This window comes from Mustela erminea, chromosome 4 (assembly GCF_009829155.1).
Source record: "Mustela erminea isolate mMusErm1 chromosome 4, mMusErm1.Pri, whole genome shotgun sequence".
Classification (NCBI taxonomy): domain Eukaryota; kingdom Metazoa; phylum Chordata; class Mammalia; order Carnivora; family Mustelidae; genus Mustela; species Mustela erminea.
The window spans coordinates 36,494,239-36,638,417 of record NC_045617.1 but is presented as its reverse complement, the minus strand read 5'-3'; the positions used below and the strand labels follow the sequence as shown (position 1 = coordinate 36,638,417).

At 34.5% G+C, this 144,179-nt stretch overlaps 2 long non-coding RNA genes across 2 annotated transcripts; one reads left to right on the top strand and one right to left on the bottom strand.

The window, feature by feature from the left end:
* Nucleotides 1-35,267: 35,267 nt before the first annotated feature.
* On the bottom strand, nt 35,268-116,395 carry LOC116588218. The gene is made up of 3 exons (XR_004284849.1): nt 116,228-116,395; nt 107,707-107,790; nt 35,268-35,327 (listed from the first exon to the last, which is right to left on the bottom strand). It is a non-coding gene; the product is annotated as an uncharacterized LOC116588218 (long non-coding RNA).
* On the top strand, nt 116,100-140,845 carry LOC116588217. The gene is made up of 3 exons (XR_004284848.1): nt 116,100-117,150; nt 119,145-119,420; nt 140,772-140,845. It is a non-coding gene; the product is annotated as an uncharacterized LOC116588217 (long non-coding RNA).
* Nucleotides 140,846-144,179: the final 3,334 nt, after the last annotated feature.

Below are 144,179 nucleotides of genomic sequence, written 5' to 3'. Positions count from 1 at the left end.
GAGTATCTCATTCATCCATAGCTGTAGGTTCCCTACAGTCTCTTTCACGAGCATGATGAGCAAGAAAATAGAGCAGAAGCTCATGAGCAGAAAGAATAAGAAAACATATGTGTTTATTTTTAAAACAGTACAAAATCATCAAAGTAAAATAGTTCAATGACCTTGCCATATTTTGTGTTTCTATATGAAAATTCACATACTCTAATTAACTTCCTATTATTACATTTTTTATAAATTCCAGGCCAGAATATTTTACTAAACCAATTTTTTTTAAGATTTTATTTATTTATTTGAAAGCAAGTGAGAGTGAGAGAGAGAGAGAGATAAAGAGAAAGCATGAACAGAGGGGAAAGGCAGAGGGATAGGGAAGAAGAAAACTCGCCACTGAGCAAGGAGACCTATGTGGGACTCGATCCCAGGACCCAGGGATCATGGGCTGAGCCAAAGGCAGACGCTTAACTGACTGAGCCACCCAGGAGCCCTAAACCAATTCTTTATTAAGCAACTCATTATATGTATTTTGGCTCTCCTTTGTTCAGTTCTTAAATAATAAATCTTTTGATTTATTTACTTACCAAACTTATACTATTTTCTAAAAAGTGCTAAATGTTGTGCTATGAAATTAGAAAACAACAGTGAAAAAGATGAAAAATTTATATTCAGGAAAATTGTAATCGAAGGGAGAAGCTAAACATTTGAAGCCCATTAAAATATGAGGAGATAGCACAGAAGATACATTATTTGACCTTCACAATACTTCAGTAGAAAATTTTTACATCAGAAAAGTTGCCTCTGCCACCTTCTCCCCAAAATACTTTCATGTAAGCAGGATCTATTGGTCCCCTGTATGTAGAGAGAGAAGTACAAAAACCTGAAAGGTTTTAAAAAGCAGACCAACACATTTTCTGGAAGCCACAATCTTTTCTTGAAGTCTTCATTCTTTCCCAGAGCTTTCAGTGCATGCCTCCCTTGATTCTCCAGAATCCCCTAAGCCTTGGTGTTTTCTAAAATCTTAATTGAGTACTTTAAAAAAATAAAAGTGAAACTACATCTTTTTAAGACAAAAACATTTCCAACATTTTGTGATTAATACCAAGAAAACACATAAGATTTTCATAATAATCAACTAAACAATTGTTCTTTCATTGTCATTTCCAAGGAAATAAATGTCAAAGTATGATTTTATGGTGAAACACGGCAATAACCTATAAATTTCCCAGTGAAAGCAGCTCTATAAGGTAGATTCATGATGAGATGAAATGAAAGAAGCAGGATTAAGCAACAGTCAACTGATATTAAAATGTCAAACACAAGGTGAAAATAATCCTTTGATTGAAGATAGTACAGTTTGTGGAATTCACATGTTTTCAGAAGGAAGAACAACTATTTCAATAAAGATATTTTCTTTCATTTGTTTGACAAGATTCTGTACTGTTGAATAAATTGAGAAAAAAAGGAAAGGAATACCAATATTTGCTTCCTGTATAAGTCAAAATAGGTTAATTCATGCTCTGATAATAAACTAACTCCAAATTCTCAGCAGCTTAAAGCAACAAAAAGTTACTTCTTATTTTTGCTGCAGGTTCCATGCAGGGCAGTGGCAAAGTCTCTGTCCATTATAGCCACTGAGGTTGATGGAAGTTCAATTTTAACATGCTTCCACAATCACCAAGACACAGGGAGATGACACAGTAAATTGTGCATTGATTGTTAAAGCTTCTATCTGAAAGTGATATGCATATTTCCATTTCTCATTTCCTTGAGCAAAAAAAGTCACAAGGCAATTCCTTACTACAAGAGCAAGAATGTGAAGTCCTTCCCACTACCTAGAAGTATAACCAGAATATTTGTGAGCAGCCCTACCTACTATCTCTGTTCTTCAATCTATAATTTAATGACGTGAGACATCTCCTCCTATGTCATTATAAAAAGAGATATAAGAGCCAATGAGCATAATGATAAAAATACAAAAGTAATGACAACAAAAGTGTTAATAATGTCTAAGTTTTATCAATTTAGTATTTTGCCAGTCATCATTCTAAGTGTTCTGCAAGGTACTACTAATGCATTTAATTCTCAAAGCAACTTTCTGAGGTAGGTAGTATTGTTATCTTCTTTTACACATGAAATAACTGAAGAACAAAGAAGTTAAGTGACTTGCCCATTATCTATATCTATATCTATATATCTATATCTGTATCTGTATCTGTATCTGGTGAGTCAGGATTAGTACATGAAGAATCTGGTCTTCAGCTTGGCATTTACATACTATAGGACATAACAACCTGTTTGCCATAAAACTTTTTTTCCCACCTTTGCTTTTAATTTACAAGACATGTTTTCATCTAAAACCTTACTTAGAAAGTTGCTATAAACTAACCCAAGTGACACATCTTTAGTTAAAATGGCGAGGAAATGCTGGAGCTCATCCCACTTGGGACAGCATGTACTATTTTCCAGCTACAGATCTAGAAAGCTGGCATTAACATAAAAAATACTTGACACTTCTTTATTGCTAAAAATATGACTAATTAATATGACCCTTCACACCCTCATACCTTAGCTAAATTATCTATTTGTAAAAGGTGTTATTGTGACATTAAAAACACACACACACACACACAACAGAAAAAACAAGTGCCCTGAGACACAAAGTCAGGAGTCTTTTGTCAGGCTAAAATTGAATATACTAACTGTTTTTATTTCTAGAGTTCAATATTTCAGAAAACTTTTCTCAACTACATGTATGCAAACAAATCCAAGATTAAGAAAGCTGTAAAGGAAGGTATGGACAATCCTCCATAAAAAGGATGAAAAGCACTATCCTACCAGTTAATTATTAGCCAGCTGGGTAATCTTGTTTAATTCTATAAAGAGGCCAAAAAGCATAGCTATCTGGCAGCCACCAACAGAGGACAGTTTGAATACCCTCTATACTCCATGAAAATCCAGGCACTTGTCGGAAGTATTTGCTCTTCCGATCTTAAATGTGCTTCTCACTACTCTTTCTTCATTATCACTGAGATGAGACAAATACTAAATATATATTTTCCTAACTTCACCATTAATTGCTTTCTTTTATTGTCTGAATATAAGAAAGACATACAAAGCCAATGTTTATAGTATTTCTTCTGAGAGTACAGCATTTAACATTAGTAGTCATTACCACATATTGCCTTAAGGAAATAAATACTTAAAAACAAGTAATTTTAGTTTCCAGTCACCAATAATATATTTGGCATTTTTATTACCTTTAAAATAATTAGGAGGTTATGTGAAAAATGAGAAATAATTTAAAGAACTACAAAAATAACTAAGTAAATACCTATAATAAATATATAGATATTATACATACCCCTCTTTCCCACACACAAACACAGAGCTACACTCATTCAATGAATACTTCCATTTTCTATTGTTCTCCTTTAATTAGCCTCATGAATATATTAATGCATTTTAGCCATGCCACATAAAACTTTTTTCAACCTTCATAATTTTAACTGGATGTCAGTATGCTTTAAAAAAATGTTAAAATTTCAAATTTTAGAATATTTTGAACTCTACTATTATTAAGAATAATTGATAAATGTAAATTTGAAAAGACATTTTAGGTTCAGGCAGAAAAACTGATAATATTTCAGATGCAGTCATTCTACCTATAGAATTAAATTAGAGGGGGGCCTGGGCGGCTCAAGGGGGTTTAGTCTCTACCTTCTGCTCAGGTCATGATCTCAGGTCTTGGGATCTAGGCCCGCATCAGGCTCTCTGCTCAGCAGGGAGCCTGCTTTCCCCTCTCTTTCTGCCTGCTTCTCTGCCTACTTGTGATCTTTCTGTCAAATAAATAAATAAAATCTTTAAAAAAATAACTAAATTAGAAAATATGGTAATTTTACTGTTGAAACTAGTATAACAAAGTGTTTTCTTTAAAATATTTTTATATTTTTTAAAACCTTAAAATATATCTCTAGTATATCATCTATGTATCATCTTCATTCTCTGGGTCTTATGGTGCGTGTTATTGGATGCAAAATTCAAAGCCCCTTCTAATTTTCAAAGAAATAAGTGATTAAGATGACTTTACTAGAATTTTTTATGTCCTTGGAGAAGTCTGACATTAGACATACACCACAGAAAACAATCCTAAAGAAATGAAAACAAAAAACACATTCATTTATATGCTGGTTTTTCAAATCTTGTCTTGAAGTTTCCACCAATGGGACTTTTCTCTCTAGTTGTTTCCTATTAAATGACTGTCTCATTCTCCAAGACACTTAAAATTCCTCATCCCTCTTTTGTTTAGTAGTCTGTTCTTTCATAGATATCCTGGTACTGGATATTAATCTTATATAACATTTGTGTTGGACAATAAATTTCCTCAACAAAATAGTTACATTCCTTTAATCAGTTTACTTAACTCCCCAAAACACTGTCACTATTCTTGGTGCCATGGCTATAAAATTTGGTATTAGATTTATTTATTTATTTAATTCCACAGGCATCTTCCATATATTTGTTCACTATAATGGAACATCTATATAAAACACCATAGGCAATGATATTATCATCATATCCCAGAGAGCTATAAGGTTCTATAGCTGCCATTAAGGACACACCTGCCAAGTCAGAAATACTTCTGTTTTAACAAATGTCTTTCCTGCCACCCAAATGGTTACAGCTGCCACAGTAACAAATGCCATCCCTCCTCAGCATCTATTTCTCTAAATCTCTAAAGAGTAACATCTGAACAAAGAATCAAAGGGGTAAAATCACACAGAGCCTGATTATATTTTTGGAATGATTTCTATTAGTTGTAACTGAAGAGTTTAAGTGGAATGGAAAAAAAAATCAAAAATTTGTCCTTAAAAGAATTTTTTTCTCTGAGTATTATTGTGTTTAATTTTTGGAAGTTTCCTTCTCTGGGTTAGTAGGGCATTTTAAACCAAAATAATTTCATTTGGCTTTGAGAAATGCCCTATTTAGCAAACTAAAAGTTTAGCAAATTTTCTAACTCCTCTTTGATTTATTACGTAACCTTGAAGTTCTTTAATATTAATTTCTTTCTTTCTTTCTTTCTTTCTTTCTTTCTTTCTTTCTTTCTTTCTTTTTTTTTTTTTCGATCTGACCTCTCAGTTACATTGCCATACATGTTTCCTGCTCTCTCAAAGGGAGGTGCTCTAGATTAATGAGTTTGAACTCCACAGATTAATACTCTATAAGTAGAAATCATTTTTCAATTGGTATTATTTCACTATTTCAATTTCCTCAAATCACTCGGGATCCATACTAACCTAGAGGGATGACAAACAATAAGATTAAGCTAGAACAGCCATGATGTAAATTCTCACACAACCTTCAGAAAAATATGAGTTGTTGTTAGGATTAGACCAGGACAAGTTAACTGCTGCCAAAGCAGAGAGACAATTTGTTCTTTAAAGGATCTTACAAAGCTCTTTCCCTAAGGCTTGCCCTCTAACTAAAATCATGCCCAGGAGATAAATGGAAGCCAATAAGATATAGTGCACAGAAGCACAGAATGTTTACTGAAGTTTGATCAAAGAGAATCAGACTACCAGAGTACTAGGACAGCTTGCACTAGTGATGCAAATTAGTCTAGAAGGAGGGTGTTATGACTGTGACAGTCTTCCATAGAATCAGGATTTGTTAAAATTGAACATGTGGTCTAGAAATGTAGGCAGAATATTATTGGAAAAATTAATGAACAAATTCAACAGTTGGAATATTAATATTACAGATTATTGACCATATATTAAATGTTACTTGTAATAATACAATACATGTATTTTAGAAGAAAAAACTCAACACTGAAGTTTTCATCTCTCTTTAAAAATTTCAGATGCTGGGGCGCCTGGGTGGCTCAGTGGGTTAAAGCCTCTGCCTTCAGCTCGGGTCATAATCCCAGGGTCCTGGGATCGAGCTCCCTGCTCAGCAGAGACTCTGCTTCCCCCATCCCCTCTCTGCCTGCCTCTCTGCCTACTTGTGATCTTTGTCTGTCAAGTAAATTAATAAAATCTTAAAAAAAATTTTCAGATGCTATAATCCTGTTCTTTTAGGATAGTATTATGGAAATAGTAGGAGTAGTAGTAGTTGTAGAAGTAGTAACAGTAATCTGAAGTAACTGGTAACTCCCAATAATTGCAGTAATTTCTATAATAGCTTGTGAATGAGAAAAAGCATTCATCTTTAAAGATATGCCATTAATAATAAGTAATATATATGATATTGCTTACTACATTATAAGTACATACTAAGTTCTTTACATACAGTGCCTCTTTGAGTACAGAAAGATACATTTCTCAAAAGTGCATGATATTTACTGAAATCTGATCCAAGAGAAATCTGACTACTTTTTAAAAATCACAGAATTATACAATAAAATTATCTTCATTAGGAATACATATTAGAAAGGTTAAATTAACACAGTTAAGGGATAACAAGAATGAAACAAGAATGAAACAGGCAGAAATATGAATGGAGACCATATGACCATAGAGTTTAGCTCTTTATCATAAGATCATGTGAATATTCATTACAATAAAATTGAATAATTTTTTGACAGAATTTTCAAGATAGGAATAAAAGAAAGATGTTGCTAAAGGCTTTGAAAATACAGCTTCTGGGTCACAACTGACCATTTAGTGTGCTTCTGAGGTATAAATATCACTCAAATCAAATCATATAACATGTCTTTATAATATACTATATACCATAGGTTTCCAGGATCTACAACTGGGAGGAACAACAAAGTATATAAAAAGTAAAAAATAAAATAAGACAAACAAAGAAACCCAAAATATCCTCCTCCCAGGAAAAATTAATATTTAAGTAGTGATTAAATGGCAATAAAGACACTGTCAAGAGAAATTTTAGACTTAATTCCCCACTAATTGATAAACAAATTGAATATTATCCATAAGCTAAAGATGATCAGGTAAGTTTTTTCAGAAAAGAATTTATGTAAGAGATAGATGGGTGCCTGGGTGGGTCAGTTGGTTAAGTGACTGTCTTCAGTTCAGGTCATGATCCTGGAGTCCCATAACTAAGTCCCACATCTGGCTCCCTCCTCAGCAGGGAGTCTGCTTCTCCTTCTGACCCTCTCCCCTTAAAAAAAAAATTTATATTAAGGAATTGACCTAGAAGAATCCACTACATGTGAAAAGAGAAGGATATTATTAGTAATAAAAGAAGTTTCATTTGGCAATATTTAACCCACCAAAAAAAATGTAATAGGGCACCTTTATTTATATATGGTCGATGGGTGTTTTTTTGAACTGATGAAAAAAAAAAAAATGGATAATAAGGGGCACCTGGGTGGCTCAGTGGGTTAAGCCTCTGCCTTCGGCTCAGGTCATGGTCTCAGGGTCCTCGGATCGAGCCCCACATCGGGATCTCTGCTCATCAGGGATCCTGCTTCCCCACCTCTCTCTGCCTGCTTCTCTGCCTACTTATGATCTCTCTTAAAAAAAAAAAAAAAAAAAAAGGATAATAACTTCACAAAGGTACCTTTGCCTTGAAAAATGTATGTAGAAAAGTAAATGTTGGACAGTGTGTTGTAATCTTAGGTTTTACATAGACAACAGAGAGAAAGAAAAAAATGCAACGGACTTAATTCCCAGTTATCTCTTATAAAGATCTGATCTGTTAACATAAATTTACGAATGTGAATTTCTAGGCAAGCACAATAATCAACAATTCTGTTCAAAATCAACACATAAAAGACAAAATAAGTTTTGATGATTTCATGCAATTAACTATCAGATAATTAGAGGCATTTTCTAAACCACCCAAGGTAATAATGGAAGGATATCATCATGAAAGAAAGGGGTAAGAATTAAGTTTTAAAAGAATAGCATTATTTTGAGTAATGAATAATGTATTGGAAAATAAACTTTGAGAGTGTAGTGTAACCTGCTAAAGGTAGTAATATTAATAATACAGCTCATTAAGTAATGACTTACTGAATATCTTCTCTTGCACACAAAGAAGCGAGACCTCAAAAATATATGAATGAATTTGGAAAGATTGCCTTCCCTGAATTACTTTATAATTTAATGAAAGAAACAGACATACATCACAAAAAGTCAGATTTTGGGCGCCTGGGTGGCTCAGTGGGTTAAGCCGCTGCCTTCGGCTCAGGTCATGATCTCAGGGTCCTGGGATCGAGTCCCGCATCGGGCTCTCTGCTCAGCAGGGAGCCTGCTTCCTCCTCTCTCTCTCTGCCTCTCTGCCTACTTGTAATCTCTCTCTGTCAAATAAATAAATAAAATCTTTAAAAAAAAAAAAAAGTCAGATTTTCACACTGTTCAAATATTTCTAATAACAGATATTGATTGATTTGGAGATGTCTTTTGAACTTCATCTATAATTGATGTACAAGTTTAATGCAATTCCTAACAACATTCCAGAAACAGTTTGGTATATATAGACGATATTGTCTTAAAGTCTCTATGGAAAGATAAGGAATAAGAATAACTGAAGTACTTTTGAAAAAGAAAAATAAAGTAGGCGAAACCAGTCAACTTGATTTCAAACCAATATATAGCTACAGTAAAAATACTGGTGTTGGTCAACAGATGGAGACAGATGAGTGAAACAAAATAGAGAACTCAGAAATCAACTCACAAAAATGCATATAACTGATTTTTAAAAATTAAGACTATTTTTTGAGCAGTTTAAGGTTCAGTGAAAAGTTGAGAGGAAAGTAGATTCCCCAAATAACCCCTGCCTCCATACATGCATATCTACCTCATTGTCAACATCCTCAGCAGAATGGCACATTTGTTATAACTAATGTACCTATGTTAACATTATAATCATGAAGAATCCATAATTTATATTACTTTTTACTCTTGCCATCGGACATTTTATAAGTTTGGACAAATGCATAATGACATGTATCTGTCATTATAGTATCACACAGAGTATTTTCACTGTGCTAAAGTATCTCTGTTTTCTGCCTGTTCATCACTTCCCATTCCCAAAACCCAGGCTACTACTGACTTTTTTACTATCTCCATAGTTTTGCCTTTCCATCAGAGCATATAGCTGGAATTATACATTATGTAGACTTTTCAGATTGGCTTCTTTTAATTATTAATATTCTTTTAAGATTACCCCATGTCTATTCATGGCTTGATAGCTCATTTCTTTTTAACATCGAATACTTTCATTTTCTGAATGTTCCACCATTTATCTATCCATTCATCCACATGACACCTTGGCTCCTGTCAAGTTTTGGTAATACTAAATACAACTGCTATAAATATCATGTGCAGGTTTTTGTGTGAAGGTAAATTTTCAACTCCTTTGAGTAAATACCAAGAGACATGATTGCTGAATCATATGATAATAGTGGGGCACCTGTGTGGCTCAGTGGGTTAAGCCTCTGCCTTTGGCTCAGGTCATGATCTTGGGGTCCTCGGACCAAGCCCCGCATCAGGCTCTCTGCTCAGCCGGGAGCCTGTTTGCCTCTCTGCCTACTTGTGATCTCTGTCAAATAAATAAATAAAATCTTTTTAAAAAAAAAAGTGTTTAGTTTTGTAAGAAACTATAAAACTGTCTTCCAAAATGGCTATAACATTTCACATTCCCACCAGCAAAGAATGACAGTTTCTCTTGCTCTACAACTTCATGAGTATTGGTATTGTCAGTTTTCCAGATTTCAACCATTCTAAAAGGTGTATAGTACCATCTAATTAATTGATGGAACTTTCTGATGAGTTATCATGTGGAACATCTTTTCATCTGTTTATTTACCACAGGTATCTATCTTCTTTGTTGAGGTGTCTGTTCAAGTGTTTGGTTCATTTTAAAATCAGATTATTTTCTTGTTTTCAGAGTTCTTTGCAAAGCAGATTTTTATAGATGTGTGATTTTTTTTTTCTTTTTTTAAAGAGGGGAAGGTGGGGTAAGGCAGAGGGAGAGATCTTAAGCAGGCTCCATGCCCAGTGCAAAGCCTGAGGCACAGGGCTGGATCTCACAACCCTAAGACCATGACCTGAGCTGAAATCAAAAGTCAGACTTTCAACTGACTGAGCCATCTAGACACCCCCCTTGATGTGTCATTTTCAAGTATTTTTCTCCCAGTCTGATTTTCCTCTCATTCTTTTGTGACTTTAATGGAGCTGAAGTTTTAAGTTTTAATGATGTCCAACTCATCAATTATTTCTCACTTGGATCATGCCTTTGGTGCTGTATCTAAAAGTCATCACGCTTAAGGTCATCAAGGCTTTCTCCTTTGTTCTCATAGAGGAGTTTTATAGTTTAATGTTTTACATTAGGTCTGTGAGACATTTTCAGTTAGTTTTTGTGAAGAAAGCAAGGTCTGTATCTAGATTTTGTGTTTTGTTTTGTTTTGCATGTGAATATCCAATTGTTTCAACAACTGTTGAAAACATTATCTTTGTTTCATTGCATTCACTTTGCTCCTTTATCAAAGATCAGTTGATTATATTTATGGAGTTCTAATTCTGGGCTCTCTATTCTGTTCTATTGATCTGTTCCTCTTTTGCAAATACCACACTGGCTTAATTACTATAGCTTTATAGTTAGCTTTTAAGCCAGGTAGTGTCCTCCAACCTTGTTCTTCTTCTTCAATATTTTATTTATTATTCTGGATCTTATTCCTCTCCACATAAATTTTAGAATCAATTTGTCAATATCCACAAAACAACTTGGGTTTTAACCGGGATTGTATTGAATCTTAGATCAATTTGGAAAGAACTGATACCTTGACAATATTGAATCATCCTATCTATGAACATGGAATATCTCTCCATTTATTCAGTTCTTCTTTGAAATAAGAGTTCTGAGGTTATCCTTAGGTAGTTATTACACATATTTTGTTAGATTTATACCTATTTCACATTTTGGGGTTGCTATTTGATTATAAATGGCATTTTTAAAAGATTTTATTCATTTTTTTATTTGACAGGGAGAGAGAGCATATAAGCACAAGCAGGGAGAGCAGCAGAGGGAGAGGGAAGCAAGCTCCCCGCTGAACATGGAGCCCAATGCAGGGTTCGATCCCAGGACCCTTAGATCATGACCTGAGCTGAAGGGAGATGCTTAACCAACTGAACCACCCAAATGCCCTGGTATTGTGTTTTTAACTTCAAATTCCCCTTGTTTATTATGGGGAAATAAGAAAAATAATGACTTTTGTATATTAATCCTGTATCCATCAACATTGCTATAATCACTTAATTCTAGATGTTTAATTCTTTTGAATTTTCTGCATAGACAATAATGTTATTATTTCCTTTTCTCACCTTACTGTGTTAGCTAGAATTTCCAGTGCAATACTGAAAAGAAGTGGTGAGAGGAGACATATTTGCTTGTACTTGACCTTCTGATCTTAGTGGAAAATTTTTGAGGTTTTTTTACTATGAAGTACAATGTTAGCGATGTATTTTTTTCTTTTGAAGATATTTATCAAGTTGATAAAGTTTCCCCCTTTTACTAATTTACTGTGAGTTTTTATTGTAAATATTAGATTTTATCAATTCTTTTCTGCATCTATTAATATGACCATTTTTTAGCTATTGATGGGATGGATTATATTAGCTGATTTTCAAGTGTTTAACTTCGCAAACCCAGTATAAATCACAATTGATTATGGTATGTACTTTTATTGTTTTGCATTTTATTTGTTAATATTTTAATGAGAATTTTTGCATTTATGTTTGTGAGAGATACTGGTCTATAGTTTTCTCTTCTTGCAATGTCTTTGTCTGGTTTTGGTATTATTAGGGTATTTCTGGCTTCATAGAATGAGTTAGGAAGTAGTCCTCTCTCTTTTATCCTCTGAAACAAAGTAGAGAATTGCTATTTCTTTCTTAAATGTTTGGTAGAATTTACCACTGAACCCATCTAGCCATAGTGCTTTCTTTCTTGAACAGTTATTAATTATTGTCCCAATTTCTCTTATAGATCTAACTTTATTCAGATTGTCTGTTTCTTCTTTTGTGAGTTTTGACAAATTACATCTTTTAAGAAATTGGTTTTTTTAATCTAGGTTATCAATTTTGTAAGCACTGAATTTTCATAGCCCAACTAATTTTGAAAAAAGTGCAAAAGCAAATTGATGAAAAGAGAGCCTCTTCAAAAAATCATGCTGGAACAATTTAATATCAATAGGCAAAATAATAATCTTTACCAAGTCTCACACCTTATACACAAATTAAGTAAAAAAAAAAAAAAAGGATCATGAACACAAATATAAAGTGTAAAAATTTTACAAAACCACATAGGAAAAAGTTTTCAAGATCTAGGCCTAGATCTTGAAAATTATCATACTTGACATACAAAGCATGATCTACAAAAAAAGAAAATGCGTAAGTTTGATTTCATTAACATTAAAAATATGTATTCTATTAGAGTTTTTGTCAAGAGAATAAAGAGGCAAGTAAAAGACTGGGAGAAAATATTTTCAAATTATATATCCAAAATACTATTATCAAAAATATATCACAAACTCTCAAAACTCAACTGGAGAAAAAAGCAAATGACCCAATTAAAACACGGGCAAAAGACATGAAGAGACATTTCACTGAATAAGATAAACAACTGGAAATTCTTTTAAAAATTTAAATAATTAATTAAGAAATAACATGAAAGACGTTAACTATCATTAGTCCTTATGTAAACACAAATTAAAACCTCAAGAGTTACTGCCAAACATCACTTAGAATAGGGAAAAAAAAATGACCACCCAAATGCTAGCAAGTATGTGAAAATACTGGATCATTCATATATTGCAGTTGGGAATCTAAAATGACACAGACACTATAGAAAACTGGCAGTTTAACATGCAACTGGCAAGTGACTCAGCAACTGCACTCCTGAGAATCTATCCAAAGAAAGGAAGACTTATGTTCATCCAAAAACCTATACACCAATGTTTCTATATTAGTTTTATTCCTAAAAGCCTCACACTGGAAATAACCCAGATGTCCCTCAAAATGAATGGCTAAACAAAACAGGAAGTACTACTTGGCAATAAAAACAAATGCATTGTTGATCTGGCTAAATCCCCAGAGAATTAGACTGTGTGAAAAAGCCCACCCTTAAAGGTTACTTACTGTTTGATTTGACTTGTTTAACATTCTTGAAACGACAAAATTATCAAATAGAGAACAGACTAGTGATAGCCAGGAATTAAGGAGGGATAGGGGCAGGGAGGAAGCAAGTCAACCCAAAGGATCCTTCATTGATGAGAATATTCTGTATACTGACTATATCAACGCTATATCTGAGTTATGATATGTACTATAATTTTGCATGTTACCAGTGGGGGAAAGTAGGTACGAGGTAAGTGGGATCTGTCATTATTATTTCTTACAAATACAACTAAATCTAATTTTCTCAAAACGAAAGCCTAATTTTAAAAAAATTATAATAAGGTCTTTATTTTTATTTTATTTTATTAAAGATTTTGTTTATCTATTTGAGGGGTAGAGAAAGAGAGAGAGAGAGAAACACAAGCAGGGAAGCAGGGGAAGGGGCAGAAGGAGAAGCAGTCTCCCCATTGAGCAGGGAGCCGATGTGGGCTTGATCCCAGGACCTTGAGATCATGATCCAAGCCAAAAGCAGATGCTTAACTCACTGAGCCACCCAGGTGTCCCATATTTTTAGACCAGGAGGTAATGAATAAGAAAACCCGCAAGAGAAAAGTTTCTGGGCAATGTTAACATTTTAGAAATACTGATTTTGAGATGTCTACGAAAACTTTTTATAGGTTGCTTTCTTCTGGAAGTAGATTTGAAGATGAATTAGTAAACAGAATTATTTATTTTTGAGTGGTCTTGGGATTAACAAATATTACACAGAAAATAAAGAAGCAAAAATAGTTAGAAAGTCCAACTGTAAAACAGACCAGACTACAGTATTATCTGACCCTAAAGAGATATTCTGGAACTAAATAAGGCTGATGAGTTATCTCATGTTGGGTAGAAATGACCAGGCCTGTAAGTGACTGATTCAATCTGCTCTAGACTGAATGTTTGCATTAATTACAGCAACATTCATAAAATGAAACTTAATTTCCAATGTGATGGTATTAGGACATGGGGCCTTTGGGAGCTGATTAGGTCATGAGGATGGAACTCACATGAATATGATTATTGCCTTTCTAGAAGAGAAAGTTCCCAAAGAGCTCTCTCACCCCTTCTGCTACATGAGGACACAGCAAAAAAAATGACCATCTATGAACCAGGAAGTAGGCCATCACCAGACTTCCTGATCTTGGCTTCCTGATCTTGGACTTTCCAATCTCCAGAACTCTTAGGAAAAAAAAATATATATATTTTTAAGCCACCTAATAATATTTTTGTTAGAGCAGCCAAAATGGACTAAAATAGAATTTAGTAATGAGAAGTGGAGTGCTGCTGTAACAGACATCTAAACATGTGGAATGGCTTTGGAACTGGGTAATATGTAGAGGATGGAAGAATTCTGAAGTGCATGGTAAAAAAAATCTTACACCCATGTGAATGGACTGTTGCCATGGGTGATTTGGGGGAAGGCCCAGAAAGAAAAGAGAAGACCTGGGTGGGGGAGGGGGCTGAAACTGCAGAAGAACAACTAACAAAATAAACAAAACAAAACAAATAAACACAATCTTCTTACAGAATATTTAAGTAATCCTCACTGGAATGTTGGCAGAAATACAGATGATAAAGGTCATTCTGATGAGGTCTCAGAAGGAAATGAGGAACATGTTAAGTAAAACTAGAAGTAACACTGCCCTTACTATAAAGTAGCAAAAAAAACTTGACTGTGTTTGTGCCCTAGTTTTTTTGTGAAAAGTAGAACTCACGAATTATGAAATTGGGTAGTTACCTGAAGCTACTTCCAATAAAATGCAGAAGGCGTGGCTTTTGTTCTCCTGATTGCTTATAATAAAATGCCAGGAGAGAAATGAATTGAAGGTGAAATTTTAATCAAAAAGGAAGCAGAACTTAAAGATCTGTAAAATTGTCAGCCTATCCATATTGATAAAATGAAGAAATGTGCTCAGAAAGGAACACTATGGGTGTAACTAACCAACATTTCCTAGGAGTTTAGTCAGCCACTTCCACAGAAGCTAGGAGCTATTGTTTAAGACAAAGGAAGAATTACCTCTCTCGCTTAAAGCAAGGCATTTCAGAGATCCTCACAGCTGCTACTCCTATCATAGTCCGAGTGCAAGGGCCCCAGGAACAGAGTAATTCAAAGGAGCCACAGCCTATGGGACCTAGGGGCGCACAGAGTACTCTGTTTCCCTTATTTGACCCTTACTTTCAATTCCTTTACCTAACTATTCCCCATCCACTGTCTGTGAGGTCACCAAGAAAGAAATGTGGAACCAGGGTGGGGAGGGGCCAACTCTCTCTCTCTTTCTCTCTCTCTCTATATATATTCTAATAAGCCCTGTGATATTTATAATCTTAACAGCAATCCTAAACAGGAGATTTAATTCTTTTTTTTTTTTTTTTCTTAAAGATATCATTTATCTGACAGAGAGAGACACAGCAAGAGAAGGAACACAAGCAGGGGAGTGGGAGAGGAAGAAGCAGGCTTCCCGCTGAACAGGGAGCCTGATATGGGGACCCTGGGATCATGGGCCCTGGGGTCATGACCTGAGCTGAAGGACCCTAGGAGGTTTAATTCTTACTTTTTCCAGATAGGGTAGTGGCTTTCAGGAAAGTTAAATAAATTGTACCTAGGTCACTAATAGCTGGGATAGCACTGAACTGAATATGCTTGATTCCAAATTTCATGATTTTTAGGCCCCACAATAGGTTATTATTATTTAAGGTGACAAAATATTGTTATTTAAGCTGACAACAAAAACAATAATTTACTTACCTACTTTTCTACTGGAAGAAATCAAATTCTACTTTATTATTTAAAGAGTTAATTATCTTTCATTTTCTTACACAAAGCAACAGTGTGAAAAACCAGAGGGTTTTTAACAGTTGCATCCACAGTACAATAAACAGGTCTGCACTAAGTTCATTAGAGTGATGATATCTCTAATATTCTGAATCATCAAAATGGAGAATTAGTATTATTCCGATATTATAGGTGGCATAATGGACTCAAAGAGGCTAACCTGCTTAAGGTTACCTATTTTTAGATAAACAAAGACCTAAAGAATAGAAAGCTGAAGGGATAAAACATGGAAAAGAAATTTGACATTTCATTTTTGTCACTAAAGTTATATGTACATTTCTGTAAATTTTAATGAGACCCTGGGCTTAATTTTAGAGTGTCAATATTATATTTCTGAGATCCTATTTGCAATTAGATTTATTTTCTTTCCAAAGGTGGAGTATTTTTAATTGCATAGGACCTCGTGAGGTAAAATTATATAAATATGGAAGTTTCATAATTACTTATAAGTAGAAACTACTATACAAAAATAGGATAATAGTATCCTAAGGGCTCACTTTAAATGAACCTTTGCTTTTGTTTTTCTCCCTTTATTTACCTGCTAACTTAGGCTATTGGCAAGTTGCTCCTCCCCTATCACCTTATTAATTGGTGGCATGTTAAGGGTTGGAGAAAGCTCTTCTAGGAGGCTGTTTCTCTGAAGAAGCAACTTAACAATTTTATCTTGCCCCAACACAAGAAAAATATGTTCCTCCATTCCGCCATAGGTCTGAAATCTCTCTCCCACATTTTCGGAGCCCCCCACCTGGACTGGTGTGCATAGGAGATATTCTCCCAGTAGGTGTTAGTTCCTTTCATGAGGGAGACATGGGCAAAATGATGAAAGTATATTTTTGTCACCACTAGTTAATCAAAAAAGAACCATAATAAAGCCAAATGAGTGAGTAAAATAACCAAAAAAACAAAAACAAAAAAGCACTTCGGAAATATTCTTCAGAGAAATTTATTACATGTTCAACTACACATTTGCATATTAATATGCAGGAGATACATATTAATATTAAGAGTTACACTAAAGTCAGTCAGGACACCATTTTTTCATTTATATAAATCATTCATAAGTCATATCACTTAAATCTTCATTAATTGAGGGATACAATCTATTTAAGACTAATTTGTCCATATTCTAAATGCATAATAATTGTTTGAGTAAAGTTGGATACCATGAATATTTATACCTCACAGCTTAAACTTTATGTACCTTGGTTATGTTAATTTATGATTAAAAAATTATAAAGTCATCAGTAAAATTTCATAACCATTAACATCTTTGCCAATGAACAAAATTATATGGGTAAAAAGATTGAAACTTTCAGCACTGTTTTACCAACTAAATATTATAGATATTATTGTATACTTTCATTTGTTTTTCAAATACTATTTAGAATATGGTAGTAAAACAAAACTTATTTTAACACAAAATAAATTTGTCAGAGACTACTTTTAAAATATTTTATTTATTCATTTGACAGAAAGACAGAGAGAGGGAGAGAGAGAGAGAGAGATCATAAGTAGGCAGAGCAGCAGGCAGAGAGAGAGGGGGGAAGGAGGCTCCCTGCTGAGCAAGGAGACCTATGTGGGACTCATTCCCAGGACCTTGAGATCATGACCTGAGTGGAAGGCAGAGGCTTAACCTACTGAGCCACTCAGGTGCCCCAGAGATTACTTTTCTTTTCTTTTTTTTTAAAATTTTTTTTTAAATTTATTTTCAGCATAACAGTATTCGTTGTTTTTGCACCACACCCAGTGCTCTATGCAATCTGTGCCCTCTCCAGTTGTTCTACATCTGATCTTTTCCCCAGATTTTGAGCCATTCTACTACACACACTGGAAACCAATGATTAATACACAAATATACTTCATACTGTTTGTTACCAAATAAAAAATGTACAGAGCTAATAGGAAATGAATTTCAACAATGCCATTCTGAAGTTTGTTCAGTTTATCAATAGAAAGCATTGTTTCTTTAACTTTTTTAACTTATGCCATTTGCTGAATTTTAAGAGCCAATTATTTGTTATCAAGTATCCTTTATTTGTCATTGTCAATGTCTTTCTTTAAACATAAAATAAACCCATATTTTAAGAAAACCATGAAGATAAATATGTGTCTAATTCATCTACTTAGAAGGATGAAATAAGAGGTCATAGGCAAACTGCTTTGATAGATCTTTCAACTATAATAGAAATGGATTAACATTAAACATAATGGCAAAATACCACCTCTTTTGAGCTTACAATGGTTAAAAAAATAAAACAGGAAAAGGCTCTTTATAAAAGCATGAACACAGTTTTAAAAAACCTTCCCACTTTCTACTGCAGAAAACATAAATTATATACTTTGCAACCAGCTGTAATGGTAGGCATAGGCAGCTGGTCCAATTTACTGTATAGTACTATTGTACATATTGTTTGATGCACAAATTACTTATAATTTCTAGAAGTGCATCTTTGCAGTTTGATATTTTTAAGTAGCACTCCCAACAACTTGGAAAGTTGTAGACTTTTGGAGAGGCTAATTCTGAAAAGGCTTTACCATTGCTGAGTATGTTTTTTCACATCATGGTTTACAATAGTCTATTTTATATGTTCAAAAAAATAAACAGAAATTCATGATGTTTTCCATACACTCCAGTAAAGAACTTAGAAAAATTTTGATGATTTTTATGTTCTGATTGCTCATGTTAAATCTTTTAGTGTCCAGTACAAAAATAAATCCGCACCTCAAAAATCTGCCATCATCATAATTAGGAAAAGGAATTCAAAACTTCAGAGAACATTGAATGTGGGTCAAGTATATTGGAAAAGAATTCAAGAATTTGAGCAAAGAGTTATTAAAAGAAAACTCCCAGTTTTCTCAAACCAAAGAGGAAAAGCAAGCACCTAGATTAAAATCAAAGGTCACTTTACCCACTGTGAAATTGTAAGGAGACTGAAACAAGCACTTTTTTCTAAGTATCTGAATTTTTCTTTTCATATGTTTCAATGTGTTGAATCAAGAGGAGAGAAGGTTAAAAATTTCTTTTCTCTCTTTTAGTACCTTGTCACTGTAAGCCAAGTGCCCCAGGATGGCCTCTTCTGTCAGTACAAATCCTATGTTTTCTGGCTTCTACAGCTCCTTGGACAGTCTGCATACATTTGCTACCATAGACCATGACATAGACCTACTTGCCCCTGAAAGTGTGGGTTCCATTTTCGTTCATAGTAGCTTCTCTAGTACGTTCTCCTATTGTTGTATCCCTATTGTTCATTTATCTGTGATGGTAGTCACAGATAAGTCAATAATGCAATTGTAAACGTAGTATAAGCTAGCATTGAATGTACTCTAATTATAAGTCCACTGAACGATTTTGAGTGGTCTTTCCCCTGTATGTTTTCCTTTGTTATTTAAGGCTCACTGCATTTTCCTTTGAAAATCATGGTTGGCTTAAGTAAGTAAGAACTCACTGTAACACCTACAGATCTCTTCCACTGACCCTGGCCTTGTGTTCTAAGCATTTTATCTTTATTCTACTTTATGTATTCAGCATTTGTAAAATACTCTTAAGTACTGACATTTTCTTTATCTTTACTCATTTGTAGAAGTTCTTTTTGTTTTAAAGATTTTATTTATTTATCGGGGGCGGGGGAGAGCAAGCACAGTCAGACAGAATGGCAGGCAGAGGCAGAGGGAGAAGCAGGCTCCCTGCCGAGCAAGGAGCTCGATGTGGGACTCGATCCCAGGACGCTGGGATCATGACCTGAGCCGAAGGCAGCTGCTTAACCAACTGAGCCACCCAGGCATCCCTGTAGAAGTTCTTAATAGCACCATGCAGGTAGAGAAATACAAGACAAGTCTACACAATTATATCCAAATATATATAGTGATAGATCTCACCTTGTGTATAAGGTTCCAATGATATTTTACATATTATGTCATGATTCACAGATTGCAATTTCTAGTACAGGTATCTCTGAGGTTTAGATCGACTGACTGAGTTGTATATATAGTTTCTCAATTTGATTGCTCAATGACATCTCCAACTCAGTTCCCATCCCTAGATCACTCTTTCTCATAACTTTCAAGTATCAGGGAGAACAACTATAAAACATCTAGTTTCAAAAAAATGGACATCACCCTGTGTTGCCTAGCTAGGGTTGCCAAAATAAAGTATCACAGGTTTGGTGGTTTATACAACAGATTTATTTTCTCATAATTCTGGGAGATGCAAGTCAAAGGTCAAGGTGTTGAAGGAGATGATCCTCCTGACATATCATCAGAAAGTCAATAGAAGCCTAAGGCTATGTCACAATGCTTACATTATTTACATCACTTCATCTCACACATAGGCATTTTATCATCTCATATCCCAAGATGAGAGAGTTAAGGTACTAGAAGATGCTTTTCGAGAGAGTACACATTCACATAACTTTTATTTTATATATTTTATAATTTATAAATATAAATTTTATAATGGTGATATTTTATTATTATTGTTGCTAACCTCTTACTGTACCCAATTTATAAATTAAACTTTATCATACTTAGGAATACGAAGGAAAAACACAGTATGTATAAGGTTCAGTATTATCTGTGACTTCAGGTATCCACTGGGGGTCTTGGAGCAAATCCCCTTCAAAGAAGGGAGGAGTACTGTGTCTTCCTGTTTCTTAGTACGATTTTCCCTCTGTACTTATGTCTTCTTCTTATAATGACACCATATTGGATTAGGCCCACTCTAATGGCTTCATTTTAACTCACTGAAGAGCCCCTATCTCCAAATATACTCACATTCTGAAGTATGGGGGGGTTAGAACTTCAACATGAATTTTGACATAACATATCCTTTATCTCTCCCATCCTCACTCTATCTTTAATCACTGACCCCTGTTAATTCTACCTATTAAATATACCTCTAATATGTCTACTTTTCTCCATCACACTTCACTAACCTAATCTATGGCATTATCAGGTTTCATTTAGATTTCCCAGACTCCTAGTTCCATCTAGCTTCAACCATTTCTTTATATTAGAACGACCTTTCTGAAATCCAGATCTGATTCTGTCACAACAGTGACTGTATCAAGTACTGTCAGCAGCTCAGATTAGCTGCCAAAGTGTCAGAAGAGCCCATTAAACAGAAAGCCGAATATGAAAGTTAAACCTTTATTTACTTACTGCCATAGTATAAGCAATGAAGTGGAGAAGGTGCCAATTCCCCTGGTTCTGTTTTCTCCCACAGAAGGGTGCATCAGTTGAGGGTTACACAGATCAGCCCAGATATAAGGGTTGTCTTATAAGTGAGAGAACGCTGAGCAAAAGGCTTCAGCAGTTTTATGAATCCTGAAGCTGAGAGGAAGATAACGAAGAGAGCTAGTAGAAGGAAAGTACTGGATACGGAGTCAGAGTGGAGAAAAGTGTCTTCAAGGTCCCCTTCCTCTCCTCTCTTCTAGAAGAAGGACTTGTCCAAAGACTCATATAGAGACCTAGGACTGAAATGTCTGGGCTAGGCATGCAAATATTTCTCAGAGCATGACTGGCCAGGGGAATCTGAGTCCTTGACTATAATTCCCTTAAGAGCAACTGCAATACTCTAGCTGTGCACCAAGTCTGATGTGTGTGTGTGTGTGTGTGTGTGTGTGTGTGTGTGTGTGCATGCGCGTGCCCACGCACGACAGGATACTAGAGGAATGGGGAGGGGGGCAACTTTATCCCAAGAGGCCTGCCAGGTAAGGCCTCTGTAACTGCCTATTGTCAAGCCTAAAAGATTTTAACCAGAAGCTGGACTTCTCAAGTAGTAGAGTCAGGAGAGCTAAATTTTATAAAGTTAGAATCAGAATCCATGGGTTCAAATCTTGACCCGGAAATTATTGATAAGCTGTGGATCTTGGGAGAATATCTTAAACTTTCTGTACTTTACTTCCCCCAAATTGAATTTGGCATAAAAATAGCACATATATTTCATGGATTTTTTGTGTCTTTAAAATGCCACCTTGTACATACTAATTGATCAATATATGTTAGCAATCGTTACTATAAGCATGACTATTACTATAATTTTCAAGAGGAACAGAACTAAAAAATACGTAGGTGAAAATTAATCACCTTATAGTTTCAGCTTATAAATATGTATGTTTTCATAGACAATTTAGAAGAATAATAAAAAGAACAAATGGTCATGATGCAGTGCAAATTATCCTTATTATGTCCTTACTAAGGTAAAGCGACATAGGTAAATATTTTGATATGTAGAAACGAGTTGCCTATGAGAATACTAAATAGTAAACACTAAATTATGCTAAACCGATGTATTTTCCTATCTTAAAGATGAAACATGTAAAGGCCTTATCTTTTCTCTCAAAAAATATAAATAAAAAGGGTCATCTATCACCATCTGGTGATTTGAACCAAATACATTAGTATACTGAATATAAGTCACAAAATTACCTTAACAATTATGCTGCCTATTACTGGGTTAAAATGTTCTGGACAATAAATGAGGTAATAATATGAGGGCTTTAACCACAGAAGTAAGAGCAGTTCAATACTTGGCTGAATATGTAGAAGAATCAGTCCATTACCTAAGTTTTGATCATCCTTTTCCTTTTTTAAAGCTCTAGCTCTCTACATACATTGTGGACTCCCGATGAAGAGAAATATTTGAAACATTCAGTTAGTAAAAAATCTGAGGAATTGCTTTATTAAAGTAAGGGAAATGCATAGAATGATCCAATAAATGCATATTGTAATAATATGGTCCCCCTGAAATTTCTTACCATGTACAATTTCAGAAAAAAAAATTCTGGATGGAATCAATATTTCTAATGCAGGCTAGCCAATAGTTATTTAACAAGATATATAGAAAATCTGAGGTTGTTTGTAAATAGTTGTCGGCAGATCGCTAGAGAATTGTGATTGCCCTTAGGCTTGGTAACCTTAAATAGTATATGCATACGTAATTGATAATGGCTGGGTTTTACTAACTTAATAATGTGACTAAAAATGTACATAATGGTTCTGCATATACAACACTTATATAGATGCTGTTTGTATGATTTAGCAGTGAACATCAGAATATTTAGTTTTGATGTCATAACTTCAATTAAGGGGGTTTTAAACTTATTCCTAAAATTAAATCTCAAAGAGCAAGCTGCATTTCACTATTGACAATCTCCAAAATAAGGTAGTGTAATAATTTTCATTTAAGCGTATCAGAGAAACTTACTCTACCAGCATGTATGCCTTTATTGTCTATTATCTATTACCACCATCACCATCAGTTAACAATCTCACTACTTTTTTATCTATTTCTTTTCATGTGAAAAGACTCTCATGTTACACTAACTATAGTTTTGCCTGTGAAAGTGGCATTTCTGCTGAACTGCAAGGCTAAGTGGTCAAACAACCTGGTTAAAAGTCTAAGCAGGTAGTGACAAGCTAAGATAAAATATTGAATCCTGAGACTCCATTTGTAATGAATCTATATCCCACATGCCAAAATCATTTGGCTACCCATAGTTTAAGGGATCCAAGGGAACACTTCAAAGAACTAGATACAAGGGAGGATGAGTCTTTGAACTAGGAGATTCTTTTAGAGTGAAAACACGAATTGCCAAAAAACCACAGATGTTCACCACATGAACAGGTGAAAAAATACTACTCTTTCAAATATATTTATCAAAGTCTTTTCTGCCTTTCTGTAATTTCATTTTAAATGGGCCTTACTTTTCAGCTGTTCTGTGCTTAAAAACCTTAATAAGTAAAGACAGATTGTATGACTTCATTAACAATGGTGAGCCAGAATCTCAAGGCCTTTTCTGGGCCTCTTTTCTCGGCATATGTAATTTTCTAATTGCTGTTCTCTAAAGCAAGAACTGCAATTAGAAAAATGTTATCTGAGGACACAACTCAACTGAACATTATTTGGCATTTCAATTTGTTTTCTAGCATTGAATCATTGTAATGGAAATTCTACTTGGAAACTTGGTTTGTCATAATCACCTGCTTATAGTTTATCTGCATGTATGGATTTCCTTTTTCAAATCTTCAAAGGTCCATAAGCATAGTCATTAGCACTCACAAAAAGTTCATTGGGAATGCCCCTAATAAGCAACTGGTGCAAGAAGGCAGAGCAGAAAAATGCCCTTTTTAAAAATATATTTTTTTTACCTATCAGCAGCACTGTGGAATTATTAAGATGGTTTGTGGTAGATTAAAGATGACCACAAATTCTTTGCAACTTCTGAGAAGGGTAGTCCAATTCCCTTTCCCTTGAATCTGGGCTGTCCTCAGTGAGCTTTGGCCAAAATAATACTGCACGAATGTCTTGAGACTTCTAAGTCTTGCAGCTTTCATTTGGGTCTTCTGGAACACTTGGCTTATTGAAATCAGTTGCCAATTTGTGAGGACACACATGCAGACCTATGGAAAGGCTGAAGTGGAGAACTGAGGCACCCAGATGACACCCTCTCAGCTCCTAGCTGACAGCCAACACCAATGTGGCAGCTACGTGAGTGAGCCGCCTTGGAAGTGAATCCTTCAGCCTCATTTAATTCATCCCAGTTGATGCTGCGTCAAGTAGAAAAGCCACTGGAGGGGAAGAGATGGGGAGTTGGGTAAGCCTGGTGGTGGGTATTATGCAGGGTATGTATTGCACAGAGCACTGGGTCTGGTGCATAAACAATGAATGCTGGAACACTTAAAAATAAAATAAAATAAAATAAAATAAAATAAAATAAAATAAAATAAAATAAAATGAAATAAAATAAAATGAAATAAAATAAAATGAAATGAAAAAAAAAAAGCCATTCTGTCAAGTCTTTTTTTTTTTTTTTTTTTTTTTTTTAAAGATTTTATTTATTTATTTGACAGAGAGAGATCACAAGTAGGCAGAGAGGCAGGCAGAGAGAGAGAGAGAGGAGGAAGCAGGCTCCCTGCTGAGCAGAGAGCCCGATGCGGGACTCGATCCCAGGACCCTGAGATCATGACCTGAGCCGAAGGCAGCGGCTTAACCCACTGAGCCACCCAGGCGCCCCCATTCTGTCAAGTCTTGCAGAAAGTGCAGATACGAGCAAAGCAAATGATTGCTGTCACTTTATACTGCTAAATTTTGATATTTAATTATTTATAAGTAATGCAGCAATAGATAACCAGAACAAGGACTGTGGCTTAAATAAAATATACACAAAGAGGAAGGGGAGGGAGGGATTTCATTTTTTTTTTTTTTACTTATTTAATATAATTACATTGTTTTATTATTATTCTCTTTAGAGTTCAGTTATTAATAAACATTTTTGTAGTCTACCAATCTGGATGTTTGTAAAACTTGAGATTTTTCTAAATTGCTTACACTGATTATTATGCCTTGCTGAGAACACTGTAATAACTTCCTAACAGAAGTTTCTTTAGAGAACTTCCTCTATCCAGGTAATTCTTAGTAATGGAAATTAAGAACATATATTAATTTGATCAAAACAACATCTCCCTACATAGGCTAGAAAATAAATATGAAATAAGGAAAGTGATAATGAACATTTTTGATACTGTAAGAGGTCACTAGTTGTCTCAAACTCTTCCTCCCTACTTCAGGAGTTGACAATATAACTACCCAATTACTCAGAACTGAGTAATATTTGAGTCCTCTGTATAACTCAGACCTTGAAATTCCATTCACTTCTGTCCAAATTATAGCTCATACCTATGCACTTATCTCCATCTCCTCTGCAACCTCCATTGGTTAAGTCACTATCTTTCTCACCTGCACAACCACAACAATAATAAAATTCCCTAATTTCCCTTTTCTTCACTAGAACCCATTCTCAAATGAGAAGCTAGAGTGATCTTTTTATAAAAGGAAAATTACACCTAAGGTGTATTGCTGAAAATCTATAATGAAAACCCTACAGGTCTTTGCAAGACCTGATCTTCAAGCAGTTTGTCTAGAAATCTCTTTTGACCCACAGTATCTTCTTCTTATCACTCAGACACTATAATACACTGCAATAAAATCATATTTTCTTCTTTTCTACTTCAGAGGATCTTCTTTCATGTCTTGAATACTCTAAATGGGATCTTCAAGTATCAGGCTCCTCTTGTTTTTTAGAAATCAGATCTCAATCCAAGTAACCCTGAGCACTGCAGCAACCTGCAGTTATTTTCAAGCTCATTCAATACTAGTTTCCTCATAAAATTAACTGCAATCTGAGATTATTTTGTTGACTTACTTTCTTTTTTTTCTAATTTGCTACTTATTAAATACCTGCCCATCTCACCTTGTACAAAAGTGCTGAAAGAACAGGTATCATGTTCTTTGCTGTCACAGAGCCAAGAAATATCCTTGCTCATGGTATGCTCTGCACAAATATTTGCTAAATGAACAAATAAATAATTCTTATATTTGTTTCTATATAATGTTTCTCAAAGGACTCTGAACCACATAATAGGCGTAATGCCATAAATTCTAATTCAGAGGAAAGATAACTGTAAATCTTTATCTTTTGTAAATGGCCACAGATACACTAAATGATTCTTTACCAAGTTTATGTTAAGCAAAGATAAGGAGAAAAAATGAGTCAGTCTCTTCATTTTAGACTTACTCTAATTTTCTATGGCTTTTGTTGTTTTCCACTCAACTGCATTCATTCAAATAGAAAAAGTCGTAAGTAATCTTTAAAAAAAAGTACCTCAAGGAAAGAAAATGTAACCACAATAACAAGAATAAAGGAAAAGATATCTTATAGATAAGACATGATATCAGTATTCTTTTAATAGCAATCTGCATTTGGGAAGTGAAATAGTTTTGAAACGATTAACAACTTTTAAATATCAACAAATCTGTTTTGTGAGGAGACATAAAATGCTTTTCCAATTTCCTTCATTTAATACAAGGTAAGAAACTGTGGAACTATATTGTGGAAATATATTACTACATATTTGGAGATTAAAAATATCAAATTTCAGTCCTGTTGGAATGAAAGATTAAATTTTCAAAAGCAGAGGTGAAAGTTTCAGTGTGGAAGGATGTTTGAAATCTCTACAAAGTTACTCATCCACAGAAGTTTAACATTAATGTGTAACTTAGTTCTAAATATTTTTATTTCTAGAAATTATTAACTGCATTTATCTCTAAACTCTTTTTAAAAAACTCTTCTGTTCAGAAGTATCTGTGTTAGTAATATATACTTACCTTTTTATATGGATCTAAAATAGAGAATTTATTAGACCAATGTTATTACCACCTGGTATCTTTTTAATTTGTAGGAATAAAACTAAAATTGGTAAAACATAAAGATTTGATAAGCCTATACACTACTTCATACCTCCTGAAAGCATAAGTAAAGCAAAAAGCATAAGGAAAAAATTCAGCTGTAGTTTATAACCTTTATAGTTATCGATAGAAACATTTCAGTAAGTCTATCTACTGAATTCCCCATCTTTAGAGCAAATCACAAGATGATTCCATCTTCTTTCAAAATAAAGCAGAGTACTACTCATCTTGAAAGTGAACATTTAATAATAAGAAGGAAGAAACAAAAGTGGAGGTAAAGTTAACAATTATTAAATGCTTACCATGTATCATGCACTAAGTTTTTTCATTAATTTCAGTAAGTAATTAATATAACCCTCCTAATAATCTAATAGGAAGTAAACTACTTTTATACCCAGACAGTAGTGCTGAGAGATGTTAAATAACTTTCCTTACTCAAGTCATATAGCCAATGCATTGAAATTAGCATTTAGACCAAGGTGGGGTAGTCTGACTACTCAGCCTAAGTTCCTGATTATTATACTGTGCTGCCTCCCAATGGAAGTTTTAGGTTCTCAGCAAATACAGGTTTATCCACTATAACACACTTAGAAGATCAGGATCTTTGGAGTAAGGCATAAATGTTCTTAAGTGTCCATAAATGTTCAAATACCAGTTCTGCCACATAATACTTTTTGTCGTTTTGAAGTTCCCTAACTTTCTGAGCTTTATTTTTCCATCTTCAGTAAAGAATGATTTTTCCTACCTCTCAGGAGTCATTATAAGAATGAAATATTTTTACATAATGAGGTGTCCAGCATTGTGCCTGACATGAGCTTGGTGATTAATAAGTGTTAATTTCCATTCCTTACTTTTTAATATGACAAGAAATGTGTATAGAAGTCAGAGTGTGTGGCATAGTCATCATATATGAATTCAAGGATTAGGAAGACCACTAAAAGTCATTTATTAAAATATAGAGCTGACTTCCTAAATAATCTCAATGCTCTTTTGACTGAAATAAGAAACTGTCACTAATAAAAGGAATGTACCCAAGGTTGTCTCATAGGTTTTACTCTAAGAGATCATTCACAGAGAGTTGAAAAATGTTTAATCTATATTTGGAAGTGAGTTCAAGGTTATAATAAATTATGATTGATAGCAGTTCTGGGTTAGTGACTATGGTGGCTGTTCAGAACACCAGAATCTCAATAGAAAATCATGCAGTAGACTTGCATAGGCATAAAGACATATGAGACTACTGAAGATGGCTGTGCTGAGTTGTACCCAGCAGTACACCCAGTGTACAGGGTAAGTGGAGACTGAAACTTAGCCAGTGTTCCATGTGCTAAACCCTCCAGTTAAGCACTGGAAATATACAGTAACCATACCATAAAAAGTAAGATCAGTGAATGCTCAAATATATCCCCACCATTCTCTAAACAAACAAAATCACAGGGTGACCAGGGACCCAGGATTTTAGGATCTTGTATATTTTTACATTTAGACCTGGCTAAAATATGTCTTTTAGATAAAATTATCTTATGTTTAATACACAAATTAATAATTAATATAGAGAAATAATCAGAGATAATTATAATTTTGGTATACTTATAAGCCCTTTTCAGTACAGTGTATGCAGATAAGCATACATTTTTCTCCCAGAAGATTCCTTTCATACATGCTATTTTACAACTTACAACAATGACATTTTTCATCATTTTCCAGTGTTACTGTCAACATGTTTTTAAAGTTTGAAAAGCACACATTTTATGTCATAATCTATCTTTATAGATTACCACTGGATTTTTCTCCTACATATATCTTGTGTTAAGATCTTTGTTTATCTGAATTTATCATTGGATAAAAAGCTAAGGATTAAATAATTAGTTCAAAAATATGGCATTCAAAGTTATTCTGGGGCTCCTGCTGGCTCAACCAGTAGAGCATGCAACTCTTGATCTCAGGGTTATAAATTTGAGTCCCATATTGGGTGTAGGGCTTACTTAACAATAAAATCTTAAAAAAAAAAAAAGAATAAAGTCATTTATTGTTTAAGTAGATTGCCAAATTGTTCTTAAGAAATGTTGTGATCCTTTACACAATCAACAGCCATATATTAGAATGTCATTACACCACAGCCTCATAAAACCTTGGTATATTATTATTCTTTATCTTCAAATACTTAACAAATGGTATCTTATTATAATATTAACTATATATTATTCTATTAATTTTTCTTCATAGAGAACCATTTACTTATTTTCCTTTGGAAGTTACCTAATCAGGGCTGCCTCTGGGTGGCTCGTGAGCTAGGCTTCTGCCTTTGGCTCAGGTCATCATCCCAGGGTCCTGAGATTAAGCCCCCACATCAGGCTCCCTGCTCAGTAGGGAGCCTGCTTCTCTCTCTCCCTCTGCCTTTCCCCAGGTTTGTGTTCTCTCTTTCTCTCTCAAATAAATAAATAAAACGTTCAAAAAAAGAAAGGAAGGAAGAAAGAAGGAAAGAAAGAAAAAGAAAGAAAGAAAGAAAGAAAGAAAGAAAGAAAGAAAGAAAGAAAGAAAAAAGAAAGAAAGAAAGAAAAAGAAAAGAAAAGAAAAAATTTACCTACTCAAAATTTTAGCTATCCTTCTACTGGTGTCTTAGAGTTTTAAAAGCATTCTTTCAAATTTGGTTCTAGAAAAAAACCACATTGAATTAAAAAACAAAAATCTTGGCAAAAACTGGAAGCATTTTTAAGTTAAACACAATATATGCATAACCCAGATGAATGTATGGAACATTATCAACACTTCAGAAGTCTTTTTTTTTTTTTTGGCCTTCCATTCATTCTTTATGCCCCCAGTGGTAAACACTATTCTGATTTCTATCACCATAGAAAGTTTTCGCCTGTTTTTGAACTTTATATAATTGAAGTTATATAATGTCTGGCTTTTTTTTTATCTTTATTTTCAATGGGATTGATCCAAGATTTTGCTAGAAGCAGTTATTTTTTTCACCATGTGTAGAAGCATTAGTTCATCACTCTTATTTACTTTATAAACTGACTGCAATCTATTTATATATTATGCAGTTTATGGACTTTTGTTTCCAACTTTTGCTTATATTGAATAAAGTGGCTATGAATATTTTTATATATATTTTGGGAGCCCATATTTACCTCCGTTGTGTGTCTACATAGGAAGAGAACTACTGGTTCATAGGATCTGCCTATCTTCAACTTTAATGCATGCTGACAGTGTTTGCAAGTGATTATATTCATTTACACTTCTAGTAGCAGCTTATGAGAGTCCCGGTTGCCCTACCTTTTTGCCAACAAATAGTCATCTGGTGCACATTTGTAATTTATTGTAGTTTAACTGGGTAGTTATCTGAGGACTAATGATGCTGAACAATATGTTAACTCTTCAGCAGGATATTCTTTTTTACCAAGGTAATTCTCAAGTCTTCTACTTATATTTTATTAAGTTATCAGCATTTTTCCATGTGGATTTGTAAGTTCTTTATAAAGTCTTAATAAGATGCACTGCAAATATCTCCTCCCACTTTGTGTTTTTTCATGGTTGTACTGGTTCATTTTTGATGAACCAGTAATTTTTGATGTTATAGTGGATATTATGGATAATGTAGTTTTTCAGAATATTATTTGCTTCATCTAAGAGTGTCAAATTTATTTGAACAGCATTTAACAAATTATCATCTTGTAAGTATTTCAGTGTCCTTTTATTGTTCTTTGGTCATTTTCATTTTTAATTGTGTGCTTTTATAATTACTCCTCTTTTTTCTTATTTACTATTTTATTACGTTATACTTATTATCTCCTTTTCATAATTAATTAATTTCTGTTTTCATATGTATTCAGTTTTCCATCTTTCCATTTATTTATTTTGGCCATCTCTCTCTATCATTTATAGTTGAACATATTTAACTCTTATTATAAATATTTCTAAATTTATTTAGAAAATAAAACTGTTTAAGACATAGGTCTTCATCTGAAAACTTCTGTAATTGTGCTCACAGAAACTGATACATAGTGTTTTCACTATGTTCCTTTTTAGACAGTAAGCAACTTAGGTATTACTTTTCACTCTGCCAATAGGAATCTTTTAAAAGAGAAGTTTGGATGTTCTTGTTTTTGTTTGGATTTTGGTAAATGTAAGGTGGTTGGGATTTGACTATTATATTTTTAAAATTTACTTATTTGAGAGAGAGGGAGCTTAAGCAGGGAGAGAGGTAGAAGGAGAAGCAGACTCCCCGCTGCGCAGAGAGCCCAATGCAGGACTCAATTCCAGAACCATGGGAACCTGAGCTAAAGGCAGACGCTTAACCAACTGAGCTACCAGGAGCCCTCATTATTAATTTTTTAGTAGACTTTATTTTTTAGAGCAGTTGTAGGTTTAGAGCACCACTGAGAGGAAGGTACAGAAATTTCCCATATATTCCCTGCCTCCATACATGCATAGTCTCCTCCTTATCTCTTATTTCCCACCAGACTGGTACAGTCCTCACAATTAATAAATTTACACTGACCCATCATTATTATCCAAAGATCATAGTTTACATTAGGGTTCATATAAACTAACCTGCAATTTAATTGTATTATGACCAGAAAATACGGCATATACTACTTCTAGAATTTCTTGAAGAATAAGAATTATCAGGGTCTGTTTCCAAGTTTCACAAGGATAAGAAATGAGAGCACATTGTTCATGTTCAGGACATGAAATATATTAGAAGGTATGTGTGTAAAAAGATCAAGAATGAGATAAGGAGAATTTTATACCTCTTTATAGTATTCTAGGTGCTATTACTATTTTCAGTATCTTCACTCATTTGTGTCTACATAAGCAGTAATAGACTGAGTTGAAGTTTCTTTTAATTTGTTTCTTACAAAAATTTATTTTTGTATTTACAGAAGCTTTTTCATAAGAATTCTCATCCATACATAAACCTTAATAATTAACCATTGTAGCATTTTGTAGTTCATCATTATAAGTAAGTTCTCTTTGCTTCATTTTATACCTTTTTTTTTAAAAGGATTTTATTTATTTGACAGAGAAAGATCACAAGTAGGCAGAGAGGGAAGAAGAGAGAGAGAGAGAGAGAGAGAAGCAGGCTCCCCACTGAGCAAAGAGCCAGATGCAGAGCTCCATCCCAGGACCCTGAGATCCTGACTTGAGCCAAAGGCAGCAGCTTAACCAACTGAGCCACCCAGGCGCCCCATTTTATACTTTTTTATATTAAATTTGATATCCTTTTACTCTCATCATTATTTGTTTTGGTTTGCATTTACCAAGTAGTAAGTATTTTTCTTTAACTTTTAAGCAGTTATATAGCAAATGGAAGAGGTTGGAATCTCTATTTTTGGTTAAATATGAGAGTATTCATTTTTTCAAAACAATTGAATCTCACTAATATTGATATATCAGATATTTTTGTGTTCAGATAAGTCTTATATATTTTTGTTCTTGCTTCTTTGTTTTCAGTATTTTGGTAAGCAAATGCTGGTGTTGTGTTCCCACTCTTCATCCTTGATTAATACCACTGATTTTACAATCATTCTTTACATTTTGGGTAGTTATTCCTCCTTTCCTTGAAGAGAATTTTGTTGTTGGTGATGCTAAATTCTCTTTTATTACTTTATTTATTCATTGGTTCTAGGGTTATAGCTAGCAATTGTGGTAGAAATGCCTTTAAAGGACTTTTTTTAAATGAAAATTACGTTGCCTCTTTAATAAATTGGTGAGGCAAGTGAGCCACTGTCTTGTACTAAGTAGTGCCCCATTATGTGGCCACACCCAGTGACTACTGTCATGACTAGAGGAAAAAAAACACAAAAAGCCGTCTGTTAATTATGAAATGGCAACTACATAGGCTAATTAACAGAATGATTTATAGGACAGATATGCAAGGAGCACGGATAAAGGTCATGACATTTAAGAGAAATGAAAAAAATCACAGACAATTTGAAATTAATATGTAACTGATCTATGTCTCTAGCTACATTCTCCATAGGCCAGTGTTATCAAAGTGAGGTTTGTTTCATAAGACTGTATTCTATCTTGACTCTGCTTTTTAACTGAGTCTGTAGTTGTTATTTAAATACCTGCCTGTGCCTTGGCTGCCTTGTTTGTAAAACTGATGACATTTTTCTTATTGGCTTGTGTGGTTACTTTTGGAAATGCTTTGCAAAGTTTTATTCAAACAATTGTGGTACTATTATCTGAACTTTTGGAAAAATACTAGAAAGGAAAGAAAGCCAATATTCAATAACAGAAGAAATGAAACTTGTATTCTTTTAGTTAGTAATCCAGCAAAGGTTATAAAAAATACCCACAGCATTTAATTCAAGTGGGTGTGTTCCAGTACTCTGCCCTTAGTCACACTTTACTTGCATTCTAATGACCTCATCTCCTCCTACCAGTATTTCTTTTTTAGTCCACCTGCTAAACTGTTGTGCAAATTTGTTCTTGGTTGTTAATCAGTTTAACCAATCTGTAGGGAAGATGAAAAATCTTCAGTGATGATTAACCTCACTCCTCTGTAGTTATTATCAAGGACATTAGGCTCATTATTATTATTTTTAAAATTCTCATTTTAAATGTATTATTAATCCTCCTTTCTCCAGATGACAAAAGCAAAGCTGGGTGATTATTTAACAACCAAGCACCACCAGCTGGTACTCCAGGCTGGTGGAAGTTACCATGTGTTCCCACTTCATCCTACCATAAATCCTTTAAAATGAGAATGTGAAAAGCAAATTAAGTTCATAAATGTCTTTGGATATGAACCATGAAGAAACATCAATATTTTAATGCTATAACTAACCATCAAGGAGATGGGGTGGGAAATGAAGGATATCAAGAAAAATTGATATACATTAATTAGTTTAGCTAACTTATGTGACTTTCATTGTAAGTGTCCTCTGGAAAAGTCAAGATGCCACATTTAGAATTTAAATGCAAATACTGCATGTTTAGTAATGTCAAAAATTAATCCAATTATAAAGATATAGAACCAATGAAAAAAGAGAATGAGCAGTGTGCATTAAAAAACTTATTTTGGTATTTTTTACAGTTATGCCACTGCTTTATTGCTTATTTTAGGACAATTCTGCTTTATATGGATCAGTAGGTGATTTCTTTTCTTTCATTAATTCTAAGTGTGGACTCTATTATTAACTCATAAACTACTCCATTGACTCACCTCTTCTCAAGTACTCAGGGAAAAGATGGTTAATTTTAGATTGGACACTTTAAATAATTAAGTGCTTCATTTACAGAATTAAAACTTCCTAAAGTATGAAGCAAAAACGTAATGAAAATGTTTTAGATAACTTTTAATTTTGGAAAATGATAAAATCAAGCTATTTGTTTTACATTATTCAATATATTTTATTAAATCAGAGGAAGAAGAGTGACATTTTGAGTTACAAATTATAGTTGCCACTTTGCTGAGAAGATAAAATAAAGGAAGGTCTGAGACAAATGTGAAGTGCTACTTGGACATAAGGTAACTTTCTTACTGCTTATCTCATTACTACTCTCTCCTAAACTCAAAACTTTTCTCGTAGGTCTGACTTACTGATTGCTTACACGAATCTCTCTGTTGAATTACTGCAGGAAGTAAAAGGGTCTAACCATTCTAATTATGTGTGCTACTCTCATTCTCTCATTTTCTCTGTTTGCTTTGCTCCTCTGAGTCACTGGAAATTTGGGGGCCACAGCATAAAAGCATGAAGAGGTGATCCCTTCATCCTTCCCACCTTTGGGAGGGAGGTCACTCTGTCTTTGAGAGTTCTCTGACAGGGTTGTGGGCAAGCATGAATAGTTTTAACACTCAGCTGGCTCCTTGCACCTAACTTTATAATGTTTTATTTTGATGGTCACAATTAGGAAGAAATGGGAGATAATCTGATATAGTTTTATAGCCTCTAACTGAGAGAGAAGGTGAGAGGGCAAAAGATGATCCAGACTGGTGTCATAAAGGAATAAAAACCTGAAGGCTTCTATGGCCAGTTTGACCTCATGAAGATGCTCTGACTGGTGTGGAATACTGGCTATCATGAATGCATAATTTAAATGTTCAGTACCTTTTAGCAATTTAAATCATCATCTGGATATTTCAAGTCTGCTGGAATTCATTTTATCTCTAAAAGATGAAAACAGAAAGTAAGTAATTTTATCATGTTAAATGAGATAAAACAGACAACTTCAAGATGAAATTATTTTTTAACATTCACTTATAATTTGTTTTAAATTCAGAGCATGATTTTTTCCCACAAATAAGCTTATAAAATCAGACTATACTTCCAAACCATCTAAAGGCCTTTTGAGAGCCCTGTCACTTGATCTCTCCACTTCTCATTCCAAGTACCATTTGACAATTTTCCCTTCATAGTCCCTGCATGTAATTTTGGTCCTGTCCCAGATTAGATCCAGCGTTCATTAGCACCTTTTTTCTTGTTCTTATCCAAAACCACTGACCTTGGAAACTTAGTTCTCATGATTGACTAAGTCTTTGCTTTGTTCCTTTTGTTAAAACACTTTTTTTTTTTTAATAACATTACTTTAATTCCTCTGCCCTTTGAGTTGGGCAAGACTTTAAACACTAGCTCTCTAAATGATATTTTGCTACTAACCTTTCCCAATAAAACTAACATTTATGGAATACTGCTCTAAACCATTCATACATATTATTTCATATGATCATTATTATAACCTTCTGTGGCTGGGACAGTTTAAGAAACAGAAGCAGAGAGTAATTAAATAATTTTCCCAAGATCACAGAACAAAGTGCTCAGAAGAGCTAGGATTTAAACCTAGGCAGCCCAGGTCTCAAATCCATGTTGGAGAGCACTGTTAATCACCCAGTCTTTCTGATTCGTCATATAATTTTCTTCTAAACCCCTTATTTCCATGTTAACTTCTCTGCTCCAGCCCCACTGGGATGTCTACCCCATTACCTCTTATAGAACTCCCTGACATACTTACAGCTATGCTATCAGTGTTTTCTCCTCTCCATTTATAGTAGAGGCAAGTCAATCCACTTCAATTTAGCTTACGAACTATGCTTTGAATACACAAATTAAAAAAAGAATGCTCTGCCTTTCATGAACTTACAAGAGGTAATAACTGTCTGGAAACAAAGAAATGCTAGAGTATGACAAGAATAAGATTAAAAAAACTAGACACAATGCTTCTTTGAGTTGGGCAACTGAGACACTGCCTTTGGCCCCATGTTTGGGTAAGAGGTAACCCATAAAAAAATGTAATTTATGTCTCTTCTTTGGATCTCACCAAAATTTAATTTCAAAATTTATTTATTTTTTTAAAGATTTTATATTTATTTGACAGAAAGAGAGACAGCGAGAACAGGAACACAAGAGGGAGTGGGAGGGGGAGAGGGAGAAGCAGGCTTCCTACCAAGCAGGGAGCCTAATGTAGGGCTGGATGCCAGGACCCCAAGATCATGACCTGAGCTGAAGGCAGACACTTAACCACTGAGCTACCCAGGTACCCCTCAAAATTTATGTTTTTAATGCTACTTAAAGGGTCTACAAAAGATGTTGATTTATTTTACAATAATTTAAGCGAATTTAAGGCTGGTTTAATTGCTTGTACTCCTCACTAACTTGAACTCCTCAAGTGAGAGATAACCCCATATAGGAGAGTAAGAAATAGTGGACTGAAGTGTTTATTCTAGTTGGGGAAATAAGAGACTAATTCAGAGTCAGGTGAGTCTTGAGAGTATAATTATATTAGTTGTCCAAGATGATAGAGGGCATCCCAGACAAACATAGGAGCAAAGGTACTAAAAATTTGAGTGATTAATTTTAGGTACCACTCATTGATTCATTTACTAGTACTGCAGATATTATAGTTTACAAGATGCCAGAAGCTTTTCTAGGTATTTTGTAATATTAACAATAATCACAAACTATTTCAATGAAGGTATTATCACTATTTTACATAATCACACCTGAAGCTCAGAGAGAATTAATGTATTTTTTACATGATTACATAGTTAGTGATTGTTGATATGAGATTCAGAATAACAAATGTTTACTTTCCTAAGTCAATACATATTGCTGTAAATCAGAGAATATATTGTGGCCTAGACTGAAGGGAGTCAAGCTGGGGAGAGATGTTGGTGGGGCTTAACAGTTAGCCAGCGGTCAGATTATGACGTAAAATAACATGGCCATGTTTGCACTATGAAAAAGGACAACTTCTACCAGTTCTATAAAAATTAGAGAAGATACAGATGGCGAGTAATATATCGAAATAACCCAAATGAGAGCATTGGTGGCTTAACACTGGAATAGAGTTAGAGAGGGAGAGGTATATTTGAAAGTAGAATCCACAGGATTTAATGGTCAGTATGTATTCTTGATTTTAATTCCTCAATTGAGCTGAGTTGTCTGGGTGTTGCAGAAGTAGGGTAGGGGTTAGAAAATGACTTCAGTTTGTAAACTATTTAATTGGAGGTGACTGGTTAAGAATGAGAGCAAGAGTGAGTGAGCACATGTGATAGAGAGAACTCCAGTGACAGAGATTAAGAGAGCACACTGAGCCTCAGATATGCGCATTTTACCTTCTTGATTTCTTGCTACTGAGCCTGCCTGCCAACACCTGTCCCACAAAGACAGATTCATTTAGTGGCTGGGCAGGTGTATGCACCTTCTGTTCTGATCTGCACCCCTGGCTAACCTGCTGCTCCTTTGACATCAGCAGACAAAACTGACTTAAGTAAAAAATTGGCTGATGACAAACCAGAGCTCTACAATGCAATGACCTTGTTCTGCACTTTTTTTCTATGGAGATGAAGAATAATAGTTATTATTTATTGAACACTTACCATGTTCAAACAGGGTATTAACAGATTCTGATATATTATCTCATTGGCTTCCACAAGATCTCATGGGGTAAATATTATTCTTATTTTGTAGATAAGAAACTGAGGCTTTAAAAGTTTAAATCAATTACCTAAATAACTGGTAAGTGATGGAGCCATTCCTCAAACCCAGCTCTGTTCAATTTCATGGCCCGATATTTAAATATTATCCTAAACTGCCTCTCCAAAATTTTTCCTGATTCCAGTTGGATAATGCAAGATTACATCTCCTCAACTATATTATTATAGAATTCATACTACAGAATTTAATTCCAGAAACTTTGTGTATAGCTTGTGCAAGAAGCTTAGCTTGGTTTCAGCTCATTCTCTGAGATAAAGCAGTGCTTTCTATAAGCCAAATCTACCAATCCCCACACTGTTCTTGAACACACCATGCTCTTTTTTTATACCCAAGTCTTTGAGGAAGAAATACATGAAGGTCTTCCCATCTGTTACCACTCTTTAAATGTCATCTTCTTGGCGAAACCTTCCCCACATTCCCACTTCCAAAAGATTGTTTAACTCCACCTCTTTGTGGCTATAGTATTTTGTATAAAACATTATTATTATGTTGACATCATGATTTGTGCTTTCATTTTTTTTTTTTTTTAAGATTTGTTTATTTTACTGAAAGAGAGAGAGAGTGCATAAGGGGGAGGGTAAGGGAGACAGAGACAGAATCTCAAGCAGACTCACTCTGAGCACAGAGCCGATTGCAAGGCTCTATCTCACCACTGTGAGATCACAGCCTGAGCTGAAACTAAGAGTCAGATGCTTAACCCACCACACTGCCCACTGTACTTCCATTTATGATTCTCTCCTTAGACTCTGTACATCTCAAGAATCTTGCTTTATTCATTTATGTTACCTCTTTAAGCAGTGACAGTCATTATGTTGGCACTGAATCACCTGTGGAAAATCAAAAGCTAAGGATGCTCTATTTGCTGAGAAACTGTGAGATTCCTTTTTGTTCTCCCTCTATTTATATCATATATAGCAGTTAGGACTGCTTAGTAGGTAGGCATGGGGTGGGAGATGAAAAGGCCTGGTAGAAGCAGCTTCTAACACAGAAGCAGCTTCTGTGTTTGGGATGGTGCTCTGGACAGTGCACAGTGAAAAGAAAGAAGACATTCCTATCACTGGGTAGCTTTTTCATAAATTAATCTTTAAGTTATTATGTATTTGGTGAACTACTGTATAGTTTTTTTTCTTGAAATACCTTTCCCAACAGAAGTTAAAATGGCTTTAAAATACTGAAATATTTTAAGAGGACTGTCTGATAATGGAATAATAAATGAGAGTATAATAGAAGAGACCAGAAATACAGTGAAACCATTTTTGTCTCTTTTTTTTTTTTTAAGATTTTATTTATTTATTTTACAGAGAGAGATCACAAGTAGACAGAGAGGCAGGCAGAGAGAGAGAGGGAGGGAAGCAGGCTCCCCGCTGAGCAGAGAGCCCGATGTGGGACTCGATCCCAGGACCCTGGGATCATGACCTGAGCCGAAGGCAGCGGCTTAACCCACTGAGCCACCCAGGTGCCCCATTTTTGTCTTTTTTGTTTGTTTTTTAAATAATGCAATCACTGTCAAATTTTAAAAAAATTCAAATTTTTACAGGGCTTCCTCTGGTTCCAACATATTTTGACAAACATCATGTTCTTAATTATTTGCCAGAGAATAAAACATTAGGCAACACACTTGGGACCAAATATTGAAGATAATAAAAATAAATGTAGAAGGAAATTAACATTTGAAATATTTTAAATAACATATACGTTCCTTTCTTTAGGGGAAAACATTATATGAGATATATACCCTCAATGTTTTAAAGTATTAAATAATTCAAGACAACAAATAGCATGTAGCATAAATTATACAAAGCAAAGAATACCGATAAACTGTTGAGTCATAATGCCTTTGAAAAGGGAAATGAGATGAAGAGAAATTGAAAAAAAGATGGACTTTAGTGCTAAAAGAAAAGACGTAAGTTACACAATATTAACTATATTTTCCATATTTGGTTTATCTTATTAGACCCAAAGAATGTTCACAGATCAGAGATTTTTTTTTTTATATAACAATATAAGAAAGTTAAGGAGAGAGGCACCCTGAGGCAAAATTAGTTTTATAAAGTGGTCGATTACATTAAGCTAGATGCAGCCTGTAGAGCACGACTAGAGTAGTGCTGACAGGTCAGATTAGCCAAAAATACATTTGTTTTTCATTTAAAAAAAAGTTTATAATGTAAAATGTTCAGCCTACATACATACTGCTTGCAAATTACCCTCTAACCCTCAACCATGATCAGTTAATAGGTTCAAATTGATTCCCAAGATTAGTTAATCGACCCCTTGCAGCCAAACCAAAAGAAATAAAATGTAGGGAATGGAATTTCTCTTGGGAAAATCCAGGGGAGAGCTGTAGAATTAAGAAACTGCCTAAAAGTAGTAGAATTAGGAAGAAGGATCTGGGATTAGGTAAAAGGGTACTAGAGGTGGTTTGTAATCAATGATATCAATACAGACTGATTTTTCTGAAGACAGGAGGATACCATAAGGGATGATATTAGCACTGACATAAGAATAATGGGTGAAAGCTGGCCTGGTCTTAAAAATGGTGGTGGAATCCATATTAAGTTCTCCCTGTAAGCCGTTCCAGTACTGCCTCCAAAGTGATTCTAAAAGATACACAAGGAACACATGTGGAAGATGACATAATGTTTTAAGCTCAAATCTTATTGTAAAGGAACTATTAAATGCTTTATAAATGAGAAAAGAGCCATAGGAAAATATTTGGACATTTATTATATTATTTTATTATTACTTAAAAATATTCTCTCAAAAATAAGAAAGTTAAAATGATTCCAAGAACTACAGACTTATTGCATTCCCTAGGGAAACTGGGATATTTCTACATGGACTCGAAACAGTATCTTTTCCTTTAGTTTTGAGCAGTGTTAAACATTTCCCCTAAGGAATTTTAGCAACAGTATAACATTATTTTTAAATTAACTTTTTCATTAAATGCTTGTTTCCCTTGAAAAGGGAGCAGCTGTTAGTGCTGGCAGTCTTTTCTCCCCCAATCTAAGACTACAAATCAAAAACAATTTGTTTTGTGAATAATCTACAGTATGACAATTTGTCTACAAATATGTCACTGCCTGTTTACCTCAGTGTGTGTCAATTGGATTTAGCCCCTTATTTGCAGAAAAGAGAGAAACGCAGTCTTGACAGCATCCCTGCCTGCAGCTCTGGCACTGCAGCCTCTCTCTCCCCCAACTTCCTGTTGCCACTAAGAACCACAGGGAGTGAGAAGCCACACACTGTGCAGACTGTGGGCTTCGCAGGACTAGGCCAGCTACAAAATTAGAGACCTGGGCTCTCACCGAGAGACTAGAGAGCTGTTCACACAGAGGCAGATCTTTCTGTACAACACTTTGATTAAGTCTAGGAAGAACCTTAATAGACTGCCATTTACTAGAAAGGAATCTTTAGAGACAAGTGTTGTGGGGGATGGAGTTTGATTTTTTTTTCTTCTATCAGCTCCCTCTATACTGAACAGCTGATGCTTGCATTAAAGGAAGAGCATATAAAAGGCCTATTCAGCATTTATTAGATTTCCAGGAAGGGGGAAAAAAAAAGTCAGCTTTAGCTTACTTATATATAGTTATATCCCTCTATCTGTCAGCTTATATTACTCTGTGTGCTATATAATTCACCCTGTGTATTTAGTATTATAATGAGTGAAATGCCTTCCCATTGCTGGGCACAGTTTGCTCTTTTCACATAAGCACTTGTGTTGCATACATTTAATTCACAGGATTGACCTAAGTAAGTGAACCCAAGAATTGCACTAGGTTGTTTTTATGGTCTGTGGATTACTAAAATAGAGCCTAACATTGTTATTTTGTGAAAAATAATGTTACTTTTCATAGCATTTAGCACTAGCATTAATGTTGTGATAACAGAATTATAATTTCTATCTCTTTTCCAAATGTTTGTTCTCTCTCTCTATATATATATATATCTATATATCTATAGATATCTATAGATATATAGATATATAGATATATTCCACCCCCACCCCCCACCAAAACTCAGATACAGGAAGAAAATGGCCTACCCAATAGGGAAATTATTTAAAGGACAAAACTTAGTGTAGGGCATGTATCCACTCACTACATTAATATATATTATAGATATTTACTTACAACAGCTTCAGCTGTGGGTTTTGTTTTTTTTTAATTAATTTATTTATTTGTCAGGGGGGAAAGAGAGAGAGCGCATGCGAGCGCACCAGCAGGGGGAGCAGCAGGGAGAGGGAGAAGCAGGCTCCACGCTAAGCAAGGACCCTGAGACAGAACTTGATCCCACTCTGGGATCAAGACCTGAGCTGAAAGCAGACACTTAACCAACTGAGCCACCCACATGTCCCTTCAGATGTGTTTAGAAAAAATATTTCAAGACCAAGGACATGCAGAGGTATTTACCTCAAGCCTTAGGAGCAGGAAGGTTAAAAAAAATATATATATAATATAATAAAATAATTAATTAATTTAAAAATAACAAAATTAAGAAAGTAAAATTTTGAGCAAAAATGAAAATGCCATTTATTTCATACTGAGACGCTTAATATATATTATGATATTACATAGGGACGGGCTACAAGTCCACATTACTTACTTTTTAAAAATGTACCTGTAAAACTACAAATTTTACACTATACACAGAATTCTTTATGAGAGAAAAGTCCTATCTACCTACCTGGACTGGTTTCTGTTCAGACCCTATCATAATAGGAACATAATAATGTTAGAGAGACCCAACTTAGGAAAGAAGAGTATCTCTCTATTACAACTATAATCACTATTTTAAAATAGCTTAAAACAGAATATGCTATGTTGAGGGGGTAAAAACATCTTTTTTTTTTAATATGTAGAAAAATATTTATTAAGACATAATTAGAGACTATTAGATAAAAATTGATAAAACTTAGATAAAACTTTAAGATAATTAAAGTGAATCCTTCTTGATTCCTCTATGCATATGGCAAGAGAATTATATAAATAATGAAATGCATAGTAAACTTTTGAAAAAAATAAGCAAAAGGTAAGGTAGAGGGAAGAATAAAACTCACCATATTAAGAGTGAGAGGCCAGGGACATATGTGGATAAAGACGATGGGTTGAAAACCCCATTAATTTTTGCTTTCCACTGCAGAGATAAGAATTTTTAAAAAGTCTTATACCTACAAGGATGAAAAAAAAAAAAACAGGGAAAAACAAAACAACAACTTTCTGGAATCTGGAATGTTGACAGATGCATGCAACTAACTCAGCATATCCAAGAGACCTGAATCCTAAACTGGTAGTGGGAAAAGTTGAGTAACACAATTTATAAAACAGAACCATGAAAAGATGTAGAGACTAGCAGGACTGGATGCTTCCTGAAGTGAGGAAAAATAAAGAACAGAAAGAAGAAGCCAGAACTGTATTAAAAGTTTATTGAAGTAGTAGTCAGAGTCCCCCTCTATTCTCCCATGCAGTTCTTGTGAATGCTGTGCTGCTGGATATTCTAATGAACAGTCCAGATTGCCCTTTAATGCACAACTTGTCATCAGACTGCTATGAGTAGTGCTGCAAACCGACCTCAGGTGTTAGCCCCTCAGAAGGTCATCTCATGGGCGCCTGGGTGGCTCAGTGGGTTAAGCCGCTGCCTTCGGCTCAGGTCACGATCTCAGGGTCCTGGGATCGAGTCCCGCATCGGGCTCTCTGCTCAGCAGGGAGCCTGCTTCCTCCTCTCTCTCTCTGCCTGCCTCTCTGCCCACTTGTAATCTCTCTCTGTCAAATAAATAAATAAATCTTTAAAAAAAAAAAAAAAAAAAAAGAAGGTCATCTCATTTAAGGTCTCAGCCTGACTCACGGTGGTCTACATCTAACAGCTAATCAATGCAGGATGATAAAGTCCTAGCTCTTTAAGCACAAAAAGGTTAAACTCTGAAGGCCTGTTTTAGTTTCATAGCTGTATGGGTCAGCTGAGTATGTCTGTTGGACTTTATAGTATCCTTTTTTCCCCCTAAAAGCACTGTTTTTATTTATACAGAGTCCTAACCACTTCACTGGCAGGGCAGGAGTGAGAAAGGTTCCTTTTTCAATCTAGAGGCTTCCATAATGTTGGTCTGTTGTTACCAAACACACAGGCAAGTGGCATTATGGATTTGGTAAACTGACTACAATGTTTAGTCTCTCTCTACTAGAGCAACAAGGGAAGCATCAGTCTCTGCTTCTAAAAGAATCCTAAATGTAGGATTTTCAACTGTAACTACTCCAACTTCTATTTCTGAATTGTATCTTCTCTATTTCCTCTCTTCCTTTCCTATCTTAAAGATACTGAACCCAAGGGTTTGCCTTAATACCCATCCTTCACATTAATTCACTCAGAGCCTCCTTCCCAGAAACCAGTCCTGCAACAATGACTCTTCCTAATTTCCAAAGATGACTTTGGAGAAAAATTCTTTAAGACAAAGATGACTTAGCCTGTAAAGCAAGAGATTACTTTGGAGAAAGGCGAACAGTAGTGATAGTTGAGGGCAGGAATTTTATACCTAGTATTATTGAAATAAATGAATATCTATACATCAAGGCAGAGATACAAGCTTTCTTCCTTCAAAAATTGCCTTTACGGTACTCAGATAAGAGTACCCTACCCAGATTCTCTTTGGAAAATCTGAACAGCCTAAAAGAGAAGACATAAATATGTCTATATTAAAGAGGAAATGGCCCAAACAGATCATCCTTACAGTGAAGCCCAAAGGTGAGCCTGATTATGGGAAAGATCTTATAATAAGCTCTTCTTTAGCTTTGGAAGAAAATCAGAGATTAATAACTGTGCATAGAAAGCCTCTAACATAAAAAAAAATGGAATATATTAAAAACATGGAGAAATCAAAGATGACTGAAGGATTAAGAAAATAAAATCAACTCTCAGAGAGAAAACAGAAGGTATTATAAGCATGAAACAAAAACAAGATACTATAAAAAGAACAAATAGAGTTCTGGGAAGTTAAAAACAAAACTCGTTAGAAGATAAAGGAAAATTAAGATCACATATTTGAAAATATATCACAAAGGCAAAGATACGGAAAATAAGGTGGAAATGATAAGAAATATGGAGGCTCACACTAGAAGTTTCAATGTATAAATTCATGAAATTTCCCCCAAAATAGAACTGAAAATAAAAGAGGAAATCATTAACAAAATATTCAAGAAAAACGCCAAGAGTGTGCCAGTAACACCAGGGAAATACAAATCAAAACCACAGTAAGATACCACCTCACACCAGTCAGAATGGCTAAAATTAACAAGTCAGGAAATGACAGAGGCCCATCTAGCGAGGATGCGGAGAAAGGGGAACCCTCCTACACCTTTGGTGTGAATGCAAGCTGGTGCAACCACTCTGGAAAACAGTATGGATGTTCCTCAAAGTTGAGAACAGAGCTACCCTACGACCCAGCAATTGCCCTACTGGGTATTTACCCCAGATACAAATGTAGTGATCTGAAGGCGCATGTGCACCCAAATGTTTATAGCAGCAATGTCCACAATAGTCAAATTATGGAAAGAACCTAGATGTCCATCAACAGATAAATGGATAAAGAAGATGTATATATATGTAATGTAATGCAGCCATTAAAAAAATGAAATCCTGCCCATTGGCAACGACAAGGATGAAACTAGAGAGCATTATGCTAAGCAAAATAAGTTAATCAGAGAAAGACAATTATCATATGATCTCTCTGATATCAGGAATTTGAGAGGCAGGGCAGGGGGTCGTGGTGGGTAGGGAGGGAAAAAATGAAACAAGATGGGACCAGGGAGGGAGAGAAACCATAAGAAACTCTTAACCTCAGGAAACAAACTGAGGTTTGCTTGGGGGAGGAGGGATAGGTTGGCTGGGTTATGGACACTGGGGAGGGTATGTGCTATGGTGAGTGCTGTGAATTGTGTAAAACTGATGATTCACAGACTTGTACCCCTGGGGCAAAAAATAAATTATATGTTAATAATAAATAAATAAATAAATAAATAAGTGTGCCAGCAAAACAGATGAAGCAAAATGGAATTCTATGATGTTCTTGGGATGGGATGTAGTAGAGTATATACAGAGTTCTTTCAATTTCTCATAGCAATCTTAGAATGTAGGAGATAGTGGAGCAATAGAACATGTTAATGTCAGTAAGATACAATCAACAACATTTTGCTATACAAATGACTAATTGCTTCAATAAAGCAATGTCACAAGGCTGGGTACAGTAGAATTGTTAGATATCAAAAGAAACTTAAAACACGTAGGAACAAAATACAACAAATGGATCATGTGGACCTTCTCTGCTTAGGTACTTATTCTCATCAGCCAACTTAAGACAAAAAAAGAGTGTGTGTGAGAGAGTTGGGAGAGACCAAACATGACCTGTTATTAAATATATTAATGTTTAACTTACCGGTTGTGTCACTGTGATTGTAGTCTGGTTAACAAAAGTAGTTCTTTTTTTTTTTTTAAGATTTTATTTATTTATTTGACAGAGAGAGATTACAAGTAGGCAGAGAGGCAGGCAGAGAGAGAGAGAAGGAAGCAGGCTCCCTGCCGAGCAGAGAGCCCGATGTGGGACTCGATCCCAGGACGCTGAGATCATGACCTGAGCTGATGGCAGTGGCTTAACCCACTGAGCCACCCAGGTGCCCCAACAAAAGTAGTTCTTATTTCATATAGATACATACTGAAATATTTATTGTAAACAACATGATTTTGGGAATTTTCTTTAAAACTGTCCTGTCCTTTTCCTTCTCCCCAAGAAAAGTGTGGAGTATGGAGTATGAGTAAATGACACAGTATAGCAGAAAAGCTGATGGGTGGTGATGCTGAGTGAAGGGCACAGGGAGATGAGGGCATTATTATCCTTTCTCTTTTTGTACATGTTTGATAATGTCTAATATACATATTTATATATATTTTATATATAATATATATAATATGTGTATTATGTATAATGTACTATATATAATGTGTATATATAATACATTATATATACTATACATAATACATATTCAGTCTATATATTCAGAACATAGTTCTGAAGAGACACCAACCTAAACAATCAAGTGAGAAGATAAAATGCAGACATTTTTAGAAATATAAGATTTCAGAAAATTTACCTCTCATATATACTCTCCCTGAAAGTTACTGGAGGATATGGTGCTTCAAAATGAGAATAAAGCAAAAAACAAAAAAAAACAAAAACCAACAACCAAAAAACCCAACAAGCAAAAAACATTAGGTAGGGTAAAGCACATAGGAAAAATAACACACAAGGGACATAAAGAGAACACCTTAGAATGATTATACCACTTTGTACTTCTTGTGACCATTTAGACCAACAGAAAACACACACACACACACACACACACACACACACACACCTATTTTTCCATTGACATCTAGTTCCAGCTCACTCTACATAACCAGATTACTTTAGGTAGTTAAGAAACATAAACTTCCATGAAAGCTTAAAAGAAACATATTTATGAGGATTTTAGTTCTCATAGGTCCTAAAATACTAGACTTTTTTTTTTTTTAAGATTTTATTTAATTATCAGAGAGAGAGAGAGGGGGAGAGAGCGAGCACAGGCAGACAGAATGACAGGCAGAGGCAGAGGGAGAAGCAGGCTCCCCGCCGAGCAAGGAGCCTGATGTGGGACTCGATCCCAGCACGCTGGGATCATGACCTGAGCCGAAGGCAGCTGCTTAACCAACTGAGCCACCCAGGCGTCCCAATACTAGACTTTTTAAAAAAGCTGTTAGAGTAACTAAGAAATTCAAGTCCATAAACATCATGAGGGGGTTTCCAAACTTTTTCTCCTTTATTTAGACTGTGGCCTTAGTCACATTTAATGGTTAAAAGTACCCAATATATGCACTGTTTTGCTTAAGCTTAAATAATGTTGTGTTCACAATATAAGCATTTATTAATACTTCCTTTTGGAAAAAAAGGTGTTATAATGTAGAGCTTTAGAGTGATGTAAATAGTAATTTATTAGAGACAAAAATATGATCTTCTACTCTAAGAAAGTAATAGAAAAATATATTTTAAATTATCAATTGGCATAAAAAATAAAATGATGCTTAAAATAAGCATTTACTTTAGAAATTCTCAAAATAGCAACATTTTATACAATTCTATAAAAGTTATTTTAATGCCTTTAATGTTTCATATGTTATATTGGAACTGAACTTATTTTAGGTTACTGTATCATGTAAGCTGTAGTTCACTTTTTAGTTTCTGATTTCTATTAGTGTGTAAAGGATTTTACATTTGCATTTAAATAGAAAGGAAATGTGATAAAGATTTCAATTAAAAGGCTGTCTGTTTGGGTTAATTCATTTTTAATAGAACAGTAAATATTTTTCAGCTGTTTTAGCTCTTACCACAAGATCAGTTCACTGTTCTTTTTATCTAGTTTGGTGATGCTCAATAAGGAACACTATGTCAGCACCTAGTATTTAAGAAACATTTCTCATTTCGTCATTGATTTTTGAAAAACCAAAGCAAAGTTCTGAATAGTACTTGAGAAAACTGATGACGGCAGGTCACTGCATTAGCACAAGAAATTCTTAACACCTCTAAAATATACATTACTTATTAATATAAGTGTGTTCAAGAAAGTATACACATAGACCTATACACATATGGAGTAGATTTTCATTCTAAAGTCATTTGATGGAAAAGAAAAACGAAAAACTATCCTATCTTGAAAGTCTGGCTGAGTCTTCGAGTCTCATCTAGTTTTAGGGATATCTCTATAAAATGAATAACCATCCATTAACTATCCAGTAACTAGCCTTCATATATATTATCTGTTTTTTTTTTTAAGATTTTATTTATTTATTTGAGAGAAAGAGAGGGAACACAAGCAGGGGGAGTGGGAGATGCGGGGCTTGATTCCCTGGGATCATGACCTGAGCCAAAGGCAGACGCCCAGCGACTAAGCCACCCAGGCATCCCTATATAAATCATATGGTTTTAAAGTGGAGGAAGGTTCTGTGATGACAATATCAATCTTAGTCTGAAGTTCTGTGAACTTTGTTACTTCTGACCCTAGTGTTTTTGAAATTTGGTCACTTATCTGTTAACTTTATATGTGTCCTTAATTCTAAACAAATTCAGTTAATTACGTGGGATCTATCTGAAATACTATATCTTAAAAAAACATTTATACATGTTTATCATATTTCAGGATCTTCATTTTTATTTTGTCTGTAGCTACAATTATGTAATTTGTAATGTTTCTTTACTTACCAGTTGCTAAGAAAATTGCTCATTTTCTCCCTCAAGAACCCTAAAACTGCACCAGACATACTTTTGGGGGGGGTTAGGGGGAGAAACATAGGCATTTAAATAATGAACCGAAGTGTTTTATTAGTGTTTTCTGGCTTGCAGCTAACAGAACATCACACTATTAAGTAAATGGATTAAGTTTCCTGTAATGCCAGCTACGAGATATCTCGACAGTTGTGTTTTTCATTCTCAGGTGTCTAGTTAAGGAAAACACAGGGGTCCAATTCAACCTTTAAAAATGTTATCTTTTGACTAGAAAGATTACTGCTTTGAAATGCAATGGGATTTTCCACAGCAAACTTAGCAGAGGATTATGTGTTTCATTACTCTCTGAATGAAAAATGGAGTGAATTGATGCTGTTTAGAGCATCTAAAATAGAGGATATTTCTATAGAGAATTTCTGTAGAAATTATGACTTATCTGTATCATTTCTACAAAAAATTCATAAAGAAGGAAAGTGGCAGTTGGATTAGTGAAAGGTCCATGTTATTTTGAGAAACTGGTTCTTACCCCCCAAAATACTTAAAAGTATTTCAAGTGTTAAAGTAAGTTCTATTTCATCTCATTTTAAGCTGTTTTATTCATTTTTTTATTATCATTAGAATCTATTTTCCCCACAGTATGTGTGTATTTTTTAGGCAGTCTCTAAATTGACTGTTTCATGGTTGATTTTTCTTCCAGCCATATTTAACCACTGCTCACAGCTGAATTGATTAGAGTGAGTGTGGAGTAATTCAAACAGATAAGATGTCTGAGCTCACAAAACAAGCCATGCTATGGTCCAGTAATTGTGTTCCTATAACTACAACCTAATCCACTGCAGTAAGTTAGACATGTTGGGAACACAAACTGTAAGAGCTACGTATAATACAGTTTACAGCTTTTGTTTATTAGAACTTACCTTCTTAGATTTTTTTTAACTCTAATTTAGTGATGTGAATCTTTAAGCAAATTTCACTGCAGAACTAGTAAGCTTTAAGAAACATAAAGATAATCTGAAATAGAAAAGGGAAGAACATTGAATTCAGCATCAACAATTTCAAACATCTTTGTTCAGTACAGGTAAAAGAAGCATTCAACTGAAGAATTCGACAAGACTTTTCATAGTAAATTCCCATTAATGTCTTACCAATGTCTCGGCAAAGTGAAAAAGTAGTAATTGCTAGAAATTGCCAAGTTAAAAAAATAAATAAATATAATTTTAAAAAACCTGAATTAAGATATTTTTCCGTAATTTTGTGAGAACCTGAAAGTTTAGTACTTCTGTATACACACATACACACAGACACACACACACACGAGGTCATATGAGCAAAAAGCGTACACTAAATCTCTGACACTATTTAAAATGTATCAAAATGACCAAATTACAAATAAATCTATGCTCACAGTTTATTATAGGTTTCATACAAAGCATAGGTTTGTTCTATTTAAGCTGTATTTTCTAGTCTGTGAAAGCATAAAAAGCCCGTGACAACATGTCCAACATCTACCATTTTAACAGATGTTTCTAGACACTTCAGATGAATAACCAGCAAGCCATCAATCAAGTTTGGGTTTTTTTTTTGTTTGTTTGCTTGTTTGTTTTTTTTTGGTGAAAATCAGCAGATTACTTGAATAAATGTATTCAAGTGGTTATTTTGATAATAGCTTAAAATAAGAAACTATTTATGTAGGTTTATAGTTACTATCTGAAACACTCTCTACTTACAAGTTTTTGACCTTATAATTGTACAATTATTTAAAAACTGCACATTATATTTTCTCAAATGTAATCATAATTTCCAAATTGCAATATAACTACCTGAGTATTTCCTAGCAATCATTAGTTACTGAATATACCTGGGCCACTTTTAAACTATATAAAACAAAACAAAATTACTCTTCTATTTTAATGTTGAAACCGTAAGTTGCACATGAAAATCCGATGTTTTGGGATTCTGATGGATTTATCACTAATAATTCTTTCCCCACATTAGCACTACTGAAGGGTCCTACATATCACACAACATTCTGTAAAAGAGCTACTGCTGCTATGTGGGTCAATGGTAAATGACTTATGGCAAATTACAGACCTCTGAAGTTTAGTTTAGTTAAAAAATTTCATGTGCACTGATAACATTATTAAGCAAATAATTATGCAATCTCAGTATTATTTTTATTTTCTCATGTTACTCTTTGCTTATACTAAAATTCAGTCTTCTATTAAGAAAGTGGTATGGTAAATTTGGATATCTTTAGGAATATTTTAGGAACACATTTTAAGAGATTCTTTTTCTTTTAAGATTATATTTATTTATTGAAGAAAGAGACAGAGTTCACGCATGAGCAGGGGTGAGAGACAGGAGTAGAAGAAGCAGATGCCCCAGTGAGCAGGAACCCTAACGTGGGACTTAGTATCAGGACCCTGGGATCAATACCTGAGCCAAAGGCAGATGCTTAACCAACTGAGCCACCCAGATGCCCCAAAGATTCTTTTTGAACCTGTGTTTCTCTTTACTAAGAACTACATCCTCATTATGTCCTCAAATGAGAACAGAGGTTTTGTCTACATAACTACAGGAAAATATTCATGTGAAATAACTTTTTTTTTTTTTTTTGAGAAGCAATCCTTTCAATAATGGCTATAAAACCATTATTGTTACATTTTATAAAGTTTACTTATTATTTTTTTTGGGGAGTCAGGAACAACTCTTCATGTTAGGTGCTAATTAATGGAAAGTTTAAAGGAAGAAAAAATATTCCTTGTAGTAGATTTCTTTTGATGTCTCAGGATTCTTACATATTGAACAATACCTCCTTTAGCTCAGAAGACATAGAATGAAATAGTGTCACTTTTGTACAATGAGACATTGGCAAACCTTGTTATAATTTGTAGCCTGGAGGGGAGAGGGAATACAAAGTGTTGGTAAAATCTAGTTCAAAATTTAAAAATAAATTTTAATGGCATATAGACACATACATACACACATATGCATATGCACACTGAAATTAAATTTGCACTGAGTCCAACGGGAAGATTTAAATGACATTAAGAACATTGAACACTGTTCATTTTGTGAAATTACTAGTAACAAAGTGTACCTTATTAGAGTTTTATAGATTTCAAATGATTTTGCAACTCAGAAATTATTAAAAATCTTTAAGACTGGTTTCTTCTCCTTTTGACGCATGATGAAACCAAAGTCCAGAAATCTAATCGACATTCATACCCAAAGTTATGTCATTAATTAGTAGTGGATCCAAACTTAGGTTTGGCAACTCCCAGGTTGTAACTTCATCTAGAAATAATTAAAGATTATCCTACAAAATCCATTAAAATCTAGTGTTCTATTTGTATAAAACTACATTTACTAATATGCATATATAGGTATTTAAATATAGTTATCAACCTCTATTATATGAATATGTTTATTAATAGATAACTAGGTAGCAAATTTAGAGTCTAAAATGCAGCAAGGGGTATAAAAAAAAATGAAAACTAAAGCCAAAATAATTCAGATCAAAACACTTATCATGACCTTGTTACAATTTATACTATATCAAAAAGTTTCAAAATTAGGCAAACAGCCAGTATGATCCTAGTCTTTAATGTTTCATTGAGATCTTCCAGTGTTTAGTGTTCAGGCAGGATTAGTCAGTCAAAAGTCATTTACCTTTGGTTTTATCCTAGTCAAACTCATAATAATAGATTTTTTTTTTAATTTCTAAAAACTTAATGTACTTTGAAACTATAGATGCTTATAGAAATAAAAAATCATGAGGTGGTAAATACTTTTGTTGTTTTGAAAGTAAAGCACAGGCATGTGTCTCTGGGACTGACATACAAGTACTGAACAGGACTGTTGATCAACAACATTCTTTTAGAGGGATCTCAATATTATGAAGAAGTATGAAAAAGTTAATAATGCTTTAATGCTAATAAACACAGACCAACAAGGATGTAGTCAGTTGAAATTGGTAAGAATTGTGTTTCATGATTGTCATAGTCTTCATAGTAGCACTTCTGTGTTCTACTTAAAAGCATGTGTTTATTTCCATTAAATTCCAATAAAAATATGTAATCCTGTGAAATATTCAGAAGGTACTGATTTAAGGCAATTGTTGATTTCTGTTTAGCCAGTAGTTTAACATTTAGAGCAGCTAGGAGGGTTGAGGCTGAAACTTATTTTTAAAGCTGCTCTATTTACATGTGAAATTGACAGCAAAGATAGAAACATAGGAAAAGTAAATTGAAGACTACTATGTTGAATTAATATATAATAAAAATAAGCATATAATGAGAATAAGAGAAGCCAAAGTAAGTTAGAATATAAGTTTTCTTTGTGTGTAAAAATGACTATACGTTGGGGCGCCTGGGTGGTTCAGTGGGTTAAGCCGTTGCCTTCAGCTCAGGTCATGATCTCAGGGTCCTGGGATCGTGTCCCGCATCAGGCTCTCTGCTCAGCAGGGAGCCTGCTCCCCCACCCACCTCTCTCTCTCTCTCTGCCTGCCTGTCTACTTGTGATCTCTCTCTGTCAAATAAAATCTTAAAAAAAAAAAAAAAAAAGAAAGGAAAATGACTAGATGTTACTCCCTTAAGATCTATATGTTGACTTGGCTGCTCATAGAAATAAGGGCCTTTAGGGTGCCTGGATGGCTCAGTCCGTTAAGCATCTTGCCTTGAGCTCAGGTCATGATCCCAGGGTCCTGGGATGGAGCCCCACATCAGGCTCTCTGCTCAGTGGGGAGTCTGCCTCTCTCTTTCCCTCTACCTGCTACTCTGCCTACTTGTGCTTTCTCTCTCTTTCTGTCAAATAAATAAAAAATCTTTTTAAAAAATCAGAAATAAGGGTCTTTTGCTATTTTATAGTAAAAATTATGAATCCAGTTTCTTGTACTATACAATGTCTATGGCTCTCTATACATTATATGAAAAAACAACCCTCTCATAAAATACAGATTACTAAATGAAACAATATCAAAATGTTAATCAATTTTGTAAAGAAATGTCTTTCAAATTTACTTTTACATACATATTATATATACAGATTCACAAATATACAACAGAATTCTGATAGATCATTATTTGGAGCTTCCTGGTTTTCTATTCTAAAGGTTTCCATATTTTGAATATATACTACTCTTGGTTTTTTTTTTTTAAATATTGTATTTATTTATGAGAAAGAGTGCAAGGGAGGGAGTGAGAGAGAGCATGGGCAGGGGTAGGAGCAGATAGAGAAAAAGACTCCCCACTGAGCAGAGAGATCCATGCAGGGCTTGATCCCAGTATACCAGGATCATGACCTTAGCCAAAGGCAGATGCTTAACTGACTGAGCCACCCAGGCACCCTGAACATATACTACTCTAAGGAAAATGAAAGAGAGACTGTGTCTCTAATATGTGAATATTTATTCAATATTAATTTATTAATACACATAACTATATTAATAAGCAATAAAGAAAGAGAACTGAAATATGAAGAAACTGAGAAATTAGAAATACAATTTTAATATTGCCATTTTGCTCCCTATGGATCACCTTGTACACCTATAGGGAAGTGTTCTGGGAACCCTTAATCTAGAGTAAAACATGGTAGTCTCCTAAAGTCAAAGTGTAATTCAATGGGAATATGGGTCAGGACCAAAACCGTGCACTCTGGGGAATAAATATATTAAAACAGTGTCAGGGTTCTGAAAAGGAGAGTTATTCTCTGAGATTAAAGGCGAATATAATGGATTCTCTAGCGTCTTATAAATGTGGCCTCCATATTCCATTCCAGTCTTCTCATTTTAGGGTCAACACTTCTATCACTGGTCAGTTTATACCTCTGTAATGGTCATATTCCAGTTGTTAGCCTAAAAAGTAACAACCCCCCTTGGGCTAACTTATCACATGCTAAGAATAACTACATAAGTATGAGGGTTCTCTCAATAGGAAATACGAGATGTTGGTTGAAAAGTAAACATTTTCAACTGCATATTCTGATTTCCTTTCCTAAAGAACATTTTCCCCATTTGGTTGGATTTGTTTTGCAGTCCTAGCCAAGGTTGGAGTCCCTACTCGTAGGGGCACCCTCAGGGTAAATTCCTAATTAAAATAAACACTGTAAGATCATAAAGTCACTTCAGATTTCTACTGAGTACCTGGGAGCATATTTTGTATGTGTTCTAAGCAGTAGTTTTTGAACTTTAATACACATATGATTCTGATTGAGTATTCTGCTTTTCTAACAATATCCCAGATGACATAAACACTGTTGGCCCATGAATCACAGTTTTGAGTAGCAAGGTCCTAAGCAATGTTTACCAGCAGCTGTTGCATCTATTCAGAAGGGGGCTATGTAGACAGGTGTACATGCAGTGGCATATATTACCCAGTAAAGTAGAAATGGTAGAATTTGCGTAAGGATTCATATCTCATCATGAGACATGAAACTGAGAAACTGATAAAGTGTAATCCCAATCTCAATGAAATCTTATTAGAAATTAATCAAATTAACAGCTAAGGTAGGGATCAATAGAAATGAGATGATTTTAACTAGCATCCATTGTAGTATAGTATGTCTGAGTTTTCAAAAAATTTCATCTAATCTGAATCATCAGTATAAAAATTGCTGGGTTAGATCTTCCTTTTTCAAAACAGTAAATACATAAATTATCATAGAAAATAAGAGATTTTTGGAAACTTCTTATAGAGTTTAGCTTCTCTAGCACTACTCTAGCAACTCATCAAATACTTGAAATGTATTTGATTTAATCACTCTACCTAATTATGTATATTGGCTAGATTTATTTTCATTTTGAGTTATACGAGGATCCTGGCAGTTTTCAGGGAAGCATACCTATTCATAACTCAATCATATTTAAAAATTGGGTATCATTTATTATTATCCAGTATAGCCGAGGTTGGGAAATTATGATCCGTGGGTCCACTCCATCCAGTGGATATAAATAACCAAAGGTTATTTATAAACCTTTATAAATAAAGTTTTATTAAGACACAGCCATGCCTATTTGTTTACATTTTGTCTACAGCTGCTTTCCCACTAGAATGGTACAGTTATATAGCTACAATAGAGACCATCTGGTCTGCAAAGCCTAAAGTATTTATCTGGCAATTTAAAAAAAAAAAGATAAATTTGCTGTCCTCTCTCCAAACTCATACAAAACGGTATCAAATAATTAAAGTCATTCTCCAGGGTGCCTGGGTGGCTCAGCTGGTTAAGGGTCTGCCTTCGGCTCAGGTTATGATCTCAGGGTCCTGGAATTGAGTCCTGCCTTGAGCTCCCTGCTCAGCAGGGAGCCTGCTTCTTCTTCTGCCTCTGCCTCTCTTTAAAATAATGATGTCCTAGACCCACTTGTAACTAATTAAATCAGAAATTTCAAGTTGTTTTATAACTAATCATATCAGAAAACTTGAGTTTTAATATGAGCTAGGGTTTAGTATTATTAGACTAAATTATAAATAGTGTCCAACTTTTCATTTATGATGCCAAACATGTGATAACATTACTCCTGTGATTTCTATCTGGGATTTTGAAAGAAAACGATGGTGGGAATTCAGCAAAAATAGCATGGCAGGGGTTGCCTACTGCCATTTGCCTTCACTGGTAACATATATAGACAAGAGAGGAACACATACATTTATGGTTACATCAAACAGAACAACAAGACTGTGGTTATATGAGCAATTTCACAGACATGTTTGTTCAGCAGAATGAGTGTGAATGGGTTTTTGTTTTGTTTTGTTTCAACTCACATTTCAACCAGTAGATTTTATTTTTAAAAAAATCAGGTTTCCAATTCCTTTTGAAAAACCTACTCACATAGTAACTGAATTTCCATATAGCAAGAGTTGTCAAGATAGAGTAACAACTGCTCTTTTTAGAAGGGACATAAACTGCCCAAATCAACAATTTCCACATTGTTTGTCATCCTACTGACATCACAGAAGAGTGACAGTTGCCACTTATTGTTGTCCTTATTCTGCTGCTCTTCTTATACTATAGAAAAATTATCTGTACCTATGTGTTTGTCAAAAAGGAAAAAAAAAAGATTATCGTAGAGTCTAGATTTCAAGAAAAATGGCAATAAACATATTTATCTGTGGCCCATCATATTCCTCTATATTACTTGCAAGTGTATGATAGGCATCTGAATTTGTGAGTCAGCCTGGGCAAAAGTATATCCTTGTCCCCATATTTCTTTGCTCTGAGATTGAGTTCTTCCTGATGACAAATTTAGAGTGGCTAATGCTTGTCATATATACGGATGGCAAACTCCAAGCTTTCTAAAGACTGTAAGTGTGCACACACTTGTGTGTTAAACATCTGAAACAAGCCTTAGATACTATGTCTTTACTCAATCATCTCATTCAATCTTGAAAATTAGGTACATATTGTTTCACCCTCTTAATAATGTGGAAACTGAGAGTCCCAACAAAAAGTAATTAGCTCAAGGTCATATAGTTATTACTTTATGTAACTTGAACTGGTATTATGGCTTATGACATTTCACATCTTCTTAAACTCTGGACTGCTGTGCTGCCTCCATAACTTGAGAGGCTAAGTTGTTTCACCAAGTTCAAAGAGATGCAATATTCTCAAAATTGATGTGCTATGACTTGGTATCAATGTTAAAATAAATATGTTAAAATCCTCCTTTTTACTCTAAAAAACATTCCATGTATTTACTATTTTCCAAGATAGTGATTTCCTGGTTACCTTGGGGAGGTTAGGGTGACATGATCTCTGAGCACTTGAGACTCCTAATCTGGCTTTGAACCTCAGTGGTAATTTCCCCCTTCTTTTGAGACACCTGACATATGCCATTGGATTATCTTCATAATTACTTTTTCTTTCTTCACACAATTTTAAGAATAAGTTCCTTGAGGACATTTTAAAATTATTTTTATGCCCACGCCTGTGTCTTCAAGAGTACTGAATTTAATTGAACACTGAATCTGCTTAACAGTGGTAGTTAATGTAGAGGGAGTATGTGAGCTCTCTGAAAGCTACTCAGTACAGTAAAAATTTAAAAGCCTTGCAAATGAGCTGGTGGGGAGAGGACTCTGATTTAAGCTGGCAGGAATGAAGACCACTTTGTTTGTTTTGCTTGCTACACATCTTTCCTACTAAGAAAAGAGTTTACCTGAATTGCTTTAGGCATTATGGGTTGAGTGGCTTTGATGGGACTATGCAGATCTTCCAGGGATAAGCCTCTAAGATTTGAGTTCAGTAGTGGAATGGGAAGAAATGTCTGGCTATTGACACGGTTCCCAGTGGAGCTCACCATGTCCATTTTACAAGCAAGCAGTGAATGCCTGCAGATTTTAAAATTCGGTTACATATCATTCTTGGATAGGTTTCTGAATAGACTTCTCAGCCTGCTGTATTGTAACATATTTTGTTAGCATGTTCGTTGGCTTTAGTCTTCAAACAGCAAGAAAAGAAATGAAAATTTCTGGTTTAAATATTAAATTCCTGACATAATAGCAAAAGAGCCTGGACATTTACCTCTATGTGAGGGATAGATCTTGCTCTGTAGTTACAGAAATATGACCTAAATGTTCCTTATAAAATCCTTAGCAAGAGTAAAGTAAAATATTTATTGGGGGTTGGGTGGGAGAAAACACTATTTGAATAATCCTCTAATCTCCAGGTCATAACTAGACTTGGAATTCTGGCTGCAGAATGCATATGGAGCACAGCTTTGTGCTATGATTTTTAGTGAGTTCTTGATATATGTAATCTGTCCATAAGAATCTTTTCCTGAGGGTGAGCATTAAAAATATCTTATAAAGTGAAATAGTTGCAAGGTGGTGTCACTGTTATTTGACACATTCCTAAACACTTGGCATTGTAGCCCATAGAAGTCTACCTTTCAGAGAGCATGCATTCAGGGTTTGCTTTTGTAATCTGAGTTTAGATCCCTCAGGCGCTCAGCGTGTTGGCAATCCCCTGTAAAACGATATCAGCAGGGGACAAAGTGAAGTAAAGCGGATTGTATCTGACAGAACTCCTTAAATAAGTTGTTCAATTGACAGGGGAGGTAGGAAGCCTTCTCTGGGTGATTAATTTGAATGATCTAAACTGGTTGCTGTGTATTTTTAAATGATCAGTTTCTTATTATTTTCCTGAAACACAGAAAAGAAAAAAAAAAGCATTACAGAGAAAACAGTATTTTGTGAAAGTTTAAACATGTGAAGTCCTAGGTTATAAAATAATTTACCAAAGATAGTTGCTCTCAAAATTAAGTGCACAGGAGAATATTCAGAATGTTTGTTCTATCATGTTGACTTCCTATGCCCAAGGTAAGGAAAGTCTGTTTCTGGGTTGGAGCCTAAGAAATTAGATATTAAACAAGCATTTCTGGTACTCATGATGAAGATAATTTAGGGTTAGCTATTAATAAGAGGGAATTTCAAGAAAACATGAAAATATTACCTCCAACTGAGCCTTTCCTCTACTTACATATACAGATTAACCTTTGGTCAGGAAGTTGGAACAGGTATTACTTCAGCTAGAGAACCAGAAGTACGTCAGCTAAGGTACTTTGTATACCTTAGCTTTAAGAAAGAACTTGAGCTCCCTGGTTGGAAGGTGTCCTGGAAAGGTGTTAAAGGGAGAATTACAAAGTATTGCCTATACCCTCTGTCCATATTTTTTTTTTTAGGCATTCTGTTTTCAAATAAATATAATATTTTTCCTGTTCTCTTTAAGAAATATTCTGTTAGGGATGCCTGGGTGGCTCAGTCATTAAGTGTCTGCCTTCGGCTCAGGTCATGATCCCAGGGTCCTGCCTGGGATCTAGCCCCACATCAGGCTCCCTTCTCAGTGGGGAGCCTGCTTCTCCTTCTGCTCCTCCCCCTGCTCCTGTTCCCTCTCTCCCTGTCTCTCTCTGTCAAATAAATAAATAAATAAAATCAAGCAATCTTAAAATCTGTTAGAGTGTTTTCTCAATCTCACTTTTGGAGTAAAACAAATTAAAAAAGAACTGATTTAAAAAAGTCCTAAGTAATACTTAGGTTTGGACCTAGTGAGAAATTATAGATACGTTTGTCCTAAATATTGTATTTCTGATCTTATGTAACACTCTTATACATTTGTAGTGTTGTCACAGAAAATAAATTATGAATAAAGTGTAATAAATTGAAGTTTACTTTAATAATGAAACAACCTCCAAATATTTCTCAATTTTTTATATTATTTAAAGTCTTGAATTCCAGTGACTAATGTTTCTACCTCTTCCATTGACAATGTTTCTGTGTCACTCATTCCTTGTAACTTTCCTTTGTAATAGATTGATACTTTGCTTTATATTAAACATGGGATCTTATTGCTCAAAGCTAACATTGGTTTGAGAAAATCCCACTTTTTTAATATCCTCTAATTATAACTCTACTTCCAATGCTGAATGCTATGAAGAGAGTAATATATACTTATATAATTAAGAAAAAAGAAAAATTCAATTATTTTGAGGAAGAAAAAACAATATTCTAAATATTCAGGTTAATTTTTTTCTTTATTGCTAATGCTATAATTAAAATTTTTAAAAAAGTAAGAGAAGAGGTTGAACGATCAAGTAAGGCAATGGCTATAGGAGCTTTTTTGATGTGTCACCCTGAATAGGCCACAATCTTTAGTCTTTCAATCACATTATTTGTGTATTGCTGAAGAAGGATTTTTCAGATTCAATTAAAGTCCTAAATGGTTTACTTTTAATAAGAAGAATTATTCTAGATAATCTGGGTGGGCCTACCTTACTCAGTGGAAAGCCTTGAAAGTTTTCCCAAGGAAGAAGAAATTCCACCTGTGGTTAATATCGTCTGCACCACTGGAATGCTATACTACTTATAACCTGCTTTACTGATTTTTGGTTTGCTTGGGCAGCCCCCATAATCACACAAGGCAATTCCTTGCAATGAATCTCAGAATATAAATCTTTATAATAAATCAGTATCTTTTCAAATAAATCTCTCTCTCTCTAACTGTATGTGCATGTGTTTGCAGGGCAGTATTGGTATCAGACTAACAGACAATTTCAGTATCAATTTCAGTATCATAAACAGTATGAAGTAGCTTTACTTCGGAACAACAGGTTAATATTGATACCTTTAAATAGGGCTACTTATGTATATTTTAATTCCTCTGATATGTTACATTATTGTTTTCTAATTATGAGAATATTAGGATAAACTATTTACATAGTGTTTTGTTTTAGATTCAGTAAGAGTATAATTGAATAGGAACTTTAATTAACTTTTAGGTATGTCCTTTCCCATAGAAAATTGGGGAAGTCCTAGGATATTCCATTAAAATAGTATTAGCAGCAGTTATGGTAAGGGTAATCTACAGGAATTAATTTTTGTTTCTGATTGAGCCATAATTAATAATATTACCTCTAAAAATATACCTTTAATAAAGTAATATTATTCAGCAATCAGCTTTTGGGAAAAATAAAACTATCATGGTTAAAATTGTTAATGGGGTGAAAATGGCATTACAATGATCCCTGTACATATGAAATAACAACTTCAGTTACAGAGAATGACATGTTTCTGTAATGTATAATGTTGCTGACAGTATGACATCACTGGAAGTACCTGATAATACTGTTTAACCTAAAGCACTTTATCAGAAATATATCACTGCCCTGATTAAACTAACTACATTTTTTTTCTTCTTAAAACTCAATGAATACTTTTACTGTATAGTGTCCAGAAACCTGAGAAGTACCCTTTTAAGATATACCAATTTTTTCTTTGTAAAGGTCCTTCTAATTTTGTGTAATTATATAGGGGTACTACTGCCACACAATATTCTCACTAGAAAAAGGGGAAAGTGTGCCATTGAGAAATGGTTTTGTATCCTATTTTGAGGATTTAAAACTCTGTAATTCCTAATATCTAAAATCGCCTTATAATTTTTAACAATAATGTACTCATTGAAGTGCAGATATCCCAAGAGGAATCAGAGTACAATCACATTACAATATGTGGCATACAAAATATTTTATTGTAATGTGCATACAAAATATTTTATTACCATAATAATCATCCCAAATGAAAGTGTTGCTGCCATATAAACTCAGCAAAAGAACCTTAACTATCTGGATGCAAGGTTGCAAGACTGTAACATTTCTTTAGTTTTTCACTAAAACAATGTGGCATTTGCTTGTAGTTAATACTCTCAGCTGTGTTTGGATACATGCTTCGTAACAAATCACAAAAGGGCCAAATACTTATAGTTCCATAAAGTAAGGAAATGCTTAAACACACACATGCGCACGTGCGCACACACATACACACTCACACACACATAATAAAACAATAAAGTACTGGTGCATGTGTAAAGGACATGGGGACCAAGGAACTGTTCTGAAAGAGCTTCTAATGGTCACAGGTGGAGTAATATGGGTAACAAAATAAATGACAAAATAAATAATGAAAGTATTGGGTTACACCATACAAGAACTTACAAACTCAACACCAAAAACCTCCACAAATAATCTAATTAAAAGTGGGTAAACAAATGAACAGACATTCCTCCAAAGAAGACATACAGATGGTCAAAAGACACATGGAAAGATACTCAACATCACTAATCATGAGGGAAATCAAATCAAAACCACAAGGAGACAGCACCTCACACCTGACCAGAATGGCTAAAATAAATTTAGGAGCTTATTTTTTCTTTTTGCCATTTGAACAGTATTTTTAGTATTTTTTATTTAAGTTTGAATTGCAAAAGAAGCATTTATTTATGCCCCTTTCTTAATATTACCATAAGTGGTTAAAGTTAATGCTTTTACTTCTTAATTAGTTTCATGAATTGTTGACAGTTTATATCAAGGTCTTTACAAATTATAAGACTCTCTCTTTTCTCATTTATGTCTGTTTTCATCTCCAAAATCATATTATGCTACAATTTTAGGGAATCAATGGATATGGTAACATCTGTTCAAACTACTTGATGGGATATTATTTTTCTGTTGTTCATAAATTAATAGAAATGATCAAATTAAAGATGAAATCTCCTGAATTATAGTGGAACAGTAATTCTCAAGTGTGTTTCATCAGGAAACACTGGTTTCTATAAATTTATTAAGTGTTAGATGACAATAAAACAAAAACAAAAACAAAAAAACAGTTTTTCTGATATAACAGGATTGGGAAGTGTTGGGTTCAACATATTTTAATAGCTTTCTGCATTGAATAATTTCTCTGAGCACTTACAGTAATGATAATGTTCACTGTGAATCTCTAAAAGGGAAAAAAACGTAAACACAAATTTCTGAAACTTTTTTCACTTCAGAACTCTAAAAACTCATTGATTTAATGATGTGGAAGAAAAACTATATATATATACACACACACATACACTTAAACCATTAAAATGAATTATATTTAAAACAACTATAATGAATTATATGATCAAATAATAGACATATTTAGAGTTTTGATGTATATTGTAAATAAAAAATGCTAATTGCAAAAGGTAAGTACCACTGGAAAAATCTGTTGTCATGGAAGATCTAACAGCTCAGTCCCCTAGATTTTGAATTTATTATTAACTTTTTCAGTGAAATTTTTTTCCATAAGGTTTTGCCCAACAATATTTCTTTAGGGCAGTCACCTTACCTGAGTGTGGAGTCAAGCAACCAAAGCCCTATAAGATAGGGATATTTGTATTATCTCTGGGTCATACATAAAGTATGTTTTTCTTTCCCTTTAGCTTTGGAAATTCTACTATGTCTTCTCTACCATCCAGGGAGCATATGCTCTATCCTCATCACCCCCAGGACCCCTCATCCTTAGCAAAAGAATAAAAAAAAGTATACTATTTACCCCAACAATTAGTATGATGAATATTCCCCCCATATATATAAACTTATACTATATTCTAAATACTCTTATTCCAAGGATTAGATTGAGGAAGCTTAAAAGAAGTACCAAAGTGTTCAAGTTTTGGAATTTAAAGGAGTACCACCCAGTTCCATATGGAAGAAGCTCACTGCATCCTATTCTCTCACTGAATGAAATAAAACCCTGGGCAATTTGCATTAAACAGCTATCTAAGGACCTGGAGGTAAATTTGTGCGCAGGAAGATTAGGGGAAGATGTCAGAATCTTAAGTACTAACAAATCAGTGATGAGTCTTGTTCCTCTGATACCACCCAGCCTAGACTCTAAGGCAGCTTGAAATGCAGAAACAGAAACTGAGTAGGAACAGAAAGAATCCTTAAAGAATCCCTCTCTATTCTAAGAGTTAAATAAAATGGAGATAATTCTGTGGAATTTCCCCCCTTCATCCATTCCTTTTGACTCAGTCCACAAGAATCTTGCTGAAGCTGGGAGGTGAAGTCACCATCAGCTGGAAGGCATGGGTTGTGGCCTTAAGATCTTGGATTAAATTCTTGTTGCTCTTTTTTTTTCCTCTTTGTCCATCTATTTCTTACCTCTATATGCAGCCTCATGTACAAGAAATGAGCAACAGAGTAGAAAACCCAAAGTCCTAGCGTTCTGGCCAGAGGAATGGAAGGGAAGACTCTATGGAACCAGAAAATGTCAGTAGTGAAAATTCAGGAGAACAATCTCATAAAGTTGTGAAAAATCTCCTGAGTTTATCTCAGAGGACTGCATGCATGAATCTGGCCCAGAAAAATATAAATAGGCTTTGAGAACTAACTATATGGTAGATTAGCACGTAAGATTGAGATTGACCACTAGTGGACACATGATGTTGATCTGAGTAACAGATAAACATACATGTAAACATATATAAACATCTTGAAAACTGAATTGACATTAAAACTGCACACTACAGAAGGAAGGTTCGAACTTTCAGACTGAATCTAATCTGATAGATTCTCTGTCATAACATAAACAGACATTGCAACCAAAATTTCCATTACATAATTTAGAAGTTTTGGCATACAAACAACCAGGATAATTTCAACTAACAAAAGAAAAGACATGCAAAGTTGGTACTAATGTTGAAACTATCACTAATGGACTTGAAGGCTTTTATTACAACCACGCTCAAAGAAGTAAGGGTAACCCACTTAAAACAAATGGAATGACAGAAAATATCAGCAGAGAAATAAATAACATAAAGATTAAATAAAAATTTTAGAATTAAAAAACACATTTACAAGAATATAAAATCCACTGGATTAGTTTATTAGCAGAATAGAGATGATAGAATCAAGACTGAAGTTGAATATAAATAAGAGAAATAAGGAGCCACTGACACAATACAATAAAAAAGGCCCAGATTTTTTGTCATCAGGCTCTCAGAAGGCAAGGAGGAAGAGCATAGTGATGGGGAAAAAAATGAAGAAATAATGAGTAAAAACTTCCAAGTTCTGGTGAAAGACAAGAGATTCAAGAAGATCAGAGATATAAGTAAGATAAAGCATTCCCTCCCCACATAGATATAATAAAATGATGAGAAACAAAATAAGGAAAAGTTCCTAAAAAACAATCAGAAGAACAAAATATATAAAGGATCAATTATACAAATGACTGTGATTTTTTTTTTCCTCATCAGAAACTATGGAGGCAGAAGGAAATAAACCAACATTTTTTTAAAATGTTAAAAGAAAAAAAAAAGAAAATTTAGAATTCTATGTTCAGGGGAACAAACATGTACTAGAAAAAAACAGTTAAAAAATGACATATAAATGTAAGTGAAATACTAAAAACAATTTAAAGAACACAAAAGACGGCAGGAAAGAGAAACAAACAGAAAACAGAGAAAACAAACAGAAAACAAATGATACAATTAAAAATCATAATTATATACATAGTTACATTAAATATAAATGGCTTAAAAACACCAACTAAAAGACACATAATGGAAAACTTACAGAATTTGTCACCAGAGAAAATGTTCCAAAATAAATACCAAAAGAAGTTCTTCTGATGGAAGGGAAATGATGCCAAAAGGAAACTTAATTTCTAAGAAAAAGAGAAAGAAAGGAAGGGATAAAGAGAAGAGAGAGAGAGAGAGAGAAAGAGAGAAAAAAGAGCATTACAAAGGGTAAACATTATATATATATTAAGCAAGTATGATAGTTGAATGAAAAACTATAAAACTGCATGACGATCTCTAATGTATTTAGCACACATATAATTATTACTGAATAAGAAGGGAGGATAAGGGAATCTATGTTGGTGAGGTTTCCCTATCTTACAATGATGTGAATAAAATGTGGGAAATTCCTTTTCAATATGAAATTTTGTAATTATTAAGTTTAACATAGAAATTACATAGAAGTCTTTGAATGAATGAATAGTCTTCCACTTTTAATCAGAGTGAACTAAGAGGAGAGGTTGGTTGAAAGAACTTTAATGAAGTACAAAACAGGAGTGCCTGGGTAGCTCAATTGGTTAAACAACTGACTTATTTTAGCTCAGGTCATGACTGCAGGGTCGAGAGATGGAGCCCACATGGGATTCTGCACTGTATATGAAGCCTAAGATTCTCTCCTCTCCCACTGCTCTCCCCCACAAACTCTCTCACACTCATTCTCTCTCTCTGAAAATAGAAAAAAGAAGTACAAAATATATACAAAACATTTTTCAAGATACTGAACATTCAATATAACAATAAATCTTTTATAAGTTAACAGTGGAATTGCAATTATACACTAAGAATATTTTACATAAATAAATTTAAAAAAAGAAATAAGTGGGAAGAATATAGCAAATAAATAGCAAAATGGTTGATACAAATCAAACCACATAAGTGATTACATTAAATATGAATGGACCAAACATTCTAATCAAAAGGTAGATACTGGACAAATGGCTAAGAAAAAAAAAAGACATGGCTATGCTATCAGTAGCATAGGGAACACAGAAAGGTCAATGACACAAAATGCAATGATACACAAACGTCAAAGTCAAAGGATGCAAAAACATGGGCATGCAAACAGAACTTTAAGAGGACTGCAGTGATTATATTAATATTAGAAAAGTGTAGATTTTAGAAAAGAATTGTTAATAGAAAAACAGGGACATTTCAAAATGACTAAAAGTTTATTTTATACATCAGATACACATAATAAATACAAAAAAAAAAAAAAGTACCAAAGGATAGACCACAAACTAGATTAAGCAAAAACTGACAAATTTGAAAAAAGAAAGACAATTCAACAATTGGTGGTGATTTCATTATCTCCATGTCAGTGATTTAGAGAACAATTAGTAAGAAAATCGGTAATAAAGAAGTTTTGAACAATACTATAAACCAATTTGTATTAAGTGAAATTTTGTAATACTTCACCCAATAATAGCAAAATATACACTTTTAAAAGGCATATAGACTATTCTCCAGCCTAGACCAAGTGCCAAGACACAAAGCAAGCCTAAATATATTTTAGGTAATTAAAAAAAAATTAAAATTTTATAAAAGTTTAAAAAATGATACATAACAATAAAAATATTAATAAAACAAAAAATTTGAAATGAGTTATTTGAAATGAGTAAAGCTGAAATTTAGCTAGACTCTTTAGGAATGTGTGTGTGTGTTTATATGTCCATAGAATATATACACATGCATATATATATGCACACACAGACACAAATTAGCAGTAGGTTGGAAGCATATAGAACATCATTACAGACACTGCAGAAATTAAAAGGATTATTAGAGATTAGTACAAACAACTCACTGTTCTTTTGAAAATGATTATTACTTCAAGAGGTAATCAAACTTCATGTTGTGTATGACAGAGATACTACAAACTACTCTAATAAAAGTATTAGTGTTTGGGGTGCCTGGGTGGTTCAGTGGGTTAAGCCTCTAACTTTGGCTCAGGTCATGATCTCAGGGTACTGGGATTGAGCCCCACATTGGGCTCTCTGCTCAGCAGGGAGCCTGCTTCCTGCCTCCCCCGCCACCATCCACCACCTGCCTCTCTGCCTACTTGTGATCTCTGTCAAAAAAATAAATAAAATATTTAAAAAAATAGTTTAACAAACATCAGCAAACTATATCCAGAAAGCTATAAAATCAATTATATACCATCACCAAGAGAATTTATAAAATGGGCAAATAAATTGAATAGATATTTTATAAAATAAGATGTATGGATGGCTAAAAAGAACATGAAAGAATACTCAACATCAGCAATCATTAGGGAAATACAAATTTAAATTACAATGGAATATTGCTACACACCTCTATAGATTAATTATAGTGATATAAACTGTCAATACCATGTTTTGCCACTGTAAGTAGAGAAAGCAGTACCCTTATACCTTGTTGGGGGGAATGTAAAGTGGTACCGCCATTTTGGAAAGCAGTTTTAGTTTTGTTTTGTTTAAAGGCTAAATACCCCAAGTGAACTGGAACCTCACATCCACACAAGGATTTGTCTGTTTATCTTAACAGCAATATTATTCAAAACACCTGAAATTAGAATCTAGCCAAAAGGATAAAAACTGGTAAAAGGATAAACAAATGAAGTACATAATGGGATACTTTTCAAAATAAAGAGGGACAATATAACCTACAATATCCATAAGCCGCAAAAGTTTTACAGAAGGGAAACAAACCAGAAGAAAAAATATAATTTATGAGTCCATTTATATGAAATTTCTAGATAAAGCAAACCTATAGGCATCAAGCAAGCAACATGATTAGGGAGGGAAACAGATTCCTGGACTGGGGATGGGAGTAGCAACTGACTGTCACTAAGTAGAAGGACACTTTGGGAGCAATAAAAACGTACTAGAACTCTCTCCTGATGGTCACTGAACAACTCTTTTTCATTGAAGAGCACAGTTAAAATAGGTGAATTTTATGTTAGTACATTATGCTTCAATCAAGAGGTTAACAAAAAAGAACAAAACTTAAATAAACATGTCAACAACAAAATATATATAACAAACACATAATTAGTACTCAGCATGATTCATCATTTGAGTAAAACAAATTAAAATCATAACAAGCAGCTATATTCACAATTGCCAAAATTCAGAAGCAACCAAGATGTCCTTAAGTAAGTGAAAAAATTGGTACATCCAGACCTATTATGGAATATTATTAAGGGATATTATGGCATATTATTCAGTGCTTAAAAATGAGCTATCATTTTTTAATTTAAGTCATGGAAGAACCTTAAACTTTTATTACTAAGTGAAAGAAGCCAATCTAAAGAGGCTATATATTGTAAGATTTTAACTATATGACATTCTAGAAAAGAATGTGTCTTTGCGTTCCCAAAAGTATAAAGACAATAAAAAAAAAATCATTTATAGCTAGGGCTTAGGGGTGGGGAAAGGGATGTATAAGTGGAGCACAGAGGAGTTTTAAGGCAATGAAAGTACTTTGTATGATACCATAATGATAAAGATCATTACACTTTTGTCTAACCCACAGAATGTACAATACCATGAGTGAATCAAAATGTAAATTATGGACTTTAGGTAATATTGATGTGTTAACAAGTTAATCGACTGGGGGCACCTAGGTGGCTCAGTCGGTTAACTGTCTGCTTTTGGCTCAGGTCATGATCTCAGGGTCCTGGGATCGAGCCCCACATTGGGCTCCCTGCTCAGTGGGCATCCCACTTCTCCCTTTCCCACTCCCCCTGCTGTGTTCCCTCCCTCGCTGTGTCTCTGTCAAATAAATAAGATCTTTAAAAAAAAAAAAAACTTCACTGACTGTAACAAATGTACTACTTTGTTAGGGAATTGTCAAAATGCAGGGGGTGGGAGGAAACATATGGGAAAGGTCTTTATTTTCTGTTCAATTTTGTTGTAAACCCAAAACTCCTCTAAAAAATAAAGCCAATTAAAAAGCACAACGAGATACTATTACACATATATTAGGAGACTAAAATATAAAGTATGACCATTTGAAGTGTTGGTGCAGATATGGAGACACTGAAATTCTCATATGTATGCTATTGACAGAGATGTTCAATTGTACAAATACTTGGAAATCAGGTTTGACATTTCTAAAAAAATTAAACAAGAACTTACCACTTGACCCAGACATTCTACTGCTAGATTTTTACCTAAGAGAAATGAAAGAAAATGTTCACACAAAGATTTTTCTACAAATATCATAGTAGCCTTAATTTTCACAGCTGAAAATCAGAAAAAACCCAAATGTTCATCATCTTCATATGAATGTATAACAACAAATTATGTTATGCCCGTACAATGGGATGCACTATTTAGAAAGAGAGAAGAACAGAATATTAATACATACAACAGAATGAGTTACTCTTAATGAACCAAGGAGGAAAATAAAGTGCAACACTATATAGCCGCATTTATATAAAATTCTAGAAAAAGCAAACTGACAAAAAATGTTATTAAAATTATCATAAAGCGACAGTTATCAGTGGTTGCCTAGGATGGGGGTGGGCATGGAGGAGTGAGGGACAGGTATTACAAAGGGACATTTTTAGGGGTGTTAGAAATATTAATCACATTGATTGTGATACTAGTATGACTTATACATATATAAAAACTTAGAAAATTGTATACTATAAGTACAGTTTACTGTGTATCAATCCCCAAAAACGGTGTGAAAAAGATTCTGAAATTATCCATTTTTCTATCATTCAAGATATCAATTTTTACTGTTTTTACTGTCAACAGCTATGCAATATTAGTCTGGTAATGAAGTTCAGAACGCATTTTCTGACATCCAGTTCAGCAAATCAAGCAGTTGAGAAGATAACTGTGTAATTTCAAGTAAAGTGATGCAGAAAAGGGGGACGGACAGATTCTGCTGTTTCTCCCCAAAACATTTTCTGAATATCATCTAATTTAAAAGCAAAGCTTTTAAATATAGGTGGTTGGTTGCTTCACGACTTTTACTCTTAAATGCATGCTGAATTCATTGTTTTATTTAATTTTCCCCCAAAATTAGACCTCAATAAAAAACATGACATATTTTGTCAGTTCTGTGTGCTATTTACAGAGAGTCTGGTTTCTGTGGGGTTTATAATATACAGAGGTCATCATATTCAGAGAGAAATGAAATGGTGATGATTTCATTCTAGAGAGAGATTCTGATAAAGCACAAACTCAAGCTTTGTAGGTCCTTTTGACCTTCTTAATAATAACAGCTAACATTTAGTGAATGCTTAATATGTATAACAGATTATTTCACTAAATCTTCCCTACAACTTCTTGAGGTCTGTACTATAAATATCCTCAACTTGTAGATGAGGACAAAGAAATATAAAAGTTAAGCAGTTTGCTCAAGGGAGTTTGTGAGGAGCAAAATTTCCAATTCAGGTATGTCTAAGTACAGAACTGAGTTCTATGTCTCTATACATTGTGTCTTCTTATTCACAGGAAAATAAGCATTAGAAATTGAGGTGAAATTAATAAATTATTATTTTAAATTGCAGATGTTCCATGAGAAGATCCTCTGGTCACACGATCAATTTCATTCAACCACTTGTGTATGATCCCTGTATGACAAAGAAGGTATGATTTCATAGCTATATAATATACTATGTGATTGATTCCATACAATTTTGGAGACAATAAAGTTCTAGTCAAGGTCACTGCAATATACAAAATTGTAACTCTTCATTCACAACCTTCTCATTTCTATGATAAAGGATGCTTTTATAATTTAAGGATGAAAAATCAGCAGCTGTGAAAAGAAACAGCCCCCATTTTTTTTTTTAGGGAAATAAGTAATAACCCTCAGAGGCCCACCACCTCTGAATGGGAACTTCAACTTTCTTCATACATAACAGAGAATTTATTTTTCTATCTGTATGTTTCCCCCATTTCTTATTTTTATCTCGGCGTGTGGTTCTTCCTTTCTATGTCTCTACTCCACTGAGTCAAAAGTGAGATACCAATCTTTAAAATAGCTCTACATGAGAAATTTTCTGGCTAGAAAAATTAAATTGAACCTCCCTGACTTTTTCCCTTAATTTGTTACCTAATCTACTAACTTGTTACCTAATTTGCCACTGCCAGAACCTAAGTAGGTCCTATTCACAGGGCTAGAGACAACCCAAGGTGTTCTCATGATGTTGGTCATCTCATCTGGTCTGACCAATCTAAACTCCACTATGCTTAACTTCTGTTCCACTTCTGCCTCAGACAGGACCCCTGGGCCATATACTATTATCATTCATTTTGCACAGTACAAAATTTTATGATGATAATCTACATATTTCTCTTCCCTGCCTTTTGTTTAATTTTTATTTCCCTTGTTTTATTGACTCTTTGCCATATTTACTCTCACTCTCAGTTTTGTTGATTCTAATGGATCATTAAAGTTTTTTAAAATGTTTACTTTTTGTTCAGAATTGTTATGTTCCCTATTGCCTATTTAAAAGTTATGTGAATCCAGAGGTGCCTGGGTGGTTCAGTGGGTTAAGTGTCGGACCCTTGATTTCAGCACAGGTAATGATCTCAGGGTTGTGAGATCCAGCCCTGCATCACATATACTCTGCACTGGGCTTGGAGCCTGCCTGAGATTTTCTCTCCCTCTGGCCCCACCCCTGCTCTCTCAATCTCTTTTTTTTTTTTTTTTCCCCAAAGACCAATTTTAATTTTTTATTTTTCATAAACATATGTTTTTATCCCCAGGGGTACAGGTCTGTGAATCACCAGGTTTACACACTTCACATCACTCACCAAAGCACATACCCTCCCCAGTGTCCATAATCCCACCCCCTTCTCCCAAACCCCCTCCCCCCAGCAACCCTCAGTTTGTTTTGTGAGATTAAGAGTCACTTATGGTTTGTCTCCCTCCCAATCCCATCTTGTTTCATTTATTCTTCTCCTATCCACTTAAGCTCCCATGTTGCATCACCACTTCCTCATATCAGGGATTGAGACATCAAAAGATATGATCTCTCAATCTCTTTTTAAAAAAATAAAAATTAAAAAAAAATGTGAATCTGATTATTTTTTAAAATATTTGTTTTTTAGACTTATTTGAGAGACAGAGAGAGAAAGTAAACATGAGCAGGGTAGGAAGGTAGAGGGAGAGGGAAAAGCAGGCTGGATTCTAGGACCCTGGGATCATGAACTAAGCCAAAGGCAGATGCTTAACCGACTGAGCCAACCAGATGCACTGATTCTTGTTCTTCTCTTCAAACCTGTTTTATGCCACTTACATTTTATTAAAAAATAGGTGATTGTGAATTTTTGTATTTTTTTCTCAAAGTAATAAAGGACCTCCTAGTTTACAGATTTATTTATGTTAATATAGCATTTCTTCATTTGTGTTGGCCACAGGCCATGAGTTGTAGAATTGCCTACCTACCCCATACTACTTATCCTAATAGCTGCTCTATTGCAAAATAACTATTTTGCTAGACTTTATAATTCTTTCTGTAACAATATGCAATCATTTCTTCCCTAAACATATAAATAAATTTCCATAGACATTATAATCATATCATATATGTGGAAAGTGTATTTAAAAAGAATCACGTTAGAGTAATAATTCTCAAGCTGGGGTGTGTGTGTGTGTGTGTGTGTGTGTGTGTGTGTGTAGGCACATGTACTTTCACATTATTTTGTTACCAGATATCCACCAAAGCATATAGTAATGGGTATAATATTATGCTTATTATGACCTAGAATATATAGCTTGTTTCACAGATGATATTTACACTTCTAAAAGTATGTCCCATGAATGTTTGTTTTTACTAAAATTGTCTTCTTTCAAGCCTCAATGCCTGCATGATCCACTCAAAACCCAAGTTTCAGGGTGTTTTGTTTTGTTTTGTTTTTCTTTAAAGATTTCATTTATTTACTTGAGAGACAGCAAGAGAGATCATCGAGGGAGAGGGAAAGGGGGAAGCAGACTTGCCCCTGAGCAAAGAGCCTGATGTGGGGATAGATTGCAGCACCCTGAGATCAGGACCCAATCCAAAGGCAAACACTTAAGTGACTGAGCCACTCAGACACTCCCCAAGTGTTAGTTCTTAATAAGCAGTTGAATCAAAACAAACTAGTTAATTTTAGCTCAAATAGAATAAAAAGTTTCAGGCCTCTTTAGGCATTTCCTCCTGGGTTGAGTTAGTGTTAAAGGTTAGATAATCAGTCTTGAAGAAAGGATACCAGATCTGTAATCTTGATCTCATGCTTCAAGTTCAGGTGGCTTTAGATAAGACATATAACTCCTCTTGGACTTTATTTTACCATACTTAGAATGAGAGTGATTAAGATAATGCTATAAAACAGCAGTATTCAGACTTTGGTGTGTATAAAGGAAAAAAAAAAAATCCAGTAAAAGTTCCTAAGAGCAAAAACAAAACAAAAAGTAGATTCCTCCAGCCTGGGGCGCCTGGGTGGCTTAGTGGGTTAAGCCTCTGCCTTCAGCTCAGGTCATGATCTCAGGGTCCTGGGATTGAGCCCCGTATCGGGCTCTCTGCTCAGCGGGAAGCCCGCTTCCTCCCTCTCTCTCTGCCTGCCTCTCTGCCTACTTGCGATCTCTGTCAAATAAATTAAATAAATCTTTAAAAAAAAAAAAAAAGATTCCTGTAGACTAATCCTCAAATTCTCAGAGATTTTGACTCAGTGGTCCTTGTTGAAACATTTTAGGTGACTGACAGAGATGACATTTGGCTTGCTCTTGTGAAGAGTCAATGAATAAAATAACTTGGCACGTAACAGGCACTTGCACAGGAATTATGCCACCAGGTTGTAGATTATGTAATTTATGGAAATATACTAAAATAGTAAATCAAGGGAATCCTGAGGGTATAGTCCACAGTATTTGTAACTGAAGATTACACCATTTTAAAGATCCAGCTGCATGGAATAGGTACTAAACAAGGCATTTTAAAAAATTCCAAAATCTTAATTTCAAAGGTATTATAATATCAAAGTAGACCAGTGTTATTCTGGTAATGACAAATCAGAAGCAATACAACAATGAAGCCAAGACAAAATTTAGGAGTAATAAAGAAACAGAGAAAATCAACTAAGTCATAATTAATAGAGACATATAAACGTAAATCATTCAACCTTTAGCTTAAATGTAATCAAACAAATAAAACCATGAAGAATATGACAGAATTACTATAAAAATTCATAAGAACTGATACACAGATATTTCTAAAGATAAATCATTATGGACAAATTTTTACAAAGGACAGAAATCAAGATTATTGTTATGGAGTTATAGATACTTAATAATGATACTTAATAAAAATCACACATAATAATGCAAGTTAAAATAATTTTAATGATTAATTTTACATCGTTAATCTAATAAAAATCATTAACATGGTTTGCCAGACTACATAGAGGTACATTACATGTTAAACCTTGTTAGTGGGTTGTAAATCTGCTCAGTTATTCTGGAGACCAATGAAATAATATATACCAAACCTTATGAAACACTTATTGGAAAAAAAAAAAAAAAGGCATAGAATGTTCTCAGGTCAATATTTTAGAAATATATCCCAATGAAACAAACATCTTGAAATATGAAATGCTGGTCAAAAAAGTGCATAATTAAAACACACACACACACACACACACACACACAAAGAAAAGAAAGAAACCCTTGTAGAGGCATAACTAGTGGACAACTGAAAAATCACAGTAGAGGTAAATGTTTATTTGAATGAAGTTGATGGAAGACATTGTAGCTATTAGAAAAATCAAGTATACTCAGATAAAAAAATTCTTAAGAATTACTGGTATATTGATTTAATATGTCAAAAATAATATCAACTATTTTAGATCTCTACTTATAAAGTCTCTGCTTTTTCTACACTTAATATTTAAAATATTTGGCAAACACTTTAAATAATTTGGATTTACTCCTTTAAATTGTATATACTGATATGTAAGATATTTCAGAAAAATAAGCTCTATACTTTGGAATTCTCAACTAAAAAATACTAATTAGGACTGGATTGTATGTTTCCTGGTTCAGTTCATCCTTACTAGGATTAAAGTGAGATTTAGGGCTAAGCAATTGATTGCTTCAAGTTATTTATTAATTTTGGTGAAGCAATTAGCTTGTTGATTGTTTTCACCGAATCAATTAAGTGTTGGAAAAATTAACCAAATTCATTATTTATTTGATGACATTGTCTTAATCATTTCTACTTTCCTCCTCAGTTTTTTCCAGGTGGAAATTGGATCTCAACCACAAAACATGTGAGGATATATAAATGGAAAATAAAAAGTACTCTTAGTTCAGTTGATATTTTTTGTTACATATGTTTAGACACTGAGATATAATGGATTGAAACTAATAATAATAATAATAATTACAAGCACTTAACAATGTTCATCATAGTTCTGCTATGACAAAAATTTGGTACTTCATACTTGGCTGGAAAGGCAGCGTAACTTCAGGGAAAAGAGTAACCCAATCTTAGGAAGTATTTTAATTGTTACATATTATGATACACCAGAGTCTCTAATTATTCCATTAACAATATGCAATGTAATTTTATTCATGACAGCAAGTAACAATTTAGCAAGAAATGATCCTGATCCAATTATTAGTATCTGATCATAAGAAATCATTTCTATTTTGATGTCATACATTTTATCTAAAAACAAAGCAAAACAAAACAAAACAAAAACTATGTTGAATTAAAGGAATAGTAAAAACAGGAATCAGTAATAGAAGACCTTTATGGTGTTATAACTAGAAGAGAGAAAACAGTCAGTTTTGATCTGCTTGATCAGATCTGTAAAGGGAAAAACATAGTGGGGAAAATCACCAGTGTCCTTTTATATTATTATTGATCTCTGAAGTGTTTTGAAGAAAAGCCTTAGTTTCAGTTTCAACTAATAATCAACTATTTAGGGCTGCAGTTGGGACAAGGGGCAGTGATGTTAAAGGAGAATAGGACTACCTTAGTTCCACTTGATAATGAAGTAACTAAAATTTCAGGTGTGCCTTATCCAATTAAATATCTTCCAAAAAACTTCAGATGAAAATTCTGTAGATACCTCTCATATGATATTTGTATTTTATTGGCTTAAATAAATATTCCCCTAATAGCTGCTGATTTATTTTTTAATGACATGCATTTCATTTGCACACATGTACAAAATCATTCCACATGTATGTTACAAATATTTTGGGATTCAGAGCACTTTGAAGTAAATCTAATATTCACAAACTGGAAATCACTACTCCAAATCTTCAGCAAGGAAAGATTTTGTAAAATAAAACTAATTTGAAATGTCCATTCAAAACAAGTTGAGGAGGCACTTTAAAAAAACATGTTTACTTAACACAAACGAAATAATCAACTAGAAGACCCTATTAAGTAATGAATAGGTGATGTTATACAAGTAAGGAAACAGAAGTTTGGAGAGCGGTGCGGGGCTCTGTTACATGAATGAATGGAAAGAGATAACTGGTGAGTGGAAGCACAAATGAAGGAAGGTTAAATACTACAGCATGGATGCTATATGGATTTGAACAACAAAAGTACAATTTTGTAAGGAATACCTATGGAAGACTTTGAGCTGAACTACTACAGATAATTTTATAAATTCTCTACTTACATCCTTCTGAAATCTTCAGTGTATTAATTATAGATTTGTTGCATATAAGGTGGTTTTCTAATATAAATGTTCTGGTTTGGCAAGAGCATAAATAAGCTTTTTGGGGAACAGTCTAGAACTGATACCAGACATGACTGCATACAGGCCTTTCCATATTCTTCTACTATTTGGTTCTGAGAGTTCTACTATTTGGTTGATACTCATAAATAGCACTGTAACGGGTCACTGATAATTTTCATGGATCTTTTTGCTCTTTTATCAATGGGATGGGTCAAGTGAAAGCAAACATTTCTAAGCCTTAAGAGACTCCAAATGAAAGTAAAGGGCTCCATCTCTGTAAGGGTATTGTATGAAAATTCAACACTTTTATACCGATAAAGGTAAATAAAATAGAATGCAACATAGTCAAAATCTATGAGTTTTAATTTAAGGTAGAAGCCTCTGTTGTAATATGTAATATTGTGTGAATTATATCTGATACAAATAAAAAGAATATGTATGCACAATACCAAGTAAGAGTACCTCATTTCACAGATACCCCTTACAACAGGTAGAGACGCATCTTTCCTGCTGTAATCTAATTTTTTTAGGAGAAAAAAAATGTTATCTAAAAGGGAGAAAGAATATATTTTTTTAAATAAATGTAGTCCTGTATTAGACTTGTGTGTAAGTTATGACATTCATACAAGGGACCATTTCTTTCTTTTCTTTTTTTTTTTTTTTTTTTTTTTGATGTTTTGTCAAGTGAAGTTGAAAAGATTAACAGAAAGGCTTATATTTACCAGGAAGATTTTGCCTCACCAGAAATGTGGATAGATCCTAGAGTTAAAGAGGATTTTAGTTTGAGAACCTTTGTAAATATAGTGTGTGGAAAATTAGAAGAAGCCTTAAAATCTTACTGAAATAGTCCTAATGGAAATCATTTGCAAAAGAACAAAGAGAGGTGCTCTTTTCATGATATACTATTATCACATGGCCAGTGGTTTTCCACTGGAATACGTAAGAGAGCTTTAAACCATAGTTGCAGGAGAGGAGTAAGATGGCTGAGTAGTAAGAGACCTAAATTTTGTCTGGCCCCAGGAATTCAGGTAGATAGTTAGCAAACCATTCTGAACAACTACGAACTCAACAGGAGATTGAAGAAAAGAATAGCAGCAACTCTGAAATGAAAAGCAACCACTTTATGGAAGGTAGGATGTGGGGAAAAGTGAATCTAAGATGATATCTGAGAAGATAGAATGTGGGGAGAGAGAGCCTCCGCCAGCCGGCTACCAGCAAGTGACAGCGTAGTGGAGCACAAAATCAGAACTTTTAGAAGACTGCTCTGCAGAGGGGCATCACTCCAGTGGCTAAGCAGGGGGTGGAACCCTCGCTGGGATAGTGTGGTCTCAGGACCCTCAGGGTCACAGAAAGACCAGGGTGCCTGAAGTGGCAGAGCTCCCATGTATCAGAGTGGGGAAGCCAACTACAAAGAATGAACGGAGGAGTGGGCTCTCAGTTTGGGGTTGCCATAACTGTGACCTGTGGCACAGTCAGTCCTTGAGCAGGGACCCAATAATCAGCAGATATAGGCAGATTCCTCTCCCTCCGCTGCCGGGAGGTGAGGCATGGGAGCATACCACAGGAATATGCTGGGTTTGCAGACACCAAATGGGGTCATCTGCCAGAGACAGAAATACTTGGTCACAGGCCAGATGAGCACAGAGTGCAACTGGAGAACAGGGAGACAGGAGTGACTGACTGCTTTTCTCTGGAGGGTTCACTGAGGAATGGAACCCCAAGCTCTCAGTTACTCCTCTCATCCTCTAAAGCTATACCAGAAGCTTTCAGGGAACAAAAACTACCAAGAGAAGACCCAACAAGATCATGTAGCTTGGCCCCTGGCAAGAGTGGTACAACTCCGTCTCTGACAAAGACATTTCAGAATCATTGCAACAAGCCCGTAGATCAGCAAGAACTGATAATCAAGAACATCCAGCCAAGACCAAGTTTACTGATCAATGAGAACTGCTAAACTCCAGCGTCTGAGTAGAATATAGCACATAGAATTCAAGGCTTTTTCCCCAAAATTCTTTAGTCTTTCAAAGATAATTTTTAAATATTTTTTTCTATTTCCTCTTTTTTTTTTCCTGGAATTGTTCTTCTTTCCTTTTTCAACCAATGTCATATCTTACTAATTGCCTTCTTATTTTCTTTTTAATTTTCATTTTTACAGCCATATTCTATCCCTTCACTGTATTTTTTTTATATATAGGTAAGTTTTTCTTTCTTTAAAAAATTTGGATAAAGTTTCTTCTAACAGACTAAAATATATCCTAAATCTAGTGTATGATTTTTGTTCTATTCTTCCACCTGATCAAATTCTCTCCTTTATTAAAAATTTTCCCTTTCTTTTTTCAACCAACTTCTTATCTTACCAATTCTTCTTTAAAAAATCTTTTTAAAATTTTCATTTTACAGTCATTGTCCATCCCTTAAATGTATTTAGCTTTATTTTTGTATATATGTTTTTCTTTCTTGTAAATTTTGGGAGGCAGTTTCTTCAAACAGATGAAAATACACCCAAAATCTAGTGTGAGGCTCTGTTCTATTCACTAGCTGATCATAATTTTTTTTTTCTTTTCCTCCGTTACAGGTCTATTCTGATTTGGTTAGTGTATATTTTTCTGAGGTCGTTGTTACCCTTTTAGCATTCTGTTCTCTCCTTCATCTATTCTTCTTTGGAAAAAATGACAAAACGGAAAAATTCAGCTCAAAAAAAAGAACAAGAGGCAGTACCAACTGTAACTGTCCCTCAGAACCATGTATTACTTAAAATATAACCCATGAGAAATTATATTAGTTACCAAGCATGTTTAGATACAGCCTTAAGAAAAACATATACTGGAATCAGGCCTCTAGGGGGGAAGATGATATATGTCCTTGAAGCTGAGCAGCTGGGGACGCCCGACTAGCTCAGGGCAGAATGTCATCTGCTTCATGGAAGCAGAGAAGCTGGGAATACCCAGCCCACTCAGGATGGATCGCCACCTGCTTCATTTTTCAGTTATTTGCCCTCTCCCTACCCCAACACCTGTAGCTAATTAAATGAGCCCTTTGAATATGCTTGCTCAACTATAAACTTTATACTGCTGGACCAGATATATTTTGCCTTCTTTCTTGTTTATCTACAAGGCATATGATTAATGTGTAGTCTTCTTCAGCTCCTTTGTTGATTACTGTCTATATCTAATAAAAACAGGACTGAGGAGTTGTTTGGGGCAACAGTCTTTTCTACTGTTGTTCCCTGCTCCCTTTCTCTTGCAGCCGACTTGTTTGTGCTTCATTCTTCTCACGTGCACCATCAGGAAGTGGCAACCAACTGCCAGGGACTTACTCAATACTGGTATTAGTAAGATGTAGGAACTAAAGTTCAAAATGATGATTATAAAGATACTATCTGTCCTTGAAAAAAGCATAGAAGATACTAGAGAATCTCTTTTTCAGAGAAATAAAATATAACCAAGCCCACATTAAAAAGGCTATTAATAAGGTACAATAAAAAATGGAGGCTCTAATGACTAGGATTAATGAAGCAGAAGAGAGAATTAGTGATATAGAAGACCAAATGATGGAGAATAAAGAAGCTGAGAAAAAGAGAGATAAACAATTACTGGACCACAAGGGGAGAATTCAAGAGATAAGTAAGACCATAAGAAAAACAGTATTAGAATAATTGGAATCCCAGAAGAAAGAAAGAGGGGACAGAAGGTATACTGGAGCAAATTATAGTGGATAGCTTCCCTAATTTAGGAATGGAAACCCACCAAAATCCAGAGACACAGAGAACCCCCCTCAAAATCAATAAAAATAGGTCAATACCCCAACATCTAATAGTAAAACTTACAAATCTCAAAGACGAAGAAAAAATCCTTGTCCCTACAGACAAGAGGTCTGTAACCTACCAAACTGGAAACATTAGATTGGCAGAGGAGCTATTTACAGAGACCTGGCAGGCCAGAAAGGACTGACATGATATAGTCAGAGCACTAAATGAGAAAAATACGCAGCCCAGAATACCATACCCAGCTATGCTGTCACCGAAAATAGGAGAAATAAAAAGCTTCCAGGAAAAACAAAACCTACAAGAATTTGTGATTACCAAAACAGCCCTACAAGAAATACTGGAAGGGGTCCTCTGAGTAGAGAGAGAGCCTAAAAATCACCTAGACTAGAAAGGAACAGAAATAATACATAATAACAGTCACCTTACTGGCAATACAATGACACTAAATTCATATCTTTCAATAGTTACTCTTAATGTAAATGGGCTAAATGCTCACATTCAAAGACACAGGGTGTCGGACTGGATTAAAAAAAAAAAAAAAGAACCATCAACATGCTATCTGCAAAAGACTCATTTTAGACTCAAAAACACCTCCAGATTTAAAGTGAGGGGATGGAAAACCATTTACCATGCTACTGCACATCAAAATAAAGCTGGGGTGGCAATCCTTATACTAGACAAATAAGATTTTAAACCAAAAACTATAATAAAGAGATGAGGAAGGACATTATATCATACTCAAAGGATCTATCCAACAAAAAATACATAACAATTGTAAATAGTTATGCCTCTAATATGGGAGAAGCCAATTATATAAGCCAATGAACAAGAAAATCAAAGAAACACATCAACAATAATACAGTAACAGTAGGGGACTTTAACACTCCCTCACTGAAATGGACAGATCATTTAAGCAAAAGATCAACAAGGAAATAAAGGCTATAAATGGCACAGTGGACCAGATGGACTTTTTAGATATATTCAGAACATTCAATCCCAAAGCAACAGAATACACATTCTTCTCTAGTGCACATGGAATATTCTCTAGAACAGATCACATTCTGGTTTACAAATCGGGTATCAACCAGTACCAAAAGACTGCGATCATTCCCTGCATATTTTTAGAACACAATGCTTTGAAACTAGAACTCAATAACAAGAGGAAAGTTGGAAAGAACTGAAATACATAGAGGTTAAAGAGCATCCTTCTAAAGAATGAATGGGTCAACCAGGAATTTAAAGAAAAATTAAAATTCATGGAAACAAATGAAAATGAAAACACAACTGTTCAAAAGCCATCCTAAAAGGAAAGTATATAGAAATATGAGCCTTTCTCAAGAAACCTTTCTCAAGAGATCTTGAGAAAGGTCTCAAATACATAACCTAACCTTATATCCAAAGGAGCTGGAAATAAAGGAAATAAAAGAGCAGAAAATAAAGCCTAAACCTAGCAGGAGAAGAGAAATTATAAGATCAGAGAAGAAATAAATGAATTAGAAACCAAAAGAACAGCAGATCAGATCAATGAAACTAGGAGCTGGTTCTCTGAAAGAACTAGTAAGACTGATAAACCCCCTGGCCAGACTTATCAAAAAGAAAAGAAAAGGGACCCAAATCAGTAAAATCAAGAATGAAAGAGGAGAGATGACAACCAACACCAAAGAAGTACAAACAATTATAAGAACATATTATGAGCAATATGGAAGAAATGGATGCATTTCTAGGATTGTATAAACTACCAAAACTGAACCAGGAAGAAATGAAAAACTTGAACAGACCCTTAATCAACAAGGAAATTGAAGCACTAATAAAAAATCTCTCAACAAACAAGAATCCAGGGCCAGATGGCTTCCCAGGGAAATTCTACCAAACATTTAAAGAAGAATTAATACCTACTCTTCTGAAACTGTTCCAAAAAATAGAAATGTAAGGAGAACTTCAAAACTCTTTCTATGAGGACAGCATTACCTTGATTGCAAAACCAAAGACCCCATCACAAAGTAGAATTACAGACCAATATTCCTGATGAACATGGATGGAAAAATTCTCTTGAAAATACTAGCCAGTAGAATCCAACAGTACATTAAAAGGATTATTCATCATGATCAAGTGGGATTTATTCCTGGGCTGCAAGGGTGGTTCTGAATCTGCAAATCAATCAATGTGATACAATACATAAATAAAAGAAAGAATAAGAACCATACGATACTCTCAGTAGATGCAGGAAAAGGATTTTTTTTAAAAATTTTATTTATTTGGGGCACCTGGGTGGCTCAGTGGGTTAAGCCTCTGCCTTCGGCTCAGGTCATGATCCCAGGGTCCTGGGATTGAGCCCCACATCCGGCTCTCTGCACTGCAGGGAGCCTGCTTCCTCCTCCTCTCTCTGCCTGCCTCTCTGCCTACTTGTGATCTCTGTCAGATAAATAAAGAAAAAATCTTAAAAAAAAATTTTTTTATTTATTTGACAGAGACAGAGCACAAGTAGGCAGAGCGGCAGACAGAGGGAGAAGCAGGCTCTCTGCAGAGCAGGGAGCCAAATGCAGGACTCAACCCCAGGATCCTGGGACCATGACCTGAGCTGATGGAAGCCACTCAACCGACTGAGCCACCCAGGCACCCCAGTAAAAGGATATGATAAAGTACAGTATCCTTTCTTGATCAAAATTCTTCATTGTGTAGGGAGAGAAGATACATACTTCAATATCATAAAAGCCATCCATGAAAAACTTACAGTGAATAACATTCTTAATGGGGAAAAACTGAGAGCTTTTCCCCTAAGGGCAGGAACATGATCACTATCACCACTGCTATTCAACATACTACTAGAAGTCCTAGCCTCAGCAATCAGACAACAAAAAGAAGTAAAAGGCATCCAAATCACCAAAGAAGAATCAAACTATAACTCTTTGCAGATGATATGATACTTTATGAACACCCCACCCCAAAACAGCTAAATTTGTTCAGGAATTCAGTAAAGTGTCAGGATATAAAATCAATGCACAGAAATCAGTTGCATTTCTAAACATCAACAAGACAGAGGAAAGAAAAATTAAGGAGTTAATCCCATTTACAACTGCACCCCAAACCATAAGATACCTAGGAATAAATCTAACCAAAGCAGCAAAGAATATGTACTTGGAAAACTATAGAATATTCCTAAAAGAAATTGAGGAAGACACAAAGAAATGGAAAAATGTTCCATGCTTGTGCATTGGAAGAACAAATATTGTGAAAATGTCAATTCTACCAGAGTAATTTACACATTTAATGTAATACCTATAAAAATACCACCAACCTTTTTCAAAGAAATAGAACAAATAATCCTAAAATTTGTATGAAACCAGAAAAGTCCTCGAGTAGCCAGAGAACTGCTGGAAAAGAAAAGTAAACTTGGTAGCATCACAATTCCAGACTTCAAGCTCTATTACAAAGCTGTAATCATTAAGACAGCATTATATTGGCACAAAAACAGACACATAGATCAGTGGAACAGAATAGAGAGCCCAGAAATGGACCATCAACTCTAAGGTCAACTGTTCTTTGATAAAGCAGGAAAGAATGTCCAATGAAAAAAAGACAGTCTCTTCAACAAATTGTGTTGGGAAAATTGGACAGCCACATGCAGAAGAATGAAACTGGACCATTTCCTTACAACAGACAAAAGACTCAAAATGGAGGAAAGACCTCAATGTGAGACAGGAATCCATCAAAATCCTTGAGGAGAACATAGGCAGCAACCTCCTTGACCCCAGCTATAGCAACTTCTTCCTAGATACATCAACAAAGGCAAGGGAAGCAAAGGCAAATATGAACTATTGGGACTTCATCAAGATCAAAAGCCTTTTGCACAGCAATGGGAACAGTCAACAAAACCAAATGACAACTGACAGAATGGGAGAAGATATTTGTAAATGACATATCAGATAAAGGGGTAGTATGCATGCAAAATCTATAAAGAACTTATCAAACTCAACACCCAAAGAACAAATAATCCAATCGAGAAATGGGCAGAAGGCATGAACAGACATTTCTGTAAAGAAGACATCCAGATGGCCAACAGACAGATGAAAAAGTGCTCCACATCACTCGGCATCAGGGAAATAAAAATAAAAACTTCAATGAGACACCACCTCACACCAGTCAGAATGGCTAAAATTAACAAGTCAGGAAACAACAAATGACAAGAATATGGAGAAAGGTGAACCATCCTACACTGTTAGCAGGAATACAAGCTGGTGCAGACACTCTGGAAAACAGTATGGAGGTTACTGAAAAAGTTGAAAATAGAGCTACCCTACAACCCAGCAACTGCACTACTGGGTATTTACCCCAAAGATAAAAATATAGTGATCTATAGGGGCATGTGCATCCCAATGTTTATAGAAGCAATGTCCACAATAGCCAAACTATGGAAAGAGCCTAGATGTCCATCAACAGATGAATGGATAAAGAAGATGTGGTACGTACACACACACACACACACACACACACACATACACACACACAGGAATATTACGCAGCCATCAAAAAATAAAATCTTGCCATTTGACAATGTGGATGGAATAGAGGGTATTATCTAAGTGCAATAAGTCAATCAGAGAAAGACAATTATCATATGATTTCAGTGGTATGTGGAATTTGAGAAACAAGGCAGAGGATCATAGTGAAGGGAGGGAAAAATGAAACAAGATAAAACCAGAGAGGGAGAGAAACCACAAGTGACTCAATCTCAGGAAACAGAGTAGCTAAAGTGGAGATGGGCAGGAGGGATGGGGTGGCTGGATGATGGATACCGCGGAGGATATATGCTATGGAGAGTGCTGTGAATTTTGTAAGACTGATGAATCACAGACCTATACCCCTGAAACAAATAATACATTATATGTTAATTTAAAAAAAAAAAAAACTATATTTGCTCAACTCTTACCACAGAAAAGCTGATTCAAAAGGCCTGGAATAAGAAAGGAGATTACTGGTAGGTACATAAGGAAATACTAGTTTAGGCTTGTAAGGTGATTTCAAATATTACTTTTCCAAATTGAGGACCTTTGATTTGACCTCAAGGTCTCAAGCAGTACTCCTCAAAGAGAATTAACTAATTCTTTACTCAGAATTATATTCAGTGACAGTTAAAAAGTAAGTGTCGGGGCACCTGGGTGGCTCAGTGGATTAGGCCGCTGCCTTCGGCTCAGGTCATGATCTCAGGGTCCTGGAATCCAGTACCGCATGGGGCTCTCTGCTCAGCGGGGAGCCTGCTTCCCTCTCTCTCTCTCCCTCTGCCAGCCTTTCTACCTACCTGTGATCTCTCTCTGTCAAATAAATAAATAAAACATCTTAAAAAAAAAAAGTAAGTGTCAAAGAAAGTTTTATTCTGTTTTGGTTTTAAAACACCTCACAACATAGAATATTGAACTCAAAATACAGTTTTTTTGTTGTGTTTTGTTTTGTTTTAAGCAACAGATTACTCAGATCATACTTTGGGGCCTGAAAGTATAACATACTTCCCTTTCTTCCTCCTTCTTTATCTAGATGGGAACGTCAAATGTCTAACATACTGTACTTGTTTTTCATTATTTTTTCCAGCAGTCTTATTCATGAAATTATACAGAGAGCAAGGAAAGCATCTGGTTTCATTTAAAATATTAAATATTCACAGATGCCTATGTTGTATCAATCTCTATAATGTTTCTGTCCAAAAGGTGAAAGAATGGCCATGTGGCACAAATAGTTGGATTTTTAATCCTCAGCCATACTCTTCTTCATGCTCTTGAGCACCAAGTCCATTGTGCCATCTGATGTCAATATGCAATATGCAATATTCCTTTCATAAAAGAAGTGATGGGTTGTACAGAAAAGAGCATAGGATATAAAAAGAAAAGGCCAACTGTTTAGTCTTACCCATGTGTCTTTTCTTCATGAACCTCATAAATTATGTCTCAACAGATTTGAGCACCACTTTTCTCACTAATGAAAAGTACTTAAAATATACTCCTCACCTAGAAAGAGCTCCAAAACATTAATGCATAAAATAGAATATATAGATATATAGATATATATATGTAATGCTTTTGTGTTTCTAAAACATTTTAACATAAATTATATAAAAATTAAAATATATAGACTTATTTTATGAAGTGTGGAATAAAGTTATTTTTACATTCTTGTTTTTAACTTAAGAATGTTATTAATATTGCTTCCATGCTCCTTTTCCATAAAAATAAACCATCAAATTGTCACTTTATAAATGGTTAAATGAGATCTTTCATCTCTACTGTCTGCTCCTATACACTATACTATCTCAGAGAACTTCTTTCTACATGCTTCCTAGCCCACTAACATCAATAAAAACTCTTATATTTGCTTATGAATTCATTCTTCATGATTTTCACTTATATTGTTGCACTGATTTTCCATAGTGATCTATGAAATGGGTACAACCCATGATTTCTCCATTTTGAACATGGAGAAGCAGAGGTCTGAAAGGCTGAGTAAGACATGATGAGTGATATAAAGATCAGAGGTTTGCTGAATCCTAATAAAAGGTTTTTTCCCCTAAACTCAATATATAATATATATATTACATATAATATATATATTATATACATGCTCTAGATTTATATGTATCATATACAAAGATTTGCCTTTTGAAGTATCAGTTAGATTTTCACTCAAGAAACTTGAATCCCTCTACAAAATATCAACAGCTTTTTAAAATCCTTCATCATAAACAGTGATTTCTTTAAAATGAAGCTAATTTGGCCCAACAAGGAGTACCCAGTTGCCATGAGAAGTTTGGCAACGCTACTGATGACTCATGCATTTATATACAGCTTTCCAAGTACATATCATGGCCTTATTTAGCCTAGAAGGCTAGATATATGAGAGAAAATAATGACAAAGACACACTTTATGCTCCCAAAAACTTATATAATAGAAGAAAACATAGGGTGCCTGGGTGGCTCAGTTGGTTAAGCCACTGTCTTTGGCTCAAGTCATGATCCTGGCATCCCGGGATCAAGTCCCACATCACTCCCAGTTCCATGGGGAGTCCGCTTCTCCCTCTCACCTTTCTCTCTCTCTCTCTCAAATAAATAAATAAAATTTTTTAAAAAGTAGAAGAAAATATAGACAAGTAAATAGATAACCTAATACAATGCAAATGAGTAAGTGTTCTCACATAGATAAGTAAAGGGTACTGAAGGGGGGGACAGAAAGACCACTGCTAAGGCAATCTTGTATGGGCAGGGAAGTCTTCTCTAAAGGAAAATACATTTGAAATACATTGGAATGGAAATCTGAAGAATGAATAGGATAAAGCTGAAGAGAGGAAAACATTTCCAGAAGTACAAACAGAAAGTATAAAAGTATGATGAAGGAAGAAGGGAAAACATGGCTTTTTTTTTTTTTAAAGATGAAAGTTGTTTATATATGGTACCAGAAGACTAATAACGTAACATAAGAATGCTAGAAAGTCAACTGCAGAGATGGGATGGGGCCCAACTTTGAGATTACTGGTAGGCAAAGTGAAGAGTTTGGACTTCACTTAAAAAAAAAAAAAAAGTATCACTGAAGGATGCTGTTCCCAATGTGACTGTTAGAATTTCGATATATAAATCTTTATGGGGACACAATTCCACCCACAACAGAGAAATGTGATCATCCACAACCTTTACTGAAATGTTCTTCTCACCAAGGGTCCCAGGTTGACATCTCTGCAAGCCTATGTACTTTTGTGATTTGTTAAATTTATAGTATAGCATTATAAATCTCTCTTTTACTGGAGGTTATGGGTTTTTACTCAACAGTCTATATTGCTTTCTGTGCTTAATTTTCTCGACAAAAATCTGTAGCACTCTGTGACTTACAAAATCTATTATGCACTTCCATTAAGGAACTTTAATACAGATAGTGGTAACTGTGTGATATAGCTAAAGCATTCCCTGACCATTCAATGTTTATAATGACTCTTTATTCATCTTCTGAACTATCTTTTTATAACCAGTGAAAAATATGTATACATTTTATCATCAGCACAGGGTGACAGAGAATAAAGAAACCAGGATGAGACTCTTTCAGGACCCAGTCACTGAAGTACAAGCTAAATTTTATTTTTCCTGAACATAATCAATTTTTAAAACTTTTGTTTTAAACAATGTTTAAAACAAAGTTTAAAACTGTAGTATTCTAACTATAAGTTTATTAATACTGATTGTATTTCATAGGAAGATGTTGAATATCCAAAGAAAATAATTCAGTTACTTATAATCTCTAGGATTAACACTAAAATGAACACATCTGTTTATCTCCAGTCATCAAGTCTTCCTACTTCTCTTTCTCCTCACCCTCTTTCTTATTATCACACCCTTCCCACAAAATTACATATTATTTATATCCATCATTTCCCCCACATACAATCCATCATGAGCATTTTCTGATGGCAAATGAATTATTGGAATTAGGGTTTAGCTGAGCACAGCAACAGCAATAGCAACAAAAAAAAGCCTGTCCCATTACAATCAAAATGTTTTCCTAACTGGAAGAAGTTAGTCTACAAGCTGTATATGATTTTCCTAGTGTCGGAGTAGGATCCTTCTATCTTTTTCTCCATAAAAGCTTCCATTGCCAAGGTTCTCACGTAGCCCTAGATGGCTCTCTATCTCTAACCAGTATATGTTTGTTAACATGGGAGTTGTCCTCTTTAACAATATGTAAAATTCCACTCACTCTCCTCAATCTAAAAGTGAACACCCACGCTCACTTAAAAATCTTGCCTAAATGCTAGCCTAAAGTCAGCACTCTGTGACTTACTTTATAAACAACTATGTCTACACAGCATGATACCATACTACACCTGATATCAGTAACTAAAATTGTAGTAAGATTTTTCCATTAGTATTTTATGCTACTTACTGCGAAAGAAATATTCAAAAATTTTCCTTATTTAGAATATATACTCTTTAATTATTATAACTTAGTCACCAGAATCTGTATCCTTCTAAAATGTAATTTTACTGGAATATAATAAACAACTTTACGAAGCACAATTTTTGAAGGACAATGGCAAAATAGATAACTTTATTAAGGCAATGGCCTTTCAGTTAATTTGATACAAAGACTGTCAAGCTTTTGACTTTCTCCATGTTGGAGGACACAGTATTATTACAAAGGCAAAAACACTGATTCCTGAAATGGATAAAATCTTCAGCTATATTATTTCTCAAGGGAAAAACAGTAGCTCAAACTAACCATTTCATTTGCTATAAACAATGTATATGTCCATGGCTAGTCCCATAACTAGTACCTATAGAGCAATGTGGAAAAAAGCATGATGAACTGACATTCAACAAAATTGCTTTAAAAGCGGAAATTATACATTCAAATATTTTTCTTTCAAGTCTATTTCTAGCACTAATTTATGTGCTAAAAAATAAAACAGTGTAATAGCATATTATTCCTATTTTTCTGCCTTATTAGACAAGATAAATTGTGTAATCTTCTTTCATAGCACACAGTGATGTAGAGAGTCATTTAATTACCTGTAGATCAAAGTAATTTAGGTAACTCTTTCTGATCATTATCACAGAGACTCAAGGAACCAAAATGCTCAATAATCAATAACAACATTAACCTCAAAACAAAGTTCAGCCCTTGTAATTTTCCTAAAATAGGAAGGCTCATTGTTTCACCAAGTAAGATTTCACTGACTCCAGAATTCCTCAAGTTCCTCTCCTCTGACATGGTTCATCACTTCTTTAGTTAGTGTTTTGTGCCCACTCTAATTTCAACACTTCTCACATTTATTAATTCTTTTTCCTTATTTAGTGCATTCTAGTAAGCAAGCTTTAAAAGCACCAGAGTGATAACTGATATGTGTATACTCAATACCTAGAGCTGTCTCTGCCATATGCTGGGCACCAAATACATAATTTATTGAAAAAAAAAGTTTAACAAATATTTACATCACCTTTTACAGATCTCCCTTTAGAGCGTACATTAGCTATAGGTGTTTCTTCATGACAGGGTGACAAAGGACAACTCTATATATTTCTTTAGTTAGTGTGGGAATTAGCTGTGAGAAATAATAATAGGTTCTTCCCTCAAACTACACAAAGCCCGCCATGTTAACAATGAGAAGTCCCATTAAAAAAAAAAAAAAATTGAGGAAAGGCTATTCTGTTGTTTTGATAGCTGCATGAAATTTTAACATACTGAAGTATTCAGTGGTTTTGCACTGAAGACAGTTTTGTCTTATTTAACCTAAGTTTTCTTGTTTATTTATTAAAACAAACAAAAAACAAAACAAAACAAAAAAGACTTCTTTCCCATAGAGTCACCTTGTTGTTTTGCAAGACATCATTTTGGGAAACTGTAAGTTACATAAATATTACCAGGGAGTCTGGTGCTCTTCACTAGCTGCGCCTTAAGTGCTTGTGAGGCATTTGCAAAGTGCATGACAGTAATGGTCTGAGTTTTTATAATTTTAAATTTCATTTTTAGCAAGTGTTTTGTACTTTTCTTTTCAATAACTGCCAAATTTGTCAGCACTGCATTTAAGTAATTGCATTATTTAATAGTGGTGTTAATTATACATCATAATGTATATAACAATTTGCTTTTCCCCATTTATTCTATTCTGATAAGTGTTTATTAACAACAAACTGTGCCAGGCTATACAAATAAACATCATCTTGCCCTCAAGGAGTTACACAATACAATAGTCACAAAAACAGAAACAAGAAAGTGAAGTAGAGAAATGCATGGCTTCAGGACACCTGATTATTTGAATATGCACAATATTTGAAAGGTAATAATTTATTCTTATGTCCTGAGTTCAGATTCACATTTAAGAATCAACCGTTCATTGAACTACAGTCTAGTCCCTTAGGGTCAGTTTCTTTTAATTATCTTGAAACAGTCTAATTTGGTAATTTTTAAAATGTTAGGAGGTGTTCTGATACCTTTAAGACAGCTGTGTAAAATTTTAAGAGATATACAATCTCTAAAAATATACCCAAATGTACAAAAATCCTGTTGGGTTGCAAATCTCAAAAAGCTTTATTGAAGAGATGTTTTATCTACATTTTTCACAGAAGAAAATAAAGTTCAAAAAGGCCAAATAATTTATCTATGAATATCAGCTGATAAATGGGTAAAAATGGAAATTCAAACCCAAGACTTCTAAGACTTTGTCTAAATATTCTTTTCCCCAGACCACATCTGCCTTTTCCTTTGTGTGCCTGAAATTTTCACTAGAAAATTACGTTTTTTCATTAGAATTTTTTGCAATGCTTTCTCAAGTTAACTAAATAAACAATTTAGATGAACTTTACTATTAAAACTAGATATAAAAAATTGTTTGGTAGAGAAAATTCTTGAAAAATTAAAGGCCCTTAGAATTCATTAATTTCAGCTATACAGCTCCCATAGCATTTTATTTCTGAGGACGTCATTTTGGGGTTTTCTGAGCTATTTGTGGAATAATACTTCAACTAGCACCTGTTCCTAGGATGCTCAGGTAATGGTTCAAGCTGAAGCAATGGCACAGATTGTTATTGATATGTTAGAGTTGGCTAGTAAGGCTTACCACTTTTGCCACTGAATCAGGTGATATCTAAAGCTTTCTTTTCTCCAGGTATCCTTAACTAAGGCCTCCAGAGACAAAAAAGATCATACCAATTGTAGATTTTCAATTGGACTTATAAGACTTTTCTTTTCACCTTTTCAGTATTTATCTGAGATGACAGAACTAGAATAAAGTTGACTTTTGCTATGAAATCTGATATATAGAGTTATCTAGATCTTAAAGATCTAGAGTCTTCCAGAAAGTTTATAGATTGTTATTTTTATACTGTAATATGTAAAAGGCCACAAGGTACAGAATAAGATCATAGTTCTATCACCACAAAATACATGGAGTTGTAAATATTCTTTAGCTTCAATGAAGGTTTTTTTTTTTTAATATGTACAATAAAGGAAACAATGCTTATCTAAGGGGGTTACAGTGAGGAAAGAAGTAAGTGCAATCATAGTTTTAGTCTTTATATGCAGGTATGGTGGCTGTGGATGGCATTTAATAGATATTAAATAAAAATCAGTTTACATGAATCTTTTTTACAACTATGCTCTCTCCAAGTTCTTTGATTATAGGCTATTATAGCAAAAAGTTTTCATCACAATTTTTTGTATAGATTTTTTGGTTAAAACTTCTGGAACTTGAGGAGTCAAGATGGCAGAGAAGTAGCAGGCTGAGACTACTTCAGCTAGCAGGAGATCAGCTAGATAACTTATCTAAAGATTGCAAACACCTTCAAATCCATCGGCAAAACGAAGAAAAGAAGAACAGCAATTCTGGAAACAGAAAAACAACCACTTTCTGAAAGGTAGGACTGGCGGAGAAGTGAATCCAAAGTGACGGGAAGATAGACCCCAGGGGGAGGGGCTGGCTCCCGGCAAGCGGTGGAGCAACGGAGCACAAAATCAGGACACTTAAGTCTGTTCCGCTGAGTGACATCACTCCAGAGGCTCAACCGGGGCGAAGCCCACGTGGGGTCAGCGTGGCCTCAGGTCCCGTAGGGTCACAGAAGGATCGGGGGTGTATGAGTGTCGGGTATTGGAACGGGAAATCCGGCTACAGAGACAGAGCCAACAGTGAGCTCCCAGCTCGGGGTTACCTTGAAACGGCCGCAGGCTCAGTGAGCTCGGAGCGCGGCCGGACGTCAGGCAGACGGGAGTAACTGGGTGCTGTTCTCTGAGGGCACAGTGAGGAGTGGGACCCCGGGCTCTCGACTCCTCCGGGCCAGAGAGCAGGAGGCCACCATTTGTATTCCTGTCCTCCAGAACTCTACGAAAAGCGCTCAGGGAACAAAAGCTCCTGAAAGCAAACCCGAGAGGATTACTCAGCCCGGCCCCTGGTAAGGGCGGTGCAATTCCGCCTGGGGCAAAGACACTTGAGAATCACTACACCAGGCCCCTCCCCCAGAAGATCAACAAGAAATCCAGCCAAGACCAAGTTCACCTACCAAGGACTGCGGTTTCAATACCAAGGAGAGCAGCAGAATTCCAAAGGAGGAGAAAGGAAAGCATGGAACTCATGGCTTTCTCCCTGTGATTTTTTTAGTCTTGAAGTTAATTTAATTTTTTTCTTTTTCATTTTTTTTCTCTTCTTCTGCTAAATTTTTTTTAACTATTACCCTTTTCTTTTTTTAACATTTTTTAACTAGTTTATCTAATATATATATTTTTTCTTTTTTATATTTTTCTTTATTCGTTTTCTTTTTTTTAATTCTTTTTTTTTTTCTTTCTTTCTTTTTGAACCTCGTTTTATCCCATTTCTCCCCCCTCACGATTTGGGATCTCTTCTTATTTGGTTAAAGCATATTTTCCTGGGGTTGTTGCCACCCTTTTAGTATTTTACTTGCTCCTTCATATACTCTTATCTGGACAAAATGACAAGGCAGAAAAATTCACCACAAAAAAAAGAACAAAAGGCAGTACCGAAAACTAGGGACCTAATCAATACAGACATTGGTAATATGTCAGATCTAGAGTTCAGAATGACAATTCTCAAGGTTCTAGCCGGGCTCGAAAAAGGCATGGAAGATATTAGAGTAACCCTCTCCGGAGATATAAAAGCCCTTTCTGGAGAAATAAAAGAACTAAAATCTAACCAAGTTGAAATCAAAAAAGCTATTAATGAGGTGCAATCAAAAATGGAGGCTCTCACTGCTAGGATAAATGAGGCAAAAGAATTAGTGATATAGAAGACCAAATGACAGAGAATAAAGAAGCTGAGCAAAAGAGGGACAAACAGCTATTGGACCATGAGGGGAGAATTCGAGAGATAAGTGACACCATAAGATGAAACAACATTAGAATAATTGGGATTCCAGAAGAAGGAGAGAGGGGAGCAGAAGGTATAATGGAGAGAATTATTGGGGAGAATTTCCCCAATATGGCAAAGGGAATGAGCAGCAAAATTCAGAAGGTTCAGAGAAGGCCCCTCAAAATCATTAAGAATAGGCCCACACCCCGTCACCTAATAGTAAAATTCACAAATCTCAGTGACAAAGAGAAAATCCTGAAAGCAGCCCGGGAAAAGAAGTCTGTAACATACAATGGTAAAAATATTAGATTGGCAGCTGACTTATACACAGAGACCTGGCAGGCCAGAAAGAGCTGGCATGATATTTTCAGAGCACTAAACGAGAAAAACATGCAGCCAAGAATACTATATCCGGCTAGGCTATCATTGAAAATAGAAGGAGAGATTAAAAGCTTCCAGGACAAACAAAAACTGAAAGAATTTGCAAACACCAAACCAGCTCTACAGGAAATATTGAAAGGGGTCCTCTAAGCAAAGAGAGAGCCTACAAGTGGTAGATCAGTAAGGAACAGAGACAATATACAGTAACAGTCACCTTACAGGCAATACAATGGCACTAAATTCATATCTCTCAATAGTTACCCTAAATGTTAATAGGCTAAATGCCCCAATCAAAAGACATAGGGCATCAGAATGGATGAAAAAACAAAACCCATCTATATGTTGCCTCCAAGAAACTCATTTTAAGCCCGAAGACACCTCCAGATTTAAAGTGAGGGGGTGGAAAAGAATTTACCATGCTAATGGACATCAGAAGAAAGCAGGAGTGGCAATCCTTATATCAGATCAATTAGATTTTAAGCCAAAGACTAAAATAAGAGATGAGGAAGGACACTATATCATACTCAAAGGGTCTGTCCAACAAGAAGATCTAACAATTTTAAATATCTATGCCCCCAACGTGGGAGCAGCCAACTATATAAACCAATTAATAACAAAATCAAAGAAACACATCAACAATATTACAATAATAGTAGGGGACTTTAACACTCCCCTCACTGAAATGGACAGATCATCCAAGCAAAAGATCAGCAAGGAAATAAAGGCCTTAAACGACACACTGGACCAGATGGACATCACAGATATATTCAGAACATTTCATCCCAAAGCAACAGAATACACATTCTTCTCTAGTGCACATGGAACATTCTCCAGAATAGATCACATCCTCGGTCCTAAATCAGGACTCAACCAGTATCAAAAGATTGGGATCATTCCCTGAATATTTTCAGACCACAATGCTCTGAAGCTAGAACTCAACAACAAGAGGAAGTTTGGAAAGAGCCCAAATACATAGAGACTAAACAGCATCCTTCTAAAGAATGAATGGGTCAACCAGGAAATTAAAGAAGAATTGAAAACATCATGGAAACAAATGATAATGAAAATACAACGGTTCAAAATCTGTGGGACACAACAAAGGCAGTCCTGAGAGGAAAATATATAGCGATACAAGCCTTTCTCAAGAAACAAGAATGGTCTCAGGTACACAACCTAACCCTACACCTAAAGGAGCTGGAGAAAGAACAAGAAAGAAACCCTAAGCCCAGCAGGAGAAGAGAAATCATAAAGATCAGAGCAGAAATCAATGAAATAGAAACCAAAAAGACAATAGAGCAAATCAACGAAACTAGGAGCTGGTTCTTTGAAAGAATTAATAAAATTGATAAGCCCCTGGCCAGACTTATCAAAAAGAAAAGAGAAAGGACCCAAATAAATAAAATCATGAATGAAAGAGGAGAGATCACAACTAACACCAAAGAAATACAAACGATTATAAGAACATACTATGAGCAACTCTATGCCAACAAATTTGACAATCTGGAAGAAATGGATGCATTCCTAGAAACATATAAACTACCACAACTGAACCAGGAAGAAATAGAAAGCCTGTACAGACCCATAACCAGTAAGGAGATGAAACAGTCATTAAAAATCTCCAAACAAACAAAAGCCCGGGCCAGACGGCTTCCAGGGGGAATTCTACCAGACATTTAAAGAAGAACTAATTCCTATTCTCCTGAAACTGTTCCAAAAAATAGAAATGGAAGGAAAACTTCCAAACTCATGAGGCCAGCATCACCCTGATCCCAAAACCAGACAAGGATCCCATAAAAAACGAGAGCTATAGACCTTGATGAACACAGATGCGAAAATTCTCACCAAAATACTAGCCAATAGGATTCAACAGTACATTAAAAGGATTATTCACCACGACCAAGTGGGATTTATTCCAGGGCTGCAAGTTTGGTTCAACATCTGCAAATCAGTCAATGTGATACAACACATCAATAAAAGAAAGAATAAGAACCACATGATACTCTCAATAGATGCTGAAAAAGCATTTGACAAAGTACATCATCCCTTCCTGATCAAAACTCTTCAAAGTGTAGGGAGAGAGGGCATATACCTCAATATCATCAAAGCCATCTATGAAAAACCCATCGCAAATATCATTCTCAATGGAGAAAAACTGAAAGCTTTTCCACTAAGGTCAGGAACATGGCAGGGATGTCCATTATCACCACTGCTATTCAACATAGTACTAGAAGTCCTAGCCTCCGCAATCAGACAACAAAAGGAAATTAAAGGCATCCAAATCGGCAAAGAAGAAGTCAAATTATCACTCTTCACAGATGATATGATACTATATGTGGAAATCCCAAAAGACTCCACTCCAAAACTGCTAGAACTTGTACAGGAATTCAGTAAAGTGTCAGGATATAAAATCAATGCACAGAAATCAGTTGCATTTCTCTACACCAACAACAAGAAAGAAGAAAGAGAAATTAAGGAGTCGATCCCATTTACAATTGCACCCCACACCATAAGATATCTAGGAATAAACCTAACCAAAGAGGTACAGAATCTATACTCAGAAAACTATAAAGTACTCATGAAAGAAATTGAGGAAGACACAAAGAAATGGAAAAATGTTCCATGCTCCTGGATTGGAAGAATAAATATTGTGAAAATGTCTATGCTACCTAAAGCAATCTACACATTTAATGCAATTCCTATCACAGTACCATCTATCTTATTCAAAGAAATGGAACAAACAATTCTAAAATTTATATGGAACCAGAAAAGACCTCGAATAGCCAAAGGGATATTGAAAAAGAAAGCCAAAGTTGGTGGCATCACAATTACGGACTTCAAGCTCTATTACAAAGCTGTCATCATCAAGACAGCATGGTACTGGCACAAAAAGAGACACATAGATCAATGGAACAGAATAGAGAGCCCAGAAATAGACCCTCAACTCTATGGTCAACTAATCTTCGACAAAGCAGGAAAGAACGTCCAATGGAAAAAAGACAGCCTCTTCAATAAATGGTGTTGGGAAAACTGGACAGCCACATGCAGAAAAATGAAATTGGACCATTTCCTTACACCACACACACAAATAGACTCAAAATGGATAAAGGACCTCAATGTGCGAAAGGAATCCATCAAAATCCTTGAGGAGAACACAGGCAGCAACCTCTTCGACCTCAGCCGCAGCAATATCTTCCTAGGAACAACGCCAAAGGCAAGGGAAGCAAGGGCAAAAATGAACTATTGGGATTTCATCAAGATCAAAAGCTTTTGCACAGCAAAGGAAACAGTTAACAAAATCAAAAGACAACTGACAGAATGAGAGAAGATATTTGCAAACGACATATCAGATAAAGGACTAGTGTCCAGAATCTATAAAGAACTTAGCAAACTCAACACCCAAAGAACAAATAATCCAATCAAGAAATGGCAGAGGACATGAACAGACATTTCTGCAAAGAAGACATCCAGATGGCCAACAGACACATGAAAAAGTGCTCCATATCACTCGGCATCAGGGAAATACAAATCAAAACCACAATGAGCTATCACCTCACACCAGTCAGAATGGCTAAAATCAACAAGTCAGGAAATGACAGATGCTGGCGAGGATGCGGAGAAAGGAGAACCCTCCTACACTGTTGGTGGGAATGCAAGCTGGTGCAACCACTCTGGAAAACAGCATGGAGGTTCCTCAAAATGTTGAAAATAGAATTGCCCTATGACCCAGCAATTGCACTACTGGGTATTTACCCTAAAGATACAAACGTAGTGATCTGAAGGGGCACGTGCACCCGAATGTTTATAGCAGCAATGTCCACAATAGCCAAACTATGGAAAGAACCTAGATGTCCATCAACAGATGAATGGATAAAGAAGATGTGTTATATATACACAATGGAATACTATGCAGCCATCAAAAGAAATGAAATCTTGCCATTTGCGACAACATGGATGGAACTAGAGCGTATCATGCTTAGCGAAATAAGTCAAGCAGAGAAAGACACCTATCATATGATCTCCCTGATATGAGGAAGTGGTGATGCAACATGGGGGCTTAAGTGGGTAGGAGAAGAATAAATGAAACAAGATGGGACTGGGAGGGAGACAAACCATAAGTGACTCTTAATCTCACAAAACAAACTGAGGGTTTCTGGGGGGAGAGGGGGTGGGAGAAGGGGGGTGGGTTTATGGACATTGGGGAGGGTATGTGCTTTGGTGAGTGCCGTGAAGTGTGTAAACCTGGCGATTCACAGACCTGTACCCCTGGGGATAAAAATATATGTTTATAAAAATAAAAAATTAAAAAAATAAAAAACCTTCTGGAACTCACCATACCCTCCAAGTGAGAGTGTCCACTGCAGCTGTAAAAGGAAGTCAGTTACTGCTATTTCCACAACTAATATATCAGAATAGGCTCAAAAAGAATGGTGCCTATTTTGGATTAAAATATACATACAAACTTCACAATGAGTAGAGAATCTATTTTATTTTGGATTACACTGGGGTTTTGTTTGTTTACAGTACTTGCCAACTTGTGTTTGTTTTGAAGTTAGAGTTAGTCCACATTGTTGATGATACTGTAATTTTATTTTTTAAAATTCAGAAATACACTTAAAGTATGTCCAGTGTTTAAATTAACTTAAAAAAAAAGAAAAAGTTTTTTTTTTTTTTTTTTAGAGAGAAGTTTTAGGTTCACAGGAAAGTCGAGAGGAAGGTACAGAGATTACTCATGTGTCCCCTGCCCCAACACATGTATAGTCTTCCCAATTATCTACATTCTCCACCACAGTGGTACATTTGTTAGAACTGATGAACTTATATTGACATGTTTTAATCAGATTACCATTCACTCTTGGCATTGTACATTCTATGGGTTTGGACAAATGTATAATAACATACCATTTCAGCATCATATTGCTGAGTATATTCATTGCCCTAAAAATATTTTGTGTTCTACCTATTCATCTCTTTCCCTCATTCCCTAGAAACTGTTGCTGTTTTTCCTGTCTCATAATTTTGTCTCTTCCAGAATGCCATGAAGTTGGAAATATACAGTATGCAGCCTATTCAAATTGGCTTTTTTCACTAAGTAATATGCATTTAAGGTCTTCCATGTCCTTTCATGACATCCATTTACTATTAAACGAAATGTGTTTTCTTATTTATAGTGGGTTTCTTATAGATAACATATTGCTCTCTTTAGCTTTTCAATTGTTTGAGGATTCTATTAATATAATCTCTAGCTCATAAAGTCTTTCCTCAGCCACACAGTCTACTAATAACCCATCAAAAACATTCTTCACTTCTGTTAGTGTTTTCAATTGCTAGAATTTTTTTCTTTTATTATTTCTTAGGATTTTTCTCTGTTTCCCTATCCATCTGTTCTTGCATGCTGTCTACTTTATTCATTAGATTCCTTAAAATGATTAATGTAATCATGGTTGTTTTAGACTTTTGGTCTGAAAACTCTAACAGCCCTACTATATTTGATCTTGATGCTTGCCCTATCTCTTCAAGTTGTGTTCTTTTGCCTTTTGATATGCCTTGTAATTTTTTTTCTTGATAGCCAGACATTATGTAAAAAATTCACATAAAGAAATGTTATAAACAGACCTTCAGTTAGATGCTGAGGTGTGGGATGAGGGGGAGTCCTATGATTAGGACTCCAGTCTTTCAGTGAGCCTGTTCCTCTGGACTATAAGCTCAAGTCTTTCTTTACCTTAGTGTTTTGTTTTGTACTGTTTTTCCTCCCCTCAGGTTGGACAGGATGGCTAGAGTGGGCCAAAGTTGGTATTTTCCTTCATGCTATCCCATTATACTCTGATAATTCCCCAGCAGGTTAGGTTCCAATTTAACTAGTTTTCCTTGAGGGCAGGCCTTGTTGAGAAAAACAAAACAGGGGCGCCTGGTTGGCTCAGTGGGTTAAAGCCTCCGCCTTCAGCTCAGGTCATGATCCCAGAGTCCTGGGATGGAGCCCCGCATCGGGCTCTCTGCTCAGTGGGGAGCCTGCTTCCCTCCCTCTCTCCCTGCCTGCCTCTCTGCCTACTTGTGATCTCTGTCAAATAAATAAAATCTTCAAAAAAAAAAAAAAAAAAAGAAAGAAAAGAAAGACAAACAAAGCATTTTGGCACATACCAAAATAATTCCTCTACCATCCCCCAGCTAGAGGCCAGAGAGGACTTTTCTCCAATATATAATGTGGGAAACCAGCCGAGCTTCTGGAGGTAAATTTCATAAAATTGTGGGGTAGAAGGGTTGACTGGGTCCCCCTGGAGTTTTTAACTCACAGAATCATCCATACTGAGCCTCTTGTAATTCCTCAATCACAATTCAGTTATTCCTACTCCAGTACTAATTATTGGTTATTTCTGGTCATGAGTCTTTGCTTTGGTAAGCTGTAATTCCCTGTATTCACTGTCTGACTCCCCAGTATTGGAGAAATTAGTGTACTCTGTGTTCTCTCTTTTCATATGAATCTAAGATTTGTTGATTTATGTGTCCAGTTTCTTACTGTTGGGCTAGAGTGACTTCCAAGGGTGGCATAAGAAACCATAAGTCAGTCCTTCAATATATTTTTTATTCTAAAATAGTTAGTGATCATGTCCAGAGTTTTAAAGTGTTTATAAGTTTTTATTTCCAGGAATCTATCCTAGGGAATTGATATAAAATGAAGGGAAAAAAACATAAAAGAGCTATTAATTTACTAATTCATCCTTTTATCCAAGTTTTAAGTGCCAACTACAATCCAGACACAGGTCTAAGTTCTCAGATAGAAAGATAATTGAAGTGAAACCTCCATAATCTCTATTCATCATGAACTCACCAAGTCAGGAATATGGTATGCTTTCTACTCCATGTTCCTTTAAGGAAAAACACTAACTCTTCACAAAATATGATCTGCCTACAGTGTCTCACTTAAGTCATTAGGAATCCTCTCTCACATTTTCTAGACTCTTCATTCTGGCTCCTTCAAAAAGCAACTGGTGTGTGTATGTTGGGGATGGGGAGAATGGCTGCCTAACATCTATTTTATTTTCTTTTGGCAGCAAAGGACAATTTTCTTTTGGGGAATTGTCACATATTTTTTGACTGCAATCAGAGTGAAGGCTGAAATATTAATCTAGGTGCTATACTTGATCATTGTGTTGAAAATGACCCAGTTTACACAAATAAAAAATTGTTCTCTTTCCCTGGAATCCATTCTTAAACAGAGAGAGCTAAGCTAGCATTTGTGCTGAGATAAAACTGGAAATTAGTTATTGTTGTGTTTTTTAACCTAGATCTTGGGTGTCCATGACTACTAATTTTTATCCAGTTGGGTTTTCTAGACTTCGTGTTATTTTTGAGTCTTGATAAATGCTTACTATTGATTCCCTTCTGGTTTGAGTTTCTCAGAATGGATTTCTATTACCTATAAAGAAGTAATTTAAATAACATATCCAGATTTAGTGTCTACTCTGCCTTATTGTTCATTCTTGAGAATTTTATTTTTATCTCTTTCTTTCTTGCTGGCTTCCAAGTAAACCATCATTGGTACCCCCAAAGAGATTTAACTTCTCTTCCTCTGATTCTCTAGCCCAGAGTTCCTTCTTGGTCGGTTTCAAAATTCCTGGTATAAATGCTCTGGTCACAGTAATCAGTGCCTTCTTGGAGACTGGTATTAAATGTATACTAAAGCTTTATAAGAATAATAATATAAGCAAGCTATTCACAAAAACATGCATCCTCCAAAAAAGCTAAAGTGAATTTTAGTATCATCTCCTGCTCCTTCCCATGACCTTCCCATGACCTTGCACTTAGCCTTCTGGCCATACCAACCATTATCCCCAAGCAAATTGCTTTATTAAGGGTTCTATGTACTTGCAACACTATTCACCCAGCCAGGGTATCTTCTTCATCTCTTCTCCCAATCTCTGCTTGTAAACTACATACCATATGCCTATCACAAATTATCGGTGTGTAACTATTTATGGGATTCTTTAGTTATTTTCCAGGCACTGTGCTAGCTTTATATGGATTATCACATTTAAGCCTCATAAAAACACAAAGTAGGTACTATACAGCCTACTTTATAGATGAAGAAACTGGCTTTGTAATACCATGCAGTAGGAAGTAGCAAAGGTTGGATTTTGAGTCAAAGCAGATGTGGCCTATTGATTCTGCTCCTAATGCTTACAGAAAATAGACTTTTTATGTAGTCCGTGCTTATTTATGTTTCTACACTTAAAACATAACTGTGTGTATACTATAACTTAATTGCATATCTACTGTTTTTGTTAAATAACTTTTAACAATTAAAATTAGATTAAATAAGAACATTTTCCTCCAGCAAATCTTATCTGACCTCATTAATATTTTTAATCATTTTCTCATCAGTACAGCAAGAGTATCACATCTTGTTTAGTTCTTACTTCATCCTAATTTTATTATACTTAGCTCTTTATATCTCTGCCATTTATATTAAGCTTCTTAAAAGTAAGCTTCTTAAAAGTAAGAAACAGTTATAGCAAGGAAAATGTGGGATATATAGTAAAAGGCATGAGACTCCAAGACAGGTTATGTTTGGATAAAAATCCCAGATTTTGATGTACTACTAGTGTAGGCTTAAAACAAAGGCTTCTCTCTGAGACTCAGTTTTCTTATCTATAAAATGAAGACTACAATACTTACATTGTAGGGTGTTAAGGAGTGTCTTATTCATAGCAGGTACTGAGTAATTACTGAATCAATGTTAATTAAGGATTCAGTATAAGCTACCATTTAACTCTACTTTTCTCTTTAAGATCTTGCAGAATGTTTTCCCTATCTTTTTCAGATCTTTCAGAATATAACTTTTTTTTATTGTACAAAGTAATGATAACATAAAAACTTGTAAACTTTTAATATATAAATCTCATAAGTAACATCATCACAACAAAATATATAAGATAGATATTTTAACGCCTGCACATGAATGAATTAAAATGAATGAATTAAACTTCAGTGTGAATATAAATATATATAGAATTATAAGATTTAGTCTCATCATCTTTCAAAATATTTTGGCCTGTAGACCACAGCTTTATATTTTTTTTCCTGGAGAGTTGTAAACAAAATTTTAATTTTTTTGCAATACACTTCTGCACCTTTCCACCTACCTGCCCCTCTTCCACATATAACACTGCTGCATCTTCCTGTGTGGTTAAAGTGTGACCAAATGTAATTTAGTAAGGAGAGAGGTGAAGTGACACGAAGCATGAAATTTAAAAATGAATGTTACACTGCTTTTCATATTGAATACTTAGCATTAATTCACACTGCAAGCAACCCAATGCAAATATTTTGTTGCAAAATAGAGAAAAGTAAAGGACTTCTTTACATTCACTATAGTTGGGAGGAAGTTTGAAAAATTTCTATTCCAAGTATCAGATACAGGCACTTAGTTATGTACTGAGATTCAACTTCTGGCAATTTGAATATATATCCCTCAACCAATTATACTCACACTATTAACTTAGGGCACTGACATATCTGGTACCACATGGATGCACCTAAGTGATTCTGGCTGACTTCTGATGGCATGTTATAAAGCTACAGTCTGGATCCTTGGGTCTGACTCTGTCTTGTATACTTCTTCCCCTAGGACAATGTCTTTGTTTTTTTGCCAGCCCTATTCCTACTATTTTTTTTTTTTTTAACTTTGGAGAGAAGAAATCAATTTAAACTGACTAAAGGCAGGAAAAGAAAAGGATGAAGAAAATAAAAAGTATCAATGGATACTAGAGAATGTTTCTAATATCTTGGTCAGACTTGCAAGGCATTACTAGAGATACTCCTAAGAGGTATTCCCAAAACCATTTTTCAACAATTAACATATGTTGGCCTGTGAGTTTAATAAGGCAAAATATAGGCTCACTGTGCCAGGTGCAACTATGAAATTATTTCTGATCTGCACGATTTACACAATGAATTCTTTCTTCTATCCCACATTTTCAAAATAATTTGTCCTCTTGTAAGAAAGACTTGGTATATTTATATATCACCTCCATCTCCTGTATGGGCATTTTAAATGCTTGATCGTAATTTTAGAGCTATATGAATTATAGCTTCAACTACCACTTTAGATAATAAAAAATTTGTGGGATACATGAATGATATATCAAAGAAATTCTGCTAAATCCACATCAATGAAAAACGTAGACTACAAGAAGTCTCCTCTTTTGGCCATATAATCTAGACATGCCACTTAATGAAAGTACATGAGGTACCAATGGTATGTCTTTGAAGGAATATATGGATGTTTAAATTCTTTGCTGGTTAACCCCCTTCCTCAAAGCCATAGGTCAAGGTCTCAAATGTCCTTCAGAATGTTGGATGAAAGAAATAAAAAAGCAATACTTTAATTCCCATTGCAATCTACAGACAGTAAAATGCTGGATTTTTGGTTAGGCAATCTTTTGATTTTGTGGGTTTCAGATCAAACCTAGTGCTTTCTACTTCATGTTCGGCACCATTCAAACCAAAGTTTTGAGGCTTTTAGACCTTATAAAGCATCAGGTCAAGTATCAAATGATAAAAAATATTCAGTGCAAATCACTCTGGTGTATTCCTTTTAAATGCATATACACCTATGTCAGGGGGTAATGTGATGCTTATTGTTGCTGACTACCCATGAAAACAGAATTATTTTCTTTCAAAAATATCATTTATTATTTGTTTGCTAAAACCTATGCTTGCTATAAAGGCATTTACAATGAGAAAAGTGATGTTGACAAGTTCCATAAAAAGAAAGTGAACATAATTGACTAAAAACAATTTCTTTTCCAAATTTTATGTATCTGATGACTTTTCTTAGAGTTAAATTATAAAATTGATATTAAAATTATATTTAACATTGTAAAAAATAACTAGGGCTTTCATTAGGTTTTTTTCACTTAAGACAATTTACTTATTATCAGAGCCCATACATTATAGAAATGTGAACTTTTTTCTTTTTTTAAATTTTTTATTTTTTATAAACATGTATTTTTATCCCCAGGGGTACAGGTCTGTGAATCAGCACTCACCAAAGCACATACCCTCCCCAATGTCCATAACCCCACCCCCCCTTCTCCCAACCCCCCTCCCCCCAGCAACCCTCAGTTTGTTTTGTAAGATTAAGAGTCACTATGGTTTGTCTCCCTCCCAATCCCATCTTGTTTCATTGATTCTTCTCCTACCCACTTAAGCCCCCATGTGAACTTTTTAATAAATTTGTATGAAAATACTCTTCATTGGGCTCTTTAAAATGACTTTATCTTACTGTGTTCTAATAGATAATCAGATTCAACTTATTTTACTTCCAAATACATCACCTTCTCTAGAAAGTATGCACATATAAGTACAACTTTCCTTTAGTTATCTTTTCTATGAGATAGCAAAATATTTTAATCTAACCGGTCTACATAGAGCATTCATAATCATGTCATTGCAGTTAACTCCATCCTATACTAGCTCTAAAACAAACTAAATTTTCAGAAAAAAAGCAGAAAAAAATATTCACTATGAAAGATTTAAACATTGTAAAGAAGCTCCATAGTTTTGGCAAAATAACTGATATAAACTCAGAATGATTTTGAATATTATTTAGGGCAAAGCAGTAACTAGAACATAGCAAGTTGTTCACACTGCTTTCCTACATCCAGGTCAGGGCACAGTGCCTATAGTGAATGCCTGCATACATAGTGGGTTGTGTTAATTGAGCACTTACTAGATTCACCACTTTTATAGTAAATAAAAGGATGTCTGATTTTTGTCCAAAAAGAGATGCTCCCTCATTCTCCATGGTTGCTCACTGCAAATACAAAAAAAAATGGTTCAAACCCAAGAAATGGCTCAAATAGAGCACTGAGAGACTTCATTTTTTGAAATGCCTAGCAAGAATTTTAAGGGCCCATAGTAGATTACCAATCCATCAGACTAAAAAAGATCACCATTCCATCAGATTAAAAAAAGATTACTAAAACCAAAAAAACTTTAAAAATAATAGAGAAGATTTTTAAAACTATGAAATACAATTCATAGAAATGAAAAATACTATAAAGATGAATTGAATAAAGAGATTAAACTGAATAGCTGCATAGAGAAGTAGTAAACTGGAATATGAGAAGAATCCTTTCAGAATAAAGCACAGAGATAAAATTTTGGAAAAGAGGGTAAGATAAAATAATACAATACAAAGATGAAACACTTAATAGAGTCCTACAAGTTGGAAATTTAGGTGGAGAAATTATTTAAGAGATAATGGCTGAAAACTTTCCAAAATGAACAAAAGACATCATACACATATTTAAAAGAAAAAAATCTGAATGAATCCTTAGCAAGTTAAATTAACTGCAATGTATACTGAGGTTCAACATATTGCACTTATTGAAAGACATAGCCAAAGGGAAAAAATTAAAAGAAACCAAAACATATTAAAGAGAAGGAATTCTCACAAAGAACCTATAGTATGTTAACATCTGAATTCCTAGAGTTAAGTTTACCTATTTAACAGTTAATAAAACAAGAAATCCACTGAAGTCAAGATATTTGGTGTTCCACGGACATGTACGGAATGCACCAATGCCCCTTGGAGGGATTCATATAATACACTGCACAATCTTCTTGTCATAGGCTGTATCAGTGGGCTTTTCCTTTTTTCTTCCTCTTGCTTTTCCCATCCTTTAATTTCTAACAACCAAGAAACTCTAGGCTTTAAAACAGAGTCACTGCCAAAGTCTGCTCCCCCATCCCCTCCAAGTTCTACCTTTCATTCTAATCTGGATAATCAAAGAATGTATTCCCATTGAATAAGATGATATTCCTGAAATATTACTGAAATAAATTCTGCTTATTATTTATTTTTTCAACTTACAAAGTTTATGCCTCAATCATTTAATGAAAAGTTATTCCAAAGTTGCATCATTAAGAAAACATGGATGCTATAACTCTGTATATATATATGTACGTGTGTGTATTTTCAAATTTCTCCTGTCCTCAAAATAGTTAACAATATCAACCAAAATAAATAGTCTTACTCTTTTTACTTGGAACTTTTTAAAAAATATTCTGTTTCTATTTTCTCTACATCTCTGTTCATGAAATTTTCTCCTTTTTTGGCTTGTCTGATATTACTCTTTGTTTTGTTTCATCCTGCTTTTTCAGTTGTAAAATGAGGTACTGAAATGTGAATGCTCTGATGTTAAGTTGGCTTAAGTGTTACCTCGGTCCTGCTATATAGGAGTTGTGTGACTGAAAATGTTGTGCCAGCAGAGCCTCAGCCTTCTCATTATTGAAATGATGATGACTGTATCACAGGCTCTTTTGAGAATTAAATATTTTAACATATAAATGGCTCAGGTTACAGCGTGTGTTTATTAAATGTTAGGTACTTCAATATACTTCTTCTTGCCTTTACCTTAACTCATCCCAAATGTATCTGACAGTTTCAGTGATTGCTTTATCTCCTCACTACTCCCAGTCCAAGTCTTCTAATCTTACGTCTGACCCAAGCATTCTTTTCTCTTCTAAATAACTCACTCCATCCATGCATATGATTTCTAGCCACTTTACAATGAAGATACCTTTATCTTCATGTCTAGCTTTGCTATCCTTTTCTCTCATGAATTACAGGTCATTTGGAAAGTTTTGCTCATGGAAAACACAGGCGGACTCATCGTCTGATTGTTTCATCAAGCCTAGTCTTCCTTACTGCAGTAAGGAATCCAATCCATAGCCACTTTTTTTTAAAGTAAAGACTTCAAGAAGTTTACACAATTCCTTCCTCCTCCATTTTTCATATACAATCAGCAACTAAGTCTAGCTAATTCCATATTCTAAATGATTATCAAATATATCTTCTCTCTCAAACTCTTCACACATTATTTCCTCAGTTACAGTACCCCAATAGTCTACCTTCATAACACCTGTCTTCAGGATAAGTTCAAGCAAACTATGTATCACTGGCAGAGCAATCATTCTAAAATCCAAATGCATTCTTCTACCTGGAATATTGAATCCTTATATTGTTTCTCCTAAGTCCCTGTGAAGTAACTGAAAAGAAAAAAAAATCTATAAAAAGAAACTCAAGCATTAACTTCTCAGGGAACAGTGGCCTCATCTTCCAACCATAGATTTGGTGTTGCATCTTGGTAGTACCATAGGAACAGAGACATATTTTTCAGGGACTTATGAATGTTTTTATCTTTCTCAGACCACACTTTATCATATTGTGAGCAGTGGTATAATCTTCTATATTTCTCACTAGATAAGGAGTTTTCTAACGTCATATGTAATGAACACTTATTCAGTGATTAATAATTGTCAGGGAGTATGTTAAAACTATGCATAGATTACATCATTTAATCCTCATAAGCTCTTGTGAAGTAGATAATAGTATTATTATGAATAGTCAACAGATGAGGAAACTAAAGGCAGAGAGGTTAAGTAACTTGCTGACTGTCTCTTGGCTAGATGGTAATGGAAGACAAAATTCAAACCTAGACAAGGTAGCTCCAGGCTGTTTTTTCACAAACTATATTACACTTTCTCCTTTAGAGATCAAGAGCCATTTCTCTGTTTATCTGTCTTAAATGTGCAGGACAATATTAAAACAGTAATAGACACTTTGTAAATATTCACTGGATGATTATTACATAAATGAATGAATGACAAATGAATAAATGAGTATTTTAATAGAGTGCTTTTTGCCTTGATATACTGGATTTGCAGGGAGCATTGGGTGTGGGCATAAACAATAAATACTGGAACACTGAAAAGAAATAAAATGGGGAAAAAAAAATGATTTGGCTAGAGAGCAAGAAACTGCCTGCACTTAAAATACTAATGAAAACTATATTTGAGTTAAAACATATTAATGGGAAAAAAATATCATATTTTTAAAATTTGGGAGTATTATAGATTATAAGGATTAAACGATTGCTGTTTTTAATAAATGTATAAGCTTGCTTTATGTTTAGATTCAAAATATAGCCACATACAAAATGAATTTGCGAAATTGTCTTTGTTTCCCCCCTCCCACTGACAAATTTAGCAATTTTAGAGATAGTGACCATGAGCAGCCTAATGAAATATGGTATCATCAGATTCCTCATCTGTAAAATTAGGACAATGGGCTATAGAGTCTCAAAGGTCCCTTCTAGTTCCATCATTTATAATCCTCTGACTTAATTTATATCATATGTTTTACTAGTGCACAGCATGTTTTCTTTTAGTTCCAGACTAATTTCTTTCATTTTCTAAGTCTACAGACTAGTGCTAATTGTCATGCCTAATCTATAGGCCAATTTGTAAAGGAAAAAAAATCCATTGGGGATATTGCAAAGAATCCACAATTTACAGAGGATAGAGTGGGAAACCTGCTGTGCCTGGACTGAAACAGCTGTTTTAAGAACCTTAAGCATCTGGGGAAGTCATCCAGAGAAAGGCCATCCACTGTGCTTTGATCTCTCCACTGAAGCACTGCCTGCCCATATGCTTGGTGAAAGTCTAGCCTGTTAGACCCATGCCTAGGGCTAGCTTTCCCCCTTGTTTCTGCCCAGGAAATGGCACCAGAGTGTTTCTAAAGTGTAAGTGAAATAAAATTTCATTATGGTAGAGCTTTGTATGAAACTGAGGTTACATGATATTACATTAATTAAGCTAAGTAAGTCAACACTGTGCTTTATAAGCAGATAAAACAGAAAATAAAAAGGGAGGAAAGGGTAATGTTCAAAAACATGTGTGCAGAACTGGATAGTTTTTTTAAATGCTTCTCAAATATTTTCTCTTTTAATCCCCATAAGAGTCCTCTGAGTATACTCTAGTTACTTCCATTTTATAGATGGAGAAATTATATTCAGATAGTTGCTTAAGAGCCCCTAATTAGTAAACATGGGGTCGGGGCCCAAACTCAAATCTCCTGTTACAACTTCCTTATACTTTCCATCACCATGTGTCACTGTAAGAGAGAAGATGATAGGGTAGATATAGTCAAGGTATATTTAATTTCCTAAAATAAACTGTATCCATATATAGAAAGCAAACAATATTTTTTGAAGATTTTACTTTAAAATCTTTTTTAAAGACAGACGCAGGCATAGACAGACAGGGGGAAGCAGGCTCCCTACTGAGCAGAGAGCCCAACTCGGGACTTGATCCCAGGACCCTGGGATCATGACCTGAGCTGAAGGCAGAGGCTTTAACCCACTGAGCCACCCAGGCGCCCTGAAAGCAAATATTTTTTATGGAACGAAGAATAATTTGCACTGGTTGTCATTTAAGAAACAATTTTATGTAGCTTATTTCTGTAAGAGCACAAATTATCTTCACAGAATATTCAATTTTATTATCTTATTCTCGATTAGTGAAAACAATAATATGATAGGACATTGATGATGTAAACTAATCAAGCATTATTTGATTCACACAAAAAAGACGTTTAAAGTCTTAAATGCAAACCCTTCTCCCTAAACCATGGGAAAAGTCAAAGGCATCACTCTGTTAGGACTAACTCATTTTTTATACCTACCTTTGTGAAATCATTAATTGCCTACCTTACCTAGTCTTTTCCTCGTTTATCAACAATACCTCAAAAAACTAAAAACAGCATTTTCCAGACTTTCTAGGCATACAACCTCTGAGTAGCACATAGTAGTTGTTGGGTGGCTCCAAAGGAAGTTCTTTTAAGTGTGAACAACTCGCTGAAATGAACATCTTGACTTTGTCCTTTTCTCTTCTTCCTGGAATGTTGGCATGGTGCTAGTTGTATAGCTGCCATTTAAGGACTATGAAAAGACAAGTATGAAACACACTGTCTGTTATGGATGGCTGAACAAAGAAAGAACATACTTAATATTGTGATGAATAATGCAGCCACTGACTGACCCTGTCCCAGCCTATCTGGCTCTAGGCTTTTTCCATGATACAAATAAACTGATACTTGGTTAAATCGCTATTTTGGGGGTTCTCAGTTATATACAGCTGAACATAATACTTGATATATTTACCCTGAACCAATCACTATATCCAGAAAGATTTATGGGAACTGACTGGCTTATGTCTGTCTATTGCTTCTCACCTTACTAATTTCTGTCCATTTATGCATTTTTTCCAATCAAGTTAGTCAGGGCCCACACCACAAAAACCTTATAGATGCTATAAAATGGGAGAAAAATCCAGGTACTGTGAGAAAGGGACAAGAAATAATGAATGATACGTAGTCCCTCACAAATGCCAACTATAATATCTACGTACCATATTTTATTTAACTTGTCCTCCATTTGGAGACATTTAGACTACTTCTATTTTATCATTATCATAAGCAATGTCTTGTTAAACTCTGTTGTAGAGAAATCATTGTAAGAGTTTCTGTGTATGTATGTGTTTTGTTTTTTCTTTTTAATAGATTACTAGGAAGAGAATTACTGGTACAAATCTTACTACATTTTTTTATAATCCTTGACATATTTTGCTAAATTGATTTAATAATGTTTGTTTCAATCAAACTTCTGCTCCAGGTATAAGAATGCTCAAAGTAAAGTTACCATCATGATCACTATTTATTTCTATCATCATATATATTACACTTAGCTGCATATGCAAAAATTAAATTTAATTTGATTTAAACAAATATTTTTTGTTTTAGTTTTTGGATAGTATATTTATTTGTGAATCATGAATTAATTAATAAAAATTTCAAAGTATGTGAAGTGTAATTTTAAATAAATGTCAATTAAAATCTGTGTCAGTGCTTCTCAAGCTTTAGAGGGCTTTTTCACCCTAGCTTTACTAAAGTATAATTGTATACTTTAATTGTATACTAATTGTATACTAATACTAATTGTAAATAGTATATATTTAAGTTGTATAACATTATAACTTGATATATGTTTACATTATGGAATGATTACTACAATCAAGTTAATTAACACATCATCACATCACAGTTACTATTGTTGTGTGTGTGATGAGAACACTTTAGATTCACTTTTAGCAAATTTTAAGTATACAATACAGTATTATTAACTATAGTCATCACTCTGTACATTGTACATTCCTCATAACTGAATGTGCAAAACTTATTCCTCATAACTGAAAGTTTTTTTCCCTTTAACCAACATCTCCCCATTTCCCCCCTCCTATTCCCTGACAACCACCACTCTACTATTTCTAGGAGTTCAACTTTTTTAGATAGCACATATAAGTGAGATCATACAGTATTTATCTTTCTCTAATTTCAGTTATCATTATGCTCTCCAGGTTCATTCATATCATCACAAATATATATATCATATATATACATATATCATATTTTCTTTATCCACTCTTTCCTCAAGAGACATTGTTTCCAAATGTTGGGTATTGTGAATAATGCTAGCAATGAACTTGGGAGTGCAGATAGCTCTTTGAGATACAGATTTCATTTCCTTTAGATATATACCCAGAAATGAAACTGCTAGATCATACAGTAATTGTTTTTATTTTTAATTTTGACTATATTTCCTTTTTGTGAACATTCAGTTTATGCCCTTAATTTTTCTTTTCTCCTTTTTTTTTTTTTTTTAAGATTTTATTTGACAGAGATCACAGCAGGCAGAGAGGCAGGCAGAGAGGAGGATGCAGGCTCCCTGTGGGGCTCAATCCCAGGATGCTGGGATCATGACCTGAGCCCAAGGCAGAGGCTTTAACCCACTGAGCCACCCAGGTCCCCTGCCCTTAATTTTTCTAAGGACCGTATTATCTTTGTCTAAGGATCGTCTTTGTCTTTCATAAGTGTTGAGTATTTTTCTACTTCCTTAACTGTATTTAAAACTTTCAATATTTTGAATGTCAAGATTTAAAATTTTAGAATAGCCCAAGTTTATGAAGCATCTTTTGTGTTCCTACATTGCTTTTACATTTAACTTTAAATTAGTTTAGTCCTACTCATTTATATTTTCTTATACCAAGGTATTTTATAATTTTTTTTTATAACCATTTTTTTAAAATGGCTTCTTGTTTTAATGATTATCCCTAAGGATAGTTAATTAATCTGATTTTTTAAAAATCTATTATTATTTTTATTTTTACCACTTTCTTTTCTATAGTTCCTTTGGATTGAATATATGTACCCAGCCTGTTTAGGAAAATGCTCATTATTTAATATATCCTATTTTCTTTTTAAACATTTTACTTATTTATTTGAGAGAGAGAGAGATGCACTTCAGGAGTATGAGCAGGGGGAAAAGCGAGGGTGAGAGAAGGAATCTCAAGCAGACTCTCTCTGAGAGGAGGCCCATCAGGGCTGGATCTCAGAACTCTGACATCATAACCTCAGTTGAAAACAAGAGTCTGACTCTTAGGCAACTGAGCCATCCAGGCGCCCCTAATATTTCCTCTTTTCTAAAACAAATGTAAGAATATAAACTCCCCTCCAAGTTCTTATTTAGCCTCATTAAACCTCACACATCATGTGAAGTTTACTCACCTCATTTTTATAAACCCATTTTTACATTCCAGATCTATAGGTCTAAGAATGTGTTTGTTAGCGAGTTACTAATCTTATGTTGTAATCATCATGTGGAGTTGATATTTTATAATTTAATGGCACTTTCTTTACAACCTGGAAACACCATTTTTTTTTTTGTTGTTTGTAAATGTTGCATTAATTTCTGAAAAGAATGGGGGGATTCACATTAACAAGATGGTGAAATAGAACGTTCCTGATTTCTTCCTCCTCCCAAAGAGGGATGCTAGTAATAAGCGGCTACACATGTCGGATGGCTCTGTGAAAAAATCCAGAAACTGGCTGAGAATCTCCTATACACCCAGTGGCTGTGAAAATACACACAATGGAACACGGAGGAAGAGCTGAAACACACTCTCATCGTAAACACCACCCCTGGCCCAGCACCATACAATCCAAAAGGAATCCACTCCCACCTTTTTCCTGAAGAGTGAAGAAAAGCTTAGACGACGCAACCAAGGCACCAACCTTTACTGTGGCCACCCGAGAGCTGACCCCTAACGCATGTATTTCCGGGAGTTGACAGAGATTCATTGACCCTCTGGGACCACAGAGAACCAAGAGTCCACTTTAAACCGGCGCAAGAGCGCCTCCAGCAGCTAGTCCGCTCCGCTCTGTGCCGAGTGAGCCTCGGCCATAAAGCTCAGCTCCCAGCTTCTCCCTGGAAGCGTCTAGACCAGGCTTTGGGGTCTAATTTCCGGCTCTTCCGACTGGGGCTATAGGGTCCAGCTTCTAACTCTCCTACCTTTGGCGGCTGGCAGGGTCCTCGGCGAGCTTGGCCAGTTTCCGCCTGGTGAGACCTTGAACTCAGTAATAACATCACCCACCGCTGTTTTTCAGGGGGACGCGGTGCGAGCCACTGACTCGTGAGGTAGGAGAGGCTCACGGGCACTTCCGGCGTACCTCCAGCCCGCCGTCCCCTTGCTCTTCTGAGGAAAACAACGGAACGCCCACCTCTCGCTTCTTCCCGGGAGGATCCGGCCTATACTTCCCGAGACCTCCGGTGCCCGCAGCGGCCTGACGGTCTCCTTGTGCTTCCGTCGCCTGTGTCTGGGAACTCCTGAGGCCTGGCCTTTGCCGCTCCTTCGCATCTCCGGTGAACAAAGCAGAAGCTTTGAAGGGCTGCAGGCTCTCCTGCGAGTCTGGGCCTATCCCGCTCCTATAATTATGCCCACCTCCCACCTTCTCCTTGAAAGGGGTTAGACTGCACATCCAGGGCCTCATCTTCTCCGACTTTTCTCGGGAGGTCTGGCTCCGAACTGACTTGTCTCTGGCAGGTGATCCCCAGTCTCCCGGTAACCTGAAACGGCTGTGGGCACTAACTGCAGCACCCCTCCGGCCCTCTTACCCCAAAGACGGAGCTAAGCCTCCAGCTAACCACCTATCTCCGAGAGCTGAGGAGGCTTGCCGTTTGCTTGTCCCCTGAGAGTGACAGCAAAACAACCGTAAGGAAAGGCACGGCAAGAGTGCAGGCATTTGCCACACTCCGTCCCCAGCTCAGGGCAGAGTGGGTGGGCACTCCAGCTCCCAGGTTCTCCTTGAGGAGAGAAGGAAGTGGACCGCACATCTAGGACGACATTTCCAGCTGCTCCTGGAAGGACTGGCTTCTACCTTGCCTGTCTCAAGAAACTGAGGCACACCTCATCTCGGGAGGAAAATGCTAACTATGTGAGGAGATGGTTATGGTACAATTAGCTTGACTGTAGTAATCATTTCATTATGTGTATGTGTAACAAAATATCATGCCATAGACATTAAATATGCTTATTTTTAAAAATTTCCCAGATGCCAGGGTGGCTCAGTGTGTTAAAGCCCCTGCCTCCGGCTTAGGTCATGATCCCAGGGTCCTGCGATTGAGCCCTGCATCGGGCTCTTTACTGAGCCAGGAACCTGCTTTCTTTTCTCTCTCTGCCTACTGTCTGTCTGTGTGTCAAATAAATAAATAATCTTTTTAAAAAATTTATTTTTTTTTTTTGAAAAGGAAAGCAAATGTGTATGTTCAGCTTTTGGGGAGCAGAGCAGTGTTACTGATTATCTATTAGAACAATTCATAAATTATGTTGTTCAAATCTTCCAAATTTTCAACTGTTTTAGCTACATAGCTATCATTTTTAAGGATTTAGAATGTCCCTTATGATTTTAGATATCTTTTAACTAAAAACCTTTTTCTATCATGAATCACACCACATTTGTCGATAATGTCTTTTTACAGGAGAGTGGGGAAGACAGCAGATGTATATTTTTAAAATTTCTAATCCCACTCCTTTTTCAAAACTCTGCTGCTCACGTATCTCTTAGATAACATCTTTCATGCTATCCATAATTCACCCAGACCCTCATCAATATTATTATAGCCCTAAATTCTCAGAAATTGACTTCTGAGACTCATTATAAGAGGATGTTCCCTTATTGTCAGACTTTGCTTATTGATATAAGGAAGAGTGAGACACATTTCAATATAATGTGTGGTTTATGTAAATCTGATTTTTTTTTTTTTTTTAAGATTTTATTTGTCAGAGAGAAGAGAGTGAGTGCACAAGCCAGGGGGAGGGGCAGAGGGAGAAGCAGGCTTCCTGCTGAGCAAGGGACTTAATCCCAGGACCCTGTGATCATGACCTAATCCAAAGGCAGACCCTTAACCAATAGAGCCACCCAGATGTCCCTGTAAACCTGATTTTAAAAGCATATTCTTATAACAAATATACATAATATTTAATGTTGATTTAATATTTTACAAGCCCAATGATTTATCTTAGGTTAAACTTAAATATCATAAAATAAGAGATTTTGCTTGATTCTTCTAATATTAAATCAATTATATATTTTAATCAGTCAGACTCATGGACTGATTTTCAATGATAAACACACAGGAGACTTAGATTTAAGACAAACAGGCACTTTAATACATTCACTATGAGGATTATGCCATTGCTTTTTGAGGAAGTGGAACACTGATGTTCATCATCTTGGAATCCCAGCCTGGTATAAATGTGCATTGGACTAAATTCTAAGCAGAAGGTTTCATGAGGGATAACAAAGAGTGATTAAGTTATAACTTTTTCTAAGTTTGATGATTGCTTTTTCCCTTGCAAATATACTCTAGTCATCTTGAATGGATTTGAGGATATTTCACATATTTACAAATTGTCCTGAAGGATGTGCTATTTCTCGGATGGCACCTCTCAAATATTACCTTTTGATTTTTCCACCTTTTCTCTTCTGTGGCTAGTCTTTTATTGAAATTAAAGGGACACATCTTTCAAACTTATTCTCAAAATTCTCACTTCATTAATTTTAAGTGTTCTTCCTGTCCTTGAGCTGCTAAAAGTAAATCAGAACCATTCTCAATGTTTCTTGACCTATAAGTGGCTTTTGATAACATAGAAATTTCACTAAAATAAATGCTTTTGATATGTATTTTTAGCTCATAATCCTTTAAGCTATTTTAAAGTGCTATTGATTGAATAACTTAAAAAAAGATACATTTTCAGTTTTAAATGATAAAAATGATTTTCCTGTATCACATAATTTTCTATCCAACATTCTATAATTTTGTTTGTGATTATGTAATCATAGGGTCCTAAATAATAGCTCTGTAAATCTTCAAGATCTTTTAATGTTTTACATATCCTAACTCATCTTATTCTCATACCATTTTACAGAGAAGGAAATGAGTCACAGTGAACTCAGATGACTATCCTAGGTCACAAAGCTGGTAAGAAATGAAGCAAGGATTTAAATCAGACCAGCCTTGTCTGGCATCCTCTGGGCTTTATTGGAACTTCTGGCAACATAGGATAAACAATAAATCAAACTGCATATTATTACACACAAAAGAATATGAGAAACTTTTTAAAGGGATTCAAAGGAGAAAAAATACAGCATTGTCTTGGAAGTAGAATGACAACATACCAAGCGTGGGCAGTATTTTTAACAAGGTAAGTGTAAAGTAGAAATTGGACAGTTCCATTATTTCTACTACTTATTAGTGTAACTTACTCTTTCTCTTATTTTAATCCCAAAATATTTTCCCAAAGGAGTTTGTAAGAATGATGTTATCGCTCCTATCATTACATATTTTTTTGTGGATGTTTTAGATAATAATCAAGAAAGACTAAAGGATAGATAATCAAAAGAAAGGAAAATTATCATTAGTCTTATTAGTCTTTGCAGAAGTGATTCTTTTAAAAAAAATTTTCAGTATAGTTAATGTACAGTGTTACATTGGTTTCAAGTGTACAGTACAGTGATTCTATGATTCTGTACATTACTCAGTGTTTATCACACTAAGTGTACTTTTAATCCCCTTCACCTATTTCACATATCCCCTCCCCTGATAACCATCAATGTGTTCTCTATAGTTGAGTCTGGTTTTTGGTTTTTTGGTTCTTCTCCTTTTTCTTTTTTCATTTGTTTTGTTTCTTAAATTACACATATGAGTGAAATCATATGGTATTTGTCTTTTTCTGACTGACTTATTTTGCTTAGCATTATATCCTTTAGATCCATCCATGTCATTGCACATGGCAGCATTTCATTTTTTTATGGCTAGGTAATATTCAATTGTATGTATGTATACCACATCTTCTTCACCCATTCATCTGTTGATGGACACTTGGGCTGCTTCCATATCTTGGCTACTGTAAATAATACAGTAATCATTGGGGTGCATATATATTTTCAGATTAGTGTTTTCATATTCTTTGAGTAAATACGCACTAGTGGAATTACTGGATCATGTGGTAATTCTATTTTTTAATTTTTTTGAGGAACCTCCGTACTCTTTTTCACAGTGGCTGCCCCAGTTTGCATTCCTACAAGAGTGCATAAGGGTTCCTTTTCTCCACACCTTTGCCAACACTTACTGTTTCTCATGTTTGATTTTAGCCATTCTGACAAGTCTGAGGTAATATCTCTTTGTGGTTTTGATTTTCATTTCCATGAGGATGGGAGATACTGAGCATCTTTTCATGTGTCTGTTGGCCATCTGTATGTTGTCTTTGGAGAAATGTCTGTTCATGCCTTCTGCTCATTTTTTAATTGGATGTGTGTCTATGCCTGTGTGTATGTGTCTGTTAAAGTGTGTAAGTTCTTTATATATTCTGGATTCTAACCCTTTATTGGTTATGTCATTTGCAAATATCTTTTCCCATTGAGTTGTCTTTTCATTTCATTTTTCTTGGCTGTTGCTGTTTTTTTGAATTTTGTTTCTGTTTTTTTGTTTTTGTTTTTGTTTTTGCTTTTGTTTTTTGCTGTGCATTAGCTTTTTACCTTATGTATTTGCAATAGTTTAATTTTCTTTTGTTCCCCTTGTCTCAGGAGACATATGAAAAATGTTGCTACTTCCAATGTCAGAAAAATTACTGCCTGTGCTGTCAGGGAAATTACTGTCTGTGCTCTCTTTTAGGATTTTTATAGTGTCAGGTCCCACATTTAGGTCTTTAATCTATTTTGAGTTTATCTCTGTGTATGGTTTGAAAAGGTGGTCCAGTTTCATTCTTCTGCATGTTGCTATCCAGTTTTCCCAACACCATTTGTTGAAGGACTGTCTTTTTCTGATTGTATATTCTTGTCCTTTTTTGTCAGATTAATTGACCACATAATTGTGAGTTTATTTCTGATTGTATTTTTTAAAAATATCTCCCAAGAAGCTCAATTAAAACATTGTTGAAACCTTAAAAATTCGTCTTATTTGAATATACAATTTGAAGAGTTCCATATGGCAACATAAAATATAAAATGCCTAGTTAAATGAATAAAAATATACAGAACTTAAAAATGTGCATTATAAATGTCTCTTAGAAGGAAACTGAAGCAAACAAATAGTTGAATTATATACCTAATAATAGAAGGTTTTATCTCTGTTAATTTACTGTGCACATATTTATTGAATAATCAGTTTATGGAAAATACTCCATGGATAAAATGTATGAGCCAAACATTGCCTTTACAGAACTTACTATTGAGCGGCAGAAGGATTAGTCATATGGCCTATAAAGTTATTATATAATAGAAGACTGTAACCTAGTAAAGGAGTTCATAGGAACTACTCTAAGAAAGAGATAAAATATGTAAAATCAAAAATAATTTGAAGAGGCTCCTACCTGCAGTGGGTGCGAGTGGTTAGCCCCTTCAAGGCAAAAGGAACCTTTAAGACTCTGGTTGGAGCAGAAACAGCAGTATCGGGGAAAAACTCCTGTGGAATTAAAGTATGGTGAGTGAAAAGAAGTACATTGAAAGGTGAGTCTATGATAGGGGATATATATCAGATGATGTTAATCCTACTTAGATATGGTAAAGATGTGCTCTTAAGAGCAAAGGAAGACCATGGTAACATTTCAAGTAAGAAGAAAGTGTGATCCTTTTTTTTTATTACCAACAAAAATCACCCTGGCTGCAATAAGAGAACAAATTGAAAAGGGGATAAAAATTCTCTGAAAGACAAGAAAGGAAAGCATAGAAGATGAAGACAAAGAAGACACCCAGGCCTAGGGATGGAAGTAGTGTCGTTTAGTGAGATAGAAATATTGAAAGAACTGGGGCACCTGGGTGGCTCAGTTAGTTGAGCATCTGACTCTTGGTTTTGGCTCAGGTCATGATCTCAGGGTTGTGAGATAGAGCCCTGTGTTTAGCTCTGCTCTCAACTGGGAGTCTGCTTGAGATTCTCTCTCTTCCTGTGCTCCTCCCCAGCTCACACTCTCCCTCTCTTTCTCTTTAAGAAATAATTGAATAGGGGCACCTGGGTGGCTCAGTAGGTTAAGCTGCTGCCTTCCACTCAGGTCATGATCCCAGGAGCCCCGCATCAGGCTCTCTGCTCAGCGTGGAGCCCGCTTCCCTCTCACTCTCTCTGCCTGCCTCTTTGCTTCCTTGTGATGTCTTTCTATCAAATAAATAAATAAAATAAAAATTAAAAAAAAGAAATAATTGAATAGATATTTTAAAAAATTGAAAGATTAAAATATTTGAGGAAATCAGAAAATAGACAGGAATTAAAAAAAAAAGTAAACCAAGCATCTCTGTATCTCTATCCGCACTGTTTCTCTCCCTTCACTAGAATTTACTGTGTAAAAAAGAATTTTATATAATGAAAGAATTATTCAATGAATAGTCATGGGACAAAAAATAACTGTGGAAGACAATTTAATTATATAAATTTCAAAACATTTAACAAATTAAATTTCAAATATAGTAAGTATTTAAAGTCATGTTTAAAAATTTTAAAATTTAATTAGAAGATTACCCAAGTAAAATAAAAATTAAATATTCTTAGGAAATATTTTGGTTATTAAACTTAGGCTCTTGACTTCAAACAGATACTTTTGTACTGTGTTTTGACGTGGGGCTGGAATTTTGCAAACCAATTTTTTCCTTTGATAGATGGTTCCTTATTAGAGTCTTTCAGTAGAGGTAAATAGAAGGGTGTAGGAAGAAGAACGTGTGACTTCTGTTTGCTTCCTGCTTCTCTCGCCATCACCACAGCACTTCTTTATCCTTAGAGCAACGAAGAACCAGTTCCTCTGGTAGCAGCTGATTACGCTTTTCAGTCTTTTAATGCTGTGGGAAAGCATAACTTCTGCTGTGGCATCTTATACATAGCCCCATCTTAACATCATCTGTTCCTCAGAGATCTGAGTTCCACATTCAGAGGACTCTTCCTCCAGGTTTCTAAATGCTACCTATTCCAACCTTATCTCTTTGTTCCCCAGCCATGAAAGTGGTAATTGCTTCCTTCTGTGATACTTTAGTATCTCCTTTTTGTCTTTCTAGTTCTCTGAGACATGGTGTATAATTCTTTATACCAAAAACTCTGTTAAACTGTCTGTTGAAATTTTTGTATCTGGACTAGATTGGCTGATACAGTACTGTTATTTAACTATGATATCCTTTAAAGAAATCTTAAAAGGAGAGATTTACAGATCTGTTAATGTTAGAAAACCTACCAGTGTTCTGTGGGAAACTACTATTTGTTAAATACTTCTCTTAGTGTTAGGAACACAGGATTAAAGACAAACTTAATCCTTGACCTTAAGGGGTTTACTTGATAGTGAGGGTTAGATGTGAGATTAGGATTACACATGGAAGCAACATAAATTCAAGTGTTGAGAAGTACTTTGTTAAAGAAAAGAAAAATGAATGATATGCTAGAGTTATGATAGTGTCTAGGATGGGGAGTGGAGCAGACATTTAACCTGGGACCTATAAGAAGCAAATCATGAAAACATCCATAAAGGAAGAGCTTCCAAGGCATGCAGTCCTGAGAGTAACATGAATTGTCAATCTTTCTGTTTTCATAAGAAGAGAAAAAAATGTGTTTACTCCTGCAAGAAAACAAATGAATAAATAAAAGGAGGAGAGTAGAAAGAAATGAAATTAGATAAGAAATAAAATTGATTAAATAAATAAATAAAATTAGCAACATTTATCATATGAAGACAAAAATGGGTAAACACAGCACTGGATTAGTGGTACTCAACAGTGAAAAACAAGGTTATATTTTTCAAAACCATTCTTTATGTAATTGAAGGATGTTAAGGCCAACTTAAGAACCCAATTGAGGGGCACCTGGGTAGCTCAGTGGGTTAAAGCCTCTGCCTTCAGCTTAGGTCATGATCCCAGTGTCCTGGATTGAGTCCTGCATTGGGCTCTCTGCTCAGCGGGGACCCTGCTTCCTCCTCTCTCTCTGCCTGCCTCTCTGCCTACTTGTGATCTTTGTCTGTCAAATAAATAAATAAAATCTTTAAAAAGAAAAAAAGAACCCAAATGATATATGTCTCATATTAAGGATTTTAGAATTTTCTTCTTCTTTACAGCATTTTTCTATAAATGTTTGTTAAATGGATATTAATACATCAAAATTGCAGAAACGTAATGATAATGAAGCTTTAAGATCTAAAAAGCTTTCAGATATACTATTTCATCTATTTATGACACAAAGAATAACTGAATAAATAATCGTTTTCATAATGATTTTCTCATTAGTTCTTAAAATTATATTAATTCTTTCAAATACTCTTTCTTATGAAACAAATACATATTAAATACTTACTATATGCCTTGCACTCTTTCATGTGCTGATGATTTCTTTGCCTCCATGATATGGAACCAGTACCATCCGTATGTAAAAAAAATAAAAATAAAAATAGTTGACTGACATTTTAGTAGTAAAACTCCTATGAGGATCTTTTTTTTCTTTTTTAAGTCAATACCTATCCAAGGATTTGAAATCCCCTGGACAAGATAATACCAGGAATTTCTCCTCTAATATACACCCCTCCCTTTTAAAATTAATGTAGTTTAATAGAAGAAAGAACCTTGATTGTGGAAATCATTGCATTAACATACCTCTTCAGCAAAATACTATCATGCTCATTCTGCAACTCTTAAATTACCAAGTGTGTCAATTTCAGACATCTCAGATAACAAATGTTCTGATTTCTGGCCACTCTCTTCTACTTTCCTATTCTATATCCAATTTTAAAATGTTTCACCCTAATAGTTCCTCTAATTTATTAACCCTGTGTTGTTTGCAGAATGAGAGGTCTATCATTTTTCCGTTTTCAGTTTATAACCTGATCTAACACTACAATCAGTATCATGAATACAATCTCTACTCTAATATTCCTCCCCCTCCACACACCTTTTGTACTTACCTGACAAAATCTAAATTCTCCAACTATTTCTGCAATATATCCAGACTGCTGATTGTAGGGGTTAGAGAAGAAAATGCAATCTCACTGACGGGTCTGTCTTTGAATTGATGGCTGCAAACCTCAAGTGAGCCTTCAGACCTTCCATAAATCCTGCTGCATTTCTATCAGATATTTTCTTATTGTCTCTCCAGATCCATTCTTTACACTTTACAAAACTGTTCTTTTTCTTGGGAGACTGATCTGTATGGGCTCTCTAGGTTTTGCAAAATTTCAATCTTTACTGGGAGCAGGAGTGAGGGATGGAGATCACTTGAAATTTTTGGAGTTTCTATTATCAGCCCTCCCCACTAACAAAAACTTAGACATGGGAGTACCCATGCTTCTCAGGGCCTTACAGAAGTACCTAGATTATTTTTACTTTTTATTTTATGACTTCTTAGATTTCTTAGATTCTTTTTACTTTTTACTTTATGATTTCTTCCCTTCTCAGGGCAAGGTTATCTGGTCTCCAGGAAGTAGAAGTATTACACTTCTCAACTGCACTTCTAACACTGTCGCTATAGCATAAGGTCTTTACATCCCATCCTTAAAAGCTAAGCTTTTAACTTCCTGTCAAGACTCTCATTATTTTATATTATATCCTATCTCAATACAATAGGTCCAGCTATATGAATGGGATAGGATTCATTTAGACAGCATGAAATCTTAAAGAATATTGAGGAATAGAGTAATATTTCACACACAAAATATATATGAAACTGAAGTTTTCTAAATTAGCCCTGAGAACACATTAACACTAAATTGAAGAGGCTTTTTCAACTGGTAATGAGTTCCCATTAATGGAGGTATTAAGGTGAATTAGAACAATCATCTCTCTAGTATATTGTCCAGTAAATTAGTACATTATAAGAAGATTGGAGAAGGTAGCTTTCTAAAAAGGATGAATTTTATAGTTGACTCAAATTCTGAAGTTTTATGCTTCTAGTCCTTCAGTCAAAATCATTTTCTTAAGATAATATTTTTCCCTGATGCAATGCTATTACTATGACAAACTCTAGCATGCTCTTGATTGTTTTAGGTACCTGCAGCAGATAAAAGTTATTATGATACTCTGAAAAATATTTCCCAACTTCAGCAACATCTTCTATTGTTTTTAGACCCCATATGAACTTGAAATTTTGGAAGATAATTGGTCAGGAGAGCATTAGGTGTCCTATGTGTCTCAAGAAAGAGCTATTTCTTTTGTGGGCAGAACTTAACCCATTATTTTACTTTTATACATTTGTGAAACTCTATTTTTTTTTTAAGATTTTATTTATTTATTTATTTGACAGAGAGAGAAACAGAGATCACAAGCAGGCAGAGGGGCAGGCAGAGGCCGAGAGAGAAGTAGGCTCCACACTGAGCAGAAAGCTCAATGAGGGGCTCAATCCCAGGACCCTGAGATCATGACCTGAGCTGAAGGCAGCGGCTTAACCCACTGAGCCACCCAGACGCCCTGAAACTCTATTTTAGAAGGTACAATAGATTAGATGATGGAAAATACGGAAGATACCAATCATCTCAAGCTCCAAATATATGTATTAAAAGTATATATAATCATAAGATTCAATCATAAGATTGGAAAATGAAGTACTCTAGTTGAAGTAGACAATCTGCCATTATATTCAGGGAAGGCTCCTGGTGAAAAGTGACATGATGAGTAAAATTTTGAAAGATAGATAAGAGAATTGAAAAGACTTAGGTAAAAATGGAAGTGGAGGAAGAGTGAAGAATATTTACTGATTTTAAGAGGCTCTTTGTTCTGTAACCATAGCACAAGATGAAATTAGGTTTTCAAAATGACTTGAGTCTGCCGTGTTCAGGTAAAATTATGGCGATTTCTGCAGTACTCTAACCAGCTAATGAAGGTTTTCTGGTTCCCACCAATTCTTAGGAACCTACAAGGCCAGTTTGTTTGGAAAATGGAGTTATCTTTAAAGATACTGTTTGCCATTGTAATTTTGTTTTATTTTAAAAACCTTTAATACATCAAAATCAAGGAATCCCAGAAAGCAATTCCATATCTAGTTCTTCATGAAGAAAATACTTTGTTTGCCATAGGTAACTATCCATATTCTGCTGCTTGCCGCAATGAGTTCCTTGATACCTAGGATGACCAATTTTCTTGTTTGCCTTAGAGAATCCTAGTATAAGCCTGTTGTCCAGGCTTAATTGTTATTAGTTATCCCTTTTACTCTCAGAAAAAAAGAATAATAATTCACTTGGCCACCCAAAATATAGTATAAAAGTATTGCATTTTTTTGTTATATATGCCATGTTTTTCTTTTTAAATTTACTTTAAAAATGTAATTGTTAAGGCACCTGGGTGGCTCAGTCAGTTAAGTGTGTGACTCTTGATTTCGGCTCACGTCATGATCTCAGGGTCCTGGGATCTTTTTAAAAAAATGTAATTATTATACATTCAATTAAATTGTATTCACACATAGAAAGGAATTAAATTTTGCTTCATGATACATGAATGGACCTTTAAAATATTACATTTAGTGTAATAAGCCCGACATAGAAGAGCATATATTATGTGACTGCACTTATACGAAGTATCCAGAATAGGCACATTCATAGATACAAAATAAAAGAATGGAGGTTACCAAGGATGGGGGAAGGAAAAAATGGAGTTAGTGTTTGGTGAGTTCAGAATTTTGGTTGGGGATGATGAAAAATGTGGGTTATAGAATGTGTGGAGGTTATACAACATTGTGAATGTATTTAATATCTGAATTGTATATTTACAAATAGTTAAAATGATAAATATATTATGTATGTTTTATGACAATTAAAAATAGAAGACATGTACTAGCCTAAAACATTATATCAAGATTTGTTTGATAAACAAGCTGAATTAGGTGAGCTGGCATGCTTTACTGTCCCAAATTTGGCATGTTTGTAGATACTCTGGGGAACAAGATGAATGCATTACAATAACTTTGATTCTGACTCTTCATTTATCCTTCTACTGTGTTTTTTTATTCTGTTTCGCTAGTACTCTTTCCCAGGCGTTAGAATGAACTCATGAGAGAATACCTCAATTGTAGAATTTCAAGCTGAATAAGTCATAATAAAGCACATTAAAAACACAGTTATTTAAAATTATGTTGGGTCAGTTAAAAAGTGGAGAGTTTGAACTATACGTAGGTCATGATTCACTGATCTTTGTGCCAGTCATGGAGTTATCGATAAAACTGCTAACTGCAAAATTGATAAGATATAAATCACATGGAAATATAATTATTGAATCTGTATTAATAATAATAAATTTAACATTATAGGATGTCCTTAGTTATTTGAAAATGGATTATATTAAGGTGGTGTTCAAATACAACTGTTTAATTTCAAACTGCTAGCGATTTCTCACAATGTTTGACAAGTGAGTAAGTTTGCAGTAACAGAATTATATAGGTGCTATGATCTAATTTTAAGAAGTATTAAGTAGAATAACTATGCAGACTGAAGAACACATGTAAGAGGACTTTATGGAATGGTTTGCACCATATGGCAACTTCCTGTATGTAAACTTCATGTTACATTTCTCTGATTTTTAAAAATTATCTTGATTTTTGGCTCACGTCATGATCTCAGGGTCCTGGGAAAATTTTAGACAGAAAATTTAAAGAGTTACTACATGTATTTCAGTAGTTACTATTAAAGATTTTTTTAAATAAAAATAAAGTACTATGTTAGTGAAATAATGTTTTGTTTTAGCTGCAGTTGTAACATTGGATATTTTTAGTGTACTGTTAAAGTTACAACTACTCTAGTGCAAATGGTATGGGAATAAATTAAAATATTAATAAAACAGTAGATATAACACTTACAAGTATTATACAGTATCAGATATTCACCAGAGAGACTGATTTAAAAAAATCTTCCAAGGATATATATGTATATAGTAATCATGTATTATATATTTTATATATTATACTTTCGATTGGTGTGTTGAGAGATAATTTTGTTCTTTGACATTAATTTTAATCCTATGGGGGTAGGGTGGCAGTGGAAATAGTTCACAAGGATTTCTTGGGCAGACAAAAATGTTGATATACATAATAGGATTTGCGGCTATTTTAAATCAAAATGAGTTCTTTATTCCTCTATCTAGTTCAGGTAGAATTAATTCATTACTAACCTCACAACAAATTTCAAGGAAACTAGGTCTGCTGTAACTGTTAAATTGTGATGGAAATTAGGAATGTTGAAATGGTCTCATCAAGAGACTGTGCATAATGTCATTTAGTGCATTAGCAGAGTCCCCCAAATCTTGTTCAAAAGTGTCTTTTTCTATCTCCATTTCACCATTGTGTGGCTCATTTCAGCCAGCATGCCTCAAGTAGTTTATTAACTGTGGCTGAAGAAACTATTCAGCACAGCTCAGTAACTAGCAATTTGACCTCAAGACCATCTTGAGGATTTGACTCTAATGGTTTATTCTTCTGAACAGAAAATAAATAAATAAGTATTGTGTGCTATAAATACACTTCTTGAGTGTGGGTTGTTTCTTGATGATTCAATCCATATTATTAATTCAGTTTGTTGGCTAACAATGATTGTTTTGTGCATATCCATGGATTTCTAAGGTAGCAACAAAGTTCTTTAAACAATAACACTTTGGATACTTAATGTTCTATCTTCACTGTTAATTCTTTTTTCTTAAAGTTTTATAAGGTGAAGGTGGTCAAGTAATTTGGGCTCTAGTCTCTGTTGTATAGTTGGCTTGATATACCTGAGTAAACAACAAAACAATGCTGATTCTTAACAGAAATGTTAATTCCAATTGGCTGTAATTAGGACTGCCTCATTCCTTCTTATTCTCCTTCTCCCCTCTGTCACACACACACACACAAATATCCCTCTTTTTTCCCCATTTTCCCTCTCTCCACAAGCAATCAAGTTAAATTTTATTTTTGATGGTTCTGGTAGTTGTCTTCCTAGTTCCAAATAATGTGTTTATATGACCATAGTTTGATTAATCAACTTTGACAGTGTCTGATGACTTTCTTCTTCTCAAGAATAGGAGTGTAACTCATCCTATCCCTCTTATGCTCTTTTTCAATTTTTTGACTTGCTTTTTTTATTATTAAATTATCTATTAGTTGATTTAATAATATTTCTTGATACACCAAAATTCAACATTTATGTTATTAGACTATTTTGTAAAAAGAAACTTCTATCCTTACTTGTTTCTCAAATCTTCCTTAGTCTTTTAATCTGTCCAATTTGTTCTTCTATACCACTTTAATATATTCAATGTTGATAACACTATATTTATTCATGAAGATATAAATTTTCTGTTCAGTGTCTAAGCAATGAAAACACAATACTCAATATATCATGATTTTTTAAAATCTTATTTTCTGCCTTAAACTTTTGACTATGGGGAGACTTCCCATTCTTTGATACATTGCCTCTATGGAGACTGGGGAGAGCCAGGTCTATAAACTTTGGTTTTCTGATTCTGTGGCAGCTCCTACAGCAGCAAGCTCATAATCTGGTACTGCAGCTTGACACAACTCAAACTCCTTAGCATAAAGTGACTCATACTATACTCAGAAACTTCTTTCTCCTAGACAGTTGTGTTAGCAGATAGAGTAGGGTGAAGCCAGAGCCTGCTATAACCAGGAAGGAAGCTCATTCTTCTGTTTACATCCTCTTCTACCAGCAATGTGTCCAATAGACACATTTTACCAGTGAGGAACTGAGAAGTTGCCTAGACTTGGACTTCTTTAGCACAAAGCTTGATAAAAGTTCTTTATTCAAAATATAATTACTAGTAAGTCAAGCACACGAGTTTGCCCAGCCCTATTTCCACCCATTCATATATTCTCTACTTTATGAAAAGATTATACATATATATAAATCATAATATCTTTCATTGTGTAATTGAATCTTTTGAGTTTTTAATGTACTTCCAGTTTTAATGCTTTCTTCTTTTATTAATTCCCTTAAATATGGTCCTTGAACAATATGGGTTTGAACTATATGTGTCCACTTATATTCATATCACTTTCAGTAAAGTACAGTAGTATAAATTTATTTTCTCTTCCTTGTGATTTTTTAATAATGTATCCTTTTCTAAAGCTTAATATACTGTAAACATACAGTATATGATACCTAGAACATGTAAACTTTGTGTTATTTGAATGCTTATGTTATCAGTAAGGCTTCCAGTGAACAGTAGGCTATTAGTAGTCAGGTTTTGGGGGAGTCAAAAGTTATATGTGGATTTTGTCCTTAGCCCCCACAATGCTTAAGGGTCAACCGTATATTCCATTATATAATTAAAAACATTCTACCTGTATTTCCTTCAATTTTTGATGGCCAGTATATAACCTGATACTATATGCTCACGTTGTTAATGAGATAATCATACTTAAGTATTTCACACGTATTAACTCATTTAATTATCACAAAACTCTATGAGGTTGGTCCAATTATGGCTAATTTTACAAATGAAGAAACTGACAGAGAAATGAAATGACTTGGCAAAGATCATGGAATTAATGGTGTAGCAGACAGTGGAAAACTAAAGCCTCTCAATCACTCCAGTATTCTGTCTCTCATATTCATATAGTTATGAAGTTTGTTATGGAGAATTAGCTCCATTATTTATGACAGTCTTCTCCCACTTTTCTATTTTCTTATTTCACCTTAGACAGAAAAATAAATGGAATTTAATTGTTAATTTTTGAACAATTGAAAGTGCCTTTCCTTTTTATTTGATAACTTTCTAGTTTGCATATTCTAGGTAGAATCAGTTTTCCTCTGAACAGTGAAATCTTTGCTCTATTTTTCTCTAAGATCTAATATGACTGGTGAAGTCTGAGGATCATCTTATTTTCATACCTTTATAGGATAAGCTGATTTTCTTTCCTCTCAAAGTTTTTGTAGCTTCTATTTTCTCTGATATTCTAAAATTTCATAAGCCACATGTCCAAATGGAAGTGTTTTCATTTGTCATGTTGAGTCCTTAACTCTGAAAACATGTTAATGTCATAATTTTTGTATATTTCATTATTTTTCCTTCATTGTTTCTGCTTAACTTTTGCCTTTTAAACTTTTATTCAGTTCTTTTGAGAATTGTATTTTATTTTTATTTTTCTAGGCTATTTCTTGTTTTTGAATCTTTCATTATGTCTAACTCTAGATTTATTAATTATACTTAATATGTTAAAGGTTTTGCTTCCTTTGGCTTAAGTTCTCTTTCTTCAACTTGATTCTTTATACGATTAATTTTCCTTAGGTGCCCGGTAGTTCTTATGCAGATGGTGAATTTAGGATTAGAATTATGACGGGTAGCTAGATTATGTGGCATTGTGTTTCCACTACAGACCTTTCCTCAGTTGTAAGATCTACTTGGGTGAACTGAGTATGTGGGAAGGTCTTCCTGACAGCAAGACTCACTTTTAGGTTTAATGAGAAATAGATGAACATTCTGGAGTCCATACTAGTACAGGAAAAAAAAAAAAAAAAAAAAACAAACTTCACTTTTGGAATCAAATAGTCATACTAGGTACCCTTCTCATTCTCAGACTTACTGCTTTTTTAGACTATAGAGTAGAAATATCCATGTAGACAAGGAACAATGGAGAGCAACATAATAGCTTGCCATGTTGTAATATGGGAGGGGCAAATATGTAGGAGATTCTCAGTCTTTTAATTAACTTAACCTGACTGTTTCTCACAGCCTGTTACTGTTGTCAGTAGTCACTAAGCTGAGAGACTTTCTGCCATTCTGCATGCTAATGAGTATGTTCTGGTTTATGTCTTCCTCCATTCTTGCTCATCCCTTAAAAGATTAATGAGGGGCGCCTGGGTGGCTCAGTGGGTTAAGCTGCTGCCTTCGGCTCAGGTCATGATGTCAGGGTCTTGGGATCGAGTCCCGCATCGGGCTCTCTGCTCAGCAGGGAGCCTGCTTCCCTCTCTCTCTCTCTCTCTCTGCCTGCCTCTCCATCTACTTGTGATTTCTCTCTGTCAAATAAATAAATAAAATCTTAAAAAAAAAAAGAATTAATGATATAATAATGAAAGATGAATTGTCCTGCCATTCTTAGAACTGTAATAGATTTCTCGTTTAAATAAGATTTAGGGACCTAAAACATAGTTGTTAAGTTTGCAGTACTGAACTGGAAACTCTAAATAAGTTCTAATTGTCGATGCCTATTTGCCTGGGGCAATTTGAAATTCATGTGAAGGTGACAATTTTAGCGGTATTAGGCATCAAAATTACTTAAAAGCACAAGCTTCTCGGTGTACCTGGGTGGCTCAGTGGGTTAAAGCCTCTGTCTTCAGCTCAGGTCATGGTCCTAGGTTCCTGGGATTGAGCCCCACAACAGGCTCTCTGCTCAGCAGAGAGCCTGCTTCCTCTCCCTTCTCTGCCTGCTTCTCTGCCTAGTTGTGATCTCTGTCTGCCAAATAAATAAATAAAAAATCTTATTAAAAAAAAAAAAAGTACAAGCTTCTCTTGGTTTTACTTAATTCTTATCTCCTCTTCCCACTCTATATTTTTCCTTCCTCTTCATGGTAGAATTTCTATAAAAAAGTCTAATTTCACACCCTCCAATATCTCCTCTCTCATTCTTACTTGAGAGGTCTTTAAGACTTTATCCCAGCACTCCAGTGAGACTGCTTTTACTAAGGGCATAAAGACCTCCATAATACTAAACCTAGTGGTTATTCATACCACTTGTATTACTGGACTTACCATCAATATTTGGCCCCACTGATAACTCAGTCCTTCTCAGAACATCCTTTTTCTACTTCTCTTGAGATAACCTCCTAACTCTAAGGTGATATTTTTCTAGTTATCTAAAATAAGGAACTGAGTCCCCACCTTTTTTAAAATTTCACTGCAGACATTTTTTTGGCTTTCATTCTTTCCTCTTCTCCTTCAGCCCACACATCTAAGCAAATTTATAAGAAAACCTAGGTGCTCACTCCTTTGGTAGCATCAGATAGCAGATTTAATCCACACAAGTTTCCTGACTGTGCACAGAAATCCTCAGCCTGACTCCACCCTGAACAATAATAAAAACTCCAGGCCAGTCCCCCTTCTTTGGCCTCTCAAGTCATTTTGAATCCATTTGGGAGGACTTTCCTTGATGTCTCCATAAAGCCTCTTAAAAGTAATAAGTATTTTTATATCTTCTTGGTACATGTATGACATCATCAGTTTCCACATATGAGCTAAATTTCTCAATCCTTTAACCTCTTAATAAGGCTCAATGAAAGGAACTCTTCTTTACTTTAATCTCAAATATATGATCTACATCAATTCCCAATTGTATTATCTATTCTTCCCCTCAATTTCCAACATGTATATCAATTAACTTATTGGATGTCTCTCCTTAGATGTCTAATAGTCATCTCAAACCCAGTATTGAATACTGAGCTCCTAATCTCCTCCAGAACTTTTCCTCCCACAGTTTTTGTTTTCTATTTCTATTTCTATTTGCTATTTAGTTACTTGGTTCAAAATCTTGGAATAATCCTTAACTTCTTTCCTTCACAAATATATTTGTAAATCTTATCTGCTACACAGTTTAATGTTTACAAAACCTTACCATCTTGCACTGCTATTACTGTGAAGACTATTATGTAAGCTGGTATCATTTTCAAACTAGGATTAATGAAACAACCTGTGAACTGACATTTCTTTTCTAGCTCTTAGCCCACACTCTTCAGACTCTTCCAAACATAGCAGCCAAGGTGGTCTTACTAAAAATGTAAGTTAGACCATGTCACTTCTCTGCCCAGTCCCACCCAGGCTTCCTAGTTTATTAAGAGTAAGAAATAAATTCCTTTAAATTGAATACAGAAATCAATATAATTTGCTACCCTGATTCTCTGACTTTATCTCCTATCACCTTCTCACTAATTTGCTCTACACTTGCCACAGTGACTACCTCTCCACTCCTTAAATACAACAGATATATTTCTCTCATATGCTTTTGTATTTACTATTTCCTGTGTCTGGAATGAAATTTTCTATGTAATTCATTGCTCACTCCCTCCATGTGCTTAAGGTCATTACTCAACTCTCACTCCCTGCAAAGTCTTTTTCTTCAAAACATTCTCTGTCCTCTTTACTTTTCCATACTATACTTACAAAAATCAACAACTGATATACTGTTTTACATTTTGTTTAAATTTTGTTTTGTAACTTATTTTGTACCACTAAAATGTTTCATGAAAACATGAGTTTTTCTGTTTTGTTCATTGCTCGAACAGTATTTAACACATACATGGTGCTAAATAATTACTTGTTGAAAATTAATTTAAAATAATTAGTTTGATAAATAATAACTTTAAAAATTAATAAATTAAATTAAATAATTAAGATAATTAAAATGATTAGTTTTATATAATACAGCATTGGTGAATGACTTCTACTTGAGCTTAATGTTCACTTTATAATTTAATCAGTATAATGTATATCCCTTAACTTGCTTTGTCCATTTCTATAATGGTTACAACAATAAATTATGCTACCAGGCTTGATGATAAAAAGTAATCTGTATGACTTATCTAACCCATGGTGAGGTATATAGGTTATTATGTTTTAATCAAGTTCTAGAATAGCTGAGTATGTAAAATATTTGAGGTAAGTGTGTGTGTGTGTGTGTGTATCTCTTAATTTTGCCACCTTTTAAATATGTTTCCTTAAGAGCAATGATTAATAAGTGAACAATAGTTATTATTATATCACCCATTGCGAATAACTCAATCTGACTCCCTGTCTCCTGGGTGCTGAGTAATGGATTAACTTGGGGTGGTTATGATCAAGCTCTGAGACTGAGAAAGAAAACTTCACCATACGATTGCAGATGATATATAGAGGGTGGAATGAGTTAGAACAAAGTGTACAATTAAAGTCCATTTAGCAAAATAGAGATGACACAAAAAAAGTGGCCAAAAGTAGAAATTAAACTGAATATAGATAGAAGGATCATTAAAGCCAGGTAGACAAAATACAGCAACCTTAGTGAGTCATGGAGAGTTGATGAACCAGTATAATTGCCTGGAATAAACCTTGTTACCTGTGGTTGAATGTGAATATGTCCTGTGGGGTAGAACAAATAGATATTCTGACCTCAAAGAGATTATAAATCTCTTTGAGATTTATATGAGGAAAAACAGAGATCAGAATACATGAAATATCAACATATATTTCATTACACAAGCATTTCTTAAAAATTGAACTACACAAAATCTTAATTCTTAATAGTTGCAATAGAAAGTGAAAGCATATAATGAATAAAATTTTCAAAATTTAAATGAATATAAGAAACAACTAGGTTCCCTTAAAACATTTTAAGTATGTAGTACATATGAGTGTTTTAGACCACCTTTGTTCAGTATTATATCTGTTTTTAAATGAAATGAAAGCCACAGAAAAGAGTTACCTTTAACTCTGTCTCTATACTATAAAGCTATGTATAAAAATAACTAATCATTAGTAAGGATTCTTTCTACCAGGGGATATTATTACAAGGATATTGCTTAAGTCTGAATAGTCTATCTAGATTTTATGGTATTAAGATTCTTATATTACAATTGTATCATATGCAAAAGATATTATTTGTCTTAATTTAAAAAATCAAGTTTGATACTAATGGATTATGTAGTTAAAAAAAAAAAAAGCAACTTGGAAAGAGACAATTTACATTTTAATGTATCAGGCTGCTTCTATCCAAGGTGGCCAAAGCTTCTCTTTTGAGAAAACCAGGTTAACTGTATTAATAGTTGGACTGTTAAGCATGTCACTTAATATTGTTCACTAACATTTATTGATTCTTGGGAGAGACTTGCTAGTAAAGCCTCATTCCTGTACTGCTAAGATTAGGTTTATCCTGCATTAATGCTTTAGTTTGATCATTTAAATTTCTCTCAAGCTGAAGTTTTACATTTTAATTTATTCTTGGGTCTATGACAGTGCAACTACAACTTTAAGACTCTGCTCATTGAAACGATTTAGCCTTGATTTTAATAAGCCTAGGTAAATTGGCAGCTTTAAATAACACACAAAAAGCAGTATTTTTCAAGCTTTTTGTACATAACTACACATGATTATCAATGTTATGAACAATGAGATGTGATTGTTCACGGAGGAAGAAAATTCCCTTTTATAAATTACAGTGTGTCTGTTCTGTCCAAGTAAAAAACTTCACAATAGTTTTGAATGTCTTTCTTTTTTTTAATAGCCAGTGGTGTGGGGGGAGAGTATAAAATGAGTCAATCAAATTAAAAGATGACTAAATTTTTCTTCTTTTAATATTGTCTCTGGGTTTACCCATGAAAAAGAAAATTATCCAAAAGTTGTAAACCCGAGTATCAGAAGTTTAAAGATGTATATAATTATTCAAAATTATCTTCTTTCATAGATTTTCTTTGTATTTCTATAGTTTATCTTAATAAGCATGATGGTCTAATTTCATGTCAAGTGGCCACTTCAAGTCACCCTAAAATGTTTTCTGAGGGCTATGGAATATGAGTCATGATAATCAGTAAAACTCACTTTTTTAAAGTAGTCATTGAGTTGATATATCAATTCTTTGTTATTTTAACATCCTTCGTATATTTCCCACCTCCACTTCCTATTTTTCTCACATTTCTATAGATATAGTCTTAGGAACTTATTGAATTTCTTTGAAATCATTCCAGTGATGCAAAGATAGCTAAAAAATAGAAAATCTTCTCACATAGCTAACCATATAAAAAGGTCTTTTTAAAAAAGAAAAGAAGCATGACCATCTCAGCATACACTACAAAGGCATATGACAAAATTTTAAAACTATTTGATTTTCAACCCTTAGTAAAATAACAGTAGTTGACTCTTAATTTAATACAATTGAAAAATGAAAAAAAAAAGTATCTGTACATAACTTTCTAATGTTTTATTGGAAACATCACTGAAACACTGAAAAAATATTAGAAGAATTTCTGTTGAAGGCTTGATGGAATAAAACAAGCCCAATATATATATTTTTTAATACTGATTTAGAAATACTAGCCATTGCAAGAGAAAAAAAAAGATTAAAAATATTTCATTAGATCAAGCAAAATTATTGGAGAAGTGTGGGTATTGAATGGTAACAAATGAGGTTGATGCAGGAGGCACATGTCATATTAGATAGAAAGGCATTGGCCACTGCTTGTGACGGGCAATTAATTATTCTAAGTGTATTGAAAAGGAAATGGAGAAACTTTAGGAATCTCAGAGGACATCTCATAAACAATTCTGATGATTAGTTATCAAGAAGTTTTTCCTACTAGTTTTCTGTTCTAATTTTCACAAACTGCTGCACACTATTTCCCCATCCCATGTTGCTATTTTCATTCATGGAAATGTTCTGTGGCTAGCTTCTGACTCTCCTGTTTTTACACTTGTCATAGCAATTCTCTGGCTGTGGTCCCAAAGCCTTAGGATGATATCCAAGCTGCCTCAAAACCAATGGTAGAATTAGCAAAGATGTAGTCTTTCTCTTCGATTCCATGGTGTATTTTTGTTCTCTGGTTCTATGGGTAGTACTCTTTATGCTGAATCTCACAAGCCTCAAAACAGACATAGGATCCTACCTGTACCCCTTTCTCCAATGAGCCAGCACAGTATCTTTCATTCTTTATTTCTTTGGCCATTTTTATTTGCCCCTTGTGCTAATTTCCTACTTTTTAAACTAAGCAAAGCAAACAAACACAACTAAAACCTTCCCAGCATATTCACTAATACAAATGCATATCAGTGTGTAGGACCAGGCTCCACCAGGCCAACAACCACTTGGTCCCAGTTGAGACAATATCTTACAAAGTCATTTATTTAAAAAAAAAATCCATTAGAATAAGTAGTAATTTAATTTCTACCTATTAAAGAGACTGAAAAAAATTCATCCTATGTGTAAAGTTTGATCCTATCTGTATTATTATAAGAACATGTTTTTTATTAAAACTACAGATTATAAAAGGTCTATGTATTTGGAAATTGTGACACATGCAAAATATAAAAAAGAATATTAAAGACTCATAGTCTACTATGCAAAGCGAATGGCTGCTAACATTTTGTAAGTATTGGTGTATGAATAATTACATTTGGTAATTATGTGTTTGTACCAGTTGAGAAGTTGATTTTGCCCTTTATTTATTTTGATCATTTTCCACATCTTAAATATCTTTTATTTGATTTTATAGTCAGTATCTTGGTTTGGTGTCATATTTTAAGTCTATATTGTTTTCTACAGGTACAACAGTTTGGTTCTCTTTTACTTTCTATTGAGGTTTTGTTTAAATAAACATAATCGTAACTTGATATCATCAATATTAATATAATTTCAAGTGAAATTTCTATAATAGTTATTTTTGATACTTGGATAAAGTTTTATTATCTTATTAAAGTATTTACATCTATATTTTATTAGATACATTGTATATTACTGGTTCTTTTATTATAAAAAGTATCATTCTAGAATTTTTAGGATTTGAATAATCTCTCAGTTATTTAGAGTGTTTCACTGAATACTTTTTTCTAAACAAAATGTAGATGACATATTTTATGAGATGTTTATCTAAGAAAAACTTTTACAATTTATTTTAAATTGATTTTGCCTTTCTGCATAAAAATTAGATTGGCTTTATCTAGAAATCTTGTTTTACAATCTTTATTATCTTTTGGCAATCTTACTTTCAAGAGTTTGAAGTCAGCCAGCTACTTTTCCTTTTTGTAGGTACTAATTTTTTTTTTTTCCCCCTAGAAGTGTATAGAGAGTATTTTTTAAATCCTTTAAACATGAAACACTTTCACAAAGGCATACTTGACTTCTGGTATCTTTTAACTAATGTTGACCTCTTTGAATTTTTCTTTCCTTTTTTTTTTTTTAAGATTTTATTTATTTATTTTTATTTGACAAAGAACACAAGTAGGCAGAGAGGCAGGCAGAGAGAGAGAGGAGGAAGCAGGCTCCCCGCTGAGCAGGGAGCCCTATTCGGGGCTGGATCCCAGGACCCTGGGATCATGACCTGAGCTGAAGGCAGAGGCTTTAACCCACTAAGCCACCCAGGCGGCCCTCTTTGAATTTTTCTTATCCATAAATTCAGTTCTTTAATACAGAATTATTTTTAATTATTAATTTAAAAATCATTGATCCACCTTTTTATAACCTGTCAGTTTTGTTCCCTCCATCTGGGTTGGATCATCTTAATCAGTATTCTACATTTTTCCTCTTTGGCTTCTGAGGTAATTCCTTAAGACTGTTATTTATTTTATTAATCTTATTTTCCTTAATGTCCAATCTGATGATCTCATCTCCTTCGTGGTTTTTATTTAAGCAGTCATAGAATCATATTGTCTTTTCTGTTTCCTAATCAGAAACTTATTAGTCTTGTATAAATTTTACTGAGTTGTTTTGAGAACTTAAAATATTTCTTAATGTTCTTTCTTATAATAGCATTGTTTACAATTGTCTTTCAGAATGGTTTCCTTTCTTTTAAAATACAGAGTTTTCATATAGCTCAAGAATTCTTTTTTCTTGTTATTTACTTTATTTTGATCTTCTGGTATTCATATTTGAAATGAATTCTGTTTATATCTTTCAGATCCAGACAAATGAAAAGGAAGAATATTCAAGTTTCTATACTTGGCTGCTCTATTTCATATATTCTGCTTGAAGATAAAGGTAAGGTGGCTAAAGCTCAATGTAATTTGACTAGAAAGTGTCCTCTCTCCTGGGTTTTTCCTCAGTGTTTGGCATTGCTTTCTTACTTTGGTAGGTGACTGTTTTCACTGTGTATGTAAGCATGGTAGTCATTCTTAAAAAACAGATTTAGCAGTGTGTTTACTTTTTGACTGTTACGGTTGTGTCTGAAAATTATTTAACCAGGAGCAATTGCCAGTTTAGATGATCTAAAGAGTGTAGTGTAGCTGCTTGTATCTGACTCTCTTGTTGGAGTTGTTGATGAATCTATTTGTTTCTTTTGATTCGTTTCTTTTTTTTTAATTTATTTTTTATTTTCAGCATAACTGTATTCATTATTTTTGCACCACACCCAGTGCTCCGTGCAATCTGTGCCCTCTATAATACCCACCACCTGGTACCCCGACCTCCCACCCCCTGCCCCTTCAAAACCCTCAGAATGTTTTTCGGATTCATTCCTTTTGATTTGATGTACAAATGCCTTCTGTCCCGTGCCTCTAAGTGAAGGGATGTTAGTGGGGCTTTGCTAAGTTCCCTGTATTTATTCCTCAACATTTCTATTCCTTCCCAGAAAGGAACATCACTCTATGTCCAAGATATTCTAAATCTGATGCTATTCATTCTATATCTAGGAGAAAGAGATTCCTTGAATATACAAAATTGTTCTGTTCATACTTTCTCCGTTTTTTAAAAAATTCATATCATACACAGTCAACATTGAAATAGGAATCAAAGAGGTTGTTTTTTTGTTTGTTTATTGCTACTTCTCCTAGAAGGTGTGATTTTTATTTAAAGACAATAGAATCTCTCAAAACTCTACTTCATTTCCCTTGGTCCTTACATAGTTTTGTCATGTTGTTAAACAAATATAAAGTTTATTTATTAAAATACAGTTAGATTATGTTCTTCAAAGAAAAAATATTAAGTGCTTATTATTTGTGTGATTTTCTGATTAATAATACGTATTTCTATGTGGGGGTATAGGGGTAATAGTGAGCCTTGCAGTAATGTGTAGCCAGGTCTGGTCTTGTTAGAGACATAAGAGACACACAGAAATAGCTACCTAAGGCAGAAAATCTAAAATGTCCAAGTAATAAAGATAGTAAGAACCAAAGGTGCTCAAAGGAGGGAGTTTATTAGATTGGCTTATTCAGAGAAGGCACTGGAATTTTAACTGGAACTTGAAGGACGGGTTTGGTTTCAGTAAATGTGAGTAGCAGTTATCCTAGTAAGGGGAAGGGAATGGAAATCAGGACTAAGAGACATGTTAGAGAGAATGTTTTGCTTATTAAGATTGTTCATCATGATGTCTACTACAACTTTTGCATATCTGCACCTAAAACTTTAGTTAGTTATTATTTTTAAGGCAATTTAGTTATTATTTTTAAGGCAAACTCACTTCTATAGTGAGCTAAAATTGCATGATTTCATCCTAAACTCACTATAGAAGTGAGTTTAGGATGAAATCATGCAATTTTAGCAGCTTGACTTGAAGGTTTTGAGGGTATCAGCTACCTCGTTTTTATGAAAAGTGTTTCTCTTCTCCAACTGTTTTAGGAAAGAATTTGATCAAATAGGAAAGAGTAGCTTGATGTAAGTGAACTTTTGTTACCAAAGTTTCACCTAAATTTTGCTCTATACAAAATTGGATGGCAACATAATCTATGAATCTGAATAACATTAATTTAACAGAATTATTTTTCTTTTTTGTACTGATAGTTTTTTCCGCAGCATTGAACTAGTGTATTGAAAAAGAAAACATCTTATTACATCAAAGTCCAGTGATGTGTAAATACACATCACTGACCCTTCTTTCTTAATATTTGATTTTCTCCATTGCTAACAAAGTTCATTTTTCCTGTTTAGAATAAAATCAAAGAAAAACATTTTATTCAAAAGGATTATATTAGGCACTCTGTTTTTGTCTCTTTCTGGATAATCAGGACATTTTGGTATCTTGTAAAGAACCAGGGGAAAATTTAGAATCACTGAGTTTTATTCAGTATCAGAATATTTTCAGTATTGGATTGAAAGTTATGTAAACTTATTATGCATATTCAAGAATACTGTGTCATAATAACACAATATTTACACTGGATGGAGAAATCCTGAAAAAGCTTAACTTCTCTCTTCTCACAAACAGGGTTTTCATATATGTTTATGATCATTTTTAGTCTGAAACAAAATCATTTGCTCAGAAAGATCTGTGATTTGTCTTACATGCTTAAACTTTATTAAATCCTAAGAAAGTGTAACATTAAAGGTATGACTTTAAAATCAGATAAATGCATATCGAAATATGGGCTTAAATGGTGACAAATTATATAATCCTGAGTAAATAATTTTGATTTACTTGAGTTGTTTGAGTAAATGTTTATGATAGAAACAAACACATTTAGATGAACATAATACAAAAATCAAGGAAAATTTTATAAAACTACTACTGATTAGGAATTCATGTTAGGCAATATGCAAGTATTTTCATTTATTACATCAAATTTATTTCAACCTTCTGAAGTAGATTCTCTATATATTTTCATTTTACAGTGAAGACAATGAAGGTTAGATATTTATTCAATTTACTTTAAGGCAATTTGCTAAGATAAGGCAGAGTTTAGCTTAAAATCAAGAAATGTACATATATAACATATGTATAATTTTTTTTAAAGATTTTTATTTATTTATTGGACAGAGAGATCACAAGTAGGCGGAGAGGCAGGCAGAGAGAGAGGAGGAAACAGGCTCCCCACTGAGCGGAGAGCCCGATACGGGGCTCGATCCCAGTACCCTGGGATCATGACCTGAGCCGAAGGCAGAGGCCTAACCCACTGAGCCACCCAGGCACCCCCATATGTATAATTTTGTGTATAGGTTCTGTACTATATATATATATATAGAGAGAGAGAGAGAGAGAATATGTGTGTGTGTATAGGTAGTGTATATATATGTATATGATTCATTAATACAATATGTTCATATGGCTTTCTGTTCTGATAATAGTGAATTTTAGTGTACTTAACCAAATTTTCATTTCCTCTTTTTCTCTCTTCTTTATATAGTACTATCACTATTTTTAGTTTAACTAATAATAGGTGTTTACATCCTTCAATTTCATTTTGTTCTCTGCAGAGGAAGTTAGTATATTATGATTGCATTTTTTATTGAATATTGTATTATTTTCTTCATTCTGTATTACATATTTTGAAATTCACATATCCTTAATGACTATACAAGTTCTTTTTTTTAATATGCTTATACAAGGTATTTTATTGAGTGTCCTGCTTTTAATATGCTTATACAAGGTATTTTA